Genomic DNA, 144,179 nt, shown 5'->3' with positions numbered 1-144,179 from the left:
ACTTTGAGTTTAGATTTAATGTTGTGCCATAGGGGACAGATGCAATTGCCCTAGAATGATCGAACCTGTTAAGTGTTCACTTGCTTATTTTCCAAGTGAAGCGCATACTAAATTTGAACGCACTCGCTGTAAACATGTGCGAGTCGTGAGACTCGCCGAGCGTTCGTATTTTTGTCCTCCATTTTTGTTTTTTTTAATGTTTTTATTCTGTGATTATAGTTACGATTGTATACCTTGACAAACCCGTTGGGGGTCCTTGAATGAGGGGGGGGGTTCCACAGGATCCACAGTGGAATGTGGAAGAGCCGTATTACTATACATACGGCCTCTTATTTATTATTATTATAATATTATAATATTATTAATATTATTTCTCAGCTTCTCAGCAGGCAATCGACAAGCTCACAGTCATAACACGCTCACAACAGTGTGTTGTGAGCTCGTACCAATCTTGTAAATCCTGACAAATCTTCTCTTAATTGAGGTCCCTGCATGACACGAATTACTGTCAGATACATTTGGGGGTCTTTTGCGTGAACGTTTCCTGAGAACCACTGAACTCAAAGTTATAGGGGGGTTCCAGATGGACTCTGTGGGTGTAACAAATGGAACCAAATGGATCCAATGCCAAGCAGAGGCAGATTCTACTGTGAAAAGGCGCCCCACCTTCCGTTTCCCCACAGAACCGGGAGGTGAAATCTTCCATTACTATACCTTGCGCAAATACGTCTGATCTCTCGAACAAAGGGAGTCTATACCAACTCACCTCAAGCCTAGCCTGGCTAATAAGCCAGACTCAAATCACACTGTCGTGTGGTATTTGAGTCTGGAGATGCTGTGTATGGATCTTGTTTCCCGGGGGGTGGGTTCAAACATTTTCTCTTTGACCCAATTGGTCAGAGCTACGGTCAGTCAAAAATCTCAAGCATTGAACGTCACCTTACCAAAGCCCGCCCATATTGCATACCGTGTCCCGATTGGCCACAACAGTTCTCTGGTGTAGGAAATGGCCGTACAATTGAGCCTCTCCAGACCGTAATCCACAGGCAATTATTTTTTTGCCAACGGCTGATTCGGTCTGGCTTATTAGCCAGGCTACCTCAAGCCTGGAACGGCTGGTCCCGTGCATCACAGGAACAAGGACACTTAATGCAGAAGGAGGAGAGGACGAAACGTTAGTCACTTTTTGTATACTAGCACCTAATAAAAGGCTTAAAATGTCTGCCGTCCTAGGCCTGGGCTGTGGCTCAGCGGTCCAGGCACCTTGGCTGGTAATCCAGTCTGGCAGTGTGCCGCGGGTTCGACTCCCGATCCCGACGGCCTTTACTGCATGTCTTCCTGTCAGCCTACTGTCTCTCCCTCTATAAAAAAGATATAAAAAAAAGGCGGAAACCGAAAAAACAAACAAAAAAACATTAAAATGTCTGCCGTCCTCTCCTTCTTCTGCAAGTCTGATCTCTCTTTAGAAGCGTTAATATATTCCAAACGATATCAAAACCACGGACAGCGCCGTAGATCAAATAAGAGCAAACAAGGAAGGATTGTTGGCCTCATGTAAACCAGGAAGTTGAATGCCATTTTTAAGTTTTATATCATTATTAAAAAAGGACTTAAAGATGTGTGCACATGTCCTGGGCCTCCTATACGGCTGTAATTATGAAAGATGTGTGGGCACGTTCTGCAGGGCATCATGAGTGTTAAAAGGATAGTTCAGATTTTTGGAACTTAAGCTGTATGAAATACTTGCCATTAATATAGTGGTTGCGCAACTGTATTAATTGATTGCCCGAGTCCCATGGTGGGAGTTCTGCTCTGGTTTTGGTCAATATTAAGTAGTTCCGGTCATTTTGTGGGGGGCACAGGAGGCCACGCAGTAAATGTGTATTGTTGACCTATTTCTAAAATATTAGCGCAACTTTCGTTCAACTTTGACCCCAACTTTGATCACATGGAACTACTTTTTGGGGTGTAGTGATATGGACACAAAAAACATAGTTCCATGTGATAGAGGGGTAAAAAATGAACGAAAGTTGCACTAATATTTTAGAAATAGGTCAACAATACAAATGAGTTTTTGTGGATTAATTTACTTTTAATACGTGGCCCCCAGTGCCCCCCACAAAATGACCAGAACTACTTAATATTTCACCAAAACCAGAGCATAACTCCCACCACGTGACTCGGGCAATCGATTAATACAGTTGCACAACCACTATATTAATGGCAAGTATTTCACACAGCTTAAGTTTAAAAAAAATCTGAACTATCCCTTTAAAATAAGATCTGGTTGCCAAAGGGGTGGAAGTGGCGCCCTTTTGACATTAAAACGTTAACCGTAACCTTCTCCCTATATAACCCACCAGAGATCCAAACAGACCATGGGCCATCACCACCACCACCACCACCACCCCCACCCCCAACCACCACCGCAACAACACCCGGGCATGGCGACCGGTGGCAGCCCCATGGACAACATCGTGGGTCACATGATGGGAATGATGTCACAGCGCCAGCAGGCGCCTCCGCCTCCGCTGCAGCATCACCCCTCGTCGGCCCCTCATCAGCTACAAGCTCCGCCCCTCACCTACCAGCAGCGGTACCATGCGCCGCCGCCCGTGCAACTCATGGGGAACGTCCCGCACCCTCAGGTCCACCAGTCGCCGCCTTCGCACCTGCACCAGGGCTCGCCTCTCTCCATTCACTCACAGGTACAGTAGAATCTGGGGGTGTGTCTGTGGGTGTGTCTAACAAAGGTACCTATGGGTTCCCATAGAGATCATTTTGAGATTGAGGAACAAAGATATGGGACTCCACTGTATATATATATACGGATGTGTTCGTCGTGTGCTCTGGTTGCCAATATGGGCTCTCTATATGCATGCAGAAAATCACACCCGTGTGAAGTGAGGGAGGCAATCTTATCGTCGTACATCGTCTCATTCCGGCCAATCACAATGTGCGCCTTCGTCTTCAATGTTTGTGTTTTATACAAACACTCAAAACTGGGCTGGCCATTAAAGGTCAATGGCATTCAATTGTGTTTGCACAAACACTCAAAACTGGCCATTCATTGTCAATGGCATTCAATGTTAGCGTTTGCACAAACACTCTGGCATTCAATGTTAGTTTTAGGACAATGTTTGTCCTATAGAACCCCTCAAAAACTCCTCCTATTTCCGGGCTCCTTCCCTATACTTCCTTCACAGTTATTACCGATGATGCTAATTAAGGCTATGTTCCGTTAAGCTTGCAGTGGTTCTCAATCTTTTTTTTCTTTTCAAGGACCCCCATAACGCAGAGAGTTTACAAATGGAACCAAATGGGTCCATTCGGTCCATTTGTACACTCTCAGACCCCCTTTCCACCGGATGGTTTGGTTCCCAATGGGAACCGGTTCAGTTCTTTTTGGTTCTTAGTCCAAGAGCCAGAGCTCCAAAATTGTTGGGAAAACTATACCCTATATTAAATTGTTTATAGGATCAATACAAGTAAATTAATACATGATAACCCTTCCACAGTAGTAGCTTTTTCATATTGCATATTTTCCTACATAATGCCTCATTTGCATATTTAAAAATATTGCAATACAATAAATCATTGTCTTCGTGTAAGTACTCAATTGTGGAGGTTTCATGGTGATGACAATCTAATATAGGTATGGTTTTGCCCACTCAATTCATAATTAACGTTTACATTTTGGAGCTCTGGCTCATGGACTAATTAAGAACCAAAGAAGACTGAACCGGTTCCCATTGGGAACCAACCGGTGGAAAAGGGGCCTGTCAGAGTTACACACCCGCAAAGGGCCATATTTGGAACCCACTCAAGGACACTTTGAGACCCACTGGTGTAGCCGAGTGCAACAGCGAGCCGACACGCACAATATCAGCACCACGACTCTGTTTGACCAGAATGGAACAAAAGAGCCTTCATTAGCATCAGCGGTAACACCTGTGAAGGAAGTTAGGAAGGGGCCTCAAGTTCTTTCCAAAATGGTGTGTGTGCATATAGAGCCCATTGTCCATGACTGTAAAAATATATACAGTACACCGAGGCGCGCGTGTTTTGTTTAGCCCCACTGGCAGTGGTGCTCTGAGGCAGGGTTTCTCAAAGTGGGCGCCCATACTTTCACCCTAGGGTGCAAGTCCAGGGGTTGCCTCGGAATACTTGGAATTTACAGTATCAATATCACTTTTTAAGCACCAGTTTAAACCCTCGATACACTGAGTGAAACGGAGTTGCACTTTCCCCGCGCACGTTCTTTTATTCAATCTACTAAATCTCTTCGCCACAAATAGCAGAGCTATACAAGCTCGCAACGCATACTCCCCATTCTTCCCGTCTCTCTGTCTATCTATACTATCAATAAAAGCCCTTAAAAATAGATCTTTAGAAATAAATCACACCCGTGTGTGTATATAGCGAGGGACGCTCTTATCGTCGTACATCATCATACATCATCTCATTCCGGGCCAATCCGAAATTGCGTCCTCACCTTCGTCCAGTGTTTTTGTGTGTTACGCAAATGTTTGTGTTTACGCAAACACTCACAAATTGTCCATTCATCGTCAACGCCATTTAATGTTTGCGTATAGGACAACGTTTGGTTTGCACATACAGTATATACACCAAAAGCTGGACATATTAGGAGGGGCTATAGCGCCCCTCAAAAAACTCCTGGCTGGATTGACATGGAATTTGCTGTGCACCTTTATGGTCCCAAGAAAGACCCCATACTGATTTTGGTGTTTTCTGTAGTGCCGCCATTATGTCAAAGTTATACTAGACACATGATATCTTCTTACAGTCTAGAGAGGGAAGACTGCCATGGACCTTAACCCATTTTGGGGCGGGAACCCCTTTTGGTGTATGGTGCATTATGTTATGCTTTAGCTATTTAAAAATAGCAGATCTACAAGCTCATAGCGCGCCACCGAGTGGCGCGCTACGAGCTTGTAGGTCTGCTATTTTAGAAAAATCGAAGAACGACTGACATAGAAACGTAGCTTTTTCAGAAAACTGTCATTTTCAAACAGACATTTTTTTTAATCTGATCTCAGGTCAGAAGAATCTGTTCAGCGAGCCCTGCTGATGTGTGTGACCCCGTGTCCTTCCTCTTACTCTAGCACCACCCTCACACCAAACTGTCCAACTGCACTCACCACTCACGTTATCTCAGAAATTGAATCGAATGGGCAGATTGCCATGATGAGCACATGGAGCACACAAACCTTTGCTCTGGCACCACCCTCAGGCCGAAATATCCAGTTATATCCAAGACATGTTATAAATTAACCCCAGAGTCAATATGAGTGTGTGTGTGTGTGTGTGTGTGTGTGTGTGTGTGTGTGTGTGTGTGTGTGTGTGTGTGTGTGTGTGTGTGTGTGTGTGTGTGCGCGCGCACGCGTGTGCGTGTGTGCGTGTGTGCGTGTGCGTGTATTCTACTACTTACTATCCCAGCTCATTAGGAGATTCAAACTTCAAAGTAAAAAATATTTAGGGCGACCGTCGAGCCGGCTGGATGGCACTTACTACCGGCCTTCTAATGAGAGCGCAAAATCTCTCTTGGAAGAGAAGAGCCACCCATCGACTTCTCTAATATATACGGCAACCTTCCCCCGTGTTTCTTCACTAGTATAGTCCGATCCAGAAGAACACAGTATTGCTGCAGGCCACTGGTGTGGCATTGTGAAATCGAACAAAAAAGTGACGATGACCCTTTTCGTGTTAGCATTATGCTATGCATTATGCTATGCTTTAGCTATATAAAAATAGCAGATCTACAAGCTTATAGCGCGCCACCCACGAGCTTGTAGGTCTGCTATTTTTGACGCCGACGACGTGTGTGTATACATTCTAACAGGCGTCTCCCATCATGAACCAGCAGCCGTCTCATTCCCATCATCATCACGCGGCGCAGCCATGCAGCAGCGGCAGCAGCAGCAGCAGCAGCAGCGGTTGCGGGGGAGGAGGAGGAGGAGGAGAACGAGGAGAAAGAGGAGGAGGAGGGGGAGGAGGGGGCCGGCGCAGGAGGACGGCCGACCAGGACCCCGACGAGCGGCGGCAGAAGTTCCTGGAGCGCAACCGCGCGGCGGCCACGCGGTGCCGGCAGAAGAGGAAGGTGTGGGTGTCGGCGCTGGAGAAGAAGGCTGAGGAGCTCACGCACACCAACCTGCAGCTACAGGTATGTGGACGACGTCATGACGCGCTGTACACGAGGGATGTGCACGCACGAACGCACGGACGCATGCACGCACACGCGCAGAACCACGCACAGGCAGACGAGATTACAATCAAACACGTCCTACTCCTACATGCACAAACTCGATGAATGAATTGGATCTGCTTTTTAGGTACTCTGATCAAGCGCATCGGTCCCAACCATAGGGTCTCTGAATCCCCCCGTACATAAACAGCAGATCCAAAATGACAGGTGGTAGCTGGGGTGGAGGAGGGTGTGCAGCAAAAGTTTAACCCATTCTGGGCGAGAACCCCTTTTGGTGTTTCAAACATTATGTTATAATTTAGCTATTGAAAAATAGAAGATCTACCAGCTCATAGCGCGCCACCGAGTGGTGCTCTATGAGCTTGTAGGTCTGCTATTTTTGAAAAATCGTTCAAATGTGCCTCAAATCTTTCAGAAAATTGTCATGATTTAGAAAACTTATTTTTTTTTAATTTCGACGTCAGGCCAGACAGCAGCACAGCAGAATCAGTGTACGGCAGCAAGCAAGCAAGCAGATTTGAGCAGTGCAAACTTCCAGTTTAAATAGCCGGTATATGAAGATGGAATGAGTGAGTCATTAGATGAAGTGAATCATGTGAACGAGAACGTGACGCTGAGGCGGCCCAATGAACGGCCGCCGGGTAAATGCACTGAGTTTCCTGACTGAACTTGCTTTGTCTGTGACAGGCACGATTATTATTATTATGTTATTGTATATCTATCTCCCTGATTTAATGGTTAGTGGATAGTTGTATAATTGTGCTGAGCAGGGAGTTTTCTTTTTTAGCAGAGCCGAACGCCAAGATAAAATATTATATGCAGACTCATTCCATAAAATACATATTAGTTCAATCTATTTGTGAGTTATCTGACTGAACTGATTTGGACATTTGACTATCGGCATCAGGTTTGATTGATTGAAGTATTTATTAACAGTATATGCAGAATACATTTCAAGCACAACTCAGTACAAAAAGTGTTAACTGTGGACGACACCATAAAGCATTGCACTTAGGCTACAATAGGGTCCACCATTTTCAATTCATTAGAACAATTAGAGAGGTACAAATATACACTTCTATATAACAAAAAACAGGAAATCATCATAAAAGGAGGTAAAAAGGGAAAGAAAAACATATACAGTGAGGGGAAATGGGGGTTGGGGTGGTTACTTTTGATTTGATTTAATTTATTTGATATATTCATGATACAATTTATAGAAGAGCAGTACAGAATTATCAGGATTGCACAAAAACTCCTTCCACGCGCTACGTCCAACCAGGAAAACTCCCCCCTGTCAGGTGTAAAGGAGCAACTTGGACACTCAGGCATGAAGGAAGCATGAGTTAAGTCCGTTGCTCTCCCTAGGTTGGCGGAGGGTGTGTAGAGCCCAGGATCACATCACAGGATGATAGACACAGGGGTGAAAAATGGGTTACAAAATCGTGGGACAGCAAATATAAATTAAGAGGATTGCACAAAAAGTCAGAGGACTTATTTCCATTGTGATCCAAATAAGTAAATAAATAAATATTTATGATGAAGAACATGTGTACTTACTAACATTACAATACTAATGACATTTACAACCGGCCATCATAGATCAATAAACAAAAGACAATAAATAGATGAAAATAGATGAATACAGCACTATACTAACTTGCCCATCAGCCACTTTTTAAACATATTTTTAAAATTGTTCAAAGACTGGGCAAATTTAATTTCCCTTGGGATTTTGTTCCAATCCTCCACCCCTGTATATTTAAATGAGCTTCTACCTACCCTATGTCTCAGGTTTGGTGGTTTAAGATCAGCTACACTAGCCCTTGTGTTCAAACTATGGAACTGGTTAACATACGGGAAGTAACCTTTAAAATATTTTGGGCATTGTTCTTTTAAACTTTTATCAGTTGTTGTATTCTGCCTTCCACTGGGAGCCAATTTAATTCTCTAAAATGGTTAGCGCCAATGTGGGTTCATTGGGGAGAGATAAAGGACTACCCTCATTCGTTTATTTTGTATACTGGGTTAACTTCCGTCCCCCCCTCCAACACTAACGTCTCCGTGTGTTCCCACCAGAACGAGGTGACATCGCTGAGGTCGGAGGTGGGTCAGCTGAAACAGATTCTGCTCTCGCACAAAGACTGTCCTGTCACGGCGCGCCAGCGAGAGACGCCGGGGTTCCCCAGTGAGTAAAACTCCAACAACACCGTCCGTCCACCTCAGCCTCTCAGCAACAAAACAAAAAAAAACTCCTACAAAAACCTCACCCCCTGCACTGCCGCAGCATTTCCTCCACAGTGAGCCCCCCGCACCGGTCACTGATCACCGCCGACTGGCCTCAAACCGACCGACCACCCCCCATTACAAACAAAAAATGTTCCCCCTTCTGAACACATACGCGGGCGAGGGATCACGTCACCACCACCGCCATGGGGTTATGATTTCCCCCCCTGTTATTATCATAACCTTGATGCAGCTACACAGGGGGGGGCCTCATCATATACCCGCAACCTTGATTTACAGTATACGTCACTGTGTAAGTGACTGGCAGGCGGGGATGAGAACATTTTAGTTTCCACAGCAGTGTTTTCTCTTTTATTTTTGTTGCTTTTTTTATTTTATTCTTTGCCTTTATTGATTGGTTACAGTAGCTTGACAGGAAAAGGGGGAGAGAGACGGGGGGGGGGGGGGGGGAAGACACACACATGCAGCAAAGATCGTCTGGGCTTGGGAATCGAACCCACGAGGTGTCAGGTTTGGATTACCGGGCCTATAGGCGCCTGGACCGCTCAGCCGCCGGCCCACAGCAGTGTTTGTCTGACCGTCCGTAATATAAGTGGTTCTCAAATGTTTTAATTTGAAGGACCCCCAGTTTTGGAATTGCACCCCATGGGTCCATTTTGGTTCCATTTTGGCACACTGTCAGAGTTACAGACCTGTAAAGGGTCCATTTTGGGTACTTATAAGCATCAATCATTTTGCTGGTGGGGACACTGTGGAAGACCCTCAAGGACCCCCTGCTGTGAGAACCAACTGGTTCTAATACATAATAATATACACTTCATACACAGCGTTGGCAAACGGTAAAGCGTCACTCTCTTTGCTCCTCCCTAAAAGGGATGATTCATAATTTCCTGTTTTTTTATACACATATATAACGAACCCAGAACCTGGATTGACGGAATGCCATTACTATTCTATAGGGCTGATTTTTTTTTTGCCTGGCACAAATGTAGCATGGAGCCTATTGCGTGCCATGCCGGCCTTGCACTCCAGGCAAACTAAATGTTAATTGTAGCTAATAAAATGTTCAATAGTAATTTACCCAGGCCTGTAATGACAGACGTGGACATAAAAACTGCACCTTACTGTAAGGCTTAGGTGATGTACCATTGGCATGTTACAAGATTATCTTTCTATTTTTGTTGTATATGGAACCTGTATGTACAGTAATCATTTGTCAAAATAAAAGAGCTATTTTCCTTTAATCTGACCTCTAACGAGTTTTATTTGTATATATTTTTTGGCATCTTCTTTCTCCACCGCCTGGATTATGACAGAAAATAATTATACAGTATATCACACATATCATCCAAATTCCAATAGACGATAACAAATGAAAGTTAAAAAGAAAAGTATTAAAAAACACACAAAACTTAAAAAAAATATATATATATATTTTTTTTATTTTCTCTCCTAGCAGAGACCTCAACAATAATCTGCGTATATTAGTAGTTTAGTACAGGTCCCAAAGGATGTTCTTAACAGATCCGTCCTTAAATAGTAAAACTCACATTTCTAGAAGACAACCACTGTATAGTCTAGATATAGATCTCTGAACCATTGTCTAATATGTGGTTTGTCTGGGTTTTTCCGAAAGGGTGCAATTGTGTGTTTAGCCTGGAGAAGACAATATATAAATAAGTATTCTCTCTTCTTGTCTCTGTTGATGTTTAGTTCCTCAGGCAACAGATCTATGATACACAGCTGTGGACATGCCGGTATTTCTTCAGATGATATTTGTTAGTGTATTTTCCCAAACATGTATGGTTCTTAATTGGGCACTCGCATAAGCAGTGAAATAATGTACCTTTCGCTACATTAAACTTTACACTTTTGTCTGGAATATTGCCATCAAAACAGTGGAGTATAAGATATGTGTTAGCATTAACCACATACTAATAATATAATATGTTATAACTTAAATCTGGCATTAATCATCTGAACCTGAGCTTTAGGGCTAACTCTCTCCCACTCATCAACTGTTACATTTATATTCAAATATTTACACCAGGCTAATCTTTTACACTCTGAGGATTCCCCAGACATCCTAACAAATGAATCATAGATCAGAAATATTTGATTCCAGCCTAATGTATCGTCATGTTTTCCAAAACAGAGAGGCCCCTTTTCCACCAAAAATAACTTTGGTTGTACAACTGGTTCCATTTCTAGATGCTTCATGGAACCTTGGTCCTTTCACAGGACCAACCGCAATCTGACTTGCGTTTTCTACCAGTTTAAAGCATCGTTGTAATTATAGGGGCACTTTCCCCAGGTTCGATTCCAGGCCTGCCTGGCCAGCAATGTGTTGAATATGGCCGGTCGAATTGTCCATTTTCACGAGGGAAATTCAACCGTCATTGTTCGTTACGGTGTTCACCTTTCTTTTCTTTTCTGTTTTTCTTTTTCTTTTTGAGGGTTTTTCGCTTGCCTTTGCCACTGTTTATATTGCATCTGCATCTTCCAACCTGTAGACGATGGTTCCCAGTGCAGGGCAAGACAAATCTTTCGGTTCCATGCAGTTCTGAACCAACTTTTAGAGTTCTGAACCAATTCATTTTCAGTGGAATTCTTCTTTACTTGACCGGTTCAACCCTGGTGGAAAAGGGGCCTTTAAGAGGTGGTAGTTGGATTGAGTTACTTTGGGTCTTACTCCGTATCAATATTAAGTACTTAAAAAATATGATTAAATGATATGGCATATTTTTTTTACACAAGCCATCAAAGGAAAGCACATCTTCATCGTCATAATTTCTATCATCTTGCCAACACCCCTCTCTGCATGCCCACATTTTGGACCCCATGCAGTTCATTTAGTCCCCGGTTTGAGCAGGTTTTACCCAATATGGGGAAAAACACTTTTTGTGTTTTCCCTTATAACTTTGTAGTTTTGAGGGCAGAGGATGTTGTGTGAGATAGCCTATAGACCGATTCACAGAGGGTTTCCTGGGTGCGGCCATTACTGAGGTGTACCATTGAGTGCAGCAGCACTGATTAGCTACACCTGGCCTACGGAGCACCTGCTCCATGGATTACACCTCAGTAATGGCCGCGCCCAGGGCACCCCTCTGTGAATCGGTCTATATGTGTTCCATGTGAAAACCAGTACTCTTGCTGCACTTATCTGGGCTCCCATAGCCTCCCACTGTATAGTTTTACTCATTTGCGTTATTATTAATTTCTTGGTTTTCTGTATTACTATTGTATGTGTATACCGGTAAATGTCAACATGTAGGCCTACTACGTTTTTCCATTTTAGGCCACACACACGCACGCACACACACACGCACACACACACACACACACACACACACACAACACTACTCAGTACACACAGAATACGGAGTGCAGACTGTGGCTGACAGCTGTCTCTGTGTCCAGCTGCAGGGATGAGCCCGGGAGGAAGTCCCGCCCCCGCATGTCCCGGGTCATCTCGTCTGCAGGCCGTCCAACACAACAGCATCTCCACCTCTTCGCCGGCAGGGGGCGACATAGGGCACGAACTCCACCCTGGACACTAAAACCCTCAGCAGTCATGAGTCAGTCAGTCAGTCAGTCACACAGGGGAGATGACGGCCCCCATCATGGTTGGGCAACTTGGGCTCATTATACATTTGAGTAAAATGTCGTCAGGGTAACCGGAACAGTGGTAACGTTTTCTGATAAACCTATGTTTCTATGTCAGTGGTGCTCAACCTATTTCATGTCAAGGACCCCCAGAATTATCTGTATTTGCCCGGCGGACCCCCCATCTGAAAATATGTTGTTCCAGGGAGGGACCCCCTCCTCCCCTTTTTTGATATCCTTTCCAAATTCTAACATTTAAGGCCTATTTCTATTTTCTACAATTGCCTAGAAATTGAGAGGTCTACAAAACCTGTGGCCGTGGATATAGCCAGTTCATTATGGAAAAGAAGTGTTTAAATTTAGTTCTAGCTGGTAACGGACGGACGGACACATGAACGGGGGGCAAAACATACTCTCTCCCCATGCCTTTCGGCCTGGGCCCACAATGTTTAGGTGCACACTGCCCACTGCCTGTATCCAATGTCAGATGTCTCAACCTTATCTTCAGGTCTGAAGAGGTGAACTTGTCAGTTCTTTTAGAGTAATACTAATAATAAGTATTATTATTATAAAACAATATTGTTAATTCATGTCACCGTTTCAAGGAAGCCTATATTTTGCAGAACAGGAGACAAGAGAGGGAAGTCATGTGATGAGCCATACATAACCAGGGCAGTCATGTGATGAGCCACCCATACCTCTCTATAGTTTCCTTTATGGTACAGGTGCAAAAACATACATTATAAAAAGAAAAAAGCCTTAGGTCATTGACTCTTAAAAGGATCCCTGGCCAATAAGACAAATATGCCACATTATACTTGCCCTCTATAACTACAATTACAAATAAAAACACCATCAATACTTTCTTTCTTTCATAAATAGAGAATCTTTCACTCAATATGGACTGCTCCCGTTGCAAGTTGATGAGGTCATTATGTCCATGTGTGGTCTAGCCTGCATATAATAAATAAATAAAAACGTAATACATCCTAAGGTTAATATGAGCATCAAAGCAATATTAAAAAAATATATATATATTAGTGCATGCATTCCATACATTCCATATGTCAATTTGGAAGTTTGATGGTGTTTTTATTTACATTTTTTAGTTAGGCCTATAGAGGGCAAGTATAGTGTTTTTATAGGCATATTTGTCTAATTAGCCAGGGATCCTTTTAAACACTGCTGACCATCATGTGGCAACTGGATCATGTGTTGAGAAAAGGTCCGTTTCTAGTGACAACTAGCCCTTCTATAATATGCTACGCTATCAATTATCATGTTTTTATTTCTAAACCGTATTTTCTTTTGCACTTGTAGTATGTTCTAAACGTAAGAGCCCTGGCTTGGATTGTTTGTGTTTTTCTTGTATGAATGATAGAAGTGCACACCCCAGTGCCTTGTGTTTTTTTTGATGAAAAAAGCTAAAGCAATGCAACTGTGTATTTTGTATAAAAGGAAAATATTGCTTTATTTTTTATCATGTAATTCCTGGTTGTAAAATGATCTGCTCGAGGTGCTTGATATTTTCCTACGATATTTCTAGCATTTCTTTAACATAACTGGTTACTAGAATGGATTGCACCCTGTCTGCTTTAAATAAAAAACCTAATTTGTACTTTGTGCAAATTGTGCATGGCTGAAAATGCTACGAAATATAAAATTAGGCTTCAGGCCCTACATTTTGTACTGTACAGTTAATGACAATCACTGAAAATCTAAAAGGTAAAATAAAAAATTCATTTATTCTTGGTATCTCATTGCATTTCTTTTGTATAACTATTTTACAACGCCTTTAAATAATCCCACAGAGGAAGTCAAGATTAGAGCCTTTAAATAAAAAAGAAAAAGAATGGCCTAGTCTGCCATCTAGTGACTGGATTTGGAACTGTACTACTGTAAATAAGGCACTAAAACAAACTTGTGACTGCTTTTGACTGAAATGCAATGAAAATAAGTTATTTTATATCCAATTCAATAACCCTTCAAGGCCAAACCGCACTCCTTGCAACTGCCATTGGGGATAATGGTTGCAAGTATAGTTGCAAGGAGTTGCATTGGTGTGGACTGGCCTTTTAGGATCAGTTCATTTCAATAATGAAGAACTCCATTCAGTTAAATGTGCTGTAAGTGGCATTGTTTTGATCAAAACAAAGTATATTTCACTAAAAATATCAAAGCTCTAGTAATCATTGCTAAAGAGTGTTTGTAAAGAGTAACTATAGGGGGTCTCCAGTGCTTAAGTAAACAGAGAATACATTTTCAGGTGGGACATCAGATCAAATCTAATCAGGAGAGAGAGAACCCATTCGGCAGCTTCAATTTCTTGTTTTTGTCTCATCACTTCCCATTTCAGTTGTTTATCTATCCTGTATGAGTTCTGTGGATTGCATCACATTAAAGGGTTATACTTTAGGAGCTGGAGAGACAAAGAGACGTCATAGCAGCGATTACTGTTGGAATATAACGCTGTTTAAGACCTGTTTTTAGTAATGATTGTGTGTGTGTGTGAGACAATGTGGTGCTGAACACAGTATCAGATGTCCAGATGTCCTGGGTTGTGCTTTCAAGTGTCTTGGTGTTTGGTAACACTTTGCCAAAGGGCTCATTTGTGTGTGTGTGTGTGTGTGTGTGTGTGTGTGTGTGTGTGTGTGTGTGTGTGTGTGTGTGTGTGTGTGTGTGTGTGTGTGTGTGTGTGTGTGTGTGTGCGTGCGTGCGTGCGTGCGTGCGTGCGTGCGTGCGTGCGTGCGTGCGTGCGTGCGTGCGTCTGAGTTGAGTGTAGGAGGTACCCCACCCTGTCTATACTCAAACAAAGGCTCTGCTTAACTATTACCAGACTCCAGGCTTCATGACACGCACACACGCATGCACGCACGCACGCACATGCACGCACGCACAAGCACACACACACACACACACACACACACACACACACACACACACACACACACACACACACACACACACACACACACACACACACACACACACACACACACACACACACACACACAGTGTGTAAGTATGCATGTACAGTACATGAACACATGCACATACACTAGGCCTATATTACCTATATCATTTTCAGGGGGAAAAAGGCAAACATAAATAAATAAATTACTAATAATGAAAGAAAAGACTTAACCTCGATAAAACCTCGTGAAATGTCAGGGTATATTGTGTCTTAACAGATAAGATGATTTGTAGGATCCCTCATGATTAACTAACAACTTTGAAAGTCCTTACATGTTTTGATTCAATACAGGAGGTAGGCTAGTGATTTTCTTAATTTAAGTGTCACATTTAAATTCTGTGAGAATATAGAAAATTTGAGAATAAACTCTATTTAAAGCCCTTACTTGAAATAGTGCCGGGGCGATGTCTGCAGTATGCTAGGCCCCCCTTGTTTTTTACTACTTTCATCTACATTCATTCTATTGTATTCTTTACAACCAAGTGTCTTTACATCATTGGTTCTTTGTATAATGTTTTTTTCTTTTTTTTTTATCTCAATGATTCATGAGTATTCTGGGGTTGATCACCATCACAAGCTGTATCTCTTTTTGTAATCACAGACTCTGTTTAGTGATTGGTTTGTTTTTGAACCAAATGTTTGTATATAAGTAATTGTCAAAATGCTGTGTAGTATAGTGCCTGAAGGTCTGACCGAAACGTTGCCTATATACTTAATAAATGCATCCTCTTGTACCTTCTATTTTATTGATGTGCATTTGCCTACGCACCTGTTCCTATAAGCCTTTACTCTATAGGTTTGTGAAAGTCTTTCTCTACAGATACTGCTTTCATCTAAAACGACGTGTCAGGCAGCACCAGTGTTGTTTTTGGCAGCCAATTTCTATTTTAGTTTAGTCATAGAATGTCATGGAATGAAACTTCATTTAGTTTTAGCCATATTTTAGTCACCTGGAATGTGAAGTGTTTAGTCGACTATATCTGCAGTTCATTTAGTCGACTACAATGTGTTTTGGCGGGCCTTGATGCCGTCGTAATGGCTCATTTTACACTTGTTGAAAATAGCCGACCTACAAGCTCACAACGCATCGCAGCACGACGTGTTGTGAGCTTGTAGATCTGCTATTCTCAGCATGCAAAGTGTAAAATGACTTGTACTGGATCTCTTGTCCACTAGTTCCTTCCTAACATTTTAGTCTAGTTTCTATCTGTTGAAGAAATTGTCAATACATTTAGCTTGGTTTTAGTCATAATAGCTTAGTTTTCATTTAGATCCCATTTAGTTTTCGTCCGTGAAAAAAGGTAGTCGACGAACATTTCTCGTCTTAGTTTTAGTCGACAAACCACACTGGTCACTCACTCAGCACACTGTTGTGAATACCACTAGACAGAAATAGAAGCTGATCCTCACACTCACAATGACACATCAGTCACATTGTTGGGGATTTTACTACTGCAAGAATAATACACTCAATATAAAAGTATAAAAAACACATTGGAAATTATGCAAAACAACTTGTTTTTGTCTGCCAACCTGCAGCTATACAAAAGTGTACACGATAATAATGAAAAGACGTCACGTCTGTGAGTTTAACAAGAGGATCGAGCACCATCATTGAAATCAGCGATTGTCACACATGCATCCATCGACACCAGCGCACACACAAAAACCACACGTTTAAAAATACTTGCAGGTGCAAGGAAACAAAAACAAAAAAAAGGAAACAAAGGGAGGAGAGGAAGGGGAAAAGTCACAGGATTTGACTTCCTGTATAGTGTCTGAAGAGGGTGTGCAGAACCACAAACTCCCAACTTGTAGATGACCGGCTCAAATGTTGTGACTTGTCTATGGTCGTCATCATAAGACATAAACACCCCAGTGGTTATGGCAGGAGAGAGTCCATTCAAATCAAGTGAGGGAAATGTACAGCATTCTAAAGCCTTGATTTTACAACAGAGACAAAAGCAAAATAAAGGACATTTCTTGGACAGTACAGTAAACGGGGCAATAATGCACACAGGATAACTCTTCCTATATACTTCCTGGCTCTGTTCCATTTAGTGTGCATGTGTGGTTCTCAAACTCTTTTTTATTTTCAAGGACTCCCATAACTCTGGGTGTGTGTACAAATGGAATCGAATAGACCTCTACGGGTCCATTTGGTTCCATTTGTATACACTCTCAGAGTTACACACCGACTCAATGACACTTTGAGACCCACTGGGTGTTTCCAGTGAGCCACCATGCACAATAGCAGCACCCTGAGACCCTGACTGACCGCCAATGGAACAGAGCCTTCATTAGTAGCAGCGGTAACACCTGTGAAGGAAGTATAGGGAAAGGGGCCCGAGTTCTTTCCAAAATGGCGTGTGTGTGCATACAGAGCCCATAACCTATAGTCAAAAAGATAATGTTCGTTGTCTTTACGGGGCTTCTAACCCATTCTGCGCGGGAACCCCTTTTGGTGTTAGCATCATGTCGTGCTTTAGCTATTGAAAAATAGCAGACCTACAAGCTCATAGCGCGCCACCGAGTGGCGCGCTATGAGCTTGTAGGTCTGCTATTTTTTTTGAAAAATCTAAGAGCGACTGACGTGGAAGACATTTTTTTAGAATCTGATCTCAGGTCAGAATGGAAAACTGTGTCAGGATGTAGAAGAAATGTTTTAGAATCTGATCTCAGGTCAGAATGGAAAACTGTGTCAGGATGTATAGAAGACATTTTTTAGAATCTGATCTCAGGTCAGAATGGGCTAATCGGAGAACCTCTGCATGTCGCATGCGTCTCTCCGGGCGGCGCCGCCGCCGTTGTCCAGGAAGCGGTCGCAGGGGAACTCGATGAGGTCCCCCTCGTCCAGCGGCCCCACCAGCCGCGGGACGGGGCCGCGGCTGCTCTGGTAGCTGGTGAAGTCGGCGGACAATCCTGCCGCGGCAGTCGCCGCCGCCGCCATGGCGGCGGGGCGGAACGGCCGCCCGCGGCGGGTGGAGTACATGTGCCGCACGTGCACGGCCGACTTCCTCCGCTGCAGCCGCCGCCGCAGGCTCCGGCCCAGCCAGACGCCGCCGATGGCCAGCAGGAGCGCGGCGTTGCCCGCCAGCGTCGCCACGGTGACCAGCTGGAGGTCGGAGGTCAGCCCGCCGCCGGCTCCGCCTCCTCCTCCTCCTCCTCGCCTCCTCCACCCGCCCGCCTCCGGGAGGGTGACCAGGCCCGCGCAGTGGTCGCGGGGAGCCACCTGGCACACGGCGCCGCCCACCACGCCCTCCACGCACACCACGTAGGTGACGTCGGCGGTGAGCTCGCGCAGGGTGACGGAGCGGGCCGCGCCGGGCGCGTAGACGTAGCGGGGGAAGCGGTCCGGCGTGCCGAAGCGGTCGAACAGGACGCGGTAGTGGACCTCCCCCCCGCCGCCGCCATCATCCCCCCTCCGCCCCCCGGGTCGTCGGGCCCGGTGGCCCGCCGTGGACCAGTGGACCGTGACGGCGCTGGACGTGACCGTGTCCACGGACACGTTGGCGATGAAGTGCCGGTTGAACGCGCAGGGGTCCGTGACCACGGGCAGGGTCTCCTCCTCGTCGTCCCGTGCCGCCGCCGCTGCCACGAGGAGGTCAAACGTCTCTCCCCCCGATCGGACGGCGGGCGGCGGCGCCGTGGAGAGCTGCTGCTTCGTGGCGGCGGCGGTTGTGTCGCCGCGGGTGACGCCTTCGTCCCGTCGGGTGAGCGATGTGGGAAAGGCCGGAGGATGAGGAGGAGGAGCCGTGCTCGAAACAGGACGTTGTGACCTTCGCCTGCCAGGTCGCGACCTCGGGCCGACTGGCTTTTTTTTCGGCCTCTTTCTTTCCACTGAGGAAGCTGCCGAGGCCTCCGCGACCTCTGTGCCTGCCGAGGCCTCCGCGACCTCTGTGCCTGCCGAGGCCTCCGCGACCTCTCTCACCTCTGGACCCCCCTCCGGACCACCCACTGGACCCCCCACTGGACCCCCCTCTGGAACCCCCTGACCCCCCTGGTCTCCCTGGATTCCTGCGTCTTCCTCCCCTTCTCTCTTCCTCTTCTCCCCTTCACCCGCCACCACACCCCCCCCAACAACCACCCCGTTTCCCGCATTACCGCTCTTGTTTAAGCCACTCCTACTCTCCTCCTCTGTCTTCTCCCCATGGTCCTCTCCTCCTCCATCATATCTCCCTGTTGTTGTCGTCTCCTCCCGCGGTGTCTCTCCCCCCTCCCCCGCTCTTCTCCCCCTGTCCTCCACTACCACCTCCTTCTCCAGGATGCCTCCTCCCCGGCTCTCCTCTGGCCCAGCTCGGCTCTCACCACTACCACTACTGCTACACAAGCTGCTCCAGTTCCCCAGCGGCAGCAGCTGGGAGCTGTTTACATAGTCTAAATATTTCCCCCGCAGAGTCGCGGGGTGATGACACTGAACGAACACGGTCAGCAGTTTCCCCTGGGAGTGCGCTGACGTCATCCAGCGCTTCAGCTCGCCGAGGCGGCAGTCGCAGGTCCAGTTGTTGCCGTGGAGATCCAGGTCGTAGAGGACGCTGTTGAGGGCGAAGATGTCCCCGGACAGGCTGGTGAGGCGGTTGTCTTTGAGCTTCAGAGTCCTCAGGTGGTTGAGCTGCGCGAAGGCCAAAGAGTCGACGTTGGAAATCCGGTTGCGACTGAAGTCAAGTTCCTCTATGCGCTCCAGGGGGTCGAGGAGACCCGCGGGGATTTCCGCCAGTTCGTTCCCATCGATGAGAAACTCTCTCAGGCTCGACAGTCCCTTCAGAGCCCCGCCGTGCAGGATGGAGATTCTGTTGTTGCTGAGCGAGAGCTTGGACAGCTTTTTTAGGTTCTGGAAGACCTGGTTCCCGACGTGTGTAATTTCATTCTCGGAAAGAAGCAGTGTTGTCAGCGCTCTGAGCTGAGAGAACGTGAACGCGTTACGCACGGCCGACTGCTTGTTGTGGGCCAGGTTTAGGAAGCGCAAGTTGTTGAGCTTTGAAAAGGCGTTCCTGTGTATGTGCTGGAGCTGGTTGGACTCCAGATGGAGGTAATGGAGATTAGTTAAGCTCTTAAAAACAGAGTCCTGCAGCAGCTCTATGCTGTTGCCGTCCAGTCGCAGCTTAACAAGACTGTCCAAGTTGGAAAAGAGCTCCGGCGTGATTTTCTTGAGGTCGTTGTTATTGCTGTACAGAATAGTCAATTTCTTGAGCGACTGCAAGGTCCCAGGGTGCACCGTTGACAGCAGGTTATGGCCCAAATACAACTCCTCCAAATTGGAGAGTTTCTCGAGCGCTTTGGGGTGAATCGTGTGTATCTGATTGTACTGCAAGTTCAACCGCACGAGGTTACTGTACCGCGTGAAGTCGAAGGCGGAGATGTTGCAGATGAAGTTCCCCCCGAGGCTGAAGACGAGCACGTCCTCCTCGGGGACCCGCGAGCCGGCGACCTTGGGCACGGCGCGCAGCCCTCGGTTGGTGCACAGGAGGTGCTGCGCGTGCTGACAGTCACAGCGCTCCGGGCAGAATAAGCCGCCTCTCTCTGCCGCCGTCGGCGAACACGAGACGAGTCCCTCGGACGTCAACAAGATCAGACATATGGCCGCGGCGAAACGACCGCCGGTATCCATCGCCATAGCATAGGGCAGTTGTTTGCTGCACGGCCCAGTGTCCGCGGTGCTCAGGTGCATTCACCCGCCGTCCCCTCTATTACGCTGGTGCATTGTACGCCCGGAGTCCACTTGTTGTTGTTGCTGCACGGCGACGTTGAAAGAAAAGTTCTGCAGGAAAGCTGTGAACTCCCCGGTCCATCTCTCTCTCTCTCTCTCTCTCTCTCTCTCTCTCTCTCTCTCCGAGCACTAATTGTCTATATAGAAGGAGATAATTTGTGTGCCGCATGCACTCTCTGGTGCCGTCTGAAGAAACGCTCACCTCCCCAAAAAGTTTCCTTCATCCCCCAAGTGGTCATCTGCTGCAAATTACAGACCTCCGCCAGAAACAGAAAGGAGAGAGAGAAAAAAAAGTTCATTCGTCTCTCTCTCTCTCTCTCTCTTCTGTGTGTGTGTGTCTCTCTTCCTGTCTCTCCCCTTAACCCCCTCCCATTTGCTCTCTCTTCTCTCGCTCAATTTCTCTTTAAAAGCGTGCGCGCGTATTATGTGTGAGAGATTCCCCCTCCAAATCATCACACAGTAATCTTCAGTGCGTGATGATGGCGCATCCCCCCCGTCAAAAGCCCAGATGTCAACTTTACGCACAGGAATAATATTGAGCCATGCTATAATACACGTGTTTACGCGCGCCTTGCGCTCACGTAACCAATCAAAAAGCACAAGTAGGTCACATTCTGTGTAAAGGAGGGAGGCATTGGGAAACATTGGGCCCCGAACCCTTTGACCGAGTTTCTTTCAGGCGCGCCCCCGCATCCTGCTGCACCAGCAGTGCACCGGGGGTCTCTCAGCTTTGGATCCATTCCTCGGTATGGAGAAAGCAGACGGGAAGGTTTCCTTCCCACGAGGGTCCCACGGGGACCGGCCCGAAGTCTTGGATTCCCTAGCTCTCGCTGAAACTCACATGCCTATATAGTATTGCTTGCCCAGACCTATAGGCTATATTAGCCTGAATGATTTTTCAACGCAGCCACCAAAACAAACAAACAAATTATGAACACGAACATGCATCATTTATAAATATGAACATGATCAACAATGACTCAAAAGTTCTATACCGCGTCGCTCATGAACGCGCTCTCGTTGTGTGTTGCGGGCGGGTCGCAATAAAGGACCATGGCGCACAGATGGTTCACATTTGTGAGAAGTGGAATTCGGGTCATGATGTGGTGTGTTAAGACTACAGCGGCGAAGTGCCAGATCGCATGAGTTTAAAGATCTCGACTTTAAAGTCGGGCAAATACATGCACAGAGATCATCGTGTTCAGTGCAATGGCCGGGGCATATAGCTTACTGTAACTTTGCAGAATGATTGGGTTCGTGACTTTGTGTTGTGTTGCTCGCTGACTGGGTAGTGTTGCAACTTAAGCATGCAATTGCAACGCCACAGCCAACACATCTGGACGTTTATGGCACACGATGACGTAGAACGTATACACGACGCGCGCGCGCGCGCGCACACACACACACACACACACACACACACACACACACACACACACACGTTGTCAACTTGAGAGGAATTGAAACTTAGAAACTCGCATTATAGTCCCATTGGATAAATGATAGAGCACACAAACGCGCGCGCGCACACAGACACACACACGCACACACACGTACACACACATACACGTGCACGCACGCACACACTGACAGATTGAACCACCCTTGAGAAATATAGGTGATGCAATGTTTTCCAGTCCTAATGGATGACTATTGTAGCCGTAAGCTGCTTGTCTTGCCAGCACAGAGGGGAGATGCACATGTCTATGCATATAGGCATAGCCATTAGGCTCTTAGCTGTGTGCGTGCGTGTGCGTGTTTGTGTGTGTGTGTGTGTGTGTGTGTGTGTGTGTGTGTGTGTGTGTGTGTGTGTGTGTGTGTGTGTGTGTGTGCGTGCGTGCGTGTGTCTGTGTGTGTGTGTGTGTGTGTGTGTGTGTGTGTGTGTGTGTGAACTCTGGCCCTTTGGGGGAAACCCCCCCGTCCATCAGCAAGGTCATTTCCTGTCTAGCCCTCTCTCCATCTCTCCCTTCACCCCCCGACCCCACTGTGTCTCTCATCCTCTCACAGGAACACACACACATACACACACACACACACACACACACACACACACACACACACACACACACACACACACACCTCTCTCTCCATCTCTCCCTTCACCCCCCGACCCCACTGTGGTCTCTCATCCATCCCCTCACAGGAACACACACATCGAGGGCATACATAGCTCAGATCAGCTCAAACACATTTCTTTTAATACGCGGTGGTCTGGGCATCGTCACATGCGCTAAACCCAACGGACAACATGTCCCACTTTAATAGGGTGAACCGAGTATACGGTCCAAAACTCCAAATTATGTTTTGTTTATACAACATAAAAAATGGACTCAGCTTAATTTTAATCTGGTGTACTGTACGGGATGATAGAGAATGACAGCCTGGCACGGAGAGAATGAGTCACATGTTGACCCATTCTGACCATCAGATTCTGAAAAAGTTATGTTTCTATGTCAGTCGTTCTTCGATTTCACGCTATGAGCTTGTAGATCTGCTATTTTTCAATAGCTAAAGCATAACATAATGCTAACACCAAAAGGGGTTCCCGTCCAAAATGGGAATCTGCCATGACAAAAGGGATGGATGGACCGAGGAGGATGAGAGCAACTGAATGTGTGGACTCTGGTTCATATAGCATTAAGGACTTATACGTTACTCTCGACTTCCTGCGCACGCGTGAATTGCAGCACAGCCGTCGACTGCTGCAAAAATACGATTTCGCAATACTCACCAACACAAAGACGGTTTTGTGGTGTCGAAAGCCTACTTTCCCTAGTCTCTGATCCCTGAGCCCTGGATGCGCTTTTTGGCCAGAAAAGAAAACTTTTCACCGGAAGAAAAAATATGTTTTAGTCATTCCACTGCGCGATCAAACGATATTGTCAAGAGAAAACTTCATAGACAAGATTTCCTTCTGGTAAAAAAATATTTGTTTTCTTTCTGCCCAAAAAGTGCATTTTATATGTGTGGTGGGGGGCTCAGAGTGTGTCCACTAAGGAAAGTAGGCTTTCTAATAACACGAGCTGCCTTTGTGAAAATGAGTGAAAACCTTTATTTTTGTTTTCACTACAGACGAGAAGCTGGTCTGCATTTCAAGCAAGTGCAGGAAGAGAGAGTAGCATAGCTCTAATGCAAAGGCGTTAGAGCTATGGACCAGAGCTAAAAGTATACCATAGCGTTAAGGAGAAAGTCCTTAATGCTATGGACCAGAGCTGTATAGATGTTTAAAAGCAGCGAAACAAACAAAAGGCAGAGGAGAAGCAGAAGGTTGTGAGAAAGAGACGAACGTATAAAGTCGTATACTAGACAAACGTCTTTGTGGGAGCAGCCAGCAGCCCTTTCGGAGTTGACCCAGATTCACAACATGGAGACGTCCACAATGGGGAAAGTTGAAGACCGCCAGCTCAGAGCTGTCTGTGGGTATGCCTGCACACAATGAAGGCTAGCGTGCGTGCCGGTTTCACCTGCCTTTTCCTCTCCTGTCACCAGCCCTCTGTCCTCCTCCCATAGGGCCTCTCCACCGTTCATTCAACAGAGCGAATGACAGTGAATTCCATCAATGGAGTGAGACAGAGGTGAAGAACGGAGGGAGGGAGAGAGAGAGAGAGAGAGAGAGAGTAAGAAAGGAAGACAGAGGGAGGGAGGGCGGCCGGGAGCTGTCGGGTGAGACCTGATTCTGTCAGAGGAGAGAGAGTTCTTGTTTAACTGTCTGCACCTGAATCTATTTCCAGACTGGCTACGGGTTTCTGCGTGATTGCATGCACGTGTACACACATATGAGCATGTCTGAGAGTACTTCTGCATCTAATAAAGAATATTAAGGTCAATGCAGGTGAGTGAGTGAGTGTGAGGGTGTGTGTGTGTGTCTGCGTGTGTGCTTGTGCACAAATGAACAAATGTGCAGTGTAGATGAGATGACAGTGCACCGTACTGTACACCGTACAGTATGTAGGTCGTCTGGGAAGTGTTCTGTTTCTCTGAAGTGGCCAGCTATAGCGCTCAGGTGTTGAAAGACCTCTGTGAAAGAAAGAGAGAGACGGTGGGGGAGGGAGATGTTGAGTCAAGATCTACAGCCATGCATGCGCGTTTAGTTACTCGCACTATACTTGTAAAGCCTTCAATGGGCTCTGTGAGACTCAATACGGGGCTGGTCAGGGCACAGGTCATAATATGCTTCTTCTTTCTTCAACTTACTTCACCTTCACCAACTCTTGTAACATCATGATCACAGCTGAAAAAGAGTGAGTGTACACAGTCTCCCAAAGTTTTAGCCGTTTCAAAAGTAGTCTTAGAAATGGAGAATGAAGAAATAATCAAAGGAAGGAAGAAACAGACTATCAGGACGAAGACAGCGACACTGTCTGTGATGTGATTCACGCACGCACGCACGCACGCACGCATGTACGTACGCCCGCACGCAGTATAGCAGTTAGTATGCAGTTGCAGAAATAAGAGACAAACCGCAAACAATAGAGTAAAACACATTTTTGTTCGGCTTCCTTCAGTGCAAGTCTGTAATAATGAGCTAAAGGGATATTATGTTATCTAACATATTCAATGCATGACTGAAAGATTCAGGTTCTAGGGGGCAATAGGTCGACAATCCCGATGTAAGAGCGCATAGGTGCTCTCTCTCTCTCTCTCTAACACACACACACACACACACACACACACACACACACACACACACACACACACACACACACACGAACATACACACATCTATTTAGGCCTGCAGAAAACACAGCGGGCGTCGACCTTAAAGTGACAACGTAGCCTATACCCCACACACTGACACACACAGTGTGTGGGGTAGGCCCTCTTAACAAACACATACAGTACCTTGTATATATGCCCAGCACACACACATGCAACACATTGACTCAGTGGGGGTGTGACAGTGCAAGCAACTAATGATGTGGCTCGCACAGTCACAAGCACACAGGAAGTGTCGCTATTAGAAACATGTGTGGCTCTCATTCATTGTCTGAGAACGCTGGGATGTCTCAGCAGCCCAGTGGCTCCAACTAGCAACCCTGAGTTGACTGTGCATACGTTGGTTAGGCACGCATATACTAACAGTCCGTCAGGCATTAGCCCGACAACACCGCCGCTCCCGTCATGCGTGGCAGGTTAAAACTAACCCGTGGCAGGTTAAAACTAACCCGTGGCTTCCTGTGAGGTTATAGGTTTATAGGGTTTGATTTTGGGGGTATAGGGTGTCGTGTGAATGCCTGTCAGAACTGTTAGTATACGTCGGACACAAACACAAGTCTCAAATCAGGGCTCATGACAATAATCAGTGTGAGGGATAAGGCACGCTGGAGATGAATAGCAGCTTTGTGCCGTGGATTAGTCTTCGACCAGGGCTCTAATCAATAGAGCGCTAACTCAAACAAACAACAGATTGGGGCCTATATATGTCTCTGAGTGGGAGGGAGCAAAGCGTGTGCAGGCCAGGGAATGTGTTGAGAGTGTGTGTTTTTTGTTTGTATACATGGTATGCTTGTGTATGTTTTGCTTCTTTGTTACTTCTTTGCAGTGGTCCAGCGACCCTCCGGCACATGGGTTCTTATAGGGCTATATCTTACCCCTTAACATATTTGTAATTTTTTTTACTATTTTGAAAACCCTTTTAAAATAGTTCAAATGGACAATCTGCAAGCTCACAGCGTGCTGATGTAGATCGGCTATAGTTGAACTATTTTAAAAGGGTTTTCGAAATAGTAAAAAAATGGCAAATAAGTTGAAGGATAAGGGGTAGGGGGTGGTCTTACATGTCTGGGAGCGTACGAATGGAACCAAACCATCCAGTTCCCATCGATTTGTACACTCTCAGAGTTAGGGGGGGGGGACCTTGGAATTAAAAAAAGGTTTCAGAATTAGAGCGGGCTGTGCCAGAATGAAGCAAAGAGAGAAAGAAGAGAAGACGGGAGGGGGAGGAGTAAAGGAGGCATGGATGGAGAGTTTACATGAACAACAGCTGTTGCGATCGTTAAGAGCTTTAGCTAGAGCCGGAGATCACAGATCTACCCCACACTCAACAGGCATTAGCTGTGTGAGTGGCTCTACATGTGTGTGTTTGAGTGCTTTAGAATGACACGCACGCACGCACGCACGCACGCACGCACGCACGCACGCACGCACGCACAAGGAGACAGAGAGGGAGAGCACAAAAGAGAGACAGAGATGAAGAAAATTCCTGCTCTTGCAGCAACATGTGTCTAGTGTCTCTACATATATAGTCCTTGTGAATTTGTGTGTGTGTGTGTGTGTGTGTGTGTGTGTGTGTGTGTGTGTGTGTGTGTGTGTGTGTGTGTGTGTGTGTGTGTGTGTGTGTGTGTGTGTGTGTGTGTGTGTGTGTGTGTGTGTGTGTGTGTGTGTGTGTGTGTGTGTGTGAGTGTGTGTGTGTGTGTGTGAGTGTGTGTGTCAGTGAGTGTGAGAGAACAAACCCCAGTATTCATTTTACTGTGCAGACTATATATGGACTATAGAAATGGACTCAAATGGACCCATTGGGGTCAAACTGTACTTTATGTGCGCGTCATTAGTACAGTATGTAGTCTGTATTTGGTCTATATTATGCTGTAGACAGTGCAGGGAACACCTGGACCCCATTCTTGCCAACCCCTCCCCTAAATCCCCACCAATTCCCTGCTACGTCCCAGCTGGTTCCCATCGTGGGACGGATGGAGGAAAGAAAAAGGAGTGTGTGTGTGCACGTGCGTGTGTGTGTGTGTGTGCGCGCGGGGGGAGGGGGGTCCTGCTACTTCAACTCCCACACGGAACGCTGACCTCTAACAGGCACATCATACAGAGTTTCCCAGGAACGAGACTGACTCCGCAATCCCAAAAACACGACACGTCATTCACATCACGTCAGTCAATTAACCGCCATGCAGCCACACGGGTCCTTGGATCGCGGCGGAGCCAATAGGTTCTGTGCAGAACTGTAGTCCTATCCACACTTTTCCTGGGCTGTGTGTGCTCCAGTTCTTGTCGATTTGATCCAATGAAAGCCAATGAAACTGGTCAGATGACCAATGATATCCAATGAAATCAACAGGAACTGGAGCACACACAGCCAGGAAAAGTGTGGATACTCTCTAGAGAGGGTGGCATACCGATTTCCTGTTCTGGTTCAGTTTGCTTCTTTTGATTGGCTCGGGCAGATTTCAACCGGAAACACGCTATGAAGGTGGTTGTGATCTATAGAACAGGGATGGGCAACTGTGACGATGGAGAGGCGGGCCACTATATTTATAATATTTCCACACTCACTCCAGAGGGCCGCATTGCATATTACTGTCGTAGCAAAAAATGAACCGATCTACAAGCTTGCGTCGCACTGCAACGCGTTTTGAGCTTGTAGAGCAGCTATTTTTGCTATTTTTGAAATGTAATCCTGAAAAGTTACATTTTTATTTAGTATTTAGTATATGTTAACTTTATGAACTAAATACAAATACATTACATTAAAATTACTAGTAGGACTAATTAGCTGAAATGAATACTGAATGAACCTGCAGGCTGCATTAAGTGATGGTGGGGGCCACATGTGGCCCCCGGGCCGCCATGTATATGCCCATGTATGATCTAGGTTAGAAAACCCTCTGCCTGGCTCTAACATGCATGGTTGGTGTGTGACGATTCAGCTGAAGTATTCAGTATACACAGATGGGGAATCCATACAGTGCTGGATAAATGACGTGACAATAAGACATGAGACATTAGAAACGTGACATGATGATATAAGAATAAGGCTGAGCGCCTCCCCCTGGCCGGACCGGGGCGCCTGATGGAGGAGAAAAGGAACTGGTTGGAATAACGAGTTCCTTCCACGCGCTATACGTCCAACCGGGGGAAACTCCCCGCTGTCAGGTGAAACGAAGCCGCTTGGACTCCTCATGCACTGAAGGAAGCATGAGGTCAGTCTGTTGCTCTCGCCAAGGTTGGCAGAGGCAGTGTGTAGAGCCCAGGTTTGAGATGAGATGAGATTCAATTTATTGTCAATGTACAGTATACAGCACAGCGAAAAGTATTTTCGCATCTCACCAATGGTGCAAACATGTCAGTAAGGAGGGTACATTAATTACAGTAGTAGCCTATACAGTAACAGTAGAATGGGCTGAGTCATTTAAATAAATAAATAAATAATGATATGAGAGGAAAAAGAAAAACATGATCTGTCCATATTGCACGTAGCCCTTATTGCACGTGGCCCAATGCACAGAGTGCTAAACTAAGGTCCAGAGACCATATTCCACAAGTCCAGTGGCCATATTGCACGAGTCCACATAGTGTTATAGACTAGGATGTGTCCAGAGTCTCGGATACGACAGGGATGGTGGAGGATGGGTTGGGGGGAGGGGGGGCTGACACTGGAGCTGGGAAAGGAGTGGATGAGGAGTTTAGGTAGATGACAGTGGAGGGGAAGAAGCTGTTCCTATAAGTCTGCTGGACTTGGAACCAAGGTTCCTAAAACGTCTCCCAGAGGGGGAGGAGGGCAAACAGACTGTGGTTTGCTTTAGATAATTGACACTGGGTGTACAAAATGGGTTACAAAATCGTGGAATAACAAAAAAAAAGAAGAAAAAAAAGAATAAGGCTGACCTCAGTGGCGACATCTAACCTCGTATCAATAAAGAACATGCTCTAATGACAAAAAGCTGTATCGCTTATAGACAAACAATGTATCTTGTATCAAGTACATACTGTAGACTTAATTAGATGTACATGGACAAATCATATAACAAAGGTGTATGCGTTTCCAGTTCAATTAATATGTAGTCATACGTATAGCTATGGGAAACTGAGCCGGAACAACTCCATGACAAAAAAACCCTAAAAAACAACAACACACAACCCATTTCCAAAATGGCTGACTACAGTAAAACTTCACTACCCATGAGGGGAACTGAGTTTACCCAGCTCATGTGAGCTTGAAGGTCTGCTATTTCCGGTGTATGACACCGTCATACGATGCAGCATAAACTGGACATGTTTCAGGTGACATCGAGCTATACTCCCTGGTAACCATGAGGTCATGTTGTGTTGTAGAGACGAAATGCTGCTTAGAAAGGGAACAGAGCATAAGGCCCTGAGTGGGTCTTCTGAGAGTTGAGAATGGAGGGAAAGGGGGGGAGAAAAGGGGGGGTGGGGGATGGGAGATGGATGGAGGGGGGGGAGGGAGGTATGCTACATCTGGAAAACATTACCATGCGTGCCATTTCTCTGTGGAGAGAGAGAGAGAGAGAGAGAGAGAGAGAGAGAGAGAGAGAGAGAGAGAGAGAGAGAGAGAGAGAGAGAGAGAGAGAGAGAGAGAGAGTTAAAGTAGAAAAAGGAATAAGGGGACGCAGAGTGGAGGAGCAAAAGAGATGGAAACGAAAGGGAGAGAAAGAGAGAGAGAGAGAGAGAGAGAGAGAGAGAGAGAGAGAGAGAGAGAGAGAGAGAGAGAGATGAAGGGATGGAGGGATGGAGGGATGGGGAAAGGGAGCCCAAAAGCTTTGATCTGCCAGGTCTGATAGAAACTGTCTGCACACATAATCAGGCTCAATCATATAATTGCGCTGAAAGAAAGAACACTTCATGCCTTTAGATCACTGTGCTGCCTGCATGTAAGATAACATGCATATGCTCACGAACACAAACACCCTGAGACACCGAGAGAGCATGCACAAATATACGCATGGATGTGTGTGCGTGTGTGCACACGCACACACACACACACACACACACACACACACACACACACACACACACACACACACACACACACACACACACACAGTTTTTTATTACTCATAATAAATAAAATATACTATTACAATACACTAAAACTTTACTTAAACCTGTGATGTGAGTCATGTGACAATAAAGCTGCTAATTGGTCCCATGATGAACACCCATGTACAGACACAGTACACACAAAGCAATGCATAGAATTGCAAGCTTTACTCATCGTCAAGTACAATTCATCTTGTGTTGCAAACACAGAAGAACAAATAGCTCTTTATGTGTCAGGCTTAAAACAAAGCCATCAATCCTTCAAACATTTCAGAAGGATGGAGAGCAGAAACATCTGAACTGCAGCTGTTGGTTCAAAGCCCCACACTGCTTTGCCCTGGTACAATATCGCCCTCTTCTGACTGGGACCTTTATAGCATGTTAAATGACTTAAAATCGTTCTAGCTAGTATGGATGGATCATGGACCACTGGACCAGGGCAGCTTTGGCAGTTGCAGTAAGTTACTGCAACTGCCAAAAACAGCCAGTAACCTTATATAACCTAGATGACACTCTGACTCATATATAAGCTCACATTATTCCTGTGTGTGTGTGTGTGTGTGTGTGTGTGTGTGTGTGTGTGTGTGTGTGTGTGTGTGTGTGTGTGTGTGTGTGTGTGTGTGTGTGTGTGTGTGTGTGTGTGTGTGTGTGTGTGTGTGTGTGTGTGTGTGTGAGAGAGAGAGACACTCACGTACATGTCCATCTCAATGAATTAGAATATTGGGTAAAAGTTCATTTTCTTCCATAATATAATTAAAAAAGTGCAACTTTCATAATTATATTCTCAATTAATTGTGCATAAAGTGAAGTATTTAAAACGTTTTTTTTTTGTTTTTTTTTAATCTTGATGATTATGGCATACAGCTCATGAAAATCAAAAAATCCTATCCCAACAATTTTTTATATTTAAAAATGTTTTTTTTTAATGAGAAATGTCGACCATCTGAAAAGTATATTAATGTATGCAGTCAATACTTGGTCTGGGCTACTTTTGAACAAAATTATTTCATCAATGGGGCATGGCATGGAGGTGATCAGCCTGTGGCACTGTTGGTGTTATGGAAGCCCAGGTTTGATAACAGCCGTAAATGTATTTGTATTGTTGAGTCTCATGTCTCACCTTCCTCTTGACAATACAACCTAGATTCTCTGTGGGGTTCAGGTCAGGCCAGTTGGCTGGTCAGTTAAGCACAGTAATACCATGGTCAGTACACCAATTACTAGTAGCTTTGGCTCTGTGGGCAGGTGCCAAGTGCTGCCTGAAAAGGAAGATCAGCATCAAAATGAAGCTTGTCAATGTATGGAGGCACACAGTGCTGTAAAATATCATAATAGATGGTTGTGTTGAGACTCTGGACTTGACAAAACACAGTGATGATTTTGGCCATGTTATCGGCTGGTGTTGATCCACTGACAGTGGAAACTTAACAATGGTTTCAACACAGCCATCTTTTTAGAGTAGCCTACATTGTGCTTCAGTATGTTGACAAGCATGGAGATGCTAATTTTCCTTTTCAGCTCGATTTGGCACCTGCCCACGGTGCCAAAACTACTAACTGGTGTACTGACCAACTGGCCTGACCTGAACCCCATAGAGAATCTAGGACTAGGTTGTATTGTCTGTCAAGAGGAGGGTGTGAGACATGAGACTCAACAATGCAAATGCATTTATGGCTGTTATCAAAGCAAACCTGGGCTTCCATCCATAACACCTCAACATGTTGATGAAATAATTTGTTCAAAAGTAGCCCAGACAAGTATTGACTGACTGCATGTACGTTAATATACTTTTCAGATGGTTGACATTTCTTGTTTAAAACATTTTTAGTGGTCTCGTAAAATATTCAAATTTGTTGAGATATTAGATTTTCATGAGCTGTACGCAATAATCATCCAGATTAAAACAAAAAAGGTTTGAAATACTTGTACACAATGAATTGAGAATATATGAAAGTTTCACTTTTTGAATTATATTACGGAAGAAAATCAACTTTTACACAAGATTCTAATTCATTGAGATGGGTATACTTACAAGTTACAACAGTCTACCACAGAGAAAGAGAAGCTAAAGAGATTACCCCTTCATAGTGGGATAACACCAGCAAAGTTGAAGTTGACACTATTTGTTATGTTAACAAAAACATATCTTCAAGATCCTATAAAGGAGATGTTATAGAAAAACAACAGGATTCAGGAGTTCCGCATTTAATATAGATTGCAGCAGTGGTTGTTGGGACTTGGGAGTGTTAACTTTGCACTGTGTGGGTTAATAGGTTACATTCTTTGGGCGTGGTAGTGGTATTGTTATGTCTAAGACTAGATACACAGACCATGAGACACGTAAATCTCACCATGGATGCCTTTGCCTTCAAACCAAAAGACAACAGTAGCCTCCCCTTCACAGTTCACACGTGGTCGTGACGTGACACGCAGTTGTAATCAGGATAGGAAAGTATCATTTAGGCCTACGTACATTCATCGAGAGCTTATTGTTTGCAGTCCAAGTTCTATTCTACCTGTTCTATTCACACACCCAGCCAAGGCCGATGACGATGACTCTCCTTTCAAAAGAGAGAACAGAATACCATTTCCTCGTTTTTTCCCCCTTCTTTGTTGTGCCTCCTCTCCGTTGCCATGGCAATAGGTTGAGGACGGAAGTAGTCAGCTTCATGCCCATGCAAAGGGGGGAATTTGCTTGATAAGTTAAACAAATTACAGCGTCAAGACTCAAGGCTGCCGCTGAAGAAAGAGAGAGAGAGAGAGAGCAAGATGTTTTGTCTTCATAAAAAATAAATAAAGTGTAGCACTGTAGCTCTAGTAGCACTGTAGCCTACACGTTTTTAAACAAGATTAGTCTACATATTTCATTCCACTCTAGTTTCACCCGCACTCTTCTCTGCCCTGACGTCAGACATTTTAAATATGAATGGACTATTGTACAACTACAGTAATAGTACAACACCAGACACTTGCTATTTAATTATACAAGCGGAGCAATTCAAGGGCGCGTCCGCCGTCCGTCCTGTCCTGCGGGGTTTTTTGACACACCTGACCAACACAATATTATTGCCTGGATTTTTCTTTCGGGTTTTATTTGCATTTTATTGTATCATGCAGCCTGGACATGCAGCGAGTGACAAGCTGGAGTTTGAAATACATTGTTTTTAACGAGGGCGGCGCAAATAAGAGCTATTTTAGCCATGTGTGCAACATGACAACCGTTTTAAAGTATTGTACAGTGACTGACAACTAAAGTCTCTGTAATGTTTTTGACGTGGCTCTGGACTGACACATTACTCCCCCCCGTTTGTTCTCGAGCGCCCATTGGCTCAGAGCAGTGTCAGTCACTCCTTCCCACCAGAGATGCCCCTCCCCCTTCTCTCGAGTCTCCACCACACACACACACACACACACAGTACACACTGACACAGAGTAGAGCGGAGCGGTAGCCGACGTTAATATCCAACTATCTCTGGGTATATACTTCTTCATCCCAGAAGAAGCGTAAGTCTTTATATATATATATTTTTTTTTAAACGGGTCCATTCCTATGGTGGTCCCGGTCGTGAGTGTATGTATAAGTTGAGTTTGTGGTTTGTGGCGTGCCTGTGCTCGTTTTAAGCTTCCGTTTGAATGAAACGACCAAAGTTGTTGACAGACAGCCAGGTGACTCCGTCTCCTTTTCGTTTTACGGAGTGAATATTCGCGGTCGATCGATAGAATTATTAATGGGATTCGGGCGCCAGGCGGACGTATAGCACTATAGCCGGGACATGGTGTCGTCTCGTCTGTCAATAAGGCACCGTGCAGCGAGACGAGCTGGTCTTCTCCGGTGACTTTTGGTTGGGTGTCACGGGGACACATGTGAGCACATGGGGGGAACCGAACCGCAGAACATTTTGTCTTTGCGCTGAGGTTGACTTTGCTGTGTTGGCTGTTGGCAAGAGAGGAACCAGCGCTTGCTGGCTCGGAATGGTGGTTTGTCTGGTTGACGACCCCGCGGCTGCTACCATTGTTGACTTTCAGGGATTCAGGCAGGCACGCAGGGGCTATAACTTATCCCATTACCCATGGGACAGGGAGTAGGGACATTGTAATTACGATTTATAAACACACTCTCCCGGTCCCAGTCGCGGTTTTAAGCTATTACCGCCGTGAGAATTGAAGTGTTTTGCACTAAGCTAAAAATGTGAAGGTTATGCACGGGCTATAGTGGGTCATTGTATTGACAACAGGTCATCTTACAACATGCACAGTAGCCTGCTCTACTGGGCAACAGATGTTACATCCATTCCATTCAGATAGCTACACCCTAGTGTAGATCAATAGTTAGATGCATTCTTCTAACAGATGTCTGATTGATAGCCTACACAGAAACGGGGACATTACCTCCATTCATTGATATGGACAACAGCGTGTTACATTCAGTTCATAGATGTTCCATATTCATATACAGTAGGCTATATACAGAGCAGTTGTGAGTGGGACATCACATCAATTCAAACTTTTGATATAAGGCCTCCTGTAGCCATTACAACAGGTCAGGCCAACAGATGTTATGTTACATGAAAGTGTTTCATTTACATACAGTTTATAGGGCAATAGCATTGTTACAGCCATACAAACAGATGTTTTAGATACAGAAGCAGCCTACAGTGCAGGACAACAGACTTTGTACCCATTCAAGCAGATCTTTGATACAGTAGTCTGCAGGGCAGGGCAACAGGGATGTTTACTTGCATTCAAGCAGAGGTTTCATACAGTAGCCTATACACAGTACAGGGCAGTTACATCCAGTCAAGGTGTGATCTACAGTACTAGTCCACACTCACAGTGCGGACCAACTGGCCAACATACGTTACATCCTTCAAAAATATGTTGGATGTCCAATGCAGAGACATTACAATGACAACAACAATCCAATCAAACAGTAGTGGCCGAGAGGACCACACACGGCAACAGGGACAGTCACATTACAGTTGATTCACGGAACATGTTTGGTATTCAGGATACAGTGCATGGCGACAGGGAGGGATATTACATTGATTGAAACATGTTTGACATGCAGCAGCCTATACAGTGGACGTTGGGGCGACAGAAATTGCATTCTTTCAAACTGATATGCAGTATAGCGTTTAAGCGTTGCCTTAGGCTATAGGCTACTACCACATAATGTGACAAATGTTACTTTTCCTTTTGTACCATTTTAGTCACAATTATGTTTGGGTCTTCTTTATAAAGCCAGGCGTCAATGTAAAACATAGCGGTCACCTCGTAAAAAACGTACATTACTTTGCCTGCAGAAGTGTGTAGTGGTCCCCACGTGTCCCTATGACTCACAGGCAGAGTTATCTCTGTCCCCTCCCTCCCTTCCACAACACCCACTTAAAGGCTGGTAAATACAGAGAACCCCCCCTGCCTCCCAGTGCCCGTGACTAATGCACCGACTGATTAGACTCTCAAAATACTCACCCCCGTGATCTATAGTTGTCCGTCTCCTATGTATAGAGACTTGTTTGTGTGTTAACTTTAAATTATGATATGTGTCCTACATTCCAGCCCAGGCAGCCGGGTGAATGGGGGATTTAAAACTATATTACTATAATTACACATTTCTAGTGAGAGGGAAATCGCGAATCGTTTGAGTGGACCTATAAATAGCCCTCCGTGCATGCTTCATGCCCTCACATTCTTCCTTCAAGACCAAACAATCTGAATGTAGTACTACGGCCGTATATCCCCTCCCTTGCCTTCGGTTTTGTATCCATGGCAACCCGGAGACGGAGCAGCGATACATACAGCATGGCCCTCGTCTCAGAAGCAAGGAGACGGAACATATTTTGCTATTTGCCTCACACCAGGGGTGGGCAACTTTGACGATGGAGAGGGACGGGCCACTATATATATCCACTGTTCCACACTCACTCCAGAGGGCCACATTGCATATTACTTCTTTGCTATATTTGAATTATTTTTTGGCTATTTTTGAATTGGAATGCTGAAAAGTAAACCTTTTTATTTAATTTCAAATGCATTTAGTTATTGTTATGTTACGTTTATGAACTAAATACAAATACATTGCCCATGCATGCCTTACACAATATATGGTTGGACATCATAACTCCCACATGGCATCTTGTCACATTGATGCTGTGAACTCTACTCTACTACTCATATTTGGCCGCTAAACTTTGTTAACACGATAATGTTATATGTTTACTACCTGGAAACAGGTCAATGGCTTCAGCATGTGCAGCCAGGCATACAGCAGTGTTGGACAGTTCATTGCAGCCAATCCAGAGGCAGATCTATGTAGGGACTTTAATCCATTCTCTCCTGCTATGTCGTGAAAGGATTTGGCCGTTGATGGATGATGCTGCTGCCGCCGGATGGATGTGGCCCTATTTCAAGCAACTTGTGCCAGCTCAGTATCATAATCAGCGATACATACACAGATTTAACACCATTTGCCAGCATATTCAGGAGCATTATAAGAGGGCAAGAGGCCGAGTCACAGATGGGGCCTTCTGTGAAAGGGCCCATTTGCTTGGCTGGCCGTATTTGAGGATATAGTAGTATCATGCATGTGCTACAGATACTGTAGTTGGGTGGTTGATGATGGCAAATGGCAATCCTACTGTTGGAAGTGTGCATGTGTGCGTGCGTGTGCGCACTTGTGGCTGGCGTGCATGCGTCCGTCCTTGACTATTCTAGTATTTTCACTCGGCTCAGCTGTGTTAAGCTAAATGCTGTTAATGTATTTCTAATGTCATGTCAAGACCAGACATTTCGGAGACAACAAGTCTCCGAAGAACATCCAACTTGTTTGTTTTTCTCAGAGGAGAGAGAGAGTGAGAGAGAGGCATGTAAGTGATCAATCTCAGGCTTGGAGTAGGATAAGGATACAGATGATTGGACAGCCGCAGCTGTGTGGGGGGGGGGGGTCTGTTGCTTTATGCTGGGACAAGTACACACAGTCAAATCCTCCAATTTTAATCACCCCAATCTGGGAACCCATTCGGTTCCCGGCTTTGTTTTTGGCTCCTCCCCTTTCATAGTCCACTTCCTCTCAGGTGCTTCTGTATTTATTGCCACTAACAACAACACTACGTGTTTAGGGCAGTGGTGGTGCTACTGCTGAGAGATTACACCAACCCTAGCTTCCCTATTCGGGAGCCCTGGGTGAACATTCACCAAAAATAGTAGATCTACAGACAATGGCAGAATTACAGGTTCACAATGCATCACACCACAATGCGTCACACAAATGTGATGTGTATGTCGTGCTTGCTTGTAGATCGGCTATTTTCGGCGAAGCGATTTGTTGTGTTGAGGCCGGGGACAAAAGGAGCAAACCCAGTGGTCGACTAAAGGGTTTAACTAGGCAGAGAGTACAAATGTTGTAACTTGTGTCCCGCGGCTCCCCGACACACACTGTATGTATGTCTAGTTTTGTCCAGAGAGGTCACCTCGATAGAACGGAATAAGGGCCTTCCTCAGCCCCATTGTTTATATTGTGTTTAGGATCCAAGATGGCCACAGCACCAGGAGGGGGTGGGGCACATAGATCTATATAAGAAAGGCTATATGGCTCACCCGCACTCTGGCCAATAGAGAGCGACGTTGCTACGTGGCGACCATCTTACCGAGAGGCAGCATAACATTGTGTCTATGGGGCATGTACTTTTTAAATAACCATAACATTGTGTCTATGGGGCATGTACTTTTTAAATAACCATAACTTGCTAAATGAGCGGGCGGGGTCAACATATGCCCAACATATGCTGCATTCAAGACACTCGCCATTTGTATGACACCTGACTTGTGTCTGAACACAGCTTTGATGGATGTGTTCTGCCCCCCCTCCCCCCATCAAACAAGATGTTTGGTCAAACCATATGGGCTTCCATTGGAAATGCATTGGAGCGGCCATTAAACACAAGACACAAGACAGGTGTCTTGAATGTGTGAAGTGTGTGAACGCAGCCCAGTAAGGGCATATGTCGACCCCACCCGCTCACCTCCTAGAGTTCTCATCGGGCCTGAAAATTAAGGCCCGGCCCTAACTGGGCCCTAACTGATCAGGCCCGAGGCCTGGCCCGGCCCGACTAATTAGCATAGATTTTAGCCCGGCCCTAAAACGTTGGGTCGGGTTGAGTTTGTGCAGAATTTGAGAACTCTACACAGAGTAAAAGCGAAACGCCAGTCGGCACCATCTTCATAATAGATAAATTGTAAATACACAAACAGACTTATTTTATTATAATAAACATGGAGCCCGAGGCCCGGCCTGGTCCTACTGATTAGCATACATTTTAGGCCCGGGTCGGGTCGGGTCGGGTCGGGCTGGTCGGGTTCGGGCAGAGTTTGAGAACTCTATCTCCGCCCCACCCCCTCCTGGTGCTGTGGCCATCTTGGATCCTGAACACAATATAAACAATTGGAGAGAAGTGTGGCCGAGAAAGGCCTTTTATTAGCAATCAATAACTGGGCTCTGGTTTGTTTGAGGTCATTTTTGTATTTATTTGTATAATCGTGGTATATCCCCCCCCCAAAGCCTTTTCCCTAAATCTGTGTTCAGTTGAAGTGCAGGGCTATAATAGCTAAAGATATTATGCTCAACCTTGAGTGTGTCATCACCACCACATGTTTAACGTTCACATGACTAGTACCAATAAAGCATTTCTAGCTGCCTTATCTGACATTATGTAAATAATTCCTTCTCCCGTCTGGCCATTTGCTTGCCCTGTTGTCCGAGTTGTTCCATTCGCCGCAATTGACCGTTCAATATGACCCATTTTAACAGCTGCTCTCAAGAATAATCTGATAAAAGTGTTAAAAAAAACAACTAAAGTCTTTTTAGGATGAAACCTCAGCTGCGGCGAGTAAAAGAAAATATCACGTGTGTGTGTGTGTGTGTGTGTGTGTGTGTGTGTGTGTGTGAGACCCGAATCCGATCCCAATCAGCTCAGTGTAATGGCCCCAGCTGCAGGGGTTAATGGGTCGTACTCAGACAGAGATACACACTCGGTCACTTAATGGAAGCAGTTTGGCACCGCTCAAAACCGAAACAAAGGGAGAGGGTGGAGAACTGAGAGATTAGCAGGTCCATGGTTCAAAAAGGAACTAACTGATGGTACAGGACATGTTTTGAGACTGTTAACCCATTTTGACCTGAGATCAGATTCTAAAAAATGTCTTCTACATCCTGACAGTTTTCTGAAAAATGCTATGTTTCTATGTCAGTGGTTCTTCGATCTTTCAAAAATAGCAGACCTAGATCTGCTATTTTTCAATAGCTAAAGCATAACATAATGCTATAACACCAAAAGGGGTTCCCACCCAAAATGGGTTGAGTATAGAGCCAGACCGGTATATATTGGTTTAGGCCAATGTATTGATTGATGGATTGAATAATTTATTAGCATGTTTATTATTTATAAGCAGTTAAAAAAACTATGCTAAAAAGGAATGGATAATTAATACAAAAAAGCTCTGGGGGCGGGTTTCCATTGTGTCCATGATGTCGCCCATTACACTTTTGGCGTTATCAGTTTTGGCTTTGTAAGCTGTTTCTGCTATTGCTGGAGAATGTGTGTGAACATTTTGTCAACATGGGGGGGAAAAAATATCGGGATTATCTCAAATAAATTGCGATTAGGCGATTATTTAATAATGGTTATGGTTCCTTGAAAGGCATTCCAGAGATGGCTGCACTAGTGCACAATGCCTATAAGCCCCAGAGCCAAAGCACCGACTCAGCATTTAAAAAAAGAACAATCATAAAGTTGCCAGATCATGCGTGTGACCTCATAACATCTCCTTATTGCCATCACCAGCGTTTAACTTTTCTTTATTTCCCCGGCTCATTGTAGGCCTGGTGAATCCGAGCCGCTGGCCCTCTGTGACACCAATGAGCAGCCTTTCCGTCTCCTTAACAGGTCATTTACAAGGTGTAGTGCCATTAATGATTGACTCCCATTACGTAAGAGACGAAGACAAAACCTCTAGTGCTTCTAGTCTTACAGTGCAGTCGCGGGCAACTAGTGTACACAACGCCACACAGTACACACACTCTGCATGCTCTTGAGGTAAGTAGGACACTCTGCGAGACGTTTTATCGCCTCGACTAGTGACATTTTAAGTTCACAATATAGTACTATACCGCCGCTGCATGATTCTAGCCTGCGCTCAGCCTCACTCCAGCTTTCAATCCACAAAAAGGGACAGCGTTTCAGATAATGAGGTTGTTTGGGTCACGACTAAAGTATAGAGATTTAAGTGGTGGTGAATGTCTTGCCGCGGGGAAGTGTTTCATTGGAATTTGTTTGCCGTCGACTTGTGTAACTCTATAGGCGTGGAAGCCAGGGTGTTATGTAAAGTGGGGCTTGTTTGGCGTGTCCCCCCCCCCCCCCCCTCCCCATCAGTATTGTTATTTATTTATCAGCCTGCATGGAGTTTACAGCTATGGCTTGGCTGTAAATCACTGCTGGAACTTTGTAACTTTCATTGCTAAGGTATGTGCTTTAACAAACAGAGTGTTTTCAAGGTAGAAATGAATGCACAATCGCTTTTGGTGCGATAGTGGCCTAGTATGGACGTTGCTGTTTTGTTTAGCGCCTTGTTATACTTTTGTCAAGTGCTGTATTGGGTTATGACACCAAATCTGGGCACTGTGCCTCTCCTTGGACAAAAGTTTTTTTTTTATTATCCCAAAATGTCCTGGTTTTGTACAGGAGAAATGATAGACAACAGTAGTTACCGCCTGATAACGTTGCGCGTTAAGAATTCTCTACATAAGATTGTATTCATGTATGAATTCATGCATGGAAATTCATTTATCCATGCATTATTACAGAGGAATAATCAGGAATTTACATGAGTTCATAGTGTTTCATTCATGAACTTCTGCATGAACAAACACATTAAGTAAAGCATTAACGAAGGTAAATAGCCTACATCGTCATGAATGATTACTTTAGCATGATCATGATTTATTTTTAATAGTTCACAACTATAAATGGACTGCTGTAGAAATGCGAAACTACCACGGCACAAGTATTGTAATTTCCATTGATTAAGCATTAGTTACTCATAACATTAACTTAATTTGTTACCAATTTGCCATTGAAACAAAGTATATATATATATATATATATTCCTTCAAGACTAATATGTGTTTATTTGTTCCAAATTGATGATCAACAATAACGTTTTTTTCAAGGGCAAGAAATTAACCGCACACACGCACACGCACACACGCGCACACACACACATAGATATTAGACACACACACACACACACGCACACACACACACACACACACACACACACACACACACACACACACACACACACACACACACACACACACACACACACACACACACACACACACTTCTTTCAGTTCTTATGTTAATGATTATGTAATTAACCAATAACCACATGAACTTCATGTGGTTTTATTATTTAATACTTAACAGAATAATAATTCACCATGAACCCATTTAGGCCTGACGTTGAAATAAAAGAAAAAGTATTCTGAAAGAATATATATATATATTCAAAGATTTGTGCCGCATTTTCACACATTTTCACTCGGTGGCGCGCTATGACCTTGTAGATCTGCTATTTTTAAATAGCTAAAGTATAACATAAATGCTTAGTTTTTTTTTTTTTTTTTTTAAGATATTTTTTTGCGGCTTACGCCTTTTATTGATTTTTGAAGGGACAGACAGTAGGCTGACAGGAAACGGGAGAGAGATGGGGGAATGACATGCAGTAAAGGCCGTGTCGGGTCCGGGAGTCGAACCCGCGGCACACTGCGACTGGATTACCAGTCCGGTGCCCAGACCGTTACGCTACGGCCTGGGCCATAAATGCTTAGTTAAAACACCAAAAGGGGTTCCCGTCCAGAATGGGTTAAGTTACCCAAAGGCCACAAACACGATGAACTCATGAATGGACGATGCTTAATCAGTGGCGATTATTTACGATGCAATACACATGTGCTCATCAGTGCTGTGGCGGGTTGAATTCCACTTAGTTGTGAACTACTAAGAAGAAGAAAAATGATGTTTAACAAGTCATCATTCATGATGTATAGGCTACTACTTGCCTTAGTTAATGTTTAAATTATTCATACATGAGGCACTGTGTGTGACTGTGAACTCATGTCAATTCCTGATTTTAAATGAGGTGTTATTAATGCATGGAATAAAGCATTTCTGCATGCAGGAAGTCATACACGGAACTGTGCTGCTATTTCACAGTATATGTGTTACTCCATAGATTGGAAAATCTCTGGGTGCTTTAAAAAAAACCTGTAGCCTGTCACTGGATGAACTCGGCGGAATGACTGTCTCTCAAACCAAGTCTTGCTTCTTTTAGTGTTCATGGCACTATATTTTGACTGCACGGCGTGTCGTCGTGTGCTGTTGGTCTGCTGGTAGCTCTAAGTATGTTGGTTTGCGTGTATCGAGGCATTCTTTCCTAGTGCTGATGACTCATGTCCTACATGGGCACAGAGCTGATTTTAGGAGAGGCCTTGGGGAACTGCAGAATACACAGGCAGGCACATACACATACACAGACGCACGCGCGTGCGCCGCACGCACACATTTGCATGCATGCACGAATGGAAATCCCATGGGCATTCACTCTTTGTGTTATCCCACCCGGTCAGGAAAGTGTGCAGTTGTGCACCTCACTAAAGGGAGTGGCTCTAAAACACATTCAGACTAGACGTACAATGCATACCATGAGCGCGCGCGCGAGAGCACACACACACACACACACACACACACACACACACACACACACACACGCACACACGCACGCACACAGCTAACCAGGTTGGAACAAGTCATTTGGCGAGATAGGAATGTACTGTAACTCTGTATGTTACATCACAGGAGAAGGGTGTGAGGATGAAGCTCGCTGTTCAGGTATGAAGGCGTCTGACTCTGTGTAACGGAGTGTTGATCTTGGCCAGCACATTTTGATTTTAGTTTTAGTCGCATTTTATTTTAATCACCTGGAATGTTTTAGGGTTAGTCTAGTTTTAGTCGACTAAATATCATAAGGTTTTAGTCAACTAAATCTACAGTTGATTTAGTCGACTAAAATGTGTTTTGGTGGGCCTTGATGCCATTGTAATGACGTTGTAAAAATAGTACATTTAAATAGATTTTCAGCATGCAACCAAGTGTAAAATGACTTATACTGGATCTCTTGTCCAATATTCCCTTCCTAACGTTTTAGTCTAGTTTTTATTTGTTGACAAAATGGTCAATACATTTAGTCTCAGTCATAGTCACCGTAGCTTAGTTTTCATTTAGTTTCCATTTAGTTTTCGTCAGTTAACCCAATCTATGCGGGAACCCCTTTTGGAGTTAGCATTATGTTATGCTTTAGCTATTGAAAAATAGCAGATCTACTAGCTCATACGAGCTCATACGAGCTTGTAGGTCTGCTATTTTTGAAAAATCGAAGAGCGACTGACGTAGAAGACATTTTTAGAATCTGATCTCAGGTCAGAATGGGTTAAAAAAGGTAGTCGACAATTATTTTTGTCATAGTACCAGTAAGACGCCCTGAGGGCGAGAAGCGGCGAGGTCGCGTGGCGCGTGCACGCATCTGCCTGGGTGACGGCACACAGGCAGACTACTGGGCGAGCGCTGGCGCTTTGGCATGGCGGGGGTCAGATCAATTCTCTACTGGCCATATATATGGAGCGTGTCTTGAGTGTACACTACAGGGTTTGATGAGGTCAGATCAACATAATTATGGAATATTCAGAACGGGTCAGCTCCATATATGGAGATCTAAGGGTTTGAGGTCAGATGTAGAGTTGCTGGCCCGGCTCCATATATGCAGATCTAGGTGATGATCCAGTCTTCTCCATGTATGGTTATCCAGGGTTTAAGGTCAGTGTCGTGATCTTCATATATGGAGATGGCCATATATGGTGGTGTGTTGTGTCACAGGGCACCATATATAGAGATCTAAGGGTCTTCATGATGTCACGTGATGTCACGAGGCGTGACTGTATAAGGAGACGTGATGGCACGAGGCGTGACCGTATAAGGAGACGTGATGGCACGAGGCGTGACCGTATAAGGAGACGTGATGGCACGAGGCGTGACCGTATATGGAGACGTGATGGCACGAGGCAATATAAGAATAATTTTAAATTTGAATTATGCTTTATAGGTATCTTCAGTGATTTCCCTTAATTCAAATATCACTTTTCTTTTTCTTTTTTTGTGATAAATCCCCCCAGTTCACCCCTGAGGTAAAAAAAAAGCTTAGGTTTCGTTTTTGGCTAGAGGGCCCATCTTTGTAACCTGACACCGCCAGACGGCGGCAGCAATGAGCTCCCCCATCTGGTCTCTCTCGGGCAGAGACGATGCACTCCGATCAAATGCTGATTGGAGCGATATGCGTCCGTATGCGGCCGCTAGAGGTGGGATCGACGCGAGACTGCTGACGTATTGTAGCTGTGCGCCACAGCGCAAATGTAAACACAACCTAACTCGAAATTATTATGGAGATTATTATGGATTTGGGATTGTTGTCCCGCTGCTTCGGGTGTTCATTTCCGCTTGAGAGAGACCAGATGCAGGAGGGAACTTATATGAACTCGATACTGACGCAATCTGGCGGAGTCAGGTTACCATCCTTCATCCAATCAGGATAGAGAGGGGCCTTCCTGCAATCATGATCGAGCAGAGGCGGGCCTTGGTGTGTGCGCTCTTGGTGTGTGCACATCTTGTTACCAGGGCGGACAGTTTTTTTTACAAATCACCCAAATCACTGACTGAATGCTCCTTTAAGTAGCATGTGACATGTCAAACTACGTATGATTCTGTATCAATTGCATCAAAGATTAAAAAAACACTCCTTCGGCTAAAACTGTGATGAGGTCATCACATTTGGGCAAGTGGCTATGGCCGAATTTAGCCCAAGGAGCTCAGAAAACCTTGAACGATTACTATTGCAATTTATTTTGGGTCACAGCTTAGATTGACTGGCCTATAAAAGGACCACCTTCTTGCCTTTCCTGGGTTGGCTCCCACATGGTGTCAATGTCAATTTGCTTTGCCACTAGTTCTGGGTGCCTGACGCAGTGCCCTGCCAGCCTCATCCTTCTCTCTCTCTCTGACCCCCGTAGACTGAGGACCACGTTTCTGATGTAGTCTGTCCATAATGTGACCATCTACATGCAATTAAATTCTCAATTCAAAGCGCTTTATTGGCATTTATTGCCAAAGCAAAAAGTGGAACAATTACAATCAAAACAAAATGTATGTACAATTGAAAGTCAGAATCTCCAATAAATCAATGTCTATGTACCAAGATCACTCGATGCAGAGTAGTCGATAGTGCACACACTATGATTAGTCTTTGTTTGATATCCTTCTATCACAGCAGCTCACGAATCTTGCTGCTGTGTTTGCACATTGTTGTACTTCGCCCAGCAGATATGGGAGTTATTTGTCATTAGTCATGTTTTCAAAATCTCCGTGGGTGATTGTAATCTGTGGGATGTATGTGTCTCTGATGTCTTGGTATAGTGGACAGATGGTTAGGAAATGTAGCTCAGTTTCCACTTCATTTTGTGTGCACCATATATACCTGACCTGGTGTTAGCTGTTGTAATTCATTCAACAGCTCCGAGTTCAGGTTCGAGTTCTGTTTGAGTTATTCACTGCTATAGAGCGTCACAGTCCCGCCCCCTTTCATGACGACGCCAGGCCCAGGAATTAATTCCCAATGCATTTTTCCCATAGACATTTCGAAACGTATTTATTTAAAGACCTTTTAAGTGTCGTACGAAGCCAACTCGAGTGGTGACAAGTCATGACACCAAACACAATATTTTGGTCCAAACAAATAATTACAAAGAAGAAAAACAACAAAAACAGTGTTGTAAGCTGCTGTTTTTTTCTATTTTCTAATTCTTTGTTTGGCCCAAAATATTGTGTTTATTGTCATGATTTGTCACGACAAGAGTTGGCTTTGACCGCGTCGTAAACGTCTTTTAAATAAATACTTTCTGAAAAGTCTATGAGGAAAATTAACAGGGATTTATTTTCTGGGTCTCACGAGGGGGCGGGACTGCAACGCTCTATAGGTCCTGCAAATCCACGCCCATTCAGGCAAAACACTCGGGCAGAAGAGTCTCGTGTCACTCAGGGACTTGAAGAATCTTCTTGGGTAACGAAGGCAAAGCCTTTGGCTGCCATGTTATTTACATGTGTCCAAACTGAAGTGGCCGCTGATTACCATTACATATATCGCTTTAGAACTAGGTAAAACAATGTCCTCTCCACAATCTTGCAGTGTGCGTGTGTGTGTGTGTGTGTGTGTGTTGGGACACCACGTTCAGTTTGTCCATGCACAATTTGCACATGCTTTTGTGAATGACGAAAACTAAGCTATGTTGACTAACACTAAATATACTGACATTTTCGTCAACAAATAAAAACTAGACTAAAATGTTAGGAAGGGACCCAGTACAGAAGAGATCCAGTATAAGTCATTTTACACTTTGTTGCATGCTGAAACTAGCCGATGTACAAGCTCACAACGCGTCGCAGCGCGACGCATTGTGAGCTTGTAGATCGGCTGTTTTCAGCAAGTGTAAAAACAGTCATTACGATGGCATCAAGGGCCAAGGCCCTCCAAAATGCATTTTAGTCGACTAAATTAACATTAGATTTAGTCGACTAAATGAACTGTAGATTTAGTCGACTAAAATCTTATGATTTAGTCGACAAAAATGTTATGATTTAGTCGACTAAGATTTTATGATTTAGTCGACTGAAACTAGACTAACACTAAGGCATTCCAGGTGACTAGTAAAATGTGACTAAAACTAAATGAAAACTATTCAAGAGACTAATGACTAAAACTAAAATCAAAACACAGTATGGTGGAAGTTGAACCCTGAACTCTGAACTCTGTTTATACGAGTCCACCGAACTGATGAGTTGGAGTGTGGAGATAAAATGTTGTTGCCCGTTTTCCTATTAATCATTCAGTCTCGTGACTCTCGTCATGTGTATGTCGTCAACATTGGCCGTGACCAAATTGTCACGTCAAGGCAAGTATATCTGTATAGTGTAGTGGTCCATTGCACAAAGGCAATTCAAGGTGCATTTACATAAGTTGACATGCGAGACGGCATTCACATTTATTCTAAAAAGGTATAGGCTTAAATGTGTCTGTGCAGTTTCTTAGTCAAAAGTAGTGGAGAAAACATACTGTGTAACATATTTTAGTCTAGATTTTAAATTAGTCAGAAGAGCTGACTAACTATTGTTCCAACTATTGACATAATACTAACTCTGGAAAAAGTTAGTATATTCCTGGAAGATGTCAGTCATACATCAGTCATTAGAATTCCCCGCTTTTCTTCTCTGTACCGCCTAGGTATATATAAGTCATTTTAACCACTTAAGGCCTTAGTGTGTAATATACTTTGTCGTACAAGGAATAGCAAAAATAGCTGATCTACAAGCTCAACGGATCTTTGAAATGTAAATCTTATGAGAAGAAAGATGACAAAATAATTCACCTTTTTTTATTGGCCCAAAAGAGGGCCACCAGGGACCCATTCTGGGGGGGAACCCTTTTTTGTGTTAGCAATATGTTATGCTTTAGCTATTGAAAAATGGCAGATCTACAAGCTCGTAGCGCGCCACTCGGTGGCGCGCTACGAGCTTGTAGATCTGCTATTTTTTTTAAATCGTCATTTTTAGAATCTGATCTCGGGTCAAAATGGGTTAAATGGTTCAGCATCTCTCTCCAGTCCAAGCAGGCCTTGCTGACATCGGGAGTGGAGTGATAATGTCCTTCAACCAGTGACAGTGCTGCTGTGATCTCTGATCATTGTGATCTCTGATTGTTGCTGTGGCTTCCTCCACACTGTAGAGAATGATTATGTTGTTCCCCTCCCCAGTGGCACTGCTGTGACCTCTTGATTGTTGTGGCTTCCACAGAAACAAGACTGCGAGTGGCTGAAAGCGCCGTGGAAAGATGACATCACTGTCACCCACTCACAGTGACAGCAGTGGTGGCTCTTCTAAGCATGACAGCAACCAGGTTTGTGTGTGCGTGTGTGTGTGTGTGTGTGTGTGTGTGTGTGTGCGTGCATGCGTGTGCATGTGTGCGTGTGTTCTCATGGATTTCGTCCATGAGTGTGTCGTCCGTGATCTTCGGCCATAATAAAAATATAAGAAAAACGAGTACTTTATACTTTGGTACTTTGGTACACTTTGTTGCCAATACTTACTTTACGTACGTAATACTTACGTACTTTTACTCAAGTCCATTTTGATTATTGTACTTTCACTGGTAACGGAGTAGTTCTATATTGCAGTATTGATACGTTTACTTAAGTAACAAATGTGAGTACTTTTTTCCACCACTGGTAAACAACAAGGGACAGCTGATGGCACTCAGTGGATGATGAAGGGACGGGACAGCTGGTACAGCACACAATGGGATGGTAACTGCACGGGGGGGGGGGGATGATGGATGATGACAAGCCTAGTAAACACCAGTGGTTACTTAGACTCATTCAATTGAGATAGGACGCAATCATGTCACCTTCCGGGGATCCTGGGATGCAATACTGTACTCAGTCAAAAGACCACCCCTGGGTCCCACGAGTCCCCACCCATTACATTGAAAACTTATTTACATCACTGCATTTCTTACTTAAGTAAAAGTATAAATGACGCAATATAGAAATACTTTGTTACAAGTAAATGTCTGGAATTAAAAATGTACTTGAGTAAAAGTACAAAGTACTGTATTGGTATCAAAATGTTTGACTGTGGAATTAATTAATCGCAATGCCCCGTTGACTGCCTAGATTTCACCAACCTTTGAAGAACCACTGCGACGACATCATCGTTACTTTTTATGAAAATACGCTTTAAAATGGTGTGAAAAATGTTGAAAAATAGTCAACAACGAGGAGCGGAGGTGGAACGCGCCCACTGCACGCCATCGCCGCCATCGGCTTCAATTTCCCAGAACCCTTTGCATGCCAGTGCGACTAATTTTTCTTTGCGGTGACGTCATCCGAACGCGTCACCTATCCCACTCTGTCCGATGGAAACCCTGTAAGTCTTAAAACGCGTTAAAAACGCGAATTAAACAATGAAAACGTAACTTGTGTAACTCGTTATTTGGAGGGAAAGTGTTTAAAGTTACAAAAAGTAAAAGTACTCTGTGTGCATTTCAAGTTTTCAAATGTATAACAATCTTCTGAACATGATACAAAATGTATATACTGTAGAGCTGATGTGGTTTATGTACTGTATGTTTTGTTATATTTGGGACACAATGGGACGTAGCTCCGCTACATGCGCGTGTGCGACACGTGCGTCGAGTTTGTTTGTTTACAAGTCACAGGGAGACGGGCAGCAAAGCTCTTGGCTTATTTCTAACCTATAATGTTTTCAGATATAGTAGTATTTTGCGCCCGCTGGCCAAGTGGTCCAGGCGCATGCCACATATAGGCTTTGGCCTGACAGCGCGTTGCGTGTTCGAGTCCCGTTCATGACGACCTTTGCTGCATGTCTCTCCCCTTCCCTCTCTCCCTCTTTCCTGTTCATCTTCACTTGATACTATCAATAAAGGCAGAAAAGTAAAAAAAAAAGAAAAACTGAGTTATAATCAAAACCAGCTGTGTTTGGAGGTCACGTAGCGATGGGAATAAATCAGGTGAATGAAATCAAGGTAATTTTTGATTCATGCAGGACTCGACAAGTCATCACGCAGCACATTTTCGTTCAAAGGAAGTAATTCAAATTTTAGATTAGATATATGATTTGGCTTTTCTGCCTTTATTGATGGATATACAATTGAAGAATGACAGGAAAGGGGGAGGGAGAGACATGCAGCAAAGGTCGTCATGAACTGGACTCAAACACGCGACGCGCTGTCAGGCCAGAGCCTATGTATAGCATGCGCCTGGACCACTAGGCTAGCGGGCGCCCCAGAAATGTTCCCATTGTTAAATTGGCATAGATTGTTAGGTACAGTATGCCCAATATGATGACCACGGATATGCTCTAAAAGTGTGAAAAACGTATTTTTCATATTTTTTTTTTCTTTTTTTCCCCACGATTTTGTAACCCATTTTTTCACCCAGTGTCAATTATCGAATGTAATCCTGGGCGCTACACTCCCTCTGCCAACCTGGGGAGAGCAACAGACTGACCTCATGCTTCCTTCTATGCATGAGGAGTCCAATGGAAACCACTATTAAAGTTGACAAACAAAACAAATTGTTTAGCTGGTAGAACTTAATCTAGTCTGTTATGACTACGCCCATACAACAATAAGTCATCCACCGCTCTCTCTGTCTCTCTCTCTCTCTCTCTCCAGGACAGCTGGGAGATAGTGGAGGGCCTCAGGGGGGTCCCTGCCATCATGCAGGAGCCTGACAGACAGGAGGGGCTCCTGCTCAAGAGGAGGAAGTGGCCTATGAAAGGATGGCACAAGGTGAGCCTCACACCAGAGCTCAAATTCAACAAGGAAATAAAGGAGATAAAAATTTGCACTGTTGATTTCGTCGACAACATTCTTTTGTCGACTATCTTTTTTTCACTGATGAAAACTAAATGGAAAACTCAATGAAAACTAAACTAATGATGACTAAAACTAAGTCTAAATATATTGTCAATTTTGTCAACAAATAAAAACTTAAAATGTTAGGAAGGGACTAGTGGACAAGAGATCCAGAAGTAAAAGACACTAGTCATTTTACACTTGGTTGCATGCTGAAAATAGCAGATCTACAAGCTCGTAGATTGGCCATTTTCAGCAAGTGTAAAATCAGTCATTACGACGGCATCAAGGCATCAAATATACATTTTAGTTGACTAAATCAACTGTAGATTTAGTTGAGTTGACTAAAGTTGACTAAAATCTTATGATATTTAGACGACTAAAACCAGACTAACATTACAACATTCCAGGTGACTAAAATGTGACTAAAACTAAATGAAAATTATTCAAGAGACGTATTTTTTTCCAAAGAGCAGATCCTTTGCATTCGGTTCCCAAATATTTATTTATATAAGTGAAGAAGATAGTGTGTCTTTTCTTTTGTTGCATAAATATTCAGTCATCAAAACGACAATCAAAAACATGAAAACTATCGTGTTGTACAGCATCTCTGATGCGACCTTCATATAATGCATCTTTTTCCCTTGTGTAGTGAATGTTTGAATGGATTCCAAGATCATAAAAGTGTGATTCACTGGATGCCCTGGATGCCTATCCACATACTAATAATGGTTTTATGCCAAAGGGGAGCTCGGAAATCAAAATGGTTTTCCTGCTTTCACAACAGCAACAGCTGTGGAATTGATGCAACACTCTGTGTGTCTGCAATAAACATGTTGCGTCTTGTATTTTGTACGTGACGGTACTAAATCCCGGAGAGCAGGAATGCGACGATTGTGTGATGATTATCTCGAGTCGGAAGTCGGAAAATTCCCAATTGCTACTTGACAACGCACCCTACCTGTGATTGAGGAGTTAGACATATTTGCATAGATAAAATAAGCTGTAGTGCAGTGTTGATTTTGACAGCATTTTTTAGTTTTAGTCATAGTCTTGAATAGTTTTGCTAAATATCATATGAGTTTAATTGACTAAATCTACAGTTGATTTAGTTGGATAAAATGTATTTTGGCGGGCTTTTATGCCATCGTAATGGCAGATTTTATACTTGCTGAAAATATCCAATCTACAAGCTCACAACGCGTCGCGCTGTAACGCGTTGTAAGCTTGTTGATCTGTTCCTTTTAGTTTAGACCGTTTTTGGTTTGGACTAGTCATTGGTTAGACCAGTCATTAGTCCTACAACTACAACCTATATATCAAACCCTCACCCTAAACCTAACCTCCCACGGGGCGGCACACCTAAACCATAACCTTAACCCATGTCTAACCAATGACTATAGTCTAAACTAAGTATGCACCCCGTTCCCTTCCTAACAGTTTAGTCTAGTTTTTTGTTGAGAAATTGTCGAATATATTTAGTCTCAGTTTTAGTCATCATAGCTTAGTTTTCATTTAGTTTCTTTCCATTTCGTCAGTGAAGTCGACGAACATGTTTCGTCACAGCATTAGTCGACAAAATCAACACAACCTTACGGAGGACAGAATACAGAATGTCGTGTATGACTGACTGACTGACTGGTGTTTCTTTTTGTATTGACAAAAATGCATTAAACACAGTAACATTTATTTGTACATGGCCGTCAAACGAATATTACACACAAGTTTTTTTTCGTAGAGAGCTCCACTGCCATGGGATAATTTAGTTAACGAGTGTTAATTCTGTATGCTTTCTGTCCGTGCAGAGATACTTTGTGCTGGAGAAAGGCATTCTGAAGTATTCAAAGCGCGGGACCGATGTAGGTATCCCAACAATTATACTACACACACACACACACACACACACACACACACACACACACTTTTGTATTATTACAGGAGTCTACGTGTTTAACACTGAATGGTGTGTCCAACCTCGGATCTATTCTGTGTGTTTGCTTTAGCTGAAGAAAGGCAAGCTCCATGGCTGCATCGATGTCGGCCTGTCGGTCATGTCCATCAAGAAGAAGGCCATGTGCATCGATTTGGACACGGAAGATAACATTTATCACCTCAAGGTAACACGCACGCACGCACATGCACACATGCAAACCCATGCCCTGGCCTGCGCCACCCTTGAAGCCAGTGGCTTTGAGGGACAGCAACAGCTAACGTGTGGCAATGTTACCTGATGCCATCAATCTCAATGGCCAGGACACACTTCATTTCCAACATACCGGTAGGCTATTAACTGCATCATCATCTGAACATCTCCAACTAGAACTCTATCTAAATGATGGAATTACAGTGGGGCAGAACCGCCATGTATTTTTCCGAATACATGACGCCACGTGTCCTAGCTCTGTTACTGCGAGAGTGAGGTCTATAGCCAACACCAACACGGGATTCCTGGATCGCTGCCCTCCCACAATTTCCTATCTTTAATCCGACATCAGGTTCTTGAGCTCTGCATTGTTGTCAAGATTGGTGGTACGCTTCTTTCACCTCCTGGCTTTGCCCTGGATTGGCTCCCATATAGGGTCAATTTACTTGCCTCAAGTTCTGGGAGCCTGACGCAGTGCCCTGCCAGCCTCATCCTTGTCTCTCTGACTCTGTCTGTGACCCGTGGTATAGGTCCCCATAGAGGTCCATATTTCTGGTGCGGTCGTTCCATATGACACCTATAGTGCCATTCGTAGCGTTCTTGTGTAGACTCCATCCAGGGCTTTTCCCTGTTGTATTCTGTGAGGGTCCATGTCTCAGCCGGTACCCCAATGGGTACCTATACTAAGTACTCATGGATTAAAGTTCTCATTCACCATGACTGATTTCAATCATTTGGATTCCAATAAGTCTGCTTGTTTTCTATGAAAGCATGCCATGTACCGAAATTAGGCGAAAACGTCGCTCTGCAACGTGTTGTAAGCTTGTGGATTGGCTATTTTTGGTTATTTGTAACACATTTTGGGCGGGAACCCCTTTTGGTGTTAACTATTGAAAAATAGCAGATCTACAAGCTCATAGCGCGCCACCGAGTGGCGCGCTACGAGCTTGTAGGTCTGCTATTTTGGAAAAATCGAAGAACGACTGACATAGAAACATAGCTTTTTCAGAAAACCGTCAGGATGTAGAAGACATTTTTAGAATCTGATCTCAGGACAAAATGGGTTAAAGACTGGAGTGTTTTGAAGTGGTCAAACTAGCAATATGAATGCATGTTCGATCTTCCAGAAAAATCCTAATGATTTCAGATATTTCATAAAAGCAAAAGGTTAACCCTCTGGTGTCTGCCATTGTGATTTAAAATACAAAATGTCCTTGATGGCCTGGGCCGTGGCTCAGCGGTCCAGGCACCTTGGCTGGTGATCCGGTCTGGCAGTGTGGCCGCGGGTTCGACTCCCGATCCCGACGGCCTTTACTGCATGTCTTCCCCCCATCTCTCTCCCCATTTCCTGTCAGCCTACTGTCTGTCCCTCCATAAAAAAATTAAAATAAAATAAAGGCGAAAGCAAAAAAAAAACATTTGGAAAAAATGTCCTTGATTATATCCTTTATATCCTTTTTTTTGTCAGGGCTCATATGGCCGACTTTAGCATCAATCTGCAATGTCTTCAACTGTTTGGTTCAGTTGGCTGTATGGTTACCGAAGCACAATAATTCTACACATTGTGCTAATTGCTTATGACACAGGGCTGTATTTTGCGTGTCTTAAGTACCAGGTCTCATTACTTAACTTAAGACCTGGAGGCGTGATCAATGCCATTTGGCTATTCTTCTTGAGTGGCCAAAGAGCATTGACCACGCCTCCAGGTCTTAAGTTAAGTAATAAGACCTGGTACTTAAGCCCAATGTGTGTAGTATGGGGTGTCCTTTCATGAATCGCATATTTTATGACTTATACCTAATAAAATTCTTTCAGTCGTGTGTTTTTAGTTTTGCTTTAATCCATCAGTACTATGACAACGGGCGCAGCGGGTATTGCATAACCAAGCCTTCCCAACGGACAAAATTTATTTAAATTTTAATAAGCAAATAAGGATTTTGACCATTGTGCCAAGACATGTCAGCTGCTACACCTTGCCATACTCAACTGACACTGTATATTCTGTGCCCAAGCAAAAACATGGAGTCTCAACATATTTAACACAAATGGTGGTCATTGACACCAAACAGAAAACTATTTTAAATACACCCATACATACAGAAGCCTTCCTGTTTCTTTTTCTCAGGAAAAGTGCTATACAAATGAATTCATTGCTGTGACATTGCTAACTTCGCTCTCAACAGCTGCATTGACCATCAGACATGCGTTGAAGTTCAGCCAAAAGAATGAAACATGTGTTTGCAAAATATACCAAGAGGGAACATCCTTCTTGGCCACATCATCCGAAATAACCACCACATGTCCATCTAAGCACAGGGTTTAAGTGTTCTACAGTTATGGCTGGGATTTGGACATTAACTGCATCTGGAGAAAAAAGGGAAAAAAACACCCCAAAACATGAATAAGATAAGATCTTTATTTGTCACTGTATGAAACATACAATGAAATTTCGTTTAGTGCAACCAGAACACACAGTAGTATCAACAGAGGGATGATGCACCATTAAAAGTAGTAAAATACACAAATAAAAAGATAACTGGATATAATAGTGGGGACCACACGTAATCGTATGATTAAATAGAGAACAGAGTTCAAAGGTCATGTGCAAGTTCACCAATCAATAGAATGACTAAAAGAAAAACAAAATTATGCTCAATATGCTATCAATGTATACATAATGATACTATTTCTATATAACTTTTAAAGCCGATATTTAAAATGTCAGTTTTGTGCTTGTTTTTTCCACACAAGCGTAGTTTTAATTTGAATTAACACGTTACATTTTTTTCATAGTTTGTTCTCGCGTTAGTTAACATTTTTGCTAGCTAACACGGTGGCTGGTGCGTGCGTACATCCACCAGCCACTCCCATTAGGTACGCCTGTCCAACTGCACCAACGCAAATGTCTAATCAGCCCATTCACATCGCAGAAACTCAATCCATTCGGCCTGTAGACAGTTGGGCAAGAGACAGTCATCCGTAGTTCAAACGGTGAAGAAGAAAGCTGATTTAACCCCTTTTGGTGTTAGCATTATGTCATGCTTTAGCTATTGAAAAATAGCAGATCTACAAGCTCATAGCTATGAGCTTGTAGGTCTGCTATTTTTGAAAAATCGAAGAACCACTGACATAGAAACATAGCTTTTTCAGAAAACTGTCAGGATGATGTAGAAGACACTTTTAGAATCTGATCTCAGGTCAGAATGGGTTAAGTGACTTTGAATGCGGGCTGGTCTGAGTAATTCTGTAACTGCTGATCTACTGGGTCTTTGACTCACAACCTAGAACAGGTGTAGCCTGGCTAATTAAGCCAGACGCGAATCAGCCGTTGGCAAAAACAAATTTGCCAACGTCTGGCTTATTTGCCCTGCTAGAGCAGGTGTGCCCACACTGTTTTGACTTGAGAACTAAAATGACCAGCTCAACACAGATCTACCAACCCAAAAACGTATTATTCCATTGCGGGAAATACTTTGAAAATGGGCTTTGGAATAGTGATTCACTACACAAACACACTTGGAATGAGAAATAACTGGTGAACCTTTTTAATCGGTAGTTCTTTTCTAATATAACTTTGTAATGCGCCTCACTCTTGAAAATAAAGTATTACGTTGTGGTTTTGCCTATTATTGTAGACCGTGAAGTGAGCCGACAGGCCTTTCTTGATGTCTTTCTTGATGTTTGTAGATCGGCGAGACTCACTTTATTTAGAGGCAACAAATTGCAACGTTTCGACCTGCTAGATCCTTCATCAGGCAAATATAATATAGATATTTATTATTTAGTAAGTCTCGGAGCTCTACAAACTAGTTTGCGGATGTACTTTCTCTTCCTTGATGTGGTCTAGCTGCACACAGCCTTTGTAATCTACTGGTAGATTGCGATCTATACCTTTTGGTGCACCCGTGACCTAGAGTTTACAGAGACTGGTCCGAGAAAGAAAACATTTAATGAGCCATAAAAGGCCTGTGGTCAGAGGTCGAAGGAGGAGAATGAATGGCCAGACTGGTTTGAGCTGACCGAAAGGCCTCGGGAACTCAAATTATACCACTCGTTTTACGAGGTATGCAGCAGGAACTGAAAGCACAACAGCTCACAGACTTTATTATATTCCCTGAGGGAAATAAAGTAAACATCCGTACGGTTGACTGTACACGTGCGCACACACACACAGACGGCAACACACACACACACACACACACACACACACACACACACACACACACACACACACACACATGCACACATGGACAGACACACCCACACACTGTTGGGATAAAGTAGACCTTTTAACCCATTTAGGCCTGAATTTCTTTAAAATGTCTTTTTAAAATGCCTTTTTTTCTGAAAAACCTCATGTTTCTATATCAGTGGTTCTCAATATTATATGTGATATGCCGCCGACCACCCACCTGAAAATATGTTGTTCCAGGGGACCTCTCCAGAAGCAAAGATTTGAGTTAAAAACTGAAACTCTGAAAGAATATTCAAAGATTTGAGGCACATTTTCGCGACTTTTCAAAAATAGCAGACCTACAAGCTCGTACGAGCTTGTAGGTCTGCTATTTTTCAATAGCTAAAGTATAACATAGGCCTAACACAGTACATGGGCTGTAACCATCTTGTCTTTTGTTCCTTGTCGCCAGGTGAAGTCTGTGGAGCTGTTTGACGAGTGGGTGTCCAAGCTGCGACATCACCGCGTGTTCCGCCAGAACGAGATCGCCAGGGACCCCGCGGAGAGGAACCTGTTCCACCCACACGCCACCTCCTCGCCCGCCGCCAACGACGCCCCGTGGAAGGTAATGCTGCATCCAACTGGCGGCCCCCGGGGGCCACAACCCCCCCCCCCCACCCCCCACCTTCACTTAAACACAATCTGTACATATAGGACGTCTAGAAGCGTCATAAGGACCTCCACCGACGCGTACTAAAGACGTCTGAGGACGTTCTAGGGCATCCTCAATGACACCGGGGCGAGATAAGACTATTCAGAAGTTTTCCTTTTTTTTTGTTTTTTTGCCCGTTCGCCTTTCGGCTGCCGTATGCTACGCTCTGGGCTCATATTAGCTTACCGTTGACTCACATGTTAGCGCGGCGGAAAGAATGACTCGTCTCTCCTAATCCAGGGCGCTCTCTGTGGTGATGAACGGATCGATATGCTGGCGCTTCATTTCTGCTCCTCATCCGTCTCTCCCGCAAAATATGAACGCTTTTTGGATCATATATCGTATAAATTAAAATGATCGCAATGTAAGCTAGCAATGTAAAGTCAACTTTTTTTTAGTAGATTGTTTCCGGGTCATGGCTTTCAGAGTAAAAGCGCTCAGACAACTCCGGCACCCCAGAGCTCCTATTTTGAAGCACTTCCGGCACTGATTGTGTTGCCAAATGCAGATTTTTTTAATTTATTGATTCCAAACATGCAAACATGACCCGCTTTAAAGGAGAATTCCAGGCTTTCTTACCTTTCTTTGTAGTTGTTACGTCCCCACCAAAGAGGTCCAGGTGTTATTTTGTGCAAAAGCTCCTTATTGGCTATTTCCCCTACCATAAGCCCTAAATTAATTGCATTGAATTGAATGGGGCTATGGGGTGTTGTGCTAATTCGCTTATTTCCATCGCTCACATTTTTTTGTTGTATATATCCTCTCTTCATAATGTAAATAATATCCCAAGCGGCACACTACTACTTATTTAGATGGAAATAAGCAAATTAGCACAACACCCCACCTGGACCTCTTTGGTGGGGACGTAACGACTACAAAGAAAGGTAAGAAAGCCCTCTAGCATGGAATTCGCCATTAATTACTTCAGTGACTTTGGTTAAAATCTTTTCCCTATCGAGAGTTATATTGACACTGAGGATTTTACAACTATTGTACAGGTGCTGGAATTAATACATTCGGGAAGGTGCTTGTGAATTTCAAATAAGCCAGGAAGATAATTTCATCACGTGAACCCTAGTGTTCCTATTCTGGGGCATAATTATCGTTAATGCGAACATTCTGTGAAAATACAATCTGTGTACAGTTGCCGGAAATTGCCGATAGCTTGCAGTCGTGGATAAGCTATCTGGGCTCAGCAGAAAGCTATCTCTCGTCTCCAACTTAGTAACCGTGTTTAGAAAATCGCTTTATAAATTACGTTTATTATTATTATAAGCTATTTTCAGGGAAATTATTTGGTGACTGGTGTAGGGACCAAATCTAGACCAGTCAACATAGGTTCTCTCTCTCTCTCTGCAGTGTTGATTTCGTCGACTAATACTATGACAAAAAATGTTTGTCAACTACCTTTTTTCACTGACAAACTAAATTGAAACTAAGCTATGATGACTAAAACTAAGACTGAATATATTGACAATTTCAACAAATACAAAATTTCACTAAAATGTTAGGAAGGGACTAGTGGACAGCAGATCTACATATCGGCTATTTTCAGCAAATGTAAAATCAATCATTACGAGATAATCGACAAAAATAATCGACTAAAACTAGACTAACACTAAAACATTCCAGGTGACTAAAACTAAATGAAACTATCCAAGAGACTATGGGCTGTATTTTGCTCTTTGGCCACTCAGAATAGCCAAATGGCATTGATCACGCCTCCAGGTCTTTAGTTTACTCAAGTTAGGGAATAAGACCTGGTACTTAAGACACGCAAAATACAGCCCTACTATGACTAAAACTAAAATAAAAATGTTGCCATCAAAATCAACACCGTCTCTCTGTTTAGGCATGTCACTCACGTTCTCTCTGTCTGTCTGTCTGTCTCTCTCTGTCAGAGGGCTACTCTCACAAAGCAGGCGTCCGTAGCACAGCAGGCTAAGGTCAGTGCCTGGCTCCACTCCTCAGAGGACATGAACAAATGCTGCAGAGGTTGGTCTCTCTTACTGCTGTCACCGCTGTTATACAGACGCACCCGTTGTAACGATATTTATCTGTTGTTGAGATAAGCATACATCTTGCGTTGGCTACGTCGGTGTGTGTTGGTTATCTGCAGCCTACCAAGTTGTAGATTCTGAAAATGGATTACTTGTATTGTATTGTATTCGTTTCTCTGGCAGAAAAGGGGGAAATAAAAACAACAAAAAACTAAATAAACATACAGTGTCGGTATCAGCTAAATTGGTATTTTAAACATTGGTATCGGTTTCGGCCAATAATTTCCATATCGGTGCATCCCTGCACTGTTTCATTACTTTATTATTAGAATCTTTCTATTTAAATCCGTTTATGAATATTATTAGTTGCTATTTTTATCCATTACTTCACCCTGCTGACTGCTCACATTATTCTTTTCTCAAGGGAGCGTCTGTCTTGCAAAGCATTGCGGGTCTCTTATCTGTGTCAGTGTCACGCTGTTTGATTTATGTTTGTATTTTTAGATCTTTTTTTTTAAGCTTCTAAAGCTTCTGTTTCTCACTGTCTGTCTGTCTGTCTGTCTGTCAGACTTGGAGGAATGTGAGTCTTACCTCCTGGAACTCAACTTGCTGCTCAGGAGCATGGAAGTGCTTCACAGAACATACTCCGCCCCTGCCATCAGTGCATTGCAGGTATATACACACACACACACAAACATGCACACATGGACAGACACACACACACACACACACACACACACACACACACTGTTGGGATAAAGTAGACCTTTTAACCAATTTATGCCTGATGTCGACATTTTAAAAATGCCTTTTTTTTCCTGAAAAACCTCATGTTTCTATATCAGTGGTTCTCAATATTTCATGTCAAGGATCCCAAGAATTATAATGTAATATGCCGCCGACCCCCATCTGAAAATATGTTGTTCCAGGGGACCTCTCCAGAAGCAAAGATTTGAGTTAAAAACTGAAACTCTGAAAGAATATTCAAAGATTTGCGGCCACATTTTCACGACTTTTCAAAAATAGCAGACCTACAAGCTCGTAGCGCGCCACTCGGTGGCGCGCTATGAGCTTGTAGATCTGCTATTTTTCAATAGCTAAAGTATAACATAGGCCTAATTCTTAAAACACCAAAAGGGGTTCCCGCCCCAAAATGGGTTAAGCAGTTACCATTACTTATAAGAGTGTGCACCCTAGCTGTGCTCAAGCAAGGTCACAGAGAGAACAGAAAGACTTCTATATAGTGTCTGAAGAAATAGAGACACGTCAGAGTTCGCCAGGACAGACGACCTCAAGGGGCGCCCCCCCCCCCCCCGACCAACGGACTGATATGATCGAATTTGATTTGTGATGTAAACGGGTCGTATTTGCTTTCATCTCTGTCTTTTGCTGTTCATATGCATATCACATGACCATTCATTTTGGGATAAGTATCCCGGGCAATCATTAAAATATGCCAGATCCTATGATTCCATGACTTATGTTTACAGCCTGTTTATTGGACTGTCTGATAACTCTCGCACGATAACGACGCATCAACACACATTTACAATTATTCTTATTCTTGAACATAGTGGTAGATGCATGCATGGGTGACATTCCAGGGCATGTTTCTAGCAAGAGTCCCATCTACATTACAGCAGGGGTGCCCACACTTCTTTTGACTTGAGAGTTACTTTCAAAATGACCAGCTCAACGAGATCTACCCACCGAAAACACAATACCATTGCTGAAATGGAATAGGTAGATCTTTTTATTTTATTTTTTATTTGTAATCCACCGACATTTGTGCGCAGCAACGCTCTTGAAAACAAAGTATTGCATTATGGGTTTGAGCTGACAGGCCCTTTTTTATGTCAGTCAATCAATCAAGTCAACTTAACAGAGGGTATGCACATGCTTAAAGTGGATGGCACATCGAGTGGCAAAGCAACATGCAAAGTGAGTTTAACATTGTTTAATGTTGTTTAATGCGATCAGATAGGAATTCTCTGTGTGGATGTCTGGGCTGTCAAGGCCAGAAAGTAGTTTTTTGCCACTCAGTAGGCGTTCCTGCATAACTTCCTGGTTTGATGATGATGTCACGCGCACATACCCTCTATTCATGACAAAAATTGTTTTTAGATTTAAATTAAATATTCTTTATGGGCATGTCATGTGATCTACCTGCACAGCCATTGTGATCTACTGGTAGATCTTTTGGGCACCCCGGCCCTGATCTACAGTATGGATGCATACAGAAAATGGATCCACTTTCCTGTTTGGACTGGAAAATAATGTCTCTGGTAGTATGGATCTGGTAGTGTGGGTTTAACCCTGTAAGACCCGGATATATTTCTACTTGCAAAAAAAGAGATTTCAACCTTACTACTACCTTGTACTACTAGGACTTATGTTAAAAATATATGTAAAAAAAAGTTATGAAACATTATGCACATTTAAAATAATAATAATAATACATGAATAATATAATATTTGGTGGATATCTTTCACAATAATACATAATACATGTTCTAGACATTCTAATGATCACACAAATATATGTATTACCGGTACATGCATTTTAGTTACTTTTATCAGGGTTAAAGATTAAAGGTCATAGGTCAATTTTGATGAAAAATTGCACTATGTCCAGAGATTTTGAAGTAGTGTAAATTTGTGCCTCTGTGGGGGGTATTTATATGCAAATATCATGACCAATGGCATTGCAAGACTAAACAATGTACATCAATGATGATGTCTAGGTGAAAAAAGAACAGTGAAAGTGAAAGTGTCCCCACTCCCACATGCGGGAGGCGTGAGCGAGTGCTTAGGCAAGGAATGTGAGGAATTGGAATGTAGGTCGTCGGTCCAACCTATACTTTATTTCCCCCGGACTCACTCACATCTAAAACCCTCTCCATGCTGGGGGTGTGGCTAAGGCTGAAAAAACAATAGTATTTTGCTTGCGTGTCGATCTGAAAAACACGCGTGTCTCTGTGTGTCTGTCCGTGGCGTGACCGCCCGGGCATGCTCAAACATGTGGCAGCCGCAGCCGCAGTCGCAGCCCACGACCGGATCGGCTTGGAGCGGAGGAGAAGTCCTCGCTCCAAAGCCGCTCTGACCCATTTTAAAATCAGCTCCACGCTCAATTCAAAACCTGGCCCCGCTGCGCGCCTCCCACTCCACTCCGTCCGCTCGTATCCTGTGGTGGGGATGGATGCATTTACTCGCACCTGCTGTAGGTTTGAGCCCCAATTAGTTTGACTCAGACTAGGTGTGACTGCTAAAATCAGCCTTTACCACCCACATTCAAGGGGAGAGACGGCCTCTGTCATGACATGTTTTTTTTTGTATCAACCGCATGCTCTCTTTCCATCTCTCAGACTCACACGCACGCACGCACACACACATGCATGCATGGGCTCAGCGCACACAATCACCCTGGATATACTGTATTTACGTGAGCACAGTTGCTGTGACATAAAGGAGATTTAATGTAAGCATTATTCCATACAGAGTAGAGTTCCTCTTCTTAACTCCCCCCTTTTGGCTGATCCAGGCAGGTAACTTTGACATCCCCAAGAAGGAGAAGAGACCGAGGAAATGGCGCTCCAAAAACAGTGGCAAAGATTCCAAAACTACTCTTCAGGTACGCACGCACGCACCTTAGAGTATATATTTCTAGAGAAGGCACCCAGAGGAAACCCTGAGGCGAAATGGACATAGTGGCCGGATTTGGTAGTGCAGCTCGAGCCAGCGCTGCTCCGTTGACTATCATTGCGCACGTTCATGTGATTGGGGCCATGACACGTGAACGAATGTTTCATACGTGAATGCGCACAAACGGCACAATGATAGTCAACGGCAGCGCGTTCATGTGTTTGTAACCAATCAATCCCAGAATGCACACTGTTCCTACCAGGAAGGAGGAGTGAATCCGCCTCATGCGCTTTTGAGCAACTTAATGCAAGTGGATGGGAGGAGAACTCGGGTGTCTTCTCTATAGATATATAACTCTATGGCACGCACACAGTCACACAGTCACACAGTCACACACACACACACACACACACACACACACACACACACACACAGTCACAGTCATGCACGATTGCACGTAATATGAATATGCACACACCCACACATAGCCTGTCAGTCATGCATGTACCGACCGGCTGGTCTGCTGTTCTCACATCAGAATAATCTTTTTATCAAACGATAAGTCATTTGGATTCCGGAGATTCAATTTAGACATAAGAGAATAAGCCAAAGTAGTCTATTCGTCAAGCTTGTAGAACAGGCAAATTTGGCTTATTTTTCGATTTGAGCATTTCAAGTGGTCAAACTTATGTCAAAATTATGTGCAGAAACATCTTCCCATAACTATCTTCCCCTATGGTCTCAGATACCGGTAGTTCATATAGAAACAAACAGTTTAAAGCCTCAGTCTGTGATTTCTTCACCTGACTTGCAGTATGTAACGGCAGGAATAATATGACAAAAACTTTACAATTTATATATTGTACTAGTAGTGTGTGTGTGTGGGGCACGATGTTTCAGTTGTTAGATTTTATTCAGCTTTTAATCCACGTGCTCTCTCTCTCTCTCTCTCCCAGGTCCCGAGTTGTATCTCCTCTGACTCCCCACGTCGCCACGCCTCCCACCCAAACCTCCACATCTCAGTGGATCCCTGCAGCGGCAGCAGCAGCAGCCAGGAGGCCGGCCCCCTGTCCCCGGACTCGCCCACGGACGCAAACCACCTGCAGGAGGACTTCTGCAGGCTGGCCAACAACGGTGAGTCCCTTCTTCTCTCTACCATGTGTGTCCTCCCGGCTGTGTAATGCGTTGTTTCTCAAAGGAAACATAGCAGCTCCGTATGGAGGGTAGCAATTTTTTCTTAAGACATTTCTAGGCCATTACAGGCCTGACTTTCACGGTTTAACCCATTCAGGACGGGAACCCCTTTTGTTTTAAACATTATGTTATAATTTAGCTATTTAAAAATAGCAGATCTACAAGATCGTAGATACGAGCTTGTAGGTCTGCTATTTTTGAAAAATCGTGAAAATGGGGCACAAACCTTGGAATATTCTTTCAGAGCGACCGATTTTAACTCAAATATTTGCTTCTGGGGGTGCCCCTGGAACAACATATCGGAGGCCAATTACATATAATCTTTGGAGTCCTTGACATGAAATATTGAGTGATATAGGCCTAGAAAATATAGGTATTTCAGAAAACTGTCAGGATTCAGAAGACTTTTTTTTATTTCGATGTCAGGCCTAAATGGGTTAACTCGTTTTGTCTGTATCTCCAGTTCACGCCACGCTGAAGTCTGCCTTCAGCTCGCTGTCGGCGGAGAGAGACAGGTTGAGACACACCGTCGACCTGCAGGCACCGTCGCCTCCGCAGGTGATCTGCCTGAAGAACGCCTATGCCTCGGTAAGTGTGTGTACTGTACCTGTGTGCAGGTACAGTAGGTGTACGTGTGTGTGTGTGTGCGCACATTTCTGCCTGGTGGTGTCTGTGTGCGTTTCCCATATACGCCCCCACTCATGGAACATGTGAATGACGACCATTGGCACTCACACTCCGGCCCGCTTTCTCTCTGTCTCCCGCCGTCAACCAATTAAAGGATCTCCCGGATGGTTCCCGCTCCCTCGTGCACCAGGCGTCCAATGACAGCAAGGCGTCCGATTCTCTGTCGGAGTTCTTCGACGCGCAAGAGTACCTCCTCTCGTCGTCTTCCTCTGAGGTACAGATATTACAGATAACTCGCATTCCAATGCTCGATGATATACAGTATATACATACCCCCCCCCCCTCTTGTTGAACTTCATTTATGTTTGTTAGATCAGGGGGTTCTCAACGTTTTTGCTTTGATCCCCCCCCGCCCCGCCCCCAGTACAAACTGACTGCAAAAATAACCTTAACCTCATTTAGACCTGAGTTAAAAACACTTTTGCGACACATTTTTACGATTTTTCAAAAATGTCAGACCTACAAGCTCGTAGAGCTTTTCTATGAGCTTTTAGATCTGCTAATTTTCAATAGCTAAATTATAACATAATGTTTAAAACACCAAAAAGGGGTTCCCGCCCAGAATGGGTTTATAATAGAGAAAATATGTCATAAATGAATACTTGAATGAATACCAGATATAATCAAAGTTTATGCTATTGTAAACTCTTCATTTCCATTTTCCATTTTGCAATAATTTATTTATATTTTTATGTGAATGAATGAATGAATGAATGAATGTTCATTTCGAATAACATGACAATAAAAATACAAAATAATACATTAAAAGGAAAAAAAAGTTAAAACTATATACTATAGCTATATACTTAATATATTTAAAATAAAACCATAGCACCACCATTATAATGCCTTTTCATGTCGCGGGGGGTTGGGGGGGGGGGGTTATTTTGTTGGCATAAATCAGTCCTATTGAGCACCCTTCACGTCTGTGTGTTGTTTCGAAAATATTGAACCACTGGAAAGTAGTAAAAAGTGCTTTGGACAAACCTCTTAACTCCATTGGACCCTCAAAATGTCCGCTAAAGCAACTAACTCCACCACCTCTCCCCCTCTCATGGAAGTAATTGGCAATATATAAAGTTATTGACCACCAACTTTGATGAGGCTGTATTGTTTTGTTTTAAAAATATACGGTTTTCTTTATTTCCTGAAAGATGAACATTATGGAGTTATGACGGTTCCTCCCGACGGCAGAGATATATATATTTATTTTAGCAAAAAGGGTGAAGTTGTTGGCTTTCCTTTCCGGCTGTCCTTTTGGGCTGACATTTTGTGTCTTTTGATCCAGATGTCAGACGATGACTCCTACATCAGTGACATCAGCGACACCGTCTCCATGGATACATACGTCAACGAGGGAGGCAGCGAGAGGCACGGCTCGGGTACGCTGCTGCCGCTTTCAAAGAGCAAAAAAAACAAATTTGCATTTGTAGTTTTAGTCATAATAGTCTCTTGAATCGTTTTCATTTAGTTTTAGTCACATTTTAGCCACCCAACCAAATATCATTAGTCGACTAAAATGTGTTTTGGCGGGCCTTGATGCCGTCGTAATGGCTGATTTTATACTTGCTGAAAATAGCAGATCTACATCCTCGCAACGCATCGCAGCGCGACGTGTTGTGAGCTTGTAGATCTGCAACCAAGCGTAAAAAAATGACTTGTGTCTTTTACTTATACTGGATCTCTTGTCCACTAGTCCCTTCCTAGCCTCGGTACCAGGCTTTCATTTTTGTTGGTGCAAAAATTGAAAGCCTGGAGGAACGCATTGGCCGCTCTGGTCTAAAAGTGGGAGTCAACCCTTCCGGGTGGGCGTCGCTCCAAATTATGTGACGTAGCGCTGCACTAGGGGGGAGAGGAGGGGCCGGGGGTGACGGACAGATCGATGAGATCCAAGCAGGGCGTGCGCAAATCTCAGCCGCGACCCGCCCCTCTAGACCAGAAACCTAACACGTTAGCTCAGGCTAGTCCCTTCCTAACATTTTTAGTCTAGTTTTTAACTGTTGACGAAATTGTCAAATATAATTAGTCTCAGTTTTAGTCATCATAGCTTAGCTTTCATTTAGTTTCCGTTCAGTTTTCGTCAGTGAAAAAAGGTAGTCGACGAACATTTGTCATAGTTTTAGTCGACCTTTCAATCCGCGATCCTTTTAGTATTTACTAGATATTGTCACGGTCAGCCTTGTATCTCCCAAGTTTCAAATTTGTACTGTATGTTATTTTTTTCTTTTCGTTGTAAATTTAAGCCCTACTTCAAATCATACAAACGTGTCGCACAAAAGTAGGGTAAATAGCCAATCTAGAAGCACATGAAACGTGCTCTTGTAGATCGGCCATTTTCACTGCTTGTAGATCGGCCATTTTCACTATTTTAAATCGTTTTTAGAAATAAGAATAGAAAATAAACGGTTTTGTTTCTACACGACAACAAAGATATATATATAGCAACATGATTTAAATAAATAAATAATTTGAAGTTTTTCCAGAAACGTAGGATGTAGGGTTATAGGCCAGGTCTGAATCCATTGCAAGCATTAGATTTGCACGAAAAACTCCTTGGGCTAAAAACGGCCCTAGCCGTCATCACAGATGTGAGGACATTTGGGCAAGTGGGAGTGTTTTTCGTGCAAAACTAATGCTTGGAATGGGTTCAGAATCATGACAACCCCCTAGTGTGACATGTCACATGCTACTTAAAGCATAATGAAAATGTGAAAATGTTGCCTTATATAGGATGTTAATGGTATACCCCAACCTTCAACCCCTGAATTTACCATGATCCATTAATTATTTCATTGACAATTTTTAATATGCTATTCGGATGACCCTAAAAAAAAAAACCTCAAACCATTTACTATTGCGATTTCTTTCGGTTCAAACCTTAGATTGACTGGCCTGTCAGTTTTTTTATCCCACAAACCCATTTTTCACCCCTGTGTCAATCATCTAATGTGATCCTGGGCTCTACAAACCCTCCACCAACCTAGTCCCCATATATGGGGGACATGGGGAGAGCAACGGACTTGAACTCATGCTTCCTTTATGCCCGAGTGTCCAAGTTGCTCCTTTACACCTGACAGGGGGGAGTTTCCCTGGTTGGACGTAGCGCGTGGAAGGAACACGTTATTCCAACCAGTTCCTTTCCCCTCCATCAGGCGCCCCCCAGCTGGCCAGGGGGAGGCAGTTTAGTGACCAGGATTACTGCATGTTTTTTGTGAGGGTACCTAAGCCAGCACAGCTGATTACTATCCAGTGAGTGCAATCATCTAAACTCACACACCTGCCTTAACTAGGCCACAATGTCACAGTGACCTCTTCTAATCAAGGAGGCCTTTTGATATAGGAGTCCTTAAATCTTAAAGAAATAAAGCCTTTCAAACATTATAACGGCATACAATATAAATGACATTATAAAACAACAACACCTACCCTAGGGGACATGGGGAGAACATGCAAACTCCACACAGAAAGTCCTTCTCTCTCTTACTCTTCCTTTCGTCCTTGAATTTTAACCTCCCTCCACTCCACTCCACTCCAGTCAGCAGTAGCGCTAGCGCTAGGCAGCGCCGGCGCTCCGCCCTGCCCGCTCCGGCTCCCAGCATGGGCGGCGTGAGCCTCTGGAACATCCTGCGGAACAACATCGGCAAGGACCTCTCCAAGGTGTCCATGCCCGTGCAGCTCAACGAGCCGCTCAACACACTGCAGAGGCTGTGCGAGGAGCTGGAGTACAGCGAGCTGCTGGACACGGCCAACCGGACACACGACCCCTACCAGCGCATGGTGAGGATAGTAGCCTGGAACTCACCTATATGCTTTTTATGGCATAGGCAGCTCCCTAAACTATGCGCAACTGCGCGACATGAGACTAATTACTTGACAGGGAGAGAGAGGAGTGTGTGTGCGTCAATTTAACAAAGGTGCAGACGATCAGAAATCAGCAGAGAGTGAGCAACGTTTGCGCTACTCTATGCCGAATTGAAGTGGACTCGGACCCAGACTTTTTTTTCCTCCATGGAAATAAAAACATCTGTGTTTCCGAGGCTAGGTGAGGAGGGACTTCGCGTAAGCCAGTGGTTTAAATCATATTGAGGCCCATTATTTGAGCCACGGGACCACCATTTTGATGACATTTAGGTACTATAGGAGAGATAATAATGCAAACGTTATTTTACATAAATGTGTAGACTTCTTGTAAAATTAAGTAGCCTAATGCAGGTATTTAACCCCTTTTTGGTGTTAGCATTAAGTTATGCTTTAGCTATTGAAAAACTCGTAGCTCGTAGCTCGTAGCGCGCCACCGAGTGGCGCGCTACGAGCTTGTAGGTCTGCTATTTTTGAAAGAAATTGAAGAACTACTGACATAGAAACATAGCTTTTTCAGTAAACTGTCAGGATGTAGAAGACATTTTTTGAATCAGGTCAAAATGGGTTAACAATAATTAAACTCTTGAGAGTGTAAAATGAAACCAAATTTACCCGTCAGGGTCCACACACACATACACACACACACACACACACACACACACACACACACACGCGCACACAGTGCTTGAGTCATGCCTTGCTGTGTGAGGAATTGGACATGAACAGTGCACATTTACTGTACGTGTTGTTGACATATGTGTGTGCACACATGCCTGTGTTTCATGCACAAACACATACGTCACACCATGTAGTTAAGCACTACAGTGTGCACTCATTGTATGTCACACACACACACACACACACACACACACACACACACACACACACACACACACACAATCTCCCAGTGCTTTACCTAAAGAACACCCTAACTTCCCCTGACTTCCACAGGTGTACGTGGCGACATTTGCAGTTTCCGCGTATGCGTCCAGCTACTTCCGAGCTGGAAGCAAACCCTTCAACCCTGTCCTGGGAGAGACCTACGAGTGCGACAGAGCCGACAAGGGCTTCAGGTTCATAGCGGAACAGGTATGAACCCCTCAGTCGGCACTCGGTACGCAAATACGACGCTCCTGTAAAGGAAATTGGGTTTTCCATGTGAACGGGGATTTATCTTCTGGTCTCGGGACTGCGACGCTCTATAGGAGCAAGAAATAATGAAAAAAAATGCATTGAAGCTAAGATGGCTGTGGGTTGAAAGCAGCTTCATAAAGGGCACAGACTTGGCAAGCCTCACTCGTGTCCTTGGCTATAGGGCATTCCAAAGTGTCTGAGCTCCGATTGCAAACACACGGTCACCTTCTTTAAGTTTTCTAGCGGCACATTGGAATGACCAGCAGTGCTTTGCCCCCAAGATAGGGAGGAGTAAACCTGATTATGTAAGAAGGGGGGAGCAAGACCAGATCTGGACTTAACTAAGCATTATGTTATACGTTACCAGCTCAGTGGCCTTGTGGTTAGAGTGTCCGCCCTGAGACTTGGAGGTTGGGGTTCAATCCCCGGCCGGGTCATACCAAAGAGAGAGAAGAGGAGGCAGAGGACATGGGGGTGAGATGGAGGCAGATGACTCGCTGTCAGAGGACATGGGGATGAGATGGAGGCAGATGATTTGCTGTGGCGACACCCTTAACCCATTTTGGGTGGGAACCCCTTTTGGCGTTAGCATTATGTCATGCTTTAGCTATTGAAAAATAGCAGATCTACAAGCTCATAGCGCGCCACCGAGTGGCGCGCTACGAGCTTGTAGGTCTGCTATTTTTGAAAAGTCGTGAAAATGTGGTGCAAATCTTTGAATATATATTTCAGAGCGAACATTTTTAACTAGAATATTGGCTTCTGGGGGGTCCCTGGAACTACATATTTTGAGGTCCCAATAGAGATAATTCTGGGGGTCCTTGACATGAAAAAGGTTGAGCACCGCTGACATATAGAAACATGGGTTTTTCAGAAGAAATGTAGGATTTTGAAGTCTTTTTTTTAATCGACCTCAGTCCAAAATGGGTTAATCGGTTATTTATTTTTATTTTTTAATTTTTTTACTGTGAAGGTACATACAGAGAACGTCATCTCTGCTCTCTCCCTCAGGTGAGCCATCACCCTCCAGTGTCGGCGTGTCACGCTGATTCGAAGGACTTCAGCTTTTGGCAAGGTTGGCACGACAAGATGTGATAAACTACAATATGTTTTCTCCCTCTGATTTTCAAAAGATTCAACTTTTGAATCGTTAGGGCCGATTCATACTCCTATTTTACCGCTGTTTCGGCGCTGTAGTGCCGAAATGATTTCGGCTCGTCAGAATTTTCAGTAGCACCGAAGAGCCGACTTTAGCACGGTACCCCCCCCCCCCCCCCCCCCCCGAACCTCAAATGACATCACATTGTAGGCTCTACAGCGCCGAACCGACTTTTATTCCGCTCTAAAATAGGAGTATGAATCGGCCCTTACCCTGGAAAGAATACATTTTTAGATGGCATTATATGGCATTTATATTTTATTTTTATATTCAGTTAACTCTCGTCTATCCTCTCTTTGTCTTCCGTCTCTCTCTCTCTCTCTCTCTCTCTCTCTCTCTCTCTCTCAGATGTCCGGTGGAAGAATAAATTCTGGGGGAAATCCATGGAGATAGTTCCTATGGGAACTACCCATGTCACACTACCTGCGTAGGTCCTTCATATAACTGTGTTATTGTGTGTCTGTAAGCATGTGTGTATGTGTGTCGCTGCCTGTGTTTTGGTCGGGCGGTGCGTGTATGCGTGTACAATTGTGCCCACTTCCATGTTCAGAGTCAGTGTACACATTTTTTTGATCTCATGATCGTTTATTGAGCGACACAGGAGTGTGTGTGTGTGTGTGTGTGTGTGTGTGTGTGTGATGTTTTAGTTGACACCAGTGACCAGTCCCAACACAAGGAGGTCCTGATTGTGTTGGGCTGTGTCTTTGACTTGTACATGGACCAGGCATTCCAAGATAAACATTCTAAGTACCAACCGTTACTTGGAACCGTAACAACCCTTGGGTATCGATGTAGATTCTCCATACTGATATTCGGAAGCCTGGGGCCATGTGCGATAAACGGACCACGAGTGGCCGAACAATAGCTGGCATGACAAAGAGAGCAAAGCCAAACAACTTGCCGCAAATACTGCTCTGTTTCGGCTGTTCCAGGCGGTTTGTCTGTGTGGAGGAGAAGTTGCCATGTGTATCCTTAAGGCTCATACATACGGTACTCCAGTTTTTGGTGATAGCTTAGTTTTTAAATGGTTGGAAAACTACACCATTACGTCAGTCGCGATCGTGATGATCAGCTATCACCGCGGACACAGACCCATCTCTCTGTTTTTACTATCAGACAAGTCTTTTCACCCCGTTCACTGATTGGTCTAGAAGTTGGGTAAACCACAGGGAGGCGGGGTCAATCCTTAAGGACATCACCGCGAGTATGATGGCCTCAACTCTTATCACCGTTTTAGGTGATAAGCTATCACCTAAAACGGTGATAACCAAAAACTGGAGTATGTATGAGCCTTTAGGTGCCCAATGAACTGTCAACCCCGTTATATTTGTTTCCCTGTAACATGAATTGTAATTTGCGGATTAAAATAAAGTGCTAAAATGTGTGTGTGTGTGTGCCATGCGCTGCAGGTTCGGGGACCACTATGAGTGGAACAAAGTCACGTCATGTATTCACAACATCCTGAGTGGCCAGCGATGGATAGAACACTATGGAGAGATGTCCATCAGGAACGTGAACGATGACACCTGCCAGTGTAAAGTCACCTTCGTCAAGGTCAGGAAGATTGCCTCATTTAACCCATTTTGACCTGAGATCAGATTCCAAAAATGTCTTCTAAATCCTGACAGTTTTCTGAAAAAGCTATGTTTCTATGTCAGTCGTTCTTTGATTTTTCAAAAATAGCAGACCTACAAGCTCGTAGCGCGCCACTCGGTGGCGCGCTATGAGCTTGTAGATCTGCTATTTTTCAATAGCTGAAGCATAACATGATGCTAACACCAAAAGGGGTTCCCTCCCCAAAATGGGTTAATCCATGGTGATCCATGGCTGCAATTATTCGTTTATTTTCTTAGCCAGTATTCTATATCGATTACGTTTGTGAATAATTGTATCATCATATATATGTGAAAAAAAAATCATCATAATGGACTAAATTGATTAGTCTGTTTTAAAAAACCCTGTTTTATACTTTTATACAAAACCGTTGTATGACGGTTTAGTGCAAAAATTGTGGAATTAGCTTATGTACGTCATAAAGTTGTCCCCTATTTTTGCAATAGGCATATTTCTTTTTTAAATTTGTATAATCGTTTAAATTGATTATTTTGATTTAATGTTGCACCCCTATTTGTCTTGTTTCTTGTTTCTTCATTATAAGACAAAGTGTAACTATCTGTGTAATGCATTGGCGATTCTTTAGTCAAACAGCACCATCTTGTGGACAATAACCCAGTTTTCAAAATCTAGAATCTGGGCTCTGAGTGGAAGTTCATACGATCTACTGTTAAAGCATCTGTCTCTAAAGCATCTGAGCCTACTTGACTTGACTAGAAATATGTACACGGATGAGTACACTTAAATATGCCTGTATGGCTTACTTACTCCTGGATTTGTTTAGTACACCTTTGGTGGATGGTACTGTAATGCCACCCGAATCAATATGTGATCAAATATGTATAAAAAAAAAGTTTGTTAACTAGAATCCCTATGGCACATCACAGCTGCTTGAGATTGTATTAATGGCTCAATAATATAACCGCCTACTGAAAAGACCTGTCTGTGTTCTTTACTATTTGAATCCACCCTTAATGAGCTACTAAAAAGTAGAAGTAAGTAAGTTGTTGTTATTGGTGTCTTGACACTTTGAATAGAGATGTTTGTGTTTTTGTTTTCAGGCCAGATCGTGGAGCTCCTCCGTGAATGAGATCGAGGGCGTGGTCACAGACAAACAGGGGAAGGTTTTGCACTCCGTCTTTGGGAAGTGGCACGAGGGCGTCTACCAAGGGGACCCACCCTCTGCCACCTGCATCTGGAGACCAAGTAAGTTTAACGAAAACTAAAAACTAAAAACGATAACTAAACTGAAACTGTATTGTGTGTCCTCAAAACTAACTGAAATGATAGACAAAATACCCTTAGTTTTAGTTTTTATCAAATTTATATATGCCTTTCGGATATTTATAATATAATCCCTTTTAAATTCATTCGATTAATTTCCTCATTTCTCCAACAAGTTTTACGGCAGTTTTCAGCACCGCACGGCAGCATGTAGCCACGCTAACCCTAACCCACAAATAGACCAAAGTACGAAAAAAAACTAAAACTAAGCATTTTCACCAAAATAAAAACTAGCAAACCCGCTATAAAAACTAACTAAAACTAACCGAATTAGAAAAAAATATGTCAAAACTAACTAAAACTAAACTATAATGAAAAGAAAAAAAACTATTATAACCTTGCTGTGTGCGTGCGTGCGTGTGTGCATGCGTGCGTGTGTGCACGTGTATAGGTTCACGTGCTGCGTGGATGTGTCTGTCTCTATAAATGCGCCACGTCCTCTGTATGTCTGTAATCTGTAAATCCGGCGTAACTCGAGAACCGTTCGCCCCACATTTGACATAATGACAAATTTGACACGCCCCCACAGGGAGTGCAGTTCCCCGGCGTCAAGTCTAGTCAGATAGTCCGGTTACTCCAGAACCAGCACAAAAGCCTCTGCACCGGGGGCTCTGGATATCTCCATATTTGGAGCTTTGGTCTGTTCTGACATCACATACATACTGTAGACTCCATATTTGGGCATGCCTGACAAAGAACTCCATATAATATGGGCATAAAAGGGACACAGACAATAATAACTGGGTGGGACATGCATTTCCAACTTGCATCGTTCCAAGTAGGCCAGTTTACCAACGGTGTATGAATTATTTGCAACTCCTGTGTCGAGCGTTAACTATGATCTTACACTTGTAAATCAATCTCTGGATAAGAGCATCTGCCAAATGCCTAAATTGTGAAATTGTGTGCGTGTGTGACTGTGTGTGTGTGTGTGTGTGTGTGTGTGTGTGTGTGACTGTGTGTGTGTGTGTGTGTGTGTGTGTGTGTGTGTGTGTGTGTGTGACTGTGTGTGTGCGTAGACGCCATGCCAGAGGACCAGCTGTCGTACTACGGTTTCACTCAGTTTGCGGTGGAGCTGAATGAGTTGGACGCTGCAGAGAGAGCTCTGCTGCCCCCTACAGACACACGCTTCAGGCTGGACCAGAGGTCAGTGCCATTATTCTCCACGTCACTCACCGGTGGTGGAAATAAGTACTTGAATGTTTTGTGCATTGTGAGCTTGTAGATCGGCTATTTCAAATGGTCGAAATGTACATAGGGCTGAAGTGGTTAACGTAATAATAATCTAAATCTATTGGTAACTAAAGTTTTCAAATAATTGTAATGGAGTAAAAGTAGAATATTTGTCTCTGAAATGTAGTGGAGTCAAAGTAAAAGTACTGAAAATTTGACATACTCATATTATGTTAGACATATTTGACAAAGTACAATTGCCTCAAAATTGTAAGTAAATGTACTTTCTACCACTGCCCATTTCACTACCACAGGATTACGGGTTTCCATCTCCATTCGGTGTTATTCTGTCAGCAGTGTCAAAGGAAAATAAGACAGAATAGATAGAATTCACATTTAAGTCAGCAGTGCAGGATACGGGTCAGGATGTTAGTGGAGACGGTAGCACCAAAATGCACACAGATCATAACAATCAATCAAAGGGGTTTTATTGTAAAATAAAATGGTCCAAGGCCTGGACCAAGGTTATAATAGTTTTGGAGTTTAGTTTTCGTTTGTTTTGACTTCTTTTTTTTTTCTAATTCAGTTAGTTTTAGTTCGTTTTCAGAGTTTAATTTTTAACTTTTGTGACAAAGTTTTAGTTTATTTTTTATTCGTCAGGTGCAGGATTGAAAAGGGCCAGAGTAAGTATTGTGTAATACAAACTCAAGAAAACGATAGCATTCAAAAAAAAAAAAATATTCAGTTACAGATTAAGTTTATGAATAAATTGATAAATACGGAAACTAAGGGCATTTTGTCTATCATTTCAGTTTGTTTTAGTTAGTTTTGTCGACACACAATATAGTTTCAGTTTAGTTATCGTCTTTCTTTCCCTTTTCTAGTTTTTATTTAGTTCAGTTAACGGAAATGTTTTTTAATTTTTTTCGTTTTTTCGTTGGTTTTAGTTAACTCACTTCTAATCCTCTGCCGTAATCTGAATCTCTTCAGACTCCACTTTAGCCCGTAGCCGTAGCACTTGCCCCAGCCTCGATGACCTTGCAGGCTAAAATAGCATGGTGTGTAGACAGATGCTAGGTCATTGTGGACCTTTCAATGGCTACGTTTACATGGACAGTTAAATCCCCTTTTCATTCAGAATAAAAGTTAAATCCTATTAAAAGTTGTCATGTACAAAAACTTAAATCGGAATGAAAATGGCCAATCTGATTTAAACTTAGATCTGATGTAACTGACCGGTTTATTCCATTTTTAAATCCTATTGAAACAATTGTGGACTCATGTAAACACTCATTCGGATTTAAGAAATACCTAAACATATCCGCCCCGCCCCCTATCCAATCAGAAGCCTTCCCAGCGCCAAACCTGATGTGGAATGAAATAATGGGATTTAAAAGTATTGTCCATGTAAACACTCATTCGGAATGTCCATTTCCCATGTAAACACGCAGCAAAAAACGTACTTCTGAATTCATTCATTCTGAAGTTTTCATTCTGAATGAAAAAGCCCTCATGTAACCGCAGCCAATGTACAGATTAGATATATTCTACTGTTAGACTGATGGCAACCTTTCAGCAACAAGGGCGCTCCTCTAACCCTTAGGCCACCACTGCCCTACATTCCTAAATTGTAAATTGTACTGGCTTAGGACAGATGATATATATACCCACAAAGTTGAAGCAAATGACATAAGTAAACAGGACAAGGTCAAGGACAAGGACAAGATACTGTAGGTCCATTCATTGATGACCTTGACGTAGCACCATAATTCAGAGATTGAGTTAGAGCAGCATGTCTTGTGGATTGAATCTTTGTGGACAGAGTGACGCATCCCGCACGCACACATGCACACACAGTACACACACACACACACACACACACACACACACACACACACACACACACACACACACACACACACACACACACACACACACACACACGCACATACTGTACATATCCAGAGTCAGACTTCCTCAATGCAATAGTTTCTCAGCAAATTTTGATTTAGTTTTAGTCATTCAAGTCTCTTGAATAGTTTTCCTTTCGTTTTAGTCACCTGGGATGTTTAAGTGTTAGTCTAGTTTTAGTCGATTAAATATCATAAAAATGTAGTCAACTAAATCTACAGTTGCCGTCGTAATGACTTTTTACACTACAAAAATAGCTAGTTTCAGCACGCAACCACGTGTAAAATAACTTGCATTATACTGGATCTCTTGTCCGTTCCTGTAACATTTTAGTGTCGTTTTTATTTGTTGTCGAAATTGTCAGTATATTTAGTCTTGGTTTTAGTCGTCGAAATCAACACTGCCCTGCAGTTTTAGCTAATGAGTAAAAACTCTGTTTTTCTCTCTCCTCTCTCATGTGCAGATTGTTGGAGGAGGGTAACGTGGACGGGGCCGAGGAACAGAAACAGAGAATAGAGCAGCTCCAGAGAGAGAGGAGGAAAGTTCTCCAGGACAACAACTTGACGCACCAGCCACGCTTCTTCAAGTACGCAACTGTGTGTGTGTGTGTGTGTGTGTGTGTGTGTGTGTGTGTGTGTGTGTGTGTGTGTGTGTGTGTGTGCGTGTGTGCGTGTGCGTGTGCGTGCTGGGTTTGTGTAACGCCAGGGCTCCACTGGGCGCGTCGCGTCTCCGTCGCGTCCTGCTCGTGTCATGACAACGTCAACGTCACGCTAGAGGTGCTGCACCGCGGGCATTTGAAAACTGCGCGTCAACAACATTCTTTTATGTTGCTGTCAACGCGTGCGTGCGTCAAAAAACGAACCGGGGCAATTTTTTTGTCACCGAACGCAGCACAACGCAACGCAACGCGGGCAGTGGAGCCACCCTCCATTGATTAAAAGGGAACATTCCCGACGCTGACGGAGACGCGACGCAGACGCGATGCAGACGCGCCCAGTGGAGCCCTGGCGTTAGACTGTGTGTTTGTTTCCATGTAATGTGTTGAGCCCAGGAGCGCTTGTTTAGGTTCATGTGATGACCTATTCCGCCCTCTATGGTGCGCTTGTCGATGCACGAGGCCATCAGCTGTCTTGTGTTTTTTTTCTTTTTTTACTCTTTCCATGCCCAGGGCACGCTAATTAAAGCTACAGGTCTCCTCTCTACCAAAAGAAATAAAGAAAAAATGGTTTCTAGCATGTTGCATTCATTATTGTTGAAGACATGACATTTTTTCCACTTCAGTGACTTAATCACATACTGTAAGTGTACCACAGCGATGGTACCACACAGAGGCAGCTGGCTGACAGCCTTCTGTAGTACAGGCTGTATGTGAAAATGCATGTACGTGTGTGTGTGTGTGTGTGAGGGGGGGGGGGGGCAGTTTTCATTTGGTATAAATATCGTGATTGTATTGTCTCTATGAAACGGTATCAAGTGAAAAGCAAAAATCAGATTAATAAAACAGACTTGCACTGAACCAAGGCAAAATAACATTGGAAATGACACCTGTTGCTTCCTTACCATCTTTTTAGCCTTCCATTGCCTTTCAATAAAACCACATTTGGCCTGTCAACTAGCAATACGTATCCCATAAAGTGCTATTCTGTTCTGTTTCACAGGAAGGACAAAGATGACATGTGGATCAGCAACCACGCATATTGGGAACAGCGCAGGGAGCCCGGCTTCAGCCAAACGGATTTCCCTGTGCTGTGGTGACCTTTTTAAACCAAAGTGGTTTGAGGTCAGCTTAAAACCGACCTCCCTCTATACTGCTGTATGTATGCATGCAGTGGTTGGGTGTGTAGAGCTGACCTGAGACCATCTGACATGGCTTCTACGCTTCGCCCTGTGTCAGGGTGCCCCCGGACCAAAAAAATGACTTCCCCCACTTCCTCTTTCTAGTTTGCTGGACGGGTACGATGTGCTGAAGAAGGTGGTGGGGCTTTTCACTGTATTTGCTGTTTTTAAAGACAATCTTGTACCTAGAGAGCGGGGCAGGAAGGCTCTGGTGACTTTTGCGCTTTGATGGGTGACTAAAGGCGGCCTAAACACATTATGCTGACTCTGGAGGAAGGAAGTGGGTTCCACTGGGTTTCTGAATAGTTACCCCCTCAGAATTCGTGGACAGGGTGGTACATATTTATGTTGTCATGTCTTATATTTTAGGGTACGCCACCCACTCCATGCACATGCACACACAGACTACTACTAATTCCATAGTCTCGCGTATAGCCAGACAACTATTCCACGATTTTCCGAATGCTACATATTATGTCTGGAACTACACCTCCCGAAATCCGAGTAAGGAAGCTTCCATTTCCGTTCACGGAAATATATTTTAAAATATCTTTACTTTTTTTTTTTTACTTTTCTGCTAAGCAACAAGCTATATATGCTTAGGTGATTTTTTATTTATATTAGGATACATTTACTCGTGATAGAGCTTCCTACAGTCTTGTCAACGCGAGACTACTAATTCCATGACCTTATATTTATATACAATTGCGTTTTGCTGCATTCCAGCATTGACCAATCAAAGTGCCTTGCAACAGAGCACTATGCTCAAAGAACTGCCCTAGCAGTTATGCAACATAGAAACACTCTCCAGAGAGAGCCTAAATGTGGATGCATTTACACACATCTCGCAACAATGTCTGACTTCAGTGTCATTTTTTGGGGGGGAAGGAAAGACAGATCGCAGTGATCATTTAAGAGGGAACTCTTCTAAAGGTCAAACTAACTTTTTTCGTGTTTTTTTGTTGTTTGTTGTTGATTGACCTCAAGATTGAACCGGCTGATCAGATGTAATTGTGACTCTTGAGTAAAATGCCTTCTCTTTCTCATTCATTATACTGTCATAGTAAATAATAACAAGCATAAGCAATAAGTATGTCATTATAAATCTGTCCTGTCTAAACATAGACAATAAAGTACAATGGATGAAAGCTGTGGTGTTCATTTGTATTTGTACATGCACAAATATGAGACTAGATTTGAGGCTTTTTTTTTTTTTTTTTTTTTATCCAAAATGAGTTAATGGCACAGGCAGACTCTTCACATACTAGTCTAGGGCATGTCTAAAATAAATGTCAGAGCTGAAATCGACATGTAAATATAAATGCTTAACCATGTAGGCTGTAGCTAGGTGTAATAGCCAGTTTTCTCAACTCGCTGTTTTCTGCAAGACATTACCGGTACTCTATAAGCCATATCTCCAAAACTGGTGGGTCAAACTGAACAAACATGTCAATTTGAAGCTATGATTCCCTGCTTTCCTCATATGACCTCAGTCAAATCTGGTCACATATGCTGTTCTATATGTTACATTTGTTCCCTGCAATGCGACCCTCCGAGACATAAAAAAAACACTGTGTATGACGTGAACAAGGATCATATAATTTCAAACCTCTCCATAGCTTAAACATCACCATCCCTGTATGTTCAAGATGCAGACAGAAGAGTGAAGAAAGCAGCAGCCGTGAGTTCTTTATTGGAAGGTGTCGGCCCACATCAGACAACTGTCATACCAATGGTATGGGATGGAGTTTTTTGTCGTTGGTCATAGTTTCAAACTCACTTTGGGTGTGTGTAATATCCCCTGCATCTGGGCACAGAATAGTTTATTAGTCTCATAGCAGAATTGCCTATTTTAAAGGTTTTCAGGAAAGAAGACATGAAAACTTAGGCAAATGTATGAAAATTTACTTTTTGACTTATTACCCAAAAAAAAGTACAGGTCTGCTAATGTTTATCTGCCTTTAGTTATGCCTAACTCTACTCTCCTAAACACACATTCAAAATCATGTCTGCCTAAAGTTTTAAAAAAAGTTGATATTCAGCTGAAGGAGTTGGATCGGGCAGAGAGAGCTCTGCCGCCACCTAGTGGCCGGCTCAGACTGGACCAGGGGTTAGAGCTCTGCTGCTCCGTGTGTTGTTAGTAGACTTGGGGATTCATGGTTCCTGTAGCAGTGGGTCAGGAGCACATAGAGTAGAATAACAGGAACAGACGGTTATACAAATGACTGACTCAGGAGTCAGGACTATGGTCAGGACAGGGCTTGTATGCACACACAGGGTCTAACAGGATGGAAGCAATGACTAAAGTTGGCATCATGGCTCCTTTGAGAACCGTCAGGGTCAAAACCCGCTCGGAGCCATGGATGAATTCGGACATACTGACTGCAATGAAAGCCAGAGACAACAAATGCTCTGAACTTCTTAAATGCAAGTCCAAACTAGCCAAGTGCAAGCGCTTCGACAGTGATCTCCAAACCAAACTGTGCAACCTAAAAGCCCAGTGTAACAAGCTAAGAAACGGTGTAATTGCCATGACCAAATCAGCCAAATGTAACTTTATCAATGATAAAGCCGAGGAAATCAAAAACAATCCTCGGGAGCTATGGAAGTTACTAAACAACCAACTAGGCTGTGGTCGGAAACTAAAAACCAGGTTTACTAACATAAACATCAAATCGAATAACACCCTCATCACTGACAAACTCGATGTAGCCAACCACTTGAACATCTTCTTTACAAACATTGCAACAAAGCTGGTTAGCAAACTGCCCTCCCACTCTGGGCGTTTTGGTGTAGAGCACATCACAGCCTTCTACAAAAACCTTGGTGTTTGTAAAGATGATTTTAAAATGGCAATGGTAACAACCGAGGAGGTACTTAAAAAACTGAGTGCCCTCCAACCCCACAAGGCCACTGGCCATGACAATATTCCCTCCAAATTTCTCAGAGACTCAGCCTTTTCCATAGCTCCAGTCATCACCCATATAGTTAACCTCTCCATCAAACAGGGACAGGTCCCCCAAGATTTTAAACTGGCCAAAGTAACCCCCTTGTACAAAAAAGGGAGTAAATTAGAACCCGGCAACTACCGCCCTATTTCTATTCTAAGCTCCATCTCGAAAGTGATGGAAAAAATAGTCTATGAACAGGTTGAAAAGTATCTTGCCACTAATAAATTGCTGTACGAGTTCCAATCTGGTTTCAGAACATCCCACTCCACTGACACATGCCTCCTCTATTTGAGCGACCACATCAAACACGAGGTGGATGCTGGAAAATACTGCGGCATGGTCATGCTGGACCTCCAAAAGGCTTTTGACACCGTGAACCACTCCATACTGGTTAACAAGCTTAAAGCTATTGGTTTTGATAGCACATCAGTGAGCTGGATGCAATCCTACCTGGAGGGGAGAGAACAGATGGTGGAGGTGAACGGAACACTGTCCCCTCCCCTCCCAGTGAGCTGTGGCGTCCCACAAGGAAGCATACTAGGGCCTTTACTGTTCCTAATTTATGTTAACGACATGACTTCAGCTTGTGACTGCAACTTGTTCCTGTTCGCAGATGACTCAGCACTGCTGGTCTCGGACAGGAACAAACTGCAGGTTGAAAAGACCCTCAGCTCTGAACTCGGTAGAATCTGCACCTGGCTCGCTGATAACAAACTATCCTTACACCTGGGAAAAACTGAATCCATCCTCTTCGGATCAAATAGTAAACTCAGCAAGGCAGATGGCTTCTTGGTTAGAGTGGGTGACAATATTATCACACGAAAAGATGAAATTACCTACCTAGGTTCCATCCTGGAGGCCAATCTTTCCGGTGATAAAATGGCCACCAACGTAATCAAAAAAGTCAATCAAAGAACAAGATTCCTTTACAGGATCTCCTCACTGGTCAGCAAAAACACCTTGAAGACCTTAACAGGAGCCCTCGTACAAGGTTTCTTTGACTATGCATCCACCTCTTGGTACCACAGCACCTCAAAGGCCCTTAAAACAAGGCTCCAGACCTCTCAAAACAAACTGGTCAGGCTCCTACTTGGCCTCACCCCCCGAACCCACCTCACCCCTGCCCACTTTGACAGGCTGGGATGGCTTAGGGTCGACGACAGAGTACAGCATCTTGCAATGGGTCTGGTCCACAAGATTCGATACACCACCAAGATACCCATGTACCTGTCTAAATACTTCCTTAATGTAAACGAAGTCCACACCCACAACACCAGAGGGAGTGCAACAAACCATGTACAACCCAGATTCGGCACAAACAAGGGACTAAATTCTTTTCGCTCCTATGCCACCAAAATGTGGAACGCCCTACCAACAGTCATTAAGACATGTGAATCCCTTGACTCCTTCAAAACCGCTCTCAAAGGGCACCTACGGATGGCTGCAATTCGAAACTGGCCTCTGTAAAATCTGAATCCCCCCCACCCCCCCACCCCATTTTCCCTCACTGTATATAGTATCTTTTCCCTTTTTTGCTTCCCATATGATGAATTCCTGTTCTGTTCTTTACCTACAGAGAAATGTCTATTTGTATGTCTCTAAATGTTTGTATGTCTTTAAATGTTTTGATGAATTGAACAATGTGGACCCTGTTGTAAACAAGTGTAATGCTTAATTGGGTCGTCCACTCACAGTTGACAGTCTTTGTATTGAGTTTGTGCTTAAAATGTACTGTAAATTCTACAAACTGTTAATAAAGATTTCAATCAATCAATCAATCAAAGTTGAAGCAGGGGCATCCGGGTGGTGCATGGGGTAAGGTTCCTGCCCCAGCACCACAGATAATTCATGCATGCATTCCAGTAAACACAATAGCCTATCGGCAGTGTTCCTAGGTGGTTCAGGTTGATCGGGACAGCTGCGTGCATCCCCGTTGAAACTCGTATAACAGTTTAAAAGAAGAAGCAGCGTGTCTTGTCACGTGTCTCAGAGGCGACAATTAAGTGGTTGTCTACAACAACCTCTCCAAGACCAAACCGTAAGATGACAAACGAAATGGAAAAACAAGAAGTAAAAACAGGTGAAGCAGATAAGACCAATAAGGATACTAACAGGACAAGCAGACATAGGACATAGGGAGACAGGACATGTATAGGGAGACAGGAAATACAGAAGTGAAGAATATGCAACGGTATTGAGCAATACCGTTTTAATTTGCTTGTACCTTTGACCACCAAATTGCACAATTTGTCAGATATTGAGTTAGTGATCTAATATAGGCTACAGTATGTCTTGTGATTTGATTATGATGCAGTGACAGTCTTGAGTCATTTTGTCACAATGACATACTGTACATACAGACAACCTCAGTATAATAGTACCAGTGGCTTCACGGTTCATAACTCAGTTTTGACAAAAAGAAAATGTGTGATAGAGACCTTGTTTGTTTTTTCACTCTACTGTCCCTTCTTGTCTAGTTTGTTGTTTACCCTCTAAAACAATCCTGTCTTTAAGTCTATACTTTGATTCCATCTCAGTCAGTCTATAGAGGGAATGCACATGCTTAAAGTGAGTGGCAAAGTGAGTTTAACGTCGTTTAACATAGTTAATAGGACTTTTCTGTTTGGACGTATGGGCTGTAAAGGCCAGAAAGTAGTTTTTTTGCCACTCAGTATGCGTTCCCGGATAACGTCTGGGTATGATGATGAAATCACGTGCATATATAGGCTACCCTCTTATGCAGTGCTTATAGGCCTACTTCTTAGACTTGTACTAATTCTACTTAATTCAAAAATCTCTTCCAAAGTTGGTTGTTTATGTGAACTTTTGTGAGATCATGATGTCATTCATTCATGTGACACTGCTCAGTGTTTCTCTCTCTCTCTCTCTCTCTCTCTCTCTCTCTCTCTCTCTCCTTTTGTGCAGATTGTTGGAGGTATGTGGAGGGAGCTGAGGAACAGAAACAGAGAGCAGGACAACAACTTGATGTGCAACTAATTTGCCCCTTTTTTCTGTCTCTTGAGGGTATCAATAAATGGTTATTAATGTAATTGTGTGTGTGTGTGTGTGTGTGTGTGTGTGTGTGTGTGTGTGTGTGTGTGTGTTTGTGTGCAAGCAGCAGTGCAAGACTAAGAACTTTGTTTCATATTGGAGGGTTTCCACAACTTGGGATGCCCAAAGACGAGGCAGAAAGACTGGCCATATAGTTGCGGCGAGAGTGAGGTCTAGCCAACACCAACTCGGGATTCCTGGATCGCTGCCATCCAACAAATTCCTATCCAACATCAGGTTCTTGAGCTCTGCAGTGTTGTTAAGCCAAGCTGTCGCGCCGCCCACAGCACGTCTACATAGGTAGATGTGTAGACATATTATAGCTGCCTTAGGGCCGATTCATACTCCTATTTTAGAGCCGAATAAAAGTCGGTTCGGCGCTGTAGAGCCTACAATTTGACGTCATTTGAGGTTCAGGGGGGGGGGGGGGGTGGGCGGGTACCGTCCTAAAGTCGGCTCTTCGGTGCTACTGAAAATTTCTGACGAGCCGAAATCATTTCGGCACTACATCGCCCGAAACAGCGGTAAAATAGGAGTATGAATCGGCCCCTTGAGTGAGAGAGATAAGACCTGGGTGTAACTATGCATTTGTGTGTTTGTTTCCATAAGATCATACAGCATATTATGTTGGTCACAGACACAGTCAGAGCGAGGTCAGCTGCCAGTTACTGTAGGCTCACATGTTTCTACCCAGCCAAATAAAACCAGGCTGTACGTGGCCTCATGACCTGGCTCCATAGCAGGGCTCCGAGCCGACGGGGCATTTATATTATTTTAAAGATGGAGTGCCACAATTTTTGTATTTTTCCAGCTTTTCATGTGTCTATAGGGTGACAGTACTTCATTAGACACCCTGGAGTCGTTTTTATGTGCAATGGTGTAATAACTTTGTATTTAGGGTTTCTTCCTGGAGGCTGAACACTTGACGGTCAAACGGGCCAATGAAGTAAACACGGATAGTGTGACGTAAAAAATTTGCACGCACACACGCACCTCCCCCTCTATATATATTTTTAAATACGACAACCTCTGTGGGCGGAGCTGCCTGCCACATACACACGTGTGAACTGAACGGTGCAGCCAGTTTGCTGCTCTGTGCAGCAGATTTTCAAACAGTCATTTCACACATTACCAGTTCACAGCAGAGCAGACTGTTTTTCGTTAGATTGGAAGCAAGTAAATGTTCACGTCGGGTCCTCAGGATAATCAATGAAACCACAACAAACCAGCCTCCTACCTGCTCTGCTGTATAGTTGCTGTTGTTGTTCTCAAGGAGTAGGTTGTTTCTTTTATAATCACAGTGGTCGGGCTTTGATACAGAGTGTAGTGTCACAGTGCATTATTGTTGGCTGTTGTAGTCAATATGTAGGTCCTAATACGTATACGAGGCTGTAAAGTCAAGAATTAGAATCTGTTGTGTCGCGCTGGAAGTCATGTTGCCATGTCTGGCTATTACAAGCGACTTGGGCTTGTTTTCATATAAGTAACTTTCAGGGGAGATGTGGTTGACTTGACCAATACATTGACACGAAACAAGACAGGAACGCCCAAAAACGTCACAGCCGGTTTTTTAACAAGACAGGAACGCCCAAAAACATCACATCCGGTGTTTTACCCCGGGCAGAATTTTCTATGGCTGCCAATGCAACTTTTTCCAATCCTTAATCACATACGGCAAACACCTATGCCGATAATATCTAACTTGCGGAGGTAACGTGCCTTGTCCGCGGGCAACAGATCTTTCAACGTATGGCATTGCAAATACGTTAGATAATCGCTACTCTGCGCAATATTGTTTTGAAAATGCCGCAAATTGCATTGCAGTGAACGAGAGCAAATCACAAATCACAAATCTTACCCCGGGGGGTGGGCGGAGCCGCGGAGTCGCAGCTGACGCCCCTCCCTCCGCTCTGATGACGCGTTGTTATGTCAATGTATGGTTCATGTGAAGAGACCCTCAAATTAATATGTTGTTAAAAGGATTGGTGTTGTTGAAACGTTTTCATAAATATTCAAGGCAATATCTGTGACTTATTTTTGTGGACTTGGCCGCTTGTTTATTTAAATCTGGCGACTTTTGCTCAATGCAGTCAGAAGGAACATTCATGTTGTAAATTGAGTTTGATCAGAGCAAGAGTGGAGAGTCTTTTCTGTCCAGAGCATCATGTGCCTAGGGCAGTGCAAGTGTTTTGGACAGTTTTAATGCCAGGGTGCTTAGCTGGAGGAAATCAATAGCCTACAATATATTGGGAAATTAATACAATTATTCATGCTAAATGATCTATCAAATTAATTGTTTCTGCTGTTAAACTATGATTTAATTGCATGATGAGCTGAGCTGATTGTGACAATAGGGTCAATATAATTGGAGGAAATAAATAAATGATTATAAATAATCAGAAAAAACAGATCTGATATGGTATGGATGCGTGGATTATATGCCTATACATGGATGGTGGCAGTATAAGTGCATAATGGTGCTTATACGATATCTCAGAAATATGGGAAGTGTTCACTTCTAACATTCACAAAAACATGAGTTCTTGTTACATTACAGACACCAATTTGTCATTTTGTAAACAAAAGGGCAGAGCCATGGGCTGTCCTTTTATAAGGAGGGGGAGGGACTAGGACAAGTGGGTGGTCTTAAAGGAGGAGGCGGAGGGACTGGATTAGGTGGGTGGTGCTACGGTTAAACTCACGCATACCTAATGAACTGGTGGGTGTGTCCACATAAAACCATAATTTTAACAAATACTGTACACTTTTTTGAAAAAATTATACCTCATATACACCTAAATACACCTGATGATCATGTTTAAGTGTGGAAAAAAATCACGGCACTCCATCTTTAATGTATCGTCCTGAGACAATCGTCCTTGAAACCGATTCAGTTCTCTTTTTTCCCCCGCCTAATATTGAACCAGTTCAGAGTGTTTCCACTGAAAATGAATCGGTTCCAGAACCCTAAAAGTTGGCTTGAAACTGGAACAAAAACAAATCTGCCGGTTCTGTGAAAGCACCGACGTTCCAAGAATCTAGTATGGAACCAGTGGTAGAAGTACCAAAGTTATTTTGGTGGAAAAGGGGCCTTAGTGTATACTAAAAAAATCTATTCTTCTCTATTCTTCTATGTATTTTGCAGCAAAATCTTTCTTCATTCGTGTTCTTTCGGTTCACAGCAAGTGCAAAGTGTGGCTCAGCACCCACACATGCTGGTGTGACAGGGTGGTATGAAGTAACTAAGCCAGACTACGCCATGAGGGGAGTTTCGCCCCAAGAGATATTTACTAAGATATAAACACCCAGAGCACTTAATGACTCCTCAACACAGGTTCGTTTTACATGTAATGAGGCAGGCAGAAACGTGGTTGCAAAAGGTACGAAAAGGATTTAATTAGAACTTCATTCATTAAAACATTTCACTGGCCATAATAAATGCATTCACTGGGGGATAAAATATACCGTCATTATAATAAGAGGGAGGAATAAGATACAATATATATGCACACAGGCCAATACTTCAGTCGAACAGTAAACATGTATCACTTCTCATTAACCACAGGTGTTATTCAAGGGGAATCAGTAGGATGGGCACATTGGGCAGCATGGATCAAATAAATACTCAAGTCAGAAACAACCCATAAGGAATAAAACCAGTTGCTCTCCAGTTGAGTGGAGGAGTGTGGACAGATCACTTGGATGATTTCCGTGTGTAAACTCCCAGCAAAACAGCAGGTGTGGTGCTGGCCCGCATTAAGGAGGGACGAGTGCACCGTGGTAGTGCCTCACGTAGCAGAAGCCAGGTAGGGAAGCCACTGGGTGGCGTGGTGAAGCGTCACCGCAAGCCGACCTCCCGAAGGAGTTATTGAGTCAATTGTAGCCCCGAGGCTGCACCAAGGTGCTCACTAACATGCCGTCGCCCGACGGGACAGTTTTGTTTAGCCGTCGAGTCTGTGGACACAGCAGCTCCCGGAGCGTGGTATGGCAACCACAAACAGCAGACTGAGAGACAACACAGCTCACGCAAAGCAGAAGACACACTGTCTTATAACGCTACCAATCAGCCCCCTAATAAGTGGGCGGAGGATGGCTGTGACTCTGATCCATCCACCAACAAGGATGGGAGATGGGCCGTGTCATTGCACGTCCATCCTGCCACACTGGGAACAGCGAACGGACACTGGCTGAAGCGAAATGGATTTCTCTGTGCTGTGGTGACCTTTTCTTTGGCTTAAAACCAAAGGTGTTTGAGGTCAGCTTAAACCGACCTCCTTCCAACAAATCGTATTTTCAATAGAGAGACTAGTAAGTAAAAGTAAGAGACCTTGTTAATGTCATGGCTTCCATGCTTTGCCCGGTGTCAGAGTGCCCCAGCCCAGCACAATATCGTCTTCTCACTTCTTCTTTCCACTTCTTCTTTCTTCGGCCTAAATAAGTAGGCCTACCATATATTTCCAAATAACAGCCATTACTCAAATAGCCGCCCACTACCTAATAACAGCCCAGGTTCTGACACCATTTTGCGTAATAACCGCCTCGAAACTAGGAGCAACTTGGACACTCAGGCATGAAAGAAGATCAGGCATGAGTTCAGGTCCGTTGCTCTCCCCTTGTCCCCCATATATGGGGACTAGGTTGGCGGAGGGTGCGTAGAGCCCAGGATCACATTAGATAATTGACACAGGGGGGAAAAATGGGTTACAAAATCGTGGGATAAAAGATATTAAAAGAATAATAATAATAACCGCCTCGTCCAAATAACCAGCCTCATTTATATACAGCGTGTTGAGTTTGCAGTCAGATCTCCTCATTTCTGCGCGCCACTCACCGTGGCCTCACCACCTCACAACAGCGCAATTAACACCAGTCCTCCGCATCCCCAAAATAAATCTATAGTTTAATTCGTGCCATTATACTCAGCCTATTCACAACCAATTGTTTGAATTCAAAGTGGTATATTCTGTGAAATGTTTATTGTCATTCCGTGTATATGTATCTACAAGCTCCAACTGTTGCGTGACGTCCACAGCGCATTGTGAGCTTGCAGATCTTGGAATTTTCGGTGCGCGCACTCACCATGAATCCAAGCAGAGGTCCAGGTAAAACACCCAGAAACTATAGTAAAATACGCACATCACTTCGTGGAGGTGCTGGGTTCAAAAAGTAACATAATGAAAAGAGAAGGGAGCCAGCACACTCATATGCTCCAAAAGATAAATGTATTGACGACGTTTCGAGCCAAGGCTCTTCAGAGTTTGACCAGATGAAGAGCCTTGGCTCGAAACGTCGTCAATAAATGTATCTTTTGGAGCATATGAGTGTGCGGGTTCCCTACTCTTTTCCTAGGTAAAACACCACCGCCACAAAGTCATCAGCGCAATGGCACACATTTAACTCGTGCCATATACTCAGGCAATCCTCAACCAATTTTTTATAATTCCAAGTAGTCTATACTACTTGTCTACTTTCACTGTCTAGTAGTCTATACGCCTCGCATGGAACCCATGGTGGGTCAGAAACAGGGACGGATTAACCCACACGAGGGCCCCTGGGCCGGTAATGTTTTTGGGGGCTCCATAGCGCGCGACCGCGCGACATTTTTGTGTTTTTTGTGTGTTTTTATCATCTTTTTGACCTAAATTTAACTAAATCAATGGCATTTTTCAGGGCCTCAAACCCAGTTCTGCGCAATCCAGTTTCCTTGAAGGGCCCCTGAGAGCCATGGGTCCCCTGGGCCACATCCCCACTGGCCCAATGGATAATTTGGCCCTGGTCAGAAAGGAATAAGGATACAAGATGACTCCAGAGCAGAGGCACGACGGATGTCTGCCATCTCCTGGGATTACATCCCTTTACCCTGAGTACCGTCTCATCCTTCCCTGGGTCTCACCTGTGCACCTGCACGGTGAATTCCACAACACATGTTAATAAATCATTTACATTCAGTAGAGGTGTGATCTTTCACTAGTGTTCGATCATATGTCATGTCATGTGGTTTAGTGTCCAAGATAGCTTCGCTCAACGACAGACACGTTCAACGTTCTACCTCCACAAAAGACCGGCCCGTATGGGGCTCTGTTTTCATCACTGCCTTGTCCCTAAACGTCTTTTGACAAACATTTTGGTCGTTCTCTCATATTTACATCAGTCACCCCCAGTTGTATTCACATCACTTCAGCTATACACAGGCCTGCATTACTAGGCTTGGTGGATGGTGGTGCATTAGGTTCTCAACTCATGCACAAAAACAGCGAAAAGCAGTGGTTTAAATGGATTTTCTGCATCTGATTCAAGTCACCTGTGCAAACGGTGCATGCAGACTGCAGTGTGCAGTTCAACGCGAGATGCCCTGCAGACTGCAGTGTGTGCAGTTCAACGCGAGATGCCCTTCAGACTGTCACTGCAGTGTGTGCAGTTCGGGGCACTTGGGGAACTGAACAAACAGGAAAAGTGGTCCACTATCTGTGGAACTGAGGCCACTCCCTGACCACACTGCTACAATAGCTTATCTTCAAAACACATGACAACATGCACGCATGCACACGCACGCACGCACGCACGCACGCACGCACGCACGCACGCACGCACGCACGCACACACACACACACACACACACACACACACACACACACACACACACACACACACACACACACACGCGCGCACACACACACACACACACACACACACACACACAGAGCACACCTGCACAGGGCGGCGGTGGCTCAGGGGTAGAGTGCCTGGATGGTAACCGTAAGGTTGCCAGTTCGAACCCGGGCTCCCCCAGAGTTACTGTCGAAGTGTCCTTGAGCAAGACACTGAACCCCTAATTGCTCCCGATGTGCTAGTTGGTGCCTTGCATGGTTTCCGCTGCCATCGGTGTATGAATGTGTGTGTGAATGGGTGAATGTAATGCACAATCTCTGTAAAGCGCCTTGGATAAAGGCGTGTTCTGTAAAGCACTTTGAGCTGCATTTCATGTCATGAAAGGTGCTATACAAATAAAGTAAGTAAAATTCACACGACGGTGCTCAGGACTAGGCTTAGTCACACACACACACACACAAACACACACACACACATGCACAATAGTCTGACAACGTGACCACTGAGGAGCACTTGTTTTGCTTTTGACACATCAGGGAGATATAGGTGAGAGAGTGAGTGAGTGTAAATTGCGCATTATAAAATAAACTGGAAATGAATGAGAGATTAGGCTATAGGCCTATGCTGCTATAGTGTATAGTGTCTGTATAGGAGCCAAATAGTGCTTTTAGTCTTGTCATTTTCACTTAGTTGGTGATGGGTGTGGGCACCGCATTGACGCTCCATTATTGGTGGGAGCGCCTCTGTGGGTGGCCACCAGACAGGTCACAAATACAGGTGTCTACCAGGTCACTCTTAGGATGCTTGAACTTGGAGGCAGGGTGACAGTGGCGTGCACAATCTTTGCACATATTTATTGCATAGACTACGTATTTATTATTGGAAATTGTATTGCACCGAATAACTACATATAAACATTTTAAACTTATGAGGTCGTTTGGACATGAATCATTTTATCATAGTTTGTGGCACGTCATATAGTCCTACAGTTTTTGTTTTAGCTCCCAGGTTTAGCCTGCCGGCATGAGTAATTCAAATGGAATTATTGTCGGCCATTACACCGTCTGTGTGTTCGCACACACACACACACACACACACACACACACACACACACACACACACACACACACACACACACACACACACACACACACACACACACACACACACACGCACACGCGCACGCACGCACGCACACACGCACGCACGCACGCACGCACGCGGTAGCCTGATAGTAATTAGTTACAGAAGGCGGGGCAGAAGACCCTATAGCCGATGCGTGTTCGCCTGGTGCTGCTCTGCTCATGAACTGCGCAGCTAGCAGACAATTCGGACTTCGGAGAGTTTTCACACTTCACAGCCATCTCCCACTCCCAGGGAGCCAGCAGAGCAGAGCGCCCCGTTCTGGACCGTCACGGCGTCACCTGACACTGACAGACAGTAGCCTAGTTTAGTTTTCATTTAATTTGAAAGTTTCTAGATTTGGAAGTGAGTCAATTAAGCGACTGATCTTCTGCAACTCAACTGGCGCTGATCGTTTCTCCGTTACAGTCGTGAGCAGCTATAACGGTAGGCTATTTTCTTTCAAATTACTTTGTTGTCGCGTGTAAAGCCGTGTGAGTGTGAGACAAGGATTTTCACATTTCTTCTTGTTCATAAATGGAATAGGCGTCTCCCCATCCTCAGTCAGGACTTCGACATTACAATTCCGAGTGAGGCGGAGTCGGACCGTTATAAGTAGGCTAACACTCGACTCTCTCAAATCAAATATCAAAGTTCAAGTTGCTATACATCGGGCCGGGGTAAGTACGTTTATTCCACTTTATTTAGGTCTCGATCATTTTTAGACTAAGGGACAGTTCGTAGAGAAAAGCTGACAAACAATGTCTACCGTAACCGGACAGTGTTGCCTGGGATCTGTTCCCATCTTCCCCCGATTATTAATAATCCGATTCCGTATTGATTGATTGATTGAAATATTTATTAACAGTTTGCAGCATTACAGTAGTACATTTCAAGCACAATTAACTAAATACAAAGACTTTTAACTGTGAGTGGACGACCCAATAAATCATTACACTTGTTTACAAGAGGTCCACTTTGTTCAATTCATCAAAACATTTAGAGACGTACAAATAGACACTTCTTGAAGGAGTCAAGGGATTGGCATGTCTTAATGACTGTTGGTAGGGCGTTCCACATTTTGGTGGCATAGTAGCGAAAATAATTTAGTCCCTTGTTTGTTGTTTGTGCCGAATCTGGGTTGTACATGGTTCGTTGCACTCGTATCTAGATGTAGGCCTACATGGGTATCTTGGTGGTGTATCGAATCTTGTGGAACAGACCCATTGCAAGATGCTGTAGCCTACTCTGTCGTCGACCCTAAGCCATTCCAGCCTGTCAAAGTGGGCAGGGGTGAGGTGGGTTCGGGGAGTGAGGGAGGCCAAGTATAGGATCCTGACCAGTTTGTTTTGGGAAGTCTGCCTTGAGCCTTTGAGGTGCTGTGGTACCAGGAGGTGCATGCATAGTCAAAGAAACCACGAGGGCTCCTGTCTAGGTCTTCAAGGTGTTTTTGTTGACCAGTGAGGAGATCCTGTATAGGAATCTTGTTCTTTGGTCGACTTTTTTGATTACGTTGGTGGCCATCATTTATCCCTGGAAAGATTAGCCTCCAGGTGGAACCTAGGTAATTAATTTCATCTTTACGTGTGATAATATTTGTCACTCTAACCAAGAAGCCATCTGCCTTGCTGAGATTACTATTTGATCCAAAGAGAATGGATTCAGTTTTTCCCAGGTGTAAAGATAGTTTGTTATCAGCGAGCAAGGTGCAGATTCTACCGAATTCAGAGCTTTTCAACCTGCAGTTTGTTCCTGTCCGAGACTAGCAGTGCCGAGTCATCTGCGAACAGGAACAAGTTGCAGTCACAAGCTGATGTCATATCCAGCTCACTGATATGCTATCGAAACCAATTGCTTTTAGCTTGTTAACCAGTGGTAAAGTTCTCAACGGGTCCACCTATACCCTAACTGGGTCGGCCCGAGGCTCGGCCCGACCCTAAAAATAACCATAATGTTAAGCCCGAAGCCCGACAAAGGCCTGACAAAAAAAAAAAAAAACTGGGTTAACAATGAGATAGCTCAGTGCAACGTGACGAAAACCTGACGCTTCAGCTATCGTGTGATCCGATTGATCTTATAAAACATTTAAGCATGTGGCAACTTGGCAAGATAACTGGTTAGAAGCTCCTTTGGTGCGCAAACCAGAGGTAAGCCAGCGGTAGCAAGCAAGTCTCACACCGTTCACTGTTCTCTCTACTCTACTGCCTGCGCGCAGTGCGGGACTACAGGCTGCTGCTCTGGCCTCGTACACACATGCCGGACGGACATGATCCGTTCTGTCTGTGTTTCATGGCCGCCTCAGGCTCAATGCTTTTCCAATGGAAGTCACGTGGTTTGACGAAACACTTTGATTCGTCACATGTTCGTCCGACATGTGTGTACGAGGCCTCTGAGTCTGAAATGCCAGTGCGATGCGCCGCCCCCCCGCCTCCAGTCCTCCTGTCACAAGTGAATCGCCTAGCGCAGCCCTCTTCATAATAAATACATACATCATATACACATTACAATCACATTACACAAATAACATAATTGCTATTTTTATTATATTAACACTTATAAAAAAATAAAGAAAAAAAAACATGGAAAATCACCGAGCCCAAGGCTCCATACTGAGAACTTTAGTATGGAGTGGTTCACGGTGTCAAAAGCCTTTTGGAGGTCCAGCATGACCATGCCGCAGTATTTGCCAGCATCCATCTCATGTTTGATGTGGTCGCTCAAATAGAGAAGGCGGAGTGGGATGTTCTGAAGCCAGATTGAAACTCGTACATTAATTTATTTGTGGCAAGATACTTTTCAACCTGTTCATAGACTATTTTTTCCATCACTTTCGAGATGGAGCATAGAATAGAAATAGGGCGGTAGTTGCCGGGCCCTTAATTTACTCCCTTTCTTGTGCAAGGGGTTTACTTTGGCCAGTTTGAAATCTTGGGAGACCTGTTTGATGGAGAGGTTTACTATGTGGGTGATGATTGGAGCTATAGAGATGGCTGAGTCTCTGAGAAACTTGGAGGGAATATTGTCAAGGCCAGTACCTCATCAGTTGTTACCATAACTAGTTTAAAATCTTTACGTCTTTACAAACACCTCTGTAGAGGAGGTTTGTAAAGAAGATGTTCAAGTAGTTGGCCACATCAAGTTTGTCAGTGATGAGAGTGTCGTTCGATTTGATGTTTATGTTTGAAAACCTGGTTTTTAGTTTCTGACCGCAGCCTAGTTGATTGATAAAGTTACTTTTAGCTGATTTAGTCATGGTAGTTACAATGTACAGTATATAGGCATTAGGCATAGCATTAGCATGGGCGGTTTTTGGAGACATTTGATGAGACGAGATTCGACGCGCACGCACACACACACACACACGCACACACACACACACACACACACACACACACACACACACACACACACACACACACACACACACACACACACACACACACACACACACACACACACACACACACACACACATACACACACACACACACATACACACACACACATTGAAAATGTCAGAATCAATAAATAGCCACATCTACATTTTAAATCTTAGATCCGATCCAATTAAGCCTATACCCCAACCCCAACCTGAAATTTTCCTATTCTAATCTTAAAAAATATATAGATCTTTATTGTCTCCACCAGGCCGAAGGCATGTGGGGAGAGTATGTTTTCGAAGGCATGTGGGGAGAGTATGTTTTGCACTCCGTCCGTCCGCGTGTCCGTCCGTCCGTCCGTCCGTCCGTCCGTGTGTCCGTGAACAGCTAATCTCGGCCACCGTTAACCCGGTCGATGCCATATTTTGCACACACACTCCCTGGATGCCAACCATGAACCTCTGCCCCAAACTTTCCAGAACGGCCTGTTATAGCGCCACCAGGAGGCCGCTTTGTGCAAAACAAGTTTTTGCACAGTACACCTACAGATTTTGTCCAAACATCACGCAAATTGGTACACAGTCTCTCTAGAGCCATTCAACGAAACGGGTCTTTCAGATTTATCAGACTCCATCCTGATTGGTTAAGATTGGCTTCCAAAGTTCACAGGAGTGCTCAGTTTCAAACAAAATGCTGCAAATCATGAACACATCGCGTGATTTCCGTGAAATTGTGCCCCACGTTCCCACTAGGCCGAGGACGAAATGCCACATGAACAATTTCAACTCAGCCTCAAGGTGGCGCTATAACTGGCCGAAAAGTGTTTTTACCTCTAACTGCACGGATCTGTGGATAACCTGAGACCTGTGCCCGGAAGGGCACTTTTTCTAGTTTGTCTTGTCATTTGCTATCCTTGTTGGATAGGCCTGTACTCAAAATGACACTATTCATTCTCTGAATAAACCTAGCTATAGCCATTGTAGTAATTCGAAACCACAAACACAAACAGTGCAATATCTGTGAATGGAACTATTACTAGCCAATACTTGCTGACATGACAGTGGCGATGTGATGTAAACGTTATGGGAAGTGGCGGGGAGTTCCCTCTCAGTCCACAGTTAAGTGAAATGTCATATTTAGAATGTAGTCCCTCCCTCATTTCCTCTTTCTCTGCATCTCTCTTATAGAGGGTATGCACGTGTCATCATCATCATACCCGGAAGTTATGCCTACTGAGTGGCAACAAACTACTTTCTGGCCTCGACAGCCCAAACATCCAAACAGAAATGTCCTATTTGATTGCATTAAATGACTTTAAACAACATTAAATTCATTTTGTCACTCACTTTGCCACTCGATCAGCCATTCACTGTATGCATGAGCATACCCTCTCTATTCTCTCTCCTCTTTCTCCTGCCCACTGGTCTGTCCAGCATTGACTCCCTCGGGTACTTCCTATACACATGTCGCTCTGCAGGATTAAGAGCGTCCAGCTAAATAAATGGTCAAATTCCACATGCCAACATAGGTCAGATTTGTGCTTTTTTGCATCTACATCATTTCTCCACTTCACCCGATGACTCACATCCTTCCCTCAACCGGATTGCTTTAACCCATTCAGGCCGACGTTAAAAAAAAAAAAAAAAAGGTCTCCTGAAAGAACATATATTCAAAGATGCGTGCCGCATTTTTTACGATTTTTCTAAAATAGCAGACCTACAAGCTCGTAGCGCGCCACTCGGTGGCGCGCTACGAGCTTGTACATCTGCTATTTTTCAATAGTTAAAACGCCAAAAGGGGTTCCCGTACAGAATGCTTTAAATATTTAAGCTATGAAAACTGAGCCGCCTGAAGTTGGAGTGTGAAGTGTGTGCGTGTGTGTGTGTGTGTGTGTGTGTGTGTGCGTGGGTGTGTGTGTGTGTGTGTGTGTGTGTGTGTGTGTGTGTGTGTGTGTGTGAGTGAGAGAGTTAACCACTTCCCTTACTGTATTTGTGTCACCTCATTCTACAGGAGATGGGGGGGGCGTTACTACTTACCCCTGTCTAACACAGTGTGGTTTCCATCTTGCACGGCGGTATAGCTTACCAAACAGGACCCAAGGTGAATGTTTCACAGCTATACATTCAAACAAACCGTTCTCTTATATCCATCCACAGCCTCCCTGGCCTCACCCCGAACTGCAACGATGTCCACCTTCTCCAAGGCGACCGCCGACATCGTCCGTCAGATCGACCCGGATGGCAGCCTCATCCACGTCTCCCGCATCAACGACTCGCACAAGCTGGTCCTCATGAGGCTCGTCGTCAAGCAGAAGCCGGCGTTCTTCTGGCAGAGGCCCAAGTACCTGCCGTCCAACTTCACCCTCGGCGACCTGCTGCGAGGCGCACCACTAAGTTCAGGTATGTCCTAGGTTCAAGGTTCAAGGTTCAAGTTTATTTAGTGTCCCCGAAGGGCAAATGGGGTTGCAGCGTATAGACAGTACATTACACAATGAAACAGTACAAATAAACAAACAGTTCACATAGCAGAACACATAGTACAAAGGTGCACATAACCATTAAATACATGGAGATGGACTGTACTTGTGAAGGCATTCCCGAACAGTAAATCCGTGTCGTAAAAACATAGCTCTATATTTGATAAAGTACATGATTTCATCACTTCTAACGCCACTTTTTGTAGACTATAACATAATAAAATGACCAAATTACTCTGACATGGTTACATTTCTTTAATGCAGGCACATGCACACAAATACAAGGAGCTAACCAGTGCCTGAGCACCTGCCTGATTACCTTCTAATTAAAAATCACACCCGTGTGAACTGAGTGGTGCAATTCCCCCCCCCCACCCCTCTCTCTCTCTCTCTCTCTCTCTCTCATTAGCAGACAGCAGGCACAGCACTATCTCTCTCTCTCCGTTTCTGGCTCCCCCTACTGGTACTAATAAGTCATATACTTGTGCTCATGACCACTGCTACATAGATACGCACGGACACCACTGCTACATACTGTAGATACGCACAGACATTGCTGGTTGTAGGAGTGGTTGCACCACTCAAAAATCACACCCGTGTGAACTGAGTGGTGCAGTGGAGTGGTTGCACCACTCAAAAAACTTTCTTTTTCCCTTTCCTTGCGTCTGTGTGTGTGTGTGTGTGTGTGTGTGTGTGGTGTGCGTGCGTGCGTGTGTTTGGGGGCGCAGCATTTCTGCCTGAGACAGACTTACTGTCCTACCAGGGGAATTCGGGGAACATCTTCGGCGGGACGCTGGGCGCCACTGCTCATGGCATCGGCAGTGTGAAGCTGGAGGGCCAGGGCTCTTCCAAGACCCAGACACCCGTCGGCAAGCTCAAGAAAGAGGAAGTGGACATAAGGAGGCTGGTGTGTGATACCAACAACAGGTTGGAGACACTATTTCAATCATTATATTTTTGCTATATATTAATATTGATAATCGACTAAGGGTTCCTTTAAGTCCGGTGGTTCCCAAACATTTTAGCCCCGGGACGCAGACAGCAGATCTACAAGCTCACAACACGTCACGTTATGAGCTTGTATATCGTTATTTCTTCATGAAATGACTGAAAGACATCATTGAATTGAATGTCAGTGGTTCTTTGATTCTTCAAAAATAGCAGATCTACAAGCTCGTAGCACGCCACACGCACGCTATGAGCTTGTAGATCTGCTATTTTTCAATAGCTAAAGCATAACATAATGCTAACACGCTAGCACGCACGCACGCACACACACACACACACACTCACACACCGTCACACACCGTCACACACACCGCCACACCGTCACGTCATGTCACATTGTCACTTTGCGCCAGGCAGGTGGCGATGCAGCATGTGCTGGTGAAGCAGCTGAAGAGGTGTGGACACGTGCTGGCCTTGCTGACGGAGAGGATCGTCACCACCAGCACCTGCACCATCTCTGAGCAGCGCAGCAGGAAGGGCCTGGTGGGACTGATGGCCAAGACCACGCCGGTGAGCACAGGGAGGAGCTGAGTGTTGTGAATGGTTGCTCCCTCTCTCCTCTCCTTCAAAACCTCACTCAAAACCCACCTCTTCAGGATAGCCTTCCCTAGCTGAGGCCTCGTTTATCCTTTTATCTTTTTAACCCTGTACTGTTGTTGTATCTGTTATGTTTTCATTTGGTTTTTTTCTTATTATTATTATTATAAGTCTGTTCCTAGTGTTCCTATGTAAAGTGCTTTGGGTATTTAGAAAAGCGCTATATAAATTTGAGCTATTATTATTATTATTATTATTATTATTATTATTATTATTATTATTATTATTATTATTATTAATGGGGTACACTGCAGGGGTGTCCACACTTTTTTGGACTTGAGAGCTATACTTTCAAAATGAACAGCGCAAAAAGATATACCCACCCAAAAAATATGATCTTATTGCTGAAATTTCAGTCAGACAACTCAAGAAGGATGTAATATATATTTATTGACTATAGATGAGCAATGCAGTATATTTATTATGGTTTGGCGATGTATTGGATCTGCTTTTTAGGTAAACAGTAGATCCAAAACGACAGGTGGTAGCTGGGGTGGAGGTGGGTGAGCACTGAGCAGCAGGTTTGTATACAGCAGCACGCTGATACAGCAGCAGCAAGCAAGCAAGCAAGCAGGCAGAGGAATGCAAACCTCTGGTTAAAGTAGCCGGTATGAAGATGGAGTGAGTGTGTGATTGGCTGAGTGAATGAGAGCGTGATGCTGAGGCGGCCCAATTAACGGCCGGCAGCAACTGCACTGAGGTTCCCTGACTAAACTTGCTCTGCGCATGTCTACGACAGGCACAATTGCTCATTAGTTTAAAGAACATGACAAACACACTTAGAATGGGAAATATATAGAGGGGGGAAATGGAAATAGTTTTTGTTTTTGTATGTAACTTTCTAATGCTATACTGATCTTTGTGCTCAACACTCTTGAAAACAAAGTAATCTGTTGTGGGTTAACAGGCTTTTATTTTATGTCAATCAATCAAGTCACCTTAATTCAAGTGTCAGATGCCAAATTATGTATTTTCATGATTATATATGTTTTAGGGGCCCACCCTTTGTGATCTACTGGTAGATCACAAGAAAGTAAAGTCACAAGAAAGAAGAAAGTACCCCATAAGTAAAAGTACGGAATTAAAAATGAACTTAAAGTACCAAAAGTAGAAAGTAGGCTACTCACTATACAGAATGTGAAAATGTATACAAATCTTCTGAAAATAGCAGATCTCTGCTATTTTCAAATGGCCACAATATCGGGCTGAAGTGGTTAATGTGTGTTTTGTAATACACTATTTTCTGCAGTAGAATATTTGTCGTAATGGAGTAGAAGTAAAAGCGAAGGAAATTTGACATGCTCAAGTAAAGTATAGCCTACAAATACCTCAAAATTGTACCTAAGTACTGTACACTAAAATGTAGTACAAATGTAGGCCTACTTTAAAATTTACAATTTAGGCATTTAGCAGACGCTCTTAATCCAGAGCGACTTACATTAAGCAAGAAGAAAAAAGCATGGGAATACATCACATAAAAAATTTATCATGAAACATGCGTAAGCTAAGAACGTAACAGTGGAATATCTATATAATGAAACTATAAATATAAACTATACATATATAATATACTATGCTATTATGTACTATGACGTGCTATGACTACATACAATGCAATTATAGTGCTGTCTACATAACATGCTATAAGTCTGTATCAAATGCTATCTAAGTCTACAGAAATGCTATCTAAGGGGGTAGGGTAAGTTCTATGGGCCATGATGGAGTCTGAAAAGGTGAGTTTTCAGACTACGGCGGAAGATTGGGAGTGATGCTGCAGTTCTTTTTTTTTATCACTTAAAATGTTATTAATCTTTTAATGATGCTGCAGTTCTGATTGCAATGGGAAGTGCACTCCACAGTTTTGGAGCCAGAAGGGAGAATAGTTTGGGACGTGTGGAGCGTTGTCCCGGCGTTTTTAGTGAGGGTACTTCCAGCTTCCCTGCGTTGGCTGATCTGAGTGCGCGGGAGGGTTTGTAGGGTTCAATCATACTTGCAAGATATGGGGGAGCCATACCTTTGGTTGCTTTGAATGCCAGCATCAGAGTTTTGTATTCTGTGCGGGCAGCGACCGGGAGCTAGTGGAGGGAGCGGAGCAGGGGGGAGACATGTGAGAATTTTGGCTTGTTGAAAACCAAGCGAGCTGCGGCATTTTGGAGCAGTTGGAGAGGCTTAAGTGCACATACTGGTACTTTACTTTCCACCACTGTAAATGGTGGAAAGATATGTGCGTATCTTGATTTAAATTCATGACGGTGGTTGTTTTGACTGGGCCTGTGTGTGTGTGTGTGTGTGTGTGTGTGTGTGTGTGTGTGTGTGTGTGTGTGTGTGTGTGTGTGTGTGCGTGCGTGCGTGTGTGCGTGTGCGTGTGCGTGTGCGTGCGTGTTTTGGCCGTGTGTGTTTGTTCTCAGGCGTGCATCAAGAACAACGCCAATCTTCAGATGGACAGAGACGTGTCCATGGAGATTCCTCCTGGCACGGTAATCGCCTACAGGCTTGTGGAACTAGACATTGAGAAAAATGGTTTCTTTGGTAAGTGTGTGTGTGTGTGTGTGTGTGTGTGTGTGTGTGTGTGTGTGTGTGTGTGTGTGTGTGTGTGTGTGTGCGTGTGCGTGTGCGTGTGCGTGCGTGCGTGTGTGTGTGTGTCACGTACGTCTGATGATAACACAACACTGAAATATGTCACAGCAGATGTGCTATCTTCGGCATGGAAGACCATCTTTATTTTAGCTACAGTGTATTTCATTTTTTTAACTTTGTAAAACTTGAGTTGTAAAATGTGCTTTATAAATAAAGTGGATTGGATTGGATTGGATTGTAACGACGAAGTGTAAATCAAACTTTTGTCACAATCACATCTTTTGGCCTGGTACTGTATACTGTATGTATATCTGGAATTGATTTGACTTTTCAGGGTCACATTGATGACCAACCCTTTCTGCCATCTAAAGAGCAACAGGCACTTTATTCCCTAGATGGAATTGATGGCCACCTCTGTGGTTGCCGGTTGGTGGCCTTTCACAATGTGCCTACTGCTTACTGCAGAGTCCTGTCATTCATTCTAATACAAATTATTAATTTTTGAGGGGTGCTATCCGCTGCCTCCTATGTCCAGCTTTGAGTGTTTGTGTAAACACAAACATTGAATGCCATTGACAATGAATGGCCAGTTTTGAGTGTTTGTGTAAACACAAACATTGCGTATACACAATGAGATGATGTATGAGGATGTACGATGATAAGAGTGCCCCTCACTTCACACGGGTGTGATTTTTGTCTCTGTCTGTGTTCATGTCTGTGCCTGCGCGCATACCTACGTGTGTGTGTTTGTGCTTCCATGTGGCTGTTGCTGTGTGTGTGTGTGTGTGTGTGCCTGTTGCTGTGTGTGTGTGTGTGTGCGTGCGCGCGTGCGTGTATGTGCATTTGTGTGAATTATTCTCAGAGCTATGCCTGTTTAGTACCCATGGAGACATTGAGTCGGATTCGATGATGTTGGACGATGGACTGGTGCCCGGTGAGTATCTATTTACTCACTCACTCACTCACTCACTCACTCACTCACTCACTCACTCACTCACTCACTCACTCACTCACTCACTCACTCACTCACTCACTCACTCACTCACTCTCTCATTAGCAGGCAACAGTGCAGCACTATCCCTCTCTCTGTTTCTGGCACAACAGCGCCCCTACTGGTACTAATAGTCATATACTGGTGCTCATTAACCAACACATAGGTGAACAACACATAGGTGAACACGGACACACGGACATTGCTGTTCCTTGGAGTGGTTGCACCACTCAAAAATAATGTATTGCATAATTATTGTACTTGCACAACTGTTTACAAAGTTTACATTCCTTAATCTGCAGAGTTAGAGAACCTGTCTCCGCTGGCAGAGCTCCCCCAGTCGACGCGCTCGGCTCTGTTCCAGAGCTTCTGTGAAGTGATGAAGGACAGAGACGCTCTCTCAGATCTAGAGAACACGGTGAGTGACAAAGTCCCCCCCCCCCCACCCCTCTAACTGTCATTGACCTTTCAACTCATTTTGTAGTTAGTTTCTCTTTTTCATCTTCCATTACTTCCTTATTTGTTTGTTCTTTCATCTGCCCTTGTCTGTCTATTATATTTGTTGTCTCTATTATCTATTTGTCTCTACAAATAGATAATATCTTCTAGGGATGGCTTTCCCAAGTGCATACCTGTGCCAAGACAAGCACAATCTTTGTTTCATTAGTAAGCCAATCACCCAATGATCCTTTTGTTTTGAGTTTTATCAAACTCAATACGTTCCAGGATGAATTTAAATGTTGAACATTTCAAGTAAAGACTTAACTCTCGCATATATAACTTCCAACCATTCATACAAAACATCCCTATTTCTATCTGAATCCATTATGTTATTGTCACGGTCACCTGTCTCTCTGTAAATCACGTTGTCTTTCTCTTTTAGTTGCAGGAGTGGCTCACGGGTGATGCACCAGTGGAAACTGACCAAAAGGCATGTGTATATCTCAGCAACTCTGCGAGTGCCATATTGGACCTGCTCAGACCCGACCCAGACAGCCACATGGAGAGTGATGGACCCGGGACCGCCGGGAGCCCCCTGACCGCTGTTCATCTATTGGTCAGCGCCATGGAAGGTTAGGGCTAGCCTCGCGTAGCGATACTCATATCACTGCTTGGATATTAGTTTTGCAATGTCGACCCGCCCCATATTTGCATACTGGGCCCTGGTTGGTTATAGCCTAGGATCCAGACGAATCTGGTTGGCTCGTCACCACTACGGCCGTGAACTCCTCCCACAATTGAGAGGGGCCAGACTTAATCTGCCTGGTGCAATCGAAGCCTCCAGCAAGGCTGGCCAGGGTTGAAGCTGCGAGACGTAGTGGTGAAAGTTGGAACTGCAGGCGGGCCCCTGCATTTAGGACGAGGAAACCCTGTGTAGCTGGGGTTTAATGCTCGTTTGCACTGGAGATTGTTTGACGACTCACACTGCTGTTGCTCTTTGGGCTTGTAAAGGCTTTGATTGGATACTTTATTAACACGATTGTTAAAAGCAGCCGACTTCAGCCCTGCTTTGATGCGCATCAATCCGTCTCTATGTGATCTTTTTTATACTTCTGCACAATGTAGTCTAACTTCTCTATTGTGCATTTTTGTAGCGTTACCTGATGAAGCACTGAGCCTCCTCAGTGAGTGCAGTCCTGATGTTCTGAAGGCCTTCAATGACCTGGTCAGTCTAACTCTGTCTGTCTGTCTGTCTGTCTGTCTGTCTGTCTGTCTGTCTGTCTGTCTGTCTGTCTGTCTGTCTGTCTGTCTGTCTGTCTGTCTGTCTGTCTGTGTTGTTAAAGTGTTTATTAATCCGTCTTCTTGCTTGGTCTGTCACATCCTTCCCTCACAGTTGAACGTGTTAGATCTGAAGGATCAGAAGAAGAAGAACTACTCTCCCGTTCTCCTGGAGTCCCTGCCCCGCCCCCTACAGGACGACGAGGCTTTCCATTGGGCGCAACAGCTGCTCGTCACGTCCAACGTGGACCTCAGGGGAGAGGCCGGACAGCTGTGGGCGGAGGCAGGAAGTGACCCGGGAGTGCTCCCACTGGTCCTGTGTTTCACAGTGCAAGGACTGTCTGCTCTGTGTGATCAGAGAAATGAAGGACGTTTTGTGAGTGCATAGAGGGTATGCATGTGACATCCTCATCAAACCCGGAAGTTATGCAGGAATGCCTTTTTTTTTTTGCAGTTTACGCCTTTTATTGGTTTTTTTGAAGGGACAGACAGTAGGCTGACAGGAAACGGGAGAGAGATGGGGGAAGACATGCAGTAAAGGCCGTGTCGGGCTCGGGAGTCGAACCCGCGGCACACTGCGACTGGATTACCAGTCGGGTGCCCAGACGGTTACGCCACCGCCTGGGCTAGGAATGCAACCTATTGAGTGGCAAAAAACTACTTTCTGGACTTGACAACCAATGCATCCGAACAGAAAAGTCGTATCTGATTGCATTAAACCACATTAATCAATGTTAAACTCACTTTGCATGTTGCTTTGCCACTCGAATTGCCATTCACTTTAAGCATGCGCATACCCTCTATTGTGTGCTCACGCACTCATGCATCCATGGACATCTGCATGGTTGTGCTTGCATTCACACGTTTTCCTTATGGGTTGTCACGTATCACATTCACAGACGAGAGCTCCACTCTAAACATGAATCATTAATGTGGAGCAGCTCGTATCGTGTCTAGGCTGACAGATCATACAATATGCAACTGTGACTAGTGACATGCTAATTTATTAGATTAAGCCTAAATTCTAACATTGGTCCAGAAAACAGTTTTCTGTGTCTTCTTCGCCGTTGTCTCTCTGTGATGGTCGTCCTTGTCATTGGTAGGTTCGTTTTATATTGTTCACAGTGAACGGTGATCTAAAGAAACACTGTTATGGGCATCCAAAAAAACAGAGGCATCCATAAAGAGGGGTGACCTCTTTTTGATGAGTCAGGGGCAGGGGCAGCCCATAGCTGGGTGGTTAGTCAGCTCACTTGGGGAGCCAGAGCCCCTGTGGTTGTCCCAGCCAGGTACGATTCCAGTCAGCAATGTGTGTCCCTGAGCAAGACTCTTAACCCTGAATTGCTCCCTATGAGCGCTGCGAACGGCTGCTCATACTGCTCCTAGTTCTTATAGGATGGGTAAATGCAGAGGACGAATTTCACCTATGTGCATATATAATATATATATATATATATATATATATATATACTAGTTTGTAAATAATTAATAATTATACATCCTTTCATTGCTTTAATTTGAATTCATAGCAGCATGTTTTTTAAGATATGAATAAGATATTCATTGATTCATACTCAAATAAATTCCATTTTAGGTTTAGTGTTTGAATAAACTAAAATAACCAAGGTTACTGTAGCAACATTTTTCATGTAAGGTATGCCACTATAGTATCTATAACTTTATATAGGTGTACAGCGTAAGAACCTATGTCGGTCCTTTTTAATTGTATCACTGGCAAATATGGTCATATAGGCTACTCATACTGCCACCATGCTATCTCTGAGAAATACATTGTTTGCAGTTCTCGTCTTTATCCACTTGATGTCAGCAGATACACACAGAATTACACTGCTGCACTTATTTTCCTCTTCCAGACCACCTGGATGTTAGCAGTAAAGAATCACTTACACCATGGGTTTCCTACAGGTGGTCCGTGAACAACTGGTGGTCCGTGAAGGTGTTGCATGTGGTCCCTGACCATGCATTTAGTAATGTGTGAAAGTGAAGATTCCTATTTGAATTTATTGTATTGACCACAAGTTGAGAAACAATGCAGTAAATTATCTGGTGACAAAATGATGACGCGTCGATGTTGTCAGTTACTGGGAAGTCGGATGTCAAGAACCTCCACAGAAAAGTGAGTTAGAATCTCAAGGGAAACCGTACCGGATTGCCTGGTTACAATTTAGGCATTTAGCAGACGCTCTTAATCCAGAGCGATTTACATTAAGCAAGAACAAAAAAAGCATGGGAATACATCACATAAAAACATTTATCAAGAAACATGCGTAAGCTAAGAAAGTAACAGTGGCATATCTATATAATGAAGCTATACATATAAACTATACATCTATACTACTATGCTATACATATGTACTATGACGTGCTATGACTACATACAATGCAATTATAGTGCTGTCTACATAATATGCTATAAGTCTATCAAATGCTATCTAAGTCTACAGAAATGCTATCTAAGGGGGTGGGGTAAGTGCTATGGGCCATGATGGAGTCTGAAAAGGTGGGTTTTCAGACTACGGCGGAAGATTGGGATTGGTTGAGTCACCTATAAGGAAATGTGCCCATAATCAATCACAATAGAGTAAGTGTTGTTGCTGTTGTCACTGACAACAACTCATGTTGCTGTTGTCACTGACTGTTGTCACTGACAACAGCAACATGAGTTTAATAATACTAAAGTTATATTAGTAGCTTAGTATTAAAATGTTAGTTTATTTTTTTTGTCCAATGTATTTGTATTTTACTTCATGTTTCTTGTCAAAACAAGTCAATAAAACACACATGCTTTTAGATACTGTACATGTCCCCCCACCTTTTTGCTGTGTATATTTGTCATTAAATGTTTTGATGAATTGAAAATGGGGGAACCTTATGTAAACAAGTCTTTGTGCCTTTTCTGGTTAACCCTGTAACACCCAGTGTTGCAATACTACAACATATTTTAATTAATCATTATTTTTATGTTCTTTTTTCACCTAAACGTCATCATTGATGTTCATTGCAATGCCATTGGTCATGATATTTGCATATAAATACCCCCCCCCCCCCCACAGAGGCTGAAATTAACACAAATTAAAAATCTCTGGACTGAAAATAACTGTAATCTATGTTTTTTTGTGATCATTAGAATGTCTAGAACATGTTTTATTCATTATTGTGAAAGATATCCCCCAAATGTAAATTATTAATTTATTATTATAAATGTGCATACAATTTGCACAAAAAATATATAATATATTATTTTTACATAATTTACTCTGATAAATCCTAGTAGTAAAAACTAAAAAGTAGTAGTAAGGTTTAAAATTTGCAAGTATAAACTAATCCGGATTTTACAGGATTAATGGTTATATCCTCGTGTAGCAGTTTTTGTATTATATTGACCTGTAGGCCTACTTTCGTTTGAAATGTTCCCATTCTTAATTTCTGCATACTGTGATAGTGTGAACATTTTTTAATCAAGCAAACCAGTAACCAGATTAGCCAAAACGGCGACGTCAGGTGTAACAATATTAAATAGGTCACTATTTTCGGTGACACAGCGCACAGTCGAACCCTGTTGCGGCAGGTGGGTGGAGGAGGAATAGGGTCGATGACTTCTCGCCAGTTTGTCTGCTGCTACAGCTACACAGACCAGACGCACGGTGCAAACCATAGAGTATGGTGCAAAACTGCAAACAGAGTATTAACCGCGACAGACAGACACACTTTTGGACAGCAGAACTTCTCTTCTTGCTACTTTGTCTCCACCTGGCTGTGATGAAGCGCGTGTCGCCAGTTTGTGTCCTCCGCGTGCGTCACTTCAACATTCATCACCCATCCCCAAGGTGTAAAAAAGAAAAACAATTTAAGTTACACGCACACGACTACTACCCCCTTTGATATGCTTCTTCTGACATAACGAGGAGCGGAGGAGAAACCACAGAGGTATTTTTTAGGCGTCATTTATCTATTGTTTGTAGCTATAATTATTTGTAGCCAATTATGTGTTAGCCGTTTGCTACATTATCATTGCGACATTGTATCAACTTTGTATTGTTGACAAAGTCGCCTGTAGCTAGAAATCCTACCGTGTCGTTCATAAACCCATATGGGTCTGAAACGGAATAACTGCAAGTTATCAGCAAACTCTGGAAGGCGCCAATTTGGAAATTATCAGCCTAATTCATATTGCTTGCATTCTTTTGTAGAAAAATACAGCATTAATAGTAGCTAAGCATAATACTGTCGACATACGTAATATCAACTGAATTTAATATGTTACTTATGATAATCATTGTGTGACACATGAGTCTGGCCTGGGTCATTTTGGGGCGGGAACCCATTTTGGTGTTAGCATTATGCTATGCTTTAGCTATGGAAAAATAGCAGATCTACAAGCTACAGCTTGTAGGTCTGCTATTTTTGAGAATTAAGTATTGGGACTAACCGTTTTAGAACAACCTCTTTAAAACAGAAGAAGAAAACACAACTTTCCAAGAGCAAAGCCAGATTCACTATTTGAAAAGAGTTTGTGCTTGGGACCAAGAGAAGATTTTTCTCAATGTTGTTGTTGTTAGAATTACTCAGTCGTGGTTACTCTGCACTCACTGGGGAGCTAACAGTGGAGAGAGTGAAACAAGTCATTTCTACACATTACCTTTGGGTCTTCTAGCCAGTGACATAATAGTGAAAATCATCTGTTCCTCATTTAGCTGGGGACTGTCTGGAATCCCCTCAAGGACCCCTGGGGTCCTCTGACCACTGCTTTAATCCACTGGTTTATTTTTGCTCTTGACCTTAGTATTGTGCATGCAAAAAAAACAAAATACAGGCCCACCTACAGTATTAACAAAAGATCAATGATGATTTGTTCTGCTGCTGTTTCCTTGAAGAAGGCTAATTTATATTAGGCTGCACAACAGTGACAGTGACACTGTCAGAGACACATGGACCCAGGGACACAGCCAGAGACACACAAAGCTCCGTATAATGAGTGGTTGCAAAAACTCACAACCTTTCTGCTGAAAACACCATAACCTTAATATAGAGAATGAAATGGTGCTATTTTTTGTATCCCAAGTCCCAAGGAGACGGTTTTATTCTTTAACAGAAGAAAACAAGAGCAAGAGATGATTGTTGGCAGGTGTGCTAGTGCTCTGTATACTGAATGCACATGTCCACATTTATTTATATCTATCTCTCTCTCTCTCCTCCCTCCCTCTCCCCCCAACAAAAGCCAGTGCTGGGCATAAGATGCAGGTCCAAAGTGGTGTTCGGCAGTCGGAGCCCCTCCCCCCATGGGCTCCCCTCAGTCGGGGGGCCAATCAGCAGAGTGAGCCGCGGGACGGACAGACGGACGCCAACTCCAGGCCCCTCTGCTGACAGCAAGATCAAGGACACTCAGCCAGAGAAACGACAAGCAAGTAAGACACGGCCACTCAGTGGTACAAATTGGCTGCGGGGTGTTCCCGTGATTGTGTGTGTGTGTGTGTGTGTGTGTGTGCGTGTGTTGGTCCACTGATTACTTTTCTGCCTCGTCAATGAGCTGTTTGAATTCTCTGAGAATGAGGGAGATTTCCTCATTCTCTTTTCACACTGCTGCTGCGGGGGAGGCAGCGACGCTGTTTTGTGTGCGTTGCTGCGTCATTGCTGATGCGCTGTGTTTTGTTGGCACTCTATATGGCGCCGGTGTCACACATACGACATCGACAGCACGGCCTTCTAACTCACTGCCGTTCCTGGTTCCAAGCAAATGTGAAACGCGGTGGGTGCTTTTCTTACACACAAGTAAACCTCAGCTATGATCTGTACATGACTGCATATACATGTATATATTGGCTATAAACACAACCAGGGATGGCCACAGTCTTAGGAATTTAATTAGATTTAAATAGGACATGCTTTAGAAAGGTTCCCTCCTTTCCAAATGACCCACCCCACGACCAGATGGCCTGGCCCTCAGCCACGCTGTAAAAACCAAGACTTCCTTATTGCTACTACATCTGTATTCAGTCCGTCCGCTCTCCGTGCCCTTCTCCCACTCCCGGAGTGACAGTAAGGCCCTTACTGGCTCTCTTCCATCTCCCAAATGTCAATCACGCTTTCAGACAGCAGCCCCGAGTCTCTGCCCGTCAATCACCCCCAGAGTGTCTATACTGCAGGCCTTGGAGAACAGTGTCAATGTAAACACAAAAAGATAGAGGGGAAAAAAAGCATGATGCCTGTAGCCGAGAGGAGGGGGGGACTCATGTCATGGCACGTTGCATCGATTGGCACAACATGACTTTGGAGTAGACATTAATCAAAATCGACATCGTCACGTTTGTCTTCAAATATAATTTATCTTTGCAAAGGTGTAACCGGCGCTGAGACAGCATTCAGACCGTGTTGATACTTAAATTATCTGCGGGAAAAAAAAAACCTTTACTAATGAGATTGTACAAGCGACAGTGTTCGGTTCAATGTTAAGGGGACAATATTGATGCTGGAACACCGGCGCAATATATGCCTTCATCGTTGCAGTAAATCAGGATGGTTTTGATTTACTAAAGTATGTCTGGAACGATATAAGTCAGCAATGATGCGTCTTTTCAGAGAAGCCTACTATAGCTGTACGCAGTGCGGTAACCATTACCACAGAACTAATAACTTTACATGTTTCAATCAATTGGTTATAGTAAACGGGCACTGGCCTACCGGGAAATGATTAAACTCTGGAAGGTTTCAAGATAGGAATGCATGCCCCACCCGTTTAAATGCAATAGGCTGTACTGCAGGCCTACTTGTTTAGTGCAGGGGCCAACACTGATATTTTCACAAATTTGTACAACCTACGTTGATTGATTGTAACATTTTTATATTCCTACATGTCTCTAGTTTATATTGTGGTATGATACATCTTCCAATTCAGTAGCTTAATGGCAGTTGTATATATGGGACCATACCATTAACATTTAAAATGTCATTATGCTTTAAGTAGCATGTGACGTGTCAAACTCCTTGGCCTAAATTCAGCCATAGTCACTTGCCCAAATATGATTACCTCATCACATTTGTGATGACGGCTATGGCCGTTTTTATAATGCTTGCAATGGATTCAGAATCATGAAAATCCCCTAGTCACATGCTACTTAAAGTATAATGAAATTTAGAACATTTTGCCTTTTTATATACAGTAGGTTATTAATGGTATGGTCACATACAACTGGCATTAACTACTGAATTGGAAGATGTATCATAGCAAAATATAAACTAGAGACATGTAGGAAATTCATTAGGAATACAGAAATGTCACCTTAAGTGGTACCAAAATCTGGCTCGGCCCCTGGACTTGTTGTCAGAGTACCTGTTGTACCCGGTATGCCAATAATCAATATTCATTCAATCATTCATTGTCTATCAGTTTAGTCTAAATCAAAACTATTACTACGATTCCAGAAATACTTGGCAATGACAATGAAAATGCCATCTGTAGTTTGACTTCCCATTACCATGCAGTCCAGTCTGATGAATATCAACTAGACTTTTGACATACGGATAGTACTTGCACGCTTGCTTATATGTGGCTGCTCAGATTTTCTCTTTACCAACACAAAGTACTGTATAACGGCCTCTTAAACAGATGCACGCTAAATGGCGTTATGACGACGACGTCCTCCGGTGACTCCGGTGACGTTCGGGACTATAGGCCAGATCACAGCCCATATATGGGGATGATCTTTACGTAATTTCCAGGACGTCTTCACCAGTTAAAATAATATTGCTGGGCTAGATCTGACTAGTTATGATATGACTTAAGTTGATCATCCAGGGACGTCCGTCTTAGTGGGCGGAATTTATGTTGGTTGAAATCAGGTGATATTCTGTGCCAGATCAGACTAGTCTTGGTTTGCCTTGATTTGGCCCCAATCGAGACGTCACTAATTTGTCCAGGTCCTGACCGTGCTTGCTGGGGAGTCTCCAGTGATTTGGCTTCTGTGATTTGTAGCACAATGAATTCCCCATCTAATATGGGCTACTGCTAACTGAACTAAAACCTTCTTATACTCGTCTGCTTTGAATGCAAATTTGGACAGCATGCTAATTGAAGACTGTGTGGTCACTTACTATTTCGTTTAACTCCTATGATTCTTATACCAAACCAAAGGCATGGTTATTTTATTTTATTTTTTTATTTTTATTTTTTATTTTGTTGTGGCTGCTATTGGAAGCACTTGAGGCAAGCACTGAGGCATAACTCTGTTGCGTGTCTGTTTGACACTCAGAACAGAGATTTAGTAACTGTCTCACAGTAGCTTCATCAAACACTTATATTCTGGCTTCACATGTGGCTGAACGCAAGGTCAACGCTTGGCATTGGACAGTATTGTGTGTGCGTGCGTGCGTGTGTGTGCTCGCGTGTGCGTGCAGAGAGAGATAGTCTGTCTCCTGGCTTAGATGGGGACGGTCGATAAGGCCTAAAAGACAATTTAAATCTCCAGACTATAATACACACGGACTAGTGAATATCTGTCCAATGGTCCAATAGTCTAATAGTCCTACGAAACTATAATAGGTACTCAGATACCGGCCTCCTTTCATGTGAAAATGCTACTGCATAATGTGCAACAAAAGATTACAGTACCATAGATTTATACATTTTCAAGAAAATAATCTGTAGCTTTTTTCCCCCACGAAAAGAACATTGTATTAGTTTTACAGTATTGTATGTATTTTATGTAATGTTTCAAATTCAGAAAGATTACCCCCCATAGTAGGCCTAAGCATACTGTAGTTGAATGTTCAGAATGGAAAAGGATGAATCATGACAAATATTATTATTTAATAATTAAAATGTGTTAAATACTGTGACGTAACCTTTAGTACTCTAAACAAACATTTTAAAGTCCATATAGACTTGGCTGCCACTCTGTGTGTTTAAAGTGCTCTGAACAATATCATTGTGTAATATAATATATCTTGATTAAGAATATTATAATATTATTACTTTTTAAGGAGTAATATGTAATAAGTGTGTTTGAAGTTGGTCGGTCCCATATAGTACGGTAGCTTAGCAAAATAATGTGGACACGGCTTACAAAAGCGCCAAATTTTTTCCACATGTTCTCCATAACCATACATTTCATTTTGGAAGGGGGGCCACGTCATCAAGATGTCAGAAGGCGGCCATCTTGGCGTTCAAAGATGGCCGCCACCTTTTGTGGTGGTTCTGGACAACCGTGGGTCCGACCGACTCGACACCGGGCACTGCACTCCCTGTGGGGGTGTGGAATGTGTGTGTCGAATTTGAAGTCGGTGGGGCAAACGGTTCTCGAGTTACGTGGATTACAGATGTACAGACACACACAGACTTGAATATATGTCAATGGGCAATGCCCATTGGGTTTTCTTTAGATGATGGGTAAGAAGAGAGAGATGTGATGTCAGGTGGTGTACTGTGGGCTAAGAAGTGGTCAGGGCTAAGATAAAGTATATGAGATGTACAGTAAGTGCAAAGAGAGATGGTGAGGGAGGGAGAAAATGATTTGTACCAATTAACCAGACAGTAGACAGTAGTGTAACAGGTTACGGTGAGTATAGAGATGGAAATGTTCTAGCAAGCGAAGCCAGTGTATTGAGAATATGGGACATATGTGTCAGGAGTTATTTGTGAGAGGGAAGATGTATACGATGGTAGTGAGACCAGCCATGCTGTACGGTTGGAAACGGTGGCACAGCTGGAGGTGGCAGAATTAAGGATGCTATGGTTGTGAAAAGGAGTGAAAAGGAAGGACATTATCAGAAATGACTAAATTAGAGGATCAGCCCAGGTTAGAAGGTTTGGGGATAAAGCAAGAGAGGTGAGGTTGAGATGGTTTAGACATGTGAAAAGGAGGGATGAGGGTACATTGGGAGAAGGATGCTGAAGATGTAGCTGCCAGGTAAGAGGATGGCCAAAGACGAGGTTTAAGGATGCTGTGAGAGATGACATGAAGGTGGCAGGTCACAGAGGAAGATGCAGAAAACAAAACCAAATGGAGTCCATGTGTGGTCCAGCCCTATGGAATGTAAAATTCAAGCATGTGCTAATGAAAAGTATTTAAAATATATAGTTTTGATGCTCATCCTAGATCCTACTACTATAGGGGATGCAAAGCAATATGTCTGTTTATCCGTCCGACTTCTCCTACCAAATCACTCCGTTAGCACACATCTCTCTATGCACAAAAAATGATGCATGCCACAGAAAACCATCTGCACTACATTGCATCCATGTCATATTTACTGTACAAATATTGCTTTTGTATGACATACTGTTATTGCGCAACATTTCACTGTGACGCAAATTACATTACAATTTCCACATTAACCGACCCCTCCCTTTTCCCTGCGTGTGCACACACACACACACACGGTACTGTACAGTACACTACAGTATGGTAAAGTACAGCACAGTATGGTACAGTAACGTGCGGTACGGCACTGTACAGTACAGTAGAGTATGGTACAGTATGATACCATAAAGTATGGTACAGTACGATGCAGTACAGTACGGTACAGTGCAGTACAGTGTGGTACAGTACGGTACAGTATGGTACTGTGCAGTACGGTACGGTACGGTACAGTACGGTACAGTATGGTACAGTATGATACCGTACAGTACAGTACAGTACAGTACAGTACAGTACAGTACAGTACAGTATGATACCGTACAGTACAGTACAGTACAGTATGATACCATACAGTAAGGTACAGTACAGTACAGTACAGTACAGTATGGTACAGTATGATACAGTACAGTACAGTATAGTACAGTATGATACAGTACAGTACAGTACGATACCGTACAGTACAGTACAGTACGATACCGTACAGTAAGGTACAGTACAGTACAGTACAGTACAGTACAGTACAGTACAGAACAGTATGATACCATACAGTAAGGTACAGTATGGTACAGTATGATGCCCTGCAGTGCTGTACAGTATTATACAGTATGGTACAGTACATCACAAAGGTATAGCCAAATATATGCTGAAATGCAAAATCAGTCTAATATTGGTGGCCATCTTGAAATTAATGGCCGCCATCTTCTCTCACAATATGGCTGTTAGCCACTGTAGTAATATGAGTATTGTGAGACAGAAGGAAGCTTCTTAGAAATTACAAAGTTCCTAATTCAAATTCTGCACAAGAATACTGTATAATTCTGAAAAATGGCGGCCATTTTGAATTTTCATTGAAAATGTTATATTATCCAAAAGAAACATTTACCAAGTACTATGCATGGAAATATGTCCAAATATGTCTCGAATATCATATTATATCCATCACTCATAAGAAAACGGTTGTTGCTGGTGGCCATTTTGAAAAATGGCTGCTATGGGCGCCATGTTGAAAATTCAAGTTGGGTCCACATCCAAATCTTTTTAGAATGCCTTTGGCTATAAGTGTACCAAATTTCATGCTTTTATCACAAACTGAACGATTCATTGATATAGTGGAGCTAAGCTGCTGTACTAATAGTGTTATACCGATGAAGTCTAGACTGTGTCGGAGTTAACATGCTCTTCTCCTGGTTGATTTGAGACCCGAGAGAGGTTGGTGGCAGACGCGGGTCCCTCTTTAATCTGTCCACCATCACTTACATGAGCACCAAAACCAAACAGAATAGGAATACATCAAAGTAAAGTCCAAAAACGAACCATAATTGTGTACATATATTGCCAGAATGAACGAAATTATCTATTATTGGCAGATTTAGTCACTTATTGATATTCCCTATAGTTATATTGCATTCCTTGACAAGGAAAATGTATATATTGACACCAAGTTTGACCTTTTAGGTGGCTTAGAAGCTGAGATAGCTGCACTTATAGATATTACATGGCGGCCATCTTTGAACGCCAAGATGGCCGCCTTCTGACATCTTGATGACGTGGCCCCCCTTCCAAAATGAAACGTATGGTTATGGAGAACATGTGGAAAAAATTTGGCGCTTTTGTAAGCCGTGTCCACATTTCTCTAAAATATGGCCCTAAGCTACCGTACTAATATATGCACATGACCATATGGGCATAGCAGTCGATTCTGTGGCTCTGGACAAACGGATCTCCATAATATGCCTATTGCCTATATATGGGCGTATCGGGTTTGTTTACGGGGTAAACTTTATGCCTTTATGGTCTTGAGTAGTCATAGTGACATGACTATATATGGGCATATTGGGTTTTGTATGGTTATGCAAGAGTCATAGTGACATGACTATATGGGCGTATCGTGTTTGTTTATGGTTATGTCTGAGTCGGCACATGTACTGTACTGTACTGTACTGTACTGTACAAGCCCTCCTCCCTGGCCTCTGTGTGTTAGGCTGTGCAATATATTGGTGGTGAACAAACGTGCTCGGTCACAGCCAGGGACAGACCCAGGGACCCAGCCACACACATGGCCGTCTTTAGGAGTGGTTGCACCACTCAGAAAGTAATCAATAGAATAATCGCTAAGGCAATAACAGATGCATAATAACTGACGTCTTAATGAGCACAGCCATCATATCCCAGCTCCCATTAAGATCCAAATTGTTGCTTATTATTCACTTTGCCGTCGGTTAAAGTTTTCCCTCCGGGGGGTCAAGTCAAATGGCCACATGTTAAGTGAACCCAAGCCCTAACCTTTAACCCCCTCGCCACAACGTCCATCACTCAAGAAGCGCTAACGGCATTAATTGAGGTACATGAACTCTAAATCCACCCCCCACGGGGAGCTACTGTATTATGTATATTATATTCAGGTGCGTCCTTCAGCTTCCAAATGCATATAGTTTGTATTCATTATCATTCCGGGGGCTTTGTTGTGTGTGCACTCACCGTATAGCGCTGGCTGACCACTGTTGTGTGCTGCTGGGCTGTAGTGCTGATTTGAGGTATTACTCTAATTGGTGTCATAACAACCTATACTGACCTTAATCCATTTGGGCCCGACGTCGAAATAAAATCTAAATCTAAATCTAAATCATGACAATTTTCGGAAAGATTTGAGGCACATTTTAACGAATTTTCAAAAATAGCAGACCTACAAGCTCATAGCGAGCCACCGAGTGGCGCGCTATGAGCTTGTAGATCTGCTATTTTTCAATAGCTAAATTATAACATAATGTATGTATAACCACAAATGGGTTCCCGCTCAAAATTGGTTAAACTCATTAACAGCACTGGAAGCGGAAAGGACCCTGCAAGCACAAAAAGCTTCAATCCACGTGTAGGAGCCAGCTATGCTGACTCTGCAGGCTTTATAATTATCCTGCCTTTCAGGTGTGAATGTGTGTGTGCGCGCGCATGTGCGCGTGTGTGTCTTTGCTTGCCATGAGTGTTTCCACCAGCATTTTTATTCGGTTTCTAATATGTATGTAAAACAGAGCGATCCGTTCAGAGCATTGGTAATTCGTGGTCTCTTTCCATTAGGGATGGCGCATTGTGGGGTGGAATTGTTGCACTAGTGATTATTTATGTTGTATTTGATTACACAGATGAGAATCACAATTCAGGGGATGTGAATTATATAAAATTGCTGAGAACAAAGAACTGTGCGCACTTGGAAAATGAGCAATGTGAAAATTAAAAAGTCACGCTTTGCAGATGTCATTAAGGAAAAGATGCTTGATTGAATTTGCAGCTCTGCGTGTTCTGATAACTCACAAAAAATGACTCCTTTTAGCGTGGAGTTAAACAAGTGGAAGTTGGGTGACCTTGAACTCGTTGCCTCCAACAAGTTTGGGAGATTCCTCCTGCTAATGCCTTCTGCAGACATTATAAATGTATTTTAAGACATTTAAGGTGACTTGAAAAGCACAAAAGGCCAATTTGGCATCAATGATGTTAAGAAATATGTTGTCGTCGTTCACTCTTAATAACTGGTTGTCTTGACATATTACCTCTATACCCAATACTGTCTTTATAATTGGTGGAAGAATGTTGTAACGTTGGAACATGTCACTGATGTCAGGTCACAAATGTGCATTAATAAGCACTGAAGGAAAATGCTTCGCAATAAAAGCGTTGAAGGGAAGGGTTGGTTTGTGGTTCAGTTAATTCAGTGGTTTTCAAAGTTCGGTGCGCCAGGGCAGGGGGCCCCCAGGGGTGAAATGGGAAAAACTAAAAGTTATGTTTTAAAGTTGGGTATTATTTCTCTATTGTAACAATGCGTCTTGGCACAACCATTGGGAGACCCTGTTTACTTGCCTTTCATGATGCCCCATTTGTAAGGAACGTGGCGGGCATTTGTGGGATGAGCAGGGCACCTATAAGGCTTCACTCACACCTGCACAACAGATTGTTGTATAGCTGATGCATGAGACTTGTTGACTGTTCGCAAGCTCGCAATGCATTTCCAATGGAAGTCACATGGTTTGACACATTTTTGTTGTATGAGGGGGAGGGGGGCAGTCGAAACGCAGCCGAAAGCCGTACAACAAAAATGTTGTCAAACCATGTGACTTCCATTGGAAATGCATTGGGGCGGCCATGACACTTACCATTTATTTACATCTACCATGCAACATTGTTGCATGCTACGTAGATGTATAGGTGTGAGTGAGGCCTAAGTATGTGGGACATTGTAGATTGCGCACATGCACGAAAAACAACCAAACAGCATTGACTCTTGTTTTGGCTTCCTACCCCAGGTGCCCCCAGTAGAGGGCAGCACCGGTCCATCCGGAACCAAACACCCGAGAGCCGAACCGAGAACCGAGCCGGTTTCGGGCCCAAGATATTGACTTGTCCCTCGGGCAGGGTCTGATCCATTCCAAGCGAGTGAGGTGAAACGCAAAGCAACGAGCAGTGTGGGACTAACCTCGTGTCACCAGGCTTTCCACCTCGGAGAAAAAAGCGGGACAGTTTTGTTGTGATTGTCAACAGCTCTGGTAAGAATGTCGCTGCGCTAATAATATTAGCCTATGCAAGTTTAAAACCCTCCGCTGCGCTGTCTCGAGAGGCAGGGTGCACGCCGCTCATAGAGAGCAGTCTCATGTCATGTTAAAGCATATAATTTTGCAGAGAACACACTATGGGTCCGGATCTACATCGGATCGGACCGGTTCCAAACAGTCAAATCCTTCTCGGCTCCGTTTCGGACCGGATCCAAAACTTTCGGGTACGGTTCCGGGCGGTTGCGGCCAATTAGAATGTTTCTCGGATCCGTAGCGGTTCGGTTCAGATATCACTGGTCCCAATTTTATGGACATGTATCCCTCTAGCCCCCAGCTACCTATGGAGTATCTTTGGTTACATGGGGCATCAAAATAACATATTATTTTTGAAAACTGGGACAAAAATTGGTAGTGAACGTGGGACTAGGGACACCCAGCATGAAACCGTCCGGCCAAACCCGGACGCCCATGGTCACTGTGTAGCTTTAGCTTCATCTCCAAAACCTCCGCCGGGCAGGCTTCCCTCCGTGTCCAGATTACCTGGCTATATCATATAGCTCTGGGATAATTACCTTCTGTTGTTTCTCCTCCTGCAGTACGTACAATATGGCTTCTTGAAGTCCAGCCTGCCTGGCAGTCGGCTGTAATAGCATCCCTGTGTGCCATCGATTCCCCCCCCTCCGCTACACCCCCACGACTGCTTCCCCAGTTGCAGCACAGGTTTAATCAATACTCCCCTATATGCCCAGTCACACAGCGCCAGTGCTAATTTTGTTGACTAAGACCAAGACTAAAAGACTAACGTTTTTCAGACGACTAAATGGGACTAAGACTAAATTTGTTATTCAAAAGACTAAATCAAAAATATTCTGAAAAACATAACACTGTGCACAGCCCAAATGACTATTTTATGCATGTTACGGTACGTTTTATTTTTTATTTTTGCTCCTATTGCAAGGGTAAGAGTCAACTTCTGACAATTATTACGATTGCATTTATTTCACTTATTATTATTATTCACTTCTCAATTACTCAATTACGCATTTCTACAAATAATTGAACTAGTATTTGTAACACAATAACAGCCAAAATTAAAATATCATGTATACCGATATGTCCTCTTTGTTTGCTTATCGGAACAATGAGGACATTATGCAGTACATGATATCTTTTGGGATAAGCCTTTTTCCAAGCTTTCTAAGCAAACGTGAGTACCTTGTGTTCAATAAGCCATTTGAGGCTTCCTGTAACCACTAGCCTGGGGTCTACCTATGCTTTCTTTGGCAGTTCCCGGCAGGATCCACCGGGAGAATCTAGACATAGCTGCGCGGCATGAGACTAATTAATTAGAGTGAGAGAGAGGAGTGTGTGTACGTGTGCGTGACAATTTAACAAAGGTGCAGACGATCAGAAATCAGCAGAGAGTGATCTACGTTTGCGCTACTGTATGCCGTATTGAAGTGGACTCGGACCCAGACTTTTTTCTCTCCCTGGAAACAAAAATGTCTGTGTTTTTACGTGGCTACTATGATTTTTGGACACAGATTATGATAGGGGACAACTGCATGTGAACTAAAATTTAACAACCTTAAACCACATGGTATGCAGTCTGGCATACTCTTATTATCTGATTGGACATTCTCGCTGTGTCTTATTGCATTCATTTGACGACCAGAACGTATGGCCACTGCATTCAGCTGAACAGCATGAGAAAGGGAAGTGGAGCAGGAGAGAACAATAGCTTCCATTTGTTCATATTATATGCTCTGATATCTTGACTCTCTGACGACACGATATTCACTGCCTATATACGCTGGCTGGCACAATTGTCTCAAGGGGAACCCGTGGTGACTTTGCAGGGAAGGGGAAATTGTAACATGAGAATGAAGGGAGAAGAGGCAGTGGGCAGGACAGAGACACATCTATGTCTTCATAGTCTGCGATCCATCCTATTTTGGTGTTTTTAAGAAAGTTTAGTTTTTAAAAGAATACATAGGGTGCATTTTATACAGCCCTTTTCTCCAAAGTGCTTTACAATGTGCACTAGACAATTAAGGTGCTCCATTTTCGTCACTGATAAACCCCTTATCCCTACACTTCTTTGCCTTTTTTTACTATTTTGCTAAACATTTTTGAATAGTCAAAATGGCCAGTCTACAAGCTCTCAACGTGTCAATGTAGATTGGTTAGTTGAACTATTCAAAAATGTTTTTAAAAATGGTAAAACAAAAAAGAAAAGCAAAGAAGTTTAGGGATATGCGGTTTAGCTGTGATGAAAGTGGAGCCCAAGATGCATTCACTATTGAGACGGCTCACTCTCTGCTGGAATTAATTTCGCTTTGTCTATTAGCTTTGAGCACCCACCATCCACTTTTTTGATTGATTGATTTATTAACAGTTTGCAGAATTACAGTACATTTCAAGCACAAACTCAATACAAAGACTGTTAACTGTGAGTGGACGACCCAATTAAGCATTACACTTGTTTACAAGAGGATCCACCATGTTCAATTCATCAAAACATTTAGAGACGTACAAATAGACACTTCCATAATATAGTCAAAGAACAGGAATTCATCATAAAGGAAGCAAAAAGGGAAAAGAGACATATACAGTGAGGGGAAAAGGGGTGGGGGGGGGGGATTCAGATTTTACGGGGCCAGTTTCGAATTGCAGCCGTCCGTAGGTGCGGTTTTGAATGAGTCAAGGGATTCACCGCCACTACACATCCTGTGGTGAAAATGCTAATAAACGGCATGCATTTTGGAAAAGTGAAAAAAAAAATACGTTATTCACTCCCTGCATATATGCCAATGGTCAATGCCCATGTGCAAGCTAAAGGGATATTTCACTTTCAATTTAAAAAAATAACTTCTAAACTACTCAGTAGCGCTGCAACTAACGATTATTTTCATAACCGCTTAATCGGATTATGTGACTTATTTAGCTGTCACCTTATACATTTGATTTTAGATATGTTCCAACTAACAAAAAGCATTACATTAAAGAATAAATAATTCAAAAACACATTTATTTTTTATTTTGCTCACCTGCTCATTAGGCTGCTATTCAAATAAGAGACAAATCTAAATAGATTTTAAGATTAATTGCAAGATAAGATTAATTGCACAGAAAAAAAACGTTTTTTTTTTTTATATATAATTTTTATCCCACGATTTTGTAACCCATTTTTCACCCCTGTGTCAATCATCTAATGTGATCCTGGGCTCTACACACCCTCCGCCAACCTGGGGAGAGCAACGGACTTAACTCATGCTTCCTTCATGCTTGAGTGTCCAAGTTGCTCCTTTACACCTGACAGGGGGGAGTTTCCCTGGTTGGACGTAGCGCGTGGAAGGAACACGTTATTCCAACCAGTTCCTTTCCCCTCCATCAGGCGCCCCGGCTGGCCAGGGGGAGGCAGTTTAGAGACCAGGATTACTGCATGTTTTTGTGAGGGTACCTACCCTAGGGGACACGGGGAGAACATGCAAACTCCACACAGAAAGGCCCTTTCGCCAACCCCACCTTCGGGTATGGGCACTGATGACGTGGAGGAGGAAACACGCCGCCAGCACCCACAGCGCCCCGAGCGGGAATCGAACCCAGGACCTTCTAGCTGTGAGGCGACAGCACTACCAACTGTGCCACCGTGCCCCACTCCAGCGATTTGTTGCCGATTCGATTACGATTACTAAATTAGTTGGCGACTAATTGAATAATCGATTCGATTACAGGCTAATGAATTAATTATTGCAGTATTATTCCCTTTATCTTACTTTCTATTACTATTGCCTTGTAGTATTGTGGTAGCACCGTTTTGTGGAATAGGTCCGACCAACATCTTGCTGCCTGTACAGTACTATAACTTATTGGTTCATTTTATGGTAGGCTTATAGATCCACCCATTCACACTGACCACAGAGGGAATCAACCTGCTCAATGGGGGCAGTTAGGGGTTAAGTGTTGCTCAACAACACTTTGACACAACCGCCCCCCACCCACCCACCCTTTCTGCACCCATTTTCACCTTTAGATACAAGGTGAGTCGACTCATTAACCCATTTTGACCAAGACTAAATCTTCTCTAAATCACGACAGTTTTCTGAGAAACCCTATGTTTCTATGTCAGTGGTTCTCAAACAATTTCATGTCAAGGACCCCCGAAAATATAATTTTATGTAATTTGCTGCCGATCCCCCATCTGAAAATATGTTATTCCATGGACCCCCCTGGGACCCCCCCAGAAGCAAACATTTGAGTTGAAAATGTTCGCTCTGAAAGCATATATATAAAAAAAAAAAAATCTCCAAAAATAGCAGAACTACAAGCTCGTAGCGCGGCACTCGATCTGCTATTTTTCAAATACTAATTGCTAAAACACCCAAAAGTGGTTCCCGCCCAGAATGGGTTAAGACGATACAAGGTGAGGTGACTCATTAGAAACCCATTATGGAGTGGAACAAACAATTGATCGGGATGTCGGACATCTTCTCGACAGCCCTGATCTGTCCTGATGGAACTTGCCCTTCTCCAGTCACACCTCGGGGTACCCATGGCAGGCATGATCGTGGTCCAGGAGCTGGCCTCCATCCTCGCAGTGTCCCAGGCAAAAAGGGTAATTGAGTTAGCCTCTGGTAGGCTGACCGCGGTCACGGCTCAGTTCATGATCGCCTGCATTAAGGGCGGATGATCATTAGCGGGGAGTTAAAAGGGCATGGCCAATTACCTTTTTACAAAGCCTTTGCTTTGCTGAGTGGATGCCTTTAGCCACATTAACCCTGGCCTGTCATTATAGGCAAAATCTTTCAAAGGTGTTCGAAAATGTTCAGAACTATTCAAGACATTTCAAAATGTTACGTTTTTTTAGTGAAACGAGTAGATCTATCTACAGATGTAGTAAGTAAAGTATCATGGAGTATTGTAGTACAATTAAGTTTGTGTGAGTTGATGGTGTATAGCGACAGACCAGTGAATGCAAATTAGTTATTTTAACCAATCTGTATGCATGGTAGAGTATATGTTAATACATCTGCTGTGGTTAGAAGATGTGGTCTTCCATGGAGAATGTTCGACCCCGGTCTCAGGCTTGACACATATTGGTTGTCTATAGTTATTTGAAGCAGACAGACATAGACTGACAATAGACGGACAATAGATCCTTAATCCTCCACGTTGCTGCATTTCGGACATTGCTGCAATTTTCCATCAGGAGAGAAGGGAGAGACAACATAAAACTCATGGATTGTATAAGCTTTAATAATGCCACTGTTGGCGATAGTGATCGGAGCTTTTAGATCTATTTTCACAATTTTTGGAGGAAAAAAGGCCTTGGGTTAATGTGGTTAAACAAATCATGAATGTTTTGATTTCATGCAACTGTGAATAATTAGTGAGTCTGATTCTGACTTGCCTGCTAAATGTTATTTCAGCTCTGACCATTGTGATCTCTCACTCTTCTAGCGTGAGAGATCACAGACGAAAAAAACAAACGAGCAGTAATAGATTGACAGCCGGATGTTTTTTCCCCACTGTATTTGGAGATGTGGCTTTTATTTGTAGAGAATGTATTTCTGTTCCAACCTTCTATTTTTAGCGTCTCTCTCTTTTAACTGACATGCAAGTGTAAGATTTGATGATCAAGCTTGCCAAATGTTTAGTGCCAAACGAGTTGATTTGCAGTCTAGAATAAAGACAACCTCTCTCCGCCCGGAGCTGCCTTTCATCTCTCATCACTGCTTTGTCTCTTCTTAAAGGCAAACTGTGGAGGAAAGAGCATAGTAAAACAGTGAATGTTATTTTTAACTCGGCGAGAATGAAACACGGATCGATCTCTACACCCAGAGTTGAATCGAATTGAAGCTATACAATCTGTGACTTTTATGTCCCACCTGGGATGTGATCCTGGGTCTCCCACGCGAGGAACCACATCTTTCTACCACTCTGCAAGACAGAATCTCCGCTTGTCCCGGAGAAATGTTATACTTGTGAGCTTGAGGCAGTTCTACTTGTCAGCCACTAGGTGTCCTCATCGACACCTGTCTATATATTCCTCAAAGGAAGAGCAGTGTTGAGTTTGTCAACTAAAACTGACGGAAAAATGTCCGTCGACTACCTTCTTTCACTTATGAAAAAGAAATGGAAACTAAGCTATGTTGACCAAAACTAAGACTAAATATATTGACAATTTCGTAAACTAATGAAAACTAGACTAAAATGACACGGAGATCGGCTATTTTCAGCAAATGTATAATCAGCCATTACGACGGCACCAATTAAGGCCCGCAAAAGTACATTTTTGTCGTCAAAAAACAACCATAGATTTAGTCGACTAAAAAGGCATTTCAGATGACTAAAATATGACTAAATCTAAATGACATTTTATTCAAAAGACTACGACTAAACTAAAATCAACCAAAATCAACACAGAGGAAGAGTATAGGGAGACCACCACCAACCACAGCAGATGTAACGATAAATATTGCGTAATAATATTGTACCATAAAACTTGATTAAAATAACAATTTTGGAAAGCATGCATGCGCATGAACGCAAGCGTGTGCACACACACACACACACACACACACACACACACACACACACACACACACACACACACACACACACACACACACACACTGCATCATTCCGCTGTCACAACGGATTCGTCCCTCATCTGTTTGTGTGCGCTGTTCCGGTCAAAAGGTAGCTCTCGGCTTCAGATTGAGCAAAGCGGGACACATATTCTCTCAGTGTGCCTTTCATTTCTTTCTTTCTAACAGAGAGAGAGAGATGGCACGTGGGGACACAGACACCGTTATACGTCACCCTCCCAATCAGGAGGGTGATTTCTGCCCCTAAAATAGCCACGCTGTTTGGCCGGTCCTACAGGCCCTCTCGTTTCCAGTTAACCCATTTTTGGTGGGTACCCCTTTTGGTGTTAGCATTATGCTATGCTTTAGCTATTGAAAAATATCAGATCTACAAGCTCGTAGCGCTACGAGATTGTAGGTCTGCTATTTTTTTGAAAAATCGAAGAACGACTGACACGGAAACATGGCTTTTTCAGAAAACCATCAGGATGTATAGAAGACATTTTTTTAAAGAATCTGATCTCAGGTCAGAATGAGTTAAGGGATCAGAGCTCGCTGGAGTGTGCTGCTCACGGATAAGAGTGCGCGTTGCCGGTAACACGTGGCTTTGATGCGGTCACAGAGCCGCTCCTAATCCCCCCACCGACACAGCCGAGCGAGGGGGGGGGGGGGGGGGGGTTCGCCGGCGGGTTCAGCCACCTTACCGGTGGCCGCTCGATCCTCCTTGTTCAGCCTGGGGGGGCTCAACTGCTCACTCTGCTGCTGCTCCCCAGGGCAAGCTGAACTCCTGTCAGTTGTTTAGTCGGGCACGGTCGAGCGGCTTTGGTAACGGCATTTTTAAAACCTGCGTGCGTGCGTGCGTGCATGCGTGCGTGGCGGTGCTTTTGCATGGTTCAGTCAGTGTCAGTGCTGCGCCGTACATACAGGAAAAAAAAACAAAACAGATGGCATTCTTTTCCTGTAGAACACGTACTGTGATTACAGTACGTGTGTGTGTGTGTGAAGATGTACAAGAGAGAGCCCCCTTCCTCGCATAAATCCTTGTAAGCAATTAAAAACACTGCACAGCACAAAGTTTAATAATATGCCAAAGCTTAGGATTTGTGCTACTTGTATATGATGTAGTGTAGTGTTGTGTGTGTGTGTGTGTGTGTGTGTGTGTGTGTAATTTGATTTGTATGCCAGCATGGACTCTGCCCAGCTTCACAACACCCTGTTAAAATATTCCATCTGGGAAAGGAAAAGATGTTCCCTTTGATAACAAACCAAAAATGGGTCCCCTGCTTTTCTTTAATTTAATTGTGCATGCATCTTGGGTGTGTGTGTGTGTGTGTGTGCTCGTGCATGTGCGAGTGTGTGCCTGTGGACACATGCGTGTTTCGCTGTCCAGATCTGCTCTTTGTCTTTAGATTGTGATGACTTGGCAACAATGGGGGAAAAGGTCATGGAAGACTTGGTGTGAATACCAGTGGGAACGTCATGCGTTCTACATTAGAAACATTTGGTCTGCATATACGGAGACGTGGTAGGAAGCCCTCGTTTTAATTCAGAGAGAGCACTCTAAAGGCTGCCAGGTCACATGTTAAACATGTTCTTGTTTCTGTCTGTAAGAAGCATATCGTGCTGAGCGATTTGACTTTGGAAGTCGTACAATGGCTCCGCCATGTAGTGTTGGGTGAAATCAGCCCTCAGCGCCTTCTGTTAACCCATTCTGACCTGAGATCAGATTCTAAAAATGTCTTCTACATCCTGACAGATTTCTGAAAAAGCTATGTTTCTATGTCAGTCGTTCTTCGATTTTTCAAAAATAGCAGACCTACAAGCTCGTAGCGCGCCACTCGGTGGCACGCTATGAGCTTGTAGATCTGCTATTTTTCAATAGCTAAAGCATAACATAATGCTAGCACCAAAATGGGTTCAATGCAAAATGCTGTGTTCAAGTTCAGGAGATTTCGGGGGGGAAAAAGCTATTCTCCTGAATGCTGCCTTCCGGCATGGCATGGAAAGGAGTGGCATTTGCGTCTCTTTCACCATAGTACATGCTGCATTCGTGGTCTGGAGAGGGCAGTTGTATTATATTAGACGGGTAGGTAAAAGGGCAGGGGCTGAAGCGTCTGTGTCTATGTGTGCACGTCCCTGGTTTGTAATGTCCGACATACAGCACACGTTCACCCGTGGCTTTGTGCGGCGCCACTCAAAGTGACTATACTGGCGGATGCACGGGTCAACCCCTTGTTTTTCTGTCGGAAAGCAGCCGAGGGCTGATTCCACCCGCGTGCCAATACTGTATATACATGTATTGGATCATTGGTTCCCCGAAACGGAGTATAGCACACTGGTGTTCCGTGAGACAAGTCCGATTCTGCCTTGGGATTCTTTTTTTAGTGTTCATATTTATATCACTATACTTTGAGTGCGTTCATTATGAATACATTTGCATACATTTCTGTACGGATTTGTCTACAGCCTAAAGGAGGCAGCTCATTCCTTTCAAAACACAAATGCAAACTTCTGTCCTTTGAGGAGCTTCCTTTTTTCTTTTTTTCTTTTTTACCTCAGAAATATTCCTGCACACCTCCGTTCAACAAAACAAGATGGTGTGTGTGTGTATATATATATATATATATATATATATATATATATATATATATATATATATATATATATATATATGCCTACTCTGGAAACTAAATAAATCAAGTCTAATTTGTTCTCTAAAGTACATATTTAGGAGTCAAACACGCACCTTAATTTACATGAAACCACATTCAGGTGAAATCCCAAGGTTTTCATATTCTGAATAGTAAACGGAATTCAGGAAGGTAAAAATCCTCTCCTAAGGTGTCTTTGTGTAGAGGAAGAAATCATATTATGTTATTATAATTGGTTATATGTAACCTTATTCTTGTTCATCTTATGCCCTTCATCTCTGTACCCTATGATACATTATATTTTACATGACGTAACGTATCAGAGTAAGATGTCTCTCCTAGGCCCACAGCTTGTCCTTTTTTTCCGTGAAATTCCACCACAGTGCCATTCTCCTCATCCGGGCTTAACCTTTAATCCTAGACATTTAATCGAACATTGTTTTTAGACATTTCGTTTCGTTGGAGGCATGTTCGGGGTCTAATGATAGTCTATTCCATGCTATATATAGTCTGTAACTACACCTCCCGAAATCCGAGTAAGGAAGCTGCTATTTCCGTTCCCGAAAATATATTTTACAATATCTTTAGAACTTATTTCCTTTTTTAAAGCAATATGCTTAGATGATTTCTATTTATATTAGGATAAATGTGCGCAACTGTAAAGACGAAACGGAAGTGGGGAGGAGTTTGTATTTACATTGTATTTATTGTCGTTGTATAGGTTAATGCTCCATCCATATGAATCCATACATGCAATTAACAGTCCTCCGTGTGTCTCTGAGATGCAGCCAAAGATGAGCTGAAATGTTTTGTGATATCAACGCCAGTGATGTCACTGGCGTTGCAGTCTGTGACGGTGACAATTACAGGCCTTACTTCCTGTTTTTTAGCCGCTGTGACATTGACATTGGTTTGCTGTGTTTGCGGCAACATATTAATCTTGACTTCACGCACGCACGCACAAACACACACATGTGCGCTACATACGCTCCCTTCTTGCCTCCGTCTCCACATTTTGAAGCAATAATAACGTTTTAATTTAGTGTGTGACAATGGCCACCCTGCCTGCATTAGAGGGAATTAGTTACACTTTGACTCAGCCCAATGAGTGCACAATGGAGAGTGTGCCTCCCTATTTAATACTTAATGCCCATGAAATTGGTGTGCATAAGTGTGTCCATTAGTGCGTGTGTTCGTGTGTGACTGTGTGTGCGTGTGCGTGTGCGCGCGGTAAAAAGACGTATGCACTTACACACAGATGTGAGAGTCACTCCAGAGGAAACCCCAGGCGAGATGGAGCTGTCACTGTGGGACTTTTCCATGACAAACTGGGAGACGCTCTCACGGGACCTCACTTCGGTCTCCATTTTGGATGGGCAGATGCTACATAATTTAGCAGTGGTATACATTCGCTCAGATCGGCTCCGTTTTTGAGGACAATGTGGTTCCATTCAGTGAAGGTCCTATGATTACTTCTAATGAAGTGCCGTTTGTATCTATATTTTCCAGCGTTTGACAGGGACCTGGCGCTCAGACTCTGTGACATATTGAGGAAACAATAAGAGCAACATGAGTGAGGTTTATGAGGGAGTCTGAAAAAAAAAACTCCAACTGCTTAGTTTCAAACAAATCAAAAAAAAAATCTAAAATGTAACCCAGAGACTGCTAAACATGCTTCTCGTTAAATCTGTTGTGTAATATCCCTTGCGCAGTTAAAAATTGCACGTCTGGCTTTGTGTACACAATAATTATGAAATAGTTTACCGTGTGTGTAATCGTCGGAAACACATTGGGGATTTGAGTTCCTCTCAGGTGACGGTAGCATGTGAAAACCAATCACTGAACTTGAGCGCAGCAGACCTAACTTGCTACTTAAAGCTGCAATTCCTGAACGTTATTTTTTAATCAATATGATACAGTATGTGTTAATACAATAATACTCGCACATCTGCAGTGGTTGGAGGGGGTCTCTGGACAGACATGTAGACCCTTTACTTAAGTACTGTATTTTCTTTACTTGAGTAATACTTTTACTTCTACTACACTACATTTCAGAGCCAACATTTTCACTTTTAGTCCATTACAATAATTTGAGAACTTTTAGTTACTAGTTACTTTAAAGATTTAAAATTTGATTAGAAAACATACATTAACACTATACATTTCGGGCCATTTGAAAATATACAAGCTCACAATGCGCCGCTATGCGACGCATTGAGTAAATGTTGATTACACCGTACTTTTACTTGTAACGGAGTAGTTCTACATTGCAGTATTGATACTTTTACTTAAGTAACAAATGTGAGTACTTTTTCCACCACTGCAGTAACAAATGCGAGTACTTTTTCCACCACTGCAGATTTCAAGTCCTAGATAGGACTAGGATATATATATATAAACTAGAAAAAAAATAAAAAAATAAACCTTTATATACATTTTAATTAATTTTAATTAGGAATCAAGATAGTACGGCATGAATAATGTGAAGAACTTTGCCTACATTATACCGTGTGTTTCCCCAGCGTGTTTTTGAAATGTTTTTCTTCTTATCCTCAAAATCCAGTCAGTTGTTTTATTCGGCACTGCATGCCTGAGGTAAAGCCCATCTTATTATGCTAAATACAAAAAAAGAAAAGAAAAGATTTCCACAACCCTTAACGCATTCTGAACGGGAACCCATTTTGGTGTTAGCATCATGGTATGCTTTAGCTATTGAAAAAATAGCTACAGCTCATACGAGCTTGTAGGTCTGCTATTTTTGAAAAATCGAAAACTGTCAGGATGAAGAAGACATTTTTAGAATCTGATCTCAGGTCAGAATGGAAAACTGTCAGGATGTAGAAGACATTTATAGAATCTGATCTCGGATCAGAATGGGTTAAGTGGAGGTGTCACGGTGGGAAAGCCCTGTAGTTTTTGATCCCACACGAAACCAAACTTCAAAGTTCCGTCCGAGGTCAGTTGGTACATCTGGAACGGCTGTGCTCTGCTATAGCTATAGCATGGTTAGCTCACCAGGGCGTCATTATAGGACACCCCACTGGCTCTGCGATACGGAAACAAAACTCCCCGACACCTCAGTTATATCTTTAAAAATCACACCCGTTTGAAGTGAGGGGCGCTCTCATCATATACATCATCATACATCATCTCATAGAACAACTGAATTCATGTGATCGGTTAGCCGATTTGCTCGTCCACATATAGGAAGTGAATTGCTTTATGGCATTTAATGTTTGTGTTGCCACAAATTTACGTCGTATTTGAGGGACATATGGACCTATATTTCTCCTTTCATTGTCAATGGCAAATATGAGACAAAGTGGGGACAAAAGCTGTATATAGAAAAAAATATAACCTGTGTTCCAATACTCACGAGCAACTTTTCATTGGCTTAATATTTATAAAATCCACAGACTGACTCAGTGATAAATAGGTAAATAGGTTTTCAATGTAATGGGTTCTGGGATCCAGGGGTGGTCTTTTAAATGGGACCCGACTCCCAGGGACATTTTATCAGTCATTGGTCCTACATGCTGAAAACGACCGGGTTAAGGTTGGCGAACATGCGTTAAGGTTGGCGACCGGAATAAGGTTGTGGTCTCTTGTCCACTAGTCCCTTCCTAACATTTTAGTCATTTTAGTTTGTATTCGTTGACGTAATTGTCGAATATATTTAGTCTCAGTTTGAGTCATCATAGCTTACTTTTCATGTAGTTTCCGTTTAGTTTTCGTCAGTGAAAAAAGGTAAGTCCATGAACATTTTTCGTCATGGTATTAGTCGACGAAAGCAACACTGCTGGTTCTCTTGTGTCCTGCTATTTAATGTTGTTGTTGCCTTTTACACTGCTGGCTGTGCACGCACACACGCACACATGTACACACTTTGGTCAGCTACAGTAGCTCTACCATGTGGTAGCTTGTTGAAAATTAAACAATAATTACATTTTCCATGACTAATTACTGAATGGCAGTCATGTTACTGCGTTATGTGGGCGTGCGTGCGCTCACACTGGTATATGTGTGTGCATGCAGTGCATGTTACATCTGTGACTGTGTGTGTGAGATAGGCCTAATTAGGTAAACTACCATTCTACTTAAAAGTGCATTACGGCTGCTCTTTGGTGAAAGACTATAATTAGAGAGCCGCAGAGTGTGAATAGTAATTAACTTATTCCTCAAGTGTTATTAGTCAGCTTGTTATGAAGCCATTGTATCACACGACATTAGAATACATATTTGACTTGGTGGTGCCAGTGCTTTGTTAACATTATAGACATGAGCAAAGGGCCATTAGAGTGCACATTATTGTTTAGAGTGTGCTGTATGACAATGTGCCATTAATCCTCTTCTCGATGGATTCTTTATCGGATCAAATTAAAATATCACACTCAGTCACTCACACACACTCTGCCTGCAAAGTTGCGAACGGCAGCTCTAGCTGTGCGTGTTGCGTGCGTGCGTGCGTGCGAACTGTGAGCTCCATATGCGAGTGTGTGTGCGCTATCTTCGATATGATAGAGCTGCCGTTGGCAACTTTGCAGTGTGTGTGTGTGTGTGTGTGTGTGTGCTTGTGTGTGTGGGTGTGTGTGCGTACCCATGCGGCGTGCCATCAGATGCCTGCATTAAGCACCAGAGGCTCTACATTCTCTCACTAATCCAGATTGCCTTCTAATCCCAAACATGCCCTCTCCTGTCCCTTATTGACTCTATTGCCCTGCCACGCTGTAGATAGACATGCATTCGATACGCACTGATTCGCTGATGCCAAGCCTCTTTGGCCTCTTGTCACACAGCCGAGTGATGCTGTGTATATAGAAATAATATTGATATTGTGATATGAAACTAGATACTATTACTATATCATGGACAGGGATTTTGTGAAATGGCTTAAATGTTTTTTCTCCTGGCCTTTAATGAACCCTATACTGTCATGATAGGCGAACATATCAATCGAAAATGTCCGATCTGCAAGCTCGGAACACCATACGACATATATGGTGAGCTGGTAGATCAGCTGTTTTCTACGAGATTTAGGTGTAGATGGACAGTGGAATAGGAAGAGAGTCTAACCCCTGGGAGACGTTAAGGGTTGACACAAGTGGTGGAAAAGGTACTCGCATGTTTTATTTAAGTAAAAGTATCAATACCGCAATGTAGAACTACTCCATTACAAGTAAAAGTCCACTCTACTAATTGTGCAGAATTGTCCCTTTTCAAGTTTTCAAACTGTGTAAAAATCTTTTGAAATTAGCAGATCTACAAGCTCACAATGCGTCACGCGACTCACGATGCGACGCATTATGAGCTTGTAGATCTGCTATTTTCAAATGGCCCGAAACTTATATAGGGCTGAAGTGGTCCATGCATGTTTTGTAATAATGATCAAATTCTATAAAGTAACTAGTAACTAACGTTTTCAAATAAATGTAGTGGAGTAAAAGTAATTTTTTTCTTTCTGAGATGTAGGGGAGTAGAAGTAACCGTATTGGAAATTGGAATTGCTCAAAGTAAAGTATACAAATATCTCAAAATTATACTTATTATAAGTACAGTACTTATGTGAATGTACTTACTTTCCACCACTGGCTTATTATTATTATTATTGATTGAGTGTTAAAATGAACGGTAATTCAAATTTATTTTATTTTAAAATGGATGATTTACTTTTCGGGCAAGTGGGCATGCCCTTTGGGCAAGTAGAACATGACCTCTACTTTTGCCCAACGGACAGGTGCCTCTAAGACCCTCGTATATAGGTGTAAATTAAACGAGTGAACAATGAATACATCGACCTGTTAGTCATCATATCCACATCATATGCTCCTACTACTTGTGGCACTGGTGCTAGCAACATTTTCATCTTTGCATAATGTGGTCACACATCAGTTGTTGGAAATTGCAATTGCAACATTAACCTGATGATGCCGTCAGCTTACAGAGGTAGACCAAACGATCATTCTGGAGTTTTTGTCCGTCCGCCAAAACGACTTCAATGATTACTGCACAGAGCACATGAACCACTTTTATTCCACACCTTTTTTAAAGTTCTACAGAATGAAATGAACAGTGAGGATTCTACTGTGACTATATCAGCACTGTCCTACACATATTGTGTTGTATTGGATACCGCTTGTTGTGCTGGAGCTTATTCACTAGACATACAGTCAAAGAGAAATAACTGGCTTTTCTCTGAGATGCAGGACTCAGAGAATAGATGGTCGTGTCCAGGTTTAGCACATCTTATTTACACGTTTCAGGCTTGCAAATATCCTTCCCTCATGATTCATTCTACGGTCTCTCTCTCTCTTTCTCCCTCTCTCTCTGCCACCTCGACTGGCCTACATCCCCAGGCCTGAGGATTTTAATCAATTCAAACCCGTAAAGGATTGTAATCATTGGACTTGGGAGACCTTAACGGGCCTTGAAGGAGAGGGAGGGGTGTAGGGGGTCAAGTCCCATCAGAGGAGGTGTGGAGGATTGAGGGCAAGGACTTGCGCCCTGCCCTCGGGGTAGTTAACAGTATATAGAGCGTCTACGAGTACAGTGTTCTGAAGGAATGGGCCTATTTTTAGTATTATTTGTACTAGATGGATGAATGGTTCTGAAGCTGATTCGTGTTGTTGCATGGAGCTTAACCCATTCTGACCTGAGATCAGATTCTAAAAATGTCTTCTACATCCTGACAGTTTTCTGAAAAAGCTATGTTTCTATGTCAGTGGTTGTTGAATTTTTGTAAAATGGCAGACCTACAAGCTCTTAGAGCACCACTCGGTGGCGCGCTATGGGCTTGTAGATCTGCTATTTTTCAATAGCTAAAGCATAACATAATGCTAACACCAAAATGGGTTAAAGATTCCCATCATGGACCTTATTCCAAAACTCTATTTTAACCAGTCTTTATGGTAGAGTATGTTAATCAGATGGACAAAACAGGAAAGGGCTGGCCTAAGGCATGTAAATAAGTAAAAAAAAAAGAGAGAAAAAGGCCGCACACTCGTAGCCACGATGCTGTATATTAATAATTATCCAACATTTCGGCCTTTCAGCCTTCTTCAGGGAATACACAAGCCATAGGACAAACACACATTTACAGGGGAGCAACAACAGGTGGACTCCATGGCATAGGGGGTGTGGTCGTCATCAGGAAAAAAAACAATCAAGTGATTGGGAAGCCATTTTGAGGCAAGTAACAATGCACAAATGCCAAATATAACCAGAATAGATAAACATTCAATGCACGAGAAGTGTTTACCGTTTAGTCATGTGCAATAATAAATACATTTTGAGTCATTGGTTAAATATTTGCAATGTATGTTAGAGTATGTTAACTATGAACAACAGGGGTGGTCTCCCTATACTACTGTTGAATTGAGAAATGTAGACCCTGGTGTCTGGTAGGACACCTTTAAGTAGTCCTGACTGAAGATCATTAATGCAGGCCGTGTGCTTATAATTATTGTATCACCGCTGAGGGAAGCCGTTTTCTTTTCATATGCGTGGTTAGAAAACAGGAACTAAGGGATGCTGTATAGCGTGTGGCAGAAATGCATGGTAGCATAGTAATGATACAAGTGTGTTGACTTAATATGAATCACTAAGCTGCTTCCTTTAAAGGCTAGATGACCTACAGCTGCTGCACAGTAACGTGGTGATTTATGTCTACAGAACACACATCTGTTGCATCTGAAAGACATAAATCATGTCCTTTGCTAAATTATGTGGTGACTTCACTACTCCAAAATAGTACTGTACCAAACAAACATAATGGGGGGGCTTACAGAGGTAAATAAAAAGGTTTGTCGGGCCGGCAATAGTCCTTATTATTTGATTTATTTCATGATCATCATTATCTGCGGTGAAAAGCAATACAGTACTTTTATTTATTTTTTAATATATTTTACATTATCTATCAATTAAATTAAAACTCCTTTACAGCCAAGATCGCCTTTTCACGCCTTTTTTTTTTTGAGTGGTGCAACCACTCCAAGGAACAGCATGCAATGTCCGTCCTAACCTATGTGACTATGAGTAACAGTAGGGGCAAAAGTGGCGCTGTTGTGCCAGAAACAGAGAGAGAGAGAGAGAGAGAGAGTTAGTGCTGCACTTTTGCCTGCTAATGAGAGAGAGAGAGAGGGGCAGGGGGAGAGGGGAGTTGCACCACTCAGTTCACACCGCGTGTGATCTTTTTCAATATTTTTTATATATGGATTTTGTTTCACAACTGTGTTCTGTACGAGATGTGGGACTCGGAAAGGAAGTCATGTCCAGGATTTCTGGCTTAGACAATTTTATTTACAAATTTCAGGCATGCAAATAACTTTCCCCCCCATCTCATACATTCTTCTCTCGCGCTCTCTCTCTCTCTCTCTCTGCTCAACAAAAATAAAATAAGCCCTATCATTCAGCAGAGCTTCTGGCCCAGATTCTGTCAACGCACGCACGCACGCACGCACGCACGCACGCACGCACGCACGCACGCACGCACGCACGCACGCACGCACGCACGCACGCACGCACGCACGCACGCATAAACCTAATCCACTCAGTTATGTCAGGTCATGCTCAATGAAGTGTTTAAAATGCCCCAAATTAAACTAGTTTAATTTTATCGTTAATCTCTTAAGGCCATACAGTACAGTATGTGTATACATGCGGGAGTTACAGTACTACAGTACTTAGCGATGGGGGGGGGTTATTGCAAATCCCATTTGAACTCGGCTACAGTCCCTTTTTTACTGCGGCTAAGAAGCAATGCAACATCATAAGGCAGTGGTTCCCAACTTTTTCATGTCAAGGACCCCCAAATTGACACTCATTGGCCCGCGGACCCCCATTTGAAAAGCCAAGGAAGCCCCATAAGAGAAGACTTTTACGGCTCTGTCTGGCTGTGATGATTTTCACCGCAAAGACCCCCAGGTTTGACCTGCATTTTGCTATGAGTCCCCATTTGATGGCATTTCTATCTCTGGGACCCCAATGTATATTGTAAAATCAAAGTTAATTTAACTCTGAGAGTGTACACTCTGAGTTACAGACCCATAAGGGTCCATTTGGTTCCTAATTATCATTTAGCTGGGGACCCCCTGGAACTCCCTCAAGGACCCCTGGGGGTCCCCGGACCCCACGTTGGGAACCACTGTCATAAGGAATCATAGTGTCTGCATGGTTTCATCCTTGTGCGTGCACAGCCACACGTGCACGGCCACACATGCACGGCCACACGTGCACGGCCACACATGCACGGCCACACGTGCATGGCCACACGTGCGTTCTCTTATCCTGCTCAGCGCATTTATTCCATTCTCAGAACCAAAGCGCGGTTACTTCCAACATGGTACTGGTGTCGGCTTCCTTCCCCAAAGTCATTTTGGCCCAGTTCCAAGTACAGCATCCCCATGCACTTCTTTTCCCTCTGCTCCATTTCTTGAAGCCACATGTTTGTTTCATTTAGAGACGGATGATCACTGAAGTCTTCCGCTGGAGAAACATCAACCAGAGAGTGCGTGTGTGTGTGTGTGTGTGTGTGTGTGTGTGTGTGTGTGTGCGTGCATAGAGAGAATCTCATAATGAGTCACATGGAAGCAGTGTTGATTTTGACAGCAAATTTTGATTTTAGTTTTAGTCATATAGTCACATTTTAGTCACCTGGAATGTTTTAGTGTTGGTCTAGTTTTAGTCGACTAAATATCATAAGATTTTGGTCGACACAATCTACAGTTGATTTAGTCGACTAAAATTGGCAGGCCTTGATGCTGTCGTAATGAATTTTACACAACGATTTTCAGCATGCAACCAAGTGTAAAATTACTTATACCGGATCTCCACTAGTCCCTTCCTAACATTTTAGAATAGTTTTATTTTGTTGACGAAATTGTCAGTATATTTAGTCTTAGTTTTAGTCATCATAGCTTAGTTTTAATTTAGTTTCCATTTGGTTTTCGCCTGTGAAAAAAGGTAGTCAATGTACATTTAGTGTCATAGCATTAGTCGACGAAAAAACACAGCCGTGGAAGCGAGACACTTTGAGCGATGTCTGTCGGACGCCGTTCCGAGGCAGCTGTCTGCTGTCATGACGACGCTAAGCCAAATGTAATGGAACCCACACACCGATGGACATGGGAATGAACTCTGTGTGTGTGCGCGTGTGTGTGCTTCAAGGGCTCTTGAGCTACACAATCATTATTTATTGATGACATGTAACCAAGTGCACGTCCAGTTGGTCACATTTGTACACGCGTAGAGTTGAATTTACACACATACTGGCAGTGCATGGATACTTGCTTCCATAATCAATAGCCACCCCCCCCCCCCCCCAACACACACACACACACACTTGCATGTGGACATGTCTGCCTACTGTGTTACTACAGCATCTCGTGTGTCTGTGTGTGTGTGTATAATACCATAGACATATATAAAGGCTAGATGGCTCAAGGCGGAGTCTCTGACTTAGTTCAACCGGCGGCGGCCATCTTGCTGAGGGGCTACAATACAGTATGTTCTGTGGCAGCTTAAACTAAAACAGTCATAACTCGGATTTACAAACGGGTTGGTTTATTACAAACGGTGTCAACGTGGCTCATATAGTCATATAGATCATAGATCCATCTATGATTTGTTTTTTATATGAACGACGTTGTATAAAAGGATATAAGTATGCGGACGTCTCTGACACTTATAACAAACCAAAGTTATGGTTATTTTAAAGTACATGCCCCATAGACACAATGTTATGTGGCCCCGAGGTAAGATGGTCGCCACGTAGCAACGTCGCTCTCCATTGGCAAGAGCGCGGGAAAGTCATCTAGCTTTCTTATATATACCGCTCTTATCTATGTATAATACTGCCCAGTGCCCACTCGGCTAATCTCAGTCATGACTGTTTGTGTATATGCATGCTTGTGGATCTGTTGTATTCTCAGCGCGCACACACACACACACACACACACACACACACACACACACACACACACACACACACACACACACACACACACACACACACACACACACACACACACACAGGTGGTCTATCTATCTGAGAGAGAGTGATTGTGAGTGTGTCTGGCTCAGCTAACATCAGCAGGTACTGCACACGCATGCACGCACGCACGCACGCACGCACACACGTGCGCCCCTCCCTGCTGGTGTGTGTGGCTGCCAGAGGGCATTTGTGTGACCTGAGAGTCAGTGACAGACAGCGGGTGAGCAGAGAGATGCTGAGCTGACAGTATTGGGTGGAGATATATATATATATATATATAGGGCTGTCAAATGAATACACATTTTAATCAGATTAATCACAGCTTCAAATTTAATTAATCATGATTAATCACCACATTCGAATTATGTCCAAAATATGCTATGTTTTATTGTTGTGGAAATAGAAATATAAATGACAAAGCGGATATATACATTTGTTTTTTAATGTTTTTTGTTTTCTAATGCATGATGTGATGTGAGCATTTGTAGGCCTATAGTCTACACTTTGAGTTAGATGAACACTGGCTTTTGCATGTAGACTGGGGAGTCCAGAGACAAAAATCATAATGAAATGGCCTATAGGCTAATTTCGCAATTTAATTTGTATTTGGGTGTCCTTGAAGTTAAAATGGCTGAGGATCATTGGGTTATTAAACTGTAGACTATAGTTAATTCACAAAATACAATAACATGGCACATAACCATTTTTGAAACGGGGCTTGGTTTAGAAAAGCCTATATATTTTGCGCTAAAGTAATACATTGAATAACATAATTTTAGGTTTTAGGGCTAGAATGGCATTGTAGAGAAGTGGTATAGAGAGACGAGATTGTCTCTCCTTCATTGCTGGACTACAGGACTCCGGAGATAGTCGTGAATGATCAGCTTCAGTCAGTGTTTTAGTTCGTCACTGGGGTTGTGCATTATCTCCGCTGCACAGCAACACAGGGGGAGTGTCTTTATATCCATGGTCGTTTTCAGTCGCTTTCCATGTGCGTACCATGCGTTTGTTTTTGTAATAGCCTACTGCAGGCGCAGCCATGCTGATTCACGTAATCGCGCGTTGGACAAAACGAAACAGCCGGACCAACGTTAAGGGCTTTATGTACGTAGGACACGCATTTTCAAACTGTCCACAAGTTGCGACGGAACTGTGTGTGTGTGTGTGTGTGTGTGTGTGTGTGTGTGTGTGTGTGTGTGTGTGTGTGTGTGTGTGTGTGTGTGTGTGTGTGTGTGTGTGTGTGTGTGTGTGTGTGTGTGTGTGTGTGTGTGTGTGTGTGTGTGTGTGTGTGTGTGTGTGTGTGTGTGTGTGTGTGTGTGTGTGTGTGTGTGTGTGTGTGTGTGTGTGCAGGAGGAAGACTGGAGGAGGCGTGTTTGTGTATATATATACTACTTCAACAACGCTCAACATCAACGGTATAACATCAGATCAATTGATTGACTGGCAGAGCTGTCTTAACTGCAGGTTGGACGCCACGGACGATTAGCCAAGTTTTATTTAATAATGGACAGGTTACCTAAGACGAGGTATGATAAATTAGGCTAAATCTAGATTTTTTAAACATATTTTTTCCCTTGATTTCGCCATGCGTACATGTTAGAAACGGCCAAAATCCCAACGTACAGACATTCCGAGCCGTGGTCCATTTATTGTACGATATTTGCAATATTTATTTCACGTGTTCGATACTTATCTTACCCTGTAACTGTATCTTAAATGCTAGTCCCATCTTATCTAGTTCAACTAGGGCCGGAACTAATTAAGTTCCGGCCCTAATTAATTACGATCAATTAATTATAGAAACATTATCTCAGGGGCACGGTGGCACAGTTGGTAGTGCTGTCGCCTCACAGCTAGAAGGTCCTGGGTTCGATTCCCGCTCGGGACGCTGTGGGTGCTGGCGGCGTGTTTCCTCCTCCGCGTCATCAGTGCTCATACCTGAGGCGGGGTTGGCGAAAGGGCCTTTCTGTGTGGATTTTGCATGTTCTCCCCGTGTCCCCTAGGGTAGGTACGAGTAGGTACCCTCACAAAAAACATGCAGTAATCCTGGTCACTAAACTGCCTCCCCCTGGCCAGCCGGGGTGCCTGATGGAGGGGAAAGGAACTGGTTGGAATAACGTGTTCCTTCCACGCGCTACATCCAACCAGGGAAACTCCCCCCTGTCAGGTGTAAAGGATCAAATTGGACACTCAAGCATGAAGGAAGCATGAGTTCAAGTCCGTTGCTCTCCCCATGTCCCCCATATATGGGGACTAGGTTGGCGGAGGGTGTGTAGAGCCCAGGATCACATTAGATAATTGACACGGGTGAAAAAATGGGTTACAAAATCTTGGGATAAAAAAAATATATATATATAAAATAAATAAAAAAACATTATCTCGTTAAAATAATTAATTCATAATAATGAAGTAATCCCTTTTTGTATTAATTAATTATTTACAAAGCCTCTAATGAATTAGATTAACATTTTTTAATCGTGTCCCAGCCCTAAGTTCAACACATCCCCACACATTCTGACGCTATACTTTATCAGTCCGAAACTCAGTTGAAAGCGCATTTACAGCTGCTCTCCATATTGTTTAGATCAAGAATTGTAGCCTAATTAAATGTAACAATGGGGCTTTTGTACTGTACTGTATTGAGAACCTTGGCCTATACAAGGTGAGAAGTATACTGTAACTGCTTTGTTTCAGCCCCGGAGGCAGTCAAAGTCTCCATTATAGCGCCTCCTTCCTGGACACGGAGTTGTAACTATTATGGTTTATAAAACTGGGATAATCTTTGCCATAGGAGTAGAGTATTTGTCCACCACCGCAGTGTTGTTTTCGTCAACTAAAAACTAAGACGAAAAATGTTCGTCGACTACCTTTTTCCAGTGACGAAAACTAAATGG

At 43.5% G+C, this 144,179-nt stretch overlaps 4 protein-coding genes across 10 annotated transcripts in view; 3 read left to right on the top strand and 1 right to left on the bottom strand.

Annotated features, from left to right (window-relative positions):
* Positions 1-13,789, top strand: part of LOC310862382 (cyclic AMP-responsive element-binding protein 5-like) — a 36,217-nt gene extending 22,428 nt beyond the window's left edge. For both annotated transcript variants that reach the window (XM_083770261.1, XM_083770260.1), the window contains exons 7-10: positions 2,364-2,708; positions 5,864-6,184; positions 8,306-8,414; positions 11,894-13,789. In XM_083770261.1, coding sequence (XP_083626387.1) covers positions 2,364-2,708; positions 5,864-6,184; positions 8,306-8,414; positions 11,894-12,033 — 915 coding nt within the window. In that variant the 3' untranslated portion in view covers positions 12,034-13,789. The remainder of the gene's footprint in view (positions 1-2,363; positions 2,709-5,863; positions 6,185-8,305; positions 8,415-11,893) is intronic.
* Positions 13,790-17,623: 3,834 nt separating this feature from the next.
* Positions 17,624-21,056, bottom strand: tril (TLR4 interactor with leucine-rich repeats). The gene has a single exon (XM_083768886.1). It carries the CDS (start codon positions 20,719-20,721, stop codon positions 17,806-17,808), a length of 2,916 nt encoding a protein of 971 aa, XP_083625012.1. The 5' UTR covers positions 20,722-21,056; the 3' UTR covers positions 17,624-17,805.
* Positions 21,057-33,963: 12,907 nt separating this feature from the next.
* LOC310861094 (oxysterol-binding protein-related protein 3-like) lies at positions 33,964-80,799 on the top strand. 3 transcript variants are annotated; one of them, XM_083768393.1, is made up of 22 exons: positions 33,964-34,054; positions 48,555-48,657; positions 50,956-51,072; positions 52,944-52,997; positions 53,142-53,255; positions 57,928-58,080; positions 60,069-60,162; positions 60,736-60,839; positions 63,709-63,798; positions 64,766-64,943; positions 65,467-65,591; positions 65,785-65,904; positions 66,979-67,072; positions 69,226-69,467; positions 70,503-70,640; positions 71,697-71,760; positions 72,193-72,271; positions 73,254-73,398; positions 74,520-74,664; positions 75,762-75,888; positions 78,290-78,412; positions 79,485-80,799. In XM_083768393.1, the coding sequence occupies exons 2-22, from the start codon at positions 48,592-48,594 to the stop codon at positions 79,579-79,581; spliced, it is 2,469 nt and encodes an 822-aa protein (XP_083624519.1). In that variant the 5' UTR covers positions 33,964-34,054; positions 48,555-48,591; the 3' UTR covers positions 79,582-80,799. The 3 variants fall into 3 exon arrangements, with proteins under 3 accessions (XP_083624519.1, XP_083624520.1, XP_083624521.1); XM_083768394.1 differs by having other exon boundaries at positions 33,971-34,050; XM_083768395.1 differs by having other exon boundaries at positions 33,998-34,054; positions 48,515-48,657.
* A 12,880-nt stretch (positions 80,800-93,679) lies between these two features.
* On the top strand, positions 93,680-107,569 carry LOC310859171 (gasdermin-E-like). 4 transcript variants are annotated; one of them, XM_083765573.1, is made up of 11 exons: positions 93,969-94,075; positions 98,209-98,279; positions 98,932-99,174; positions 99,980-100,178; positions 100,613-100,769; positions 103,265-103,385; positions 104,296-104,367; positions 104,727-104,842; positions 105,314-105,497; positions 106,020-106,090; positions 106,259-107,569. In XM_083765573.1, the coding sequence occupies exons 3-11, from the start codon at positions 98,961-98,963 to the stop codon at positions 106,529-106,531; spliced, it is 1,407 nt and encodes a 468-aa protein (XP_083621699.1). In that variant the 5' UTR covers positions 93,969-94,075; positions 98,209-98,279; positions 98,932-98,960; the 3' UTR covers positions 106,532-107,569. The 4 variants fall into 4 exon arrangements, with proteins under 4 accessions (XP_083621697.1, XP_083621699.1, XP_083621696.1 ...); XM_083765570.1 differs by having other exon boundaries at positions 105,308-105,497; XM_083765571.1 differs by lacking the exons at positions 93,969-94,075; positions 98,209-98,279 and adding an exon at positions 93,680-93,842 and having other exon boundaries at positions 105,308-105,497.
* The last annotated feature ends 36,610 nt before the right edge of the window (positions 107,570-144,179 follow it).

The sequence above is a fragment of the Protomyctophum parallelum genome, assembly GCF_964188405.1.
Source record: "Protomyctophum parallelum genome assembly, chromosome: 1".
Taxonomy (NCBI): domain Eukaryota; kingdom Metazoa; phylum Chordata; class Actinopteri; order Myctophiformes; family Myctophidae; genus Protomyctophum; species Protomyctophum parallelum.
The sequence above is the reverse complement of the archived record's forward strand: the minus strand, read 5'-3'. Positions and strand labels throughout refer to the sequence as shown.

Coding starts and splice junctions, on each gene's coding strand:
- tril (XM_083768886.1), bottom strand. CDS start 20,721: ATGCACCTGAGCACCGCGGACACTGGGCCGTGCAGCAAACAACTGCCC.
- LOC310859171 (XM_083765571.1), top strand. CDS start 98,961: ATGTCCACCTTCTCCAAGGCGACCGCCGACATCGTCCGTCAGATCGAC. Junction 99,175..99,979: donor AGGCGCACCACTAAGTTCAG/GTATGTCCTAGG, acceptor TTGGGGGCGCAG/CATTTCTGCCTGAGACAGAC. Junction 105,498..106,019: donor ATTGGTCAGCGCCATGGAAG/GTTAGGGCTAGC, acceptor GCATTTTTGTAG/CGTTACCTGATGAAGCACTG.
- LOC310861094 (XM_083768393.1), top strand. CDS start 48,592: ATGACATCACTGTCACCCACTCACAGTGACAGCAGTGGTGGCTCTTCT. Junction 60,840..63,708: donor CTGCCATCAGTGCATTGCAG/GTATATACACAC, acceptor TGGCTGATCCAG/GCAGGTAACTTTGACATCCC. Junction 67,073..69,225: donor CAGCGAGAGGCACGGCTCGG/GTACGCTGCTGC, acceptor ACTCCACTCCAG/TCAGCAGTAGCGCTAGCGCT.